Raw genomic sequence first — 107,522 nt, forward strand, 5'->3', positions numbered from 1 at the left:
CATTACAGTGTTTCGTATCAAGTACAAATACAATTTTGATTTCGAGTTTTATAGATGAAAAATGTAAACAAATCGATCGTAACTGATAATACAACTTTTAAAGACAATAGACATACTTATACACACAAGAAAATACCATTTCTCTAGCAAAAATAAAAGTCGATAAAAATTTATCAAAATTGTATATCACCTCGCTCACTTTTCGTTCACTTTTCGTCGTGTTAATCGTGGTAGATTGGTGGTGGAAGTTCGCAAAATAATAATTCATTGTTCCATTTCATGATCCATCATTCACTATATGTATAATGAGTGCATGTGCACTTAATATTCATTAATTCTAAGCTCGGGCGCGCTGTTCCGCTTCGGTGCCCATGTAGATTTAAGTGCAGTTTTGTTTTGACAGAAATGATGAGGTAAAATGTGGGATTTAGTAAATTATTTGAAAGTCTATAAGGTGTTACCAACATTGATTTGTTTTTATCCGCTGATTGTGTCTTTATTTGACCGATAATTAAATAGTTAACATTCCTTTCGTATGGTTTCACAGCCATTTAAATTACGTAATAATCATCTCAAATTCAAATATTTTATTTGCAAAACTGTGTGTGTACATACAACCTAAGAATCAACAGTTTGCCCTTTCAGACATGCATTATTTATACAACTAGGTACATATACATATATTAGCAACAATGTTATATTCTGGTAATGAATTTTAAATCAATTATTCTATAAATTGTAGATAAATCATGTATCATGCTAAACAAGAGCCAGTTGATATCAACACGACAAGCAAGAAATTAAGAGTGGCCGCCCTCTTGGGAAATCGACCAATCACGGCGCGGGATTGCTCATCGAGATCCGACGGATGCATTCGGATACTTGATTACTGTTCATTCATTAATGCCGGAAACAGTAGGTATGTACCAAACTTATAAAATTATGAATTTAATATTTTGGCTCAACGTCCGCACGGTTTTCGAACCATGATGATTTTTTAAATAATTAGAAATTCGATTTTTGATTTATTGAATTTGGCTTTTGGCTTTTTCAGCTTTGAGAAATGAATACATTTCTTTTTTTACAATTTAGGGAATTTATTAAAAATACAAATTCCTCCAGTCATTTTTATTTTATTGATTTATGTCATCGGTAAATAGGTATAGGATTTATGTTATCGGTAAATTTCAAACATTAGTTTTTAATGTAGGTTTTTTTGCCTATGGAATTTGTCATCATAAAATTAAAGCGTATTTCAAGCCTTTCCATGTTTCAGTTATCTGTGAGTGAAAGCGACCCGTACGAACTCGATTTATCTCGCACGCTTTCCCTAATTTCATCTAAAACTTAGGTATGATATGCTCTTATTTTAATTTACTTTAAGGTATAGGTAACGATGGTTTTAGCATGCCTGGAAATGCGATAAAGAATATTTGTTTATCTTCAGTGTGACATGCACACACAGTAATTTTATAATATAATTTCTACAAAATAAGTATTTAAAGTTATATATTAAAAGTAAAGTGTCAGTTAAACAACACCACGCCTTCCAATCCATTACCATAATTAATTGAAAATATAAGTTGTCAAAACATCAATAATCGAAGAGAACGTCCCATAGGAGCAGAGGCAAACACCGAAAGCCGTGAAAGCTTTTAAAATTACAGACCATTCATTGTGAATATTTCTTTGTGATTCCCTCCAATAGCGAACCGCAGACGCATTCTAAAAACCGTGAATCCAGTGCCATAAAGTAAAATAAAAAAAATAAAGATTCGAATCTTTGTTCGAAATTTGAATCCCTGGTGATTCGCGCGTCAAACGAACGCGACGCTTCTGAATTACTGATTGATTATGCATTCGCGTCACGGTTGACATGCGGCGGCGGGGGTTGAAAAACAATATGAGGCACAGATATTTTTATGTGATGCCGTGTCGGATGTTACTTGCTACTTTTGCGGATTGCTATTTTAGTGTTAGGACGTGTAAAGTAATTTTGAATTTCGTAGGACTGAACACAGTCAATCACTGCATATTCGTATAAAGTGTTACCAAAATGAACACTTTAATACCGGCTACACACTATCATCGCACTTAAATAGATGCCAACGCGAATGCATGAACATTATTTAGTTTGTACGACAGCTTTTATTTACTGCAACTAAAACTAGCAATGTATGCAGAATCCGCCAAAATTCGGCAAACTGTATCGCGATGATGTACATAGCCATTTACAACAAAAGGAAACAAAATTATTTCTATACTTCACAAATTTTAAGATAACATGATCACTTTGATAAGTAAGGCAATCTAGATGTCATTTTACATGTGGAAGTATATGGGTTATGGGATATTGAGTCTTTTCAATATAGGTAAGTAAAGTAGGCACGATACGATTTTGTTGAATTCAAAAGTTGAATCAAAATCATACAAAGACAATTTTAAAACCAAAATCATAAACAATATTGTCACCCCAGCAATAACCCAATCCAAATCCACTAGAAACTCGTTAGCGCGCGACCCTACTCATAATACAAGCTTTTCATCTTGACACCCGGGTTTCCCCGCAAGACCTTTGCTGACCAATTACGACCCCAGAGATGGCGTACTCCGATAGCCACAAAGCCCTGCGTCTGTACTGATAAAACAGTAAAAGCCAACTGTTCCGAAGATACCCCGACGTCCCCCTTAAAATTTAATTTAGTATGTCTGTGATTTGGTCAGGGTAACTTTTGATATATTTTGCTTGTGTATCTTTTTTATTTTATTGTTATCGATATTTTCGTTGCAACGGCCCTGGATATCAAAATAGGCAAATTAAACCCATGCTCTCATTAATATCAGCACCTTGATATTTTTGTTAAATATTTCAATGAAAAATATGGAAAAAAAAATTTTATTCATAAACAACAATTAATTAATAATAAACAACAATAAAATACAGGACCATTCTTGACCAGTTGCTTTATAAAATTATAATATAAGGCAAAATAAATAAACATGTGAAAAAAACTATATCAATAAATCATCGTAATTATGGCAAAAGAGCTTTCTAAATATTTAAATGTCGCATCGGGTCAAAGCGAGGGGTGAGCTTGTAATAGTGAAGTGATCGGTTTGAATACAAACGTCGATACAAATCATCGATACATCTCAGCATAGCTGAAACAGAAAAATTACTAACCTTTACGGCCAATCAAATCGGGAAATAATAGAAATTATAAAAAATATTAATAAATCGACAACACTCATCTTGAATCCATGCCATATATTCGTAGTTTTTTTTGCTATTTCAGATATTTTTGGTATTATTTCGTACAATATTGGTTTAACGTGTGATGACACATGTAATTATTTCAATTTTGTATACATACAAAGAAAAAAATCGAAGCGCATTTCTAGTTATAATAATAATTTTGTCTATCACAAAAAATATTATTATAACTAGAATTGCGCGTATTTCTTTAATGGCCGATATATAAATAAACTATCGGCCACTTCATACACTTACATGGATAATTTATGTTTGCTGGTTTTTCCTTACAAGAGTTCTTACATATGAGGTAATTTTAGAAGTTTTTAGAAGTAATTTATCTAGTCTAAGTTCACCGATAGGGTATTTCAAGCATATCGAATGTCGCTTATCGAATTATATGGTCTTCCCAACCCTATTACCAGCCCTTTTTTATTTTAAGCATGTGCCGTTTGGCCACTGGAGCTCTTCACCCAAATTGAGTGCTACTTCACCGTTGATATAGGGCACGTGGCTTTGTTGATCTGTTTTTTTATTTTGATTAAGAACACGGTTTTTAAAATATTACTTTTAATTTGCAGTTGGTTAGAGATGGCGAAATTTTAAATCAAGTCTTCCGCTACTTATTCACATTTTAAATACAAACTTACTTAAGTATATAATTTTTTTTATTGTTTAAGTTAAGGTATTGCTATTCGCTCCTGCTTGACAAGTCGGGTAGTCTCCCTAAATTGACAATGGAGTACTTGTGACCAAGTTTTGATTTAAAAAGTAACTAAACTTTAGCCAGACTCCAATTATTTTGACGGCAAAGTCGACAACGACACATACTTGGCTCCCATTTACACATTAAAGTTTGAATGAGATACAATTGATATAATTGTCATAAATCATTTACTTTACACCAAATTTTGGAATAGATGTTAAACATTATTTATATTTTCGTTAATTTTCAATTTCAACAATCTATTTAACCTAAGTATAGATTAATCTGACAATCAAAACAGCCAATTAAAGTTTTATAGGGACGACAACTGTTTGTCTTGTTAGGGACATTTTTAATTGACTCATACCCCATATGGTGTCACCAATAGTTCCAAACCATTTTAAATTGAACCGCGTTCGATTTCAAAAGATCAAATATTTGAAGGATTTTCGAAATTATAGGGTTGTTAAGGTGTCAGTTTATGTTGGTTTCATTTTTGAGGTCATTGTTTACACTAACAGGCAAATAATCAAAAATCCTCTGTTGTAAACAATATACGGAACCACTGCGGTCGCCGTCCAATTACTAGGCCTCTCTATTATGATTTGAAGTATGTTTATATAGTATACAAAATTCTCTATGAGTTATATCATGCATATTCTACCTTGTTATTAATGGAAATTATCTTATAATATTGGCAAATAACTTCTTGCACTAGAAGATACTCACTGTGTGCAGATAAGTGTAGCAGGATAATTACATTTTGTAAATAAGCTACCTTAGAACTAGACTTCATTTATAACTTTCATTTTATTTTGGTTGGCCGTCATTCGTTTTATTTGTGCAATAAAGAATTTGTCAACAAAACTGTTCAACATTTTATTTCGCGTGACAGAAATGAGACGTAGGTACCTATAGTTTCATTTCGGAACACATCTCATTGCATTATAATCGAAAATAAAAACACCTGTTTTTATTATCGATTCAAACCCTGCTTCATATGTGAATTCCAACATAGGCTAATATAATGTACAATACTTTCCCCTATCACCTCATTTTTTTGTTTTTATCTTGGTTATACTATAACCTTTGAAATGTAAAACTAAAAATAAAAAAGCTTGTAATTTAACCAAGGGAAAGTAAAGAAAGACCCATAATATTAATATTTCCTCAACCAGGAAAAATACTTAAATTAATTTCCAAATAGGTTTTTTTTTCAATAATCACTCCTTTATTCTTGGCCTGCGGCGACCCCAACAAAACCCTTACTTTCCTTTATTCTTAAGGGAAACTTACTCATTCCCTTATTAAGTGTTTGTTCAGTGTTGGAGCAGGTCATTATAGGAGCCATGTGATGCGTGAAATGATTTTGTACTTTACACAATTCTGGTATGTGCGAGGGGGACTCTGGGCTAATATATATGGATATGAAAAAAAAAACTTATAAATTAGCTTGCAGATTTGTTATAGAAATAAAAGATGTGTATTGTACATCAGTAAAGGTGTATTTTACACCAAACCAGGCCTGAGAAGTGCTCAAAATTTACCTCTACCTTCGAGGAAACTTTTTCATTGCAAACTTAATATGGCTAAAAATAGTCATTATTTCGCATGAGTAAAAAAAAAAAGATTTGTTTTTAAACTTCATAGCACAAACGAAATACAATTTATAAAAGTACAATAGGACATTTTATAATATATACTGGTTATTTTGATTTAACCTTTAAAAAATAATCTTATCCATGTTACTCTCCTACGAGACTGTTACTCAGCCCTGTCCGATTACGATTCCTATAAAATGAAGTTGTAATGTAATACATCTGCTACAATGCAATGTTTGACACCATGATACATCGTTTAAGATCGTCATTAAACCACGACCTTATTGTTTAAGCAATAATGTTTAAAATCGAGTGCGAATTGCACTGTTCAACAAAATGCGAATTCGATTCTAATTGTATAATACGATTGTGTTTATTGAAGTGCCATTATATACTTTTTGAAGCCAATGAGGCGTTCATAACAGTGAATCTTTAGGCTTCGGTTACAAAGGAAAAGAATTCGGGGGTTATTAACATTGTACTTGTAAATATAATAACATTATGTACATTATGTACTTTGTGGCAGAGGAAACTGTAAGTGTTTGTAACAAGATTCATTATAATTATAAAAAAAATATTATTCGACCATTACCACACTATATTATCATCATTTATAAATTCTTGCTTACTGAAAAAAAAAAACTGAATAAACATTTTAATTTGATCGCATTACTTAAATATGTGAAAATTCTCCTGTACTGAGCATTAATGCCACACTCTTCAGCGAGATTTCAGCAGATTCGCAACTGTATCGTTACATTTGCATTAACATAACACCTCCTTTTCCCCACTTGTGTCTTGTCTCATCCCGTTTCGAGTAATAAATTAAATTCGCCGAGGTGCGGAAGTGGGCGCATAAAGTCTGATTCAAATAAGCGAAAACATGAGATTTAAACAGCTGTCTGTCTTCGCTGAGCGTAAAATCATGTGTTTATATTTTACAATTTGGTTTTAATTATAAAATATAATTGATGAAGAATTGAAAATAGAACATAATTTGATGACTGTTAAAGAATTTCGTAATATATGCTATCAATTACTATTTTTAAACTTTATCTACTTACAAAAGTTACAAAATATGTGTATCATCATCGATTGGGTTGCTTTTTATTCATCTTAATTTTTTTCTATAATTATATTTTTTGTATCTACTATAATTATGAAATTATCAGATATCTTAAAGCGAAGTGCATTCGTTATGATTTTATATCATCAATTTCAGATATCAATACTATCTATGTTTGGTTAACTGGCAGAGAATACCATATAGCGTTAAGTCCGTCATTTATATATAATATTTTGTAATATATGCAATAAAGTTTTAAATAAATAACACGTTCGTCTTCGTATTCAAATGTTTCTTCCTAATATATTTGCATCATGCCGACGGAAAGTAAAGCGGAATAAATCTGATAAGTGCGTGTTTGTGAAAGAATTTCAATACGACGCTCACCTGTCGCCGGCTGTTACGTCTGTACGTCTAAACTGATATTAATGATTTCCACGAGATTTCCACGAAATTTCGGGAGCTTATTTTTCTTGTACATGTTATGTAGGTATAGGATGTGTACACGAAATTGCTTTTTCATGAGATGAGACAGAGTTGAGGCCTACTTGGCACTTTGTATTAGGTAAGTCGAGCAAGTACATATATTATTGTAATAACTCTTTAGAAATTCCTTGACATTGAATCATACCTGTGAACACTTTCGACTAAGCCACATTAAAAAACTTAAAATCGTTTCATTCGTTTAAGAGTTTTATACTACGCGAATATACAGACAAAATATAATAACCCATAGATCGCGGTTTAAATTAGTTTTATTCTTATAGATTGAAGTAAAAAAGTTACTTTGACTAGCTGATTCTCATAACAGTCTTTTTTATCCTAACAATCGAATATGGGAAAAATTATGAAATTAATTTATAGAATAATAAAAAAGATGAAGTTTAGATGAAACCATTTACATATATAAGAAACAATTACAAACATTAAGAATAGTATAACTTCAATAATTATAAACTCATAATAGCCACAATTTTCGATACAAACAAGCGACGACAAACGTGTCAACTTAAACAATAAGAATTCACATTGCAAACCCTAACTACGCGTTAATAGCAGTTTCACCGTACATTGAACACCAATACACACAATACTAACAACGGCGCAGATCAAATTTATTGCTTGTCAAACTTGTAAAGTACCATTGTGCTATTACCACTATAATTGTTCTAACACATGGTTACGGAGAAAGGGTGAACGTGAACACATGGACTTATTATATTACTATATTTTATTATACTATAACATTTGTGGACAAGTCTTGTTAAGCTGTATTATTGGTGTAACTCAATTTTTCGCGAAAGTTACACACTGTTATTTTCTAATAATGAGGACATTCACAGATTGCGACGCCATATTTTTTGCTTTGTTCTGCTTAGGGTAAATCACCAGATATTGGTGCGAATAAAAATTTGATGATAATAACCCACAATCAGTTACACTTGTTTTCAGCTGTTTGAGTTGCGTATTGTCTCCATATCTAACTACGAATTATTGATTGCATGAAAGTAAACAGCTTAAGATACAATTTTAATATTATTTTTATTGCCTATTTGTGTGTTTCACTGCCGGGAAAATACCTTCCCTTTTGTCTTCGATAACATAATAATTAGATAAATGAAATTCTCTTCAGAATTAGGAAAAACATTACGGTAATTTTTTTTTTGCTACAGGTTTCCTTGTAAAACTACTCAGTTTTTGAAAATTTATATGGCGTTGAAAAGACACAACGTACCTACTGAAATGTACATTAAAGTATATACCTAATAGCGAGTGTCCAACAAGAGTCCAAAGTGTCTCACGAAGTATTAAAACAAACTACTCCCAACAATGTAGCGTGAATATGTCATGTTCACAGTAATTGACACATACGGCCCACGCGACAGCCAGAAAGTTTTGAATTAAACTTCGCGGTTTGCTTTTAAAACTGGTCTCTGTCGTTTGCTAGTTTCATGACTCTGTAGGTATACTTTGTCTACAAATAGGTCCGTAAGAGAATGTTTTGGGACCGTCGCTTCTTTTTGAATAGAAAACTGTTCGTTTTTAAACGATGTCCCAGGAAAAGCGAGAGTAAAGACGTATGAAAAATTCTTCTTTTATTTAATGAAAAAATTGAAAGTCGGTAAGCTTAACCTTATAGTTTAACTCTTTACAGGAAGTTTTCGTGTGTAGACATTATTATAATAATACAACTATTGTGTTTCGTAATCTCGTTTAGTGTACAAAAGAATAAGGATTTATTTATATATTTTTGTACAAAACACAGAATTAAGTTAGTTTTCGATTTGAAGCAACTGGGAAAATGCTTTGATTAGAAAGAGAGAGAGAGATCTTTTTCGAAAACTAATTTCATTGTTATTTCACACTCCTTCAAAGATACTTTATTTTAAAGAGAACTAGATTTTTCGAATAGATCGTCTCGTAATTTGCTATAGTCATTTCACACTAAAAGAAAGCACACATACCTGTGATTACATCGAATATATTCCTCCGGCCACTAGAAGGCAACAAACATATGAGCACACTTTAAACTCCGCATCGGGTTCCCCTTAAAAGTGCTAAGCCGTGTCGAGACGTTCTATTCCCTGGGACACGGATCCATCAATATCTTTTGCATATTGTGGTCGCCAGTTTTATGTGGAGTTTTGGACTGAGGGTCGAGAGATGTGAGTAATATGGCTACTTAGGTTAAAACCTGCATGTTATTTCGTAAGTACTAAAGAGAAACTTCTTTAAGAACCAACTTCGTTATTGAATTGAAAACTGAAATCTATTTTGAAATGCTTTCTTTTGATGTTGATTGCATAAAATAATAAGACACACATCACTGTGAGTGAGTCGAAAATATAGGTCGGAAATTTTCATTTATCTATTTCTCCAATATCTCTTCCAAGAACATACTACAAATGAGTTGACAAAATAATCGGTCGTAGGTGAACGAAGTAAAAACCATGGAATTAGTAGGTACTCCGTCGAAGTACTTACTAAATCCATGGTAAAAACATTGTTGCTTGACATTGGCAAAATCATTGTTTGGCTGGACGTAGAGATTAAAAAAAAGGGAAATGTGTGAATTTGAAATTTGTCAAACTCGTTGAGTTTAAGAGAATAAAAGAGAGAGAGTAACAAAATCAATTAGCATCAACTTAGAATAGAATAGAAATAAAAACTAAAAATACATATTTAATTATTAGCTATAATAAATTTAATTCGTGTAAGAACGTCTAACAATCGTCTACTGTTGAGGTTTCTACTGTACTAGAAAAAAGAAACTCGGAGATACACTTTTTTTGGTTTGGCGTGAAGGAAATTTATGTAAGTATATTTAACAAGCGGCAAATAAATCGACGTAAAGGCTTTTACGGTTGGGCCGTGCTTGATTTCTCATCGGCATCGTAAACAGCTTTCAATCACCAAGCCTCTCTCTGTAAACATAATTTCCACCAGGTAATATAATGATATAAAATTGCAATTACATCGCCTACAAACGCCATTCAAAATTACCTATTGCGAACATTTTTCCATCAACTCCCAGTAGGCATCAAACAGGGTGGGAGTGGTCCTGGAAGACACTCCCATTGGCCTGGAAGGTCGCCACCCACCTTTATAATAAAAAGGAACGTTTCAACGAAATCCCAACACGACAGCTGAAACAGAGCCTTGAGAATTCATCCCTCCCTTTCTTGAGCTGTTTCGTTGTTTCAGGACGGAGCCGACTGAATACAGGTTCGTGTCTGAGTCCCGTGAGACCGAGCAGCGCCATCTCGTCGTGGAGGGTTGAACTAGTTGGAGGAAAATTCTACAAGATGGCGCCGATAGTCCTTCGAGAATTAATGGAAAGCGGAAGTTGGCAAGTTAATTTCTTTTTTGGTATGTTTAGTCTAGCTTGATTTATAATTTGCCATGTGGTTTTTGATTTGTTCTCGGACGTCATTATCTTATAATTATTTTGACTTAATTTTGTCAATTTAATAATTTTTTTAAACTGTTTCGTGTATCTTTTGTAATTTATTTTATTATTAAGAGTAGGCTTTGTTCTAAACTTCCACAAAAGACTTCTTTTCTTTTTACTACAATTTCTTAATCCTTTGGAAATCCAAGATTGTTTTCTATAGACATTGACTATAATCCGTTTTTTAGGAAAACATAAATCATAAAATAATATAAAAACTTCTGCAAAACTGTGATACGCAATATTGGGGTCCACCGTATTATATATTTCCGAAAAACTTAAGCGTTTTATGCAGTCTATAAATTTATTAATATTTTCGACACTGTAATCTCGCACTGTTCTACGCCAAAACTTAAATCTTACAGTTTTTATAATAGGCAATTTAATAAGCTGAGCTGTGTGATCTGACAGACCGAAATCTAACACTTCCGTTATACAATTCTTTTTGAAATTATGAGCAAAATTATCAATACATGTCTGGCTTACTGGTCTAGTGACTTGTTTCAATGCTAATTTTAAATCATAACTATTTAATATACATTCAAATTCATTTTTTTCCTTAGTATTTTTCAGATTATCAATATTAAAGTCACCAGCAATTATTAATTGTTTTTGACTACATTTCGATATACCGTTTAAGACTTGTTCCAACTTTTGGAAAAAATCATATATATTTTTATAATCTGGCACCCTATATACACAAAGAATATTAAGTTTATAATCAATTAACTCAACCGCACAACACTCGAATGTACTAGGAACACAATATTTTTTAACATTTATTTCTCTCCACTTATGCTCTTTCTTCACTAAAATACACGCTCCTCCTCGTTTGGAATTATTTCTACCGTAACAAGCAGCTAAATTATAATTATGTAAGTTTAGGAAGGTCTCGTATCCAGTCTCCATGAAATGTTCAGTTATGCAAATGATGTCTACGTCTATTTTCTTATCAATGAGTTCTTGTAAAATAATGCAAAGCTCATCAGATTTATTTAATAACCCTGCAATGTTTTGATGTAAAATGTACAAAGCCTTAGTCTCGAAAAAATGAAGAATCCTCTTCTGGAGTATTATTTTCTAGTTGATTATTATTGTAATCTATATCTTTAATAAGATTTTTAATATCATTAAATATTATGCGCATTCCATTATTAGTTACAATTCCTGTTCGTAACAGGAATGTTGAATAATCGTAACCTATATTTTTATTTGAATCTAATATATAAGCATATCCATGACTATGTACATCCAGATATAATAGGTTATTAAAATTTTCAACTCTCCAATTAAACATATTATTTATTTGACTATATTTGTATGTGGGAAGACAAATAATGATGTTGGTATGTGTCAATTGTTGTAACATATCTCGAATGTAATATATGATATTAAAATAATTTTTAGTACTTTTAAAATCTTCATCTCCGATCATAATAATACAGTAGTCATTCTTATTAAAATGTGTCAATTTCGATTTGATGTCTTTTAGTAATAATTTAGTGTTGCCATTTGTAGTAAGGTAATGACATATGTTATATGTTTTTAAGGTTTCTCTAGCAATTGAAAATATTTTATTCTGTTTGTTGCTGCTTAATATACATATTTTGTTTCTATTTTCCATTTTTTTTATTTTCGTGTTACTACTTTTGGAGCTTGTTTCACATTGATTTTTTGAGGATTCTGTTAATTCTATGTCACTTGAAATTTTTTGTGACTCTAATTCATCTGAAACTGTTTGAGTTTTATTTTTACGTTTTTTGTTTTTCTTTTTCGGCGATGTTTTACGCAAAGTAACAGGACTACTAGCATTGCTATTATTGGCATCACATAAATTTTGTAACTCTTTGTTAGCACGTTTTAATTTACTATTTTCTTGATATAGCCTACATATTTCCTGTTGCGCACATTGTAATTCTGACTGAACAGTGGCCAAACGTTCCTTTAACTGTTTCATTTCATCTCCTTCCTCATCTGATATGCTTGGTAAGGTATTACTTGAATTATTATCTATTTCTAAGTTTGACACGAATATATCATCAGTTTGACACTCTGAGTCAGATTTCCTGCGACGAAACGAGTCTAAGAAGTTCATTTCAAATAAAATTGTTAAATTTATATATATAAAAACAGAGTTAATTTATGAAATAGGTAGGCTTTAACCACAAAATCTATTCTTATAACTATAGATAATTGATTAATATTATGAATATTAGTGTTATTCTAACTATGCCAATTGATGGCGACCTTAGTCCAGAAATAAATAAAATATGATAATGAATATGTTTGTTATAACTTTAGATCCTTTACTTTCAATTTTAATACAAAGTAAATTCTAGTAAACTGCATCAAAAATATATGTAAGTATTATTTCGTTCAATTGTGTACCAATATAACAGTTTCTGTTTTTTAGATGTGTGGGTAGAAAAAATATAAAATTGCAAATCCGTGATTGAACAATGAACTCCAATCGTATTTCTATGTGTGCTATAGGCTATAATATTCAATAATTTATATGTAATATGGATGGATCTGACCTTATCTCGATGCTTTATCAAACCAAATCCAGTGATTACTTCTCCGTACAACCGTGGCGTCGTCAGCAGCAATGACGAATTTACGCGCGTCTTGTTTAACACAATTTTTGTTCTATTTATTTTATACACCTAAGTCACAATAACACTTATTTACAGTCTCAGACAGTTAAATTTCAAGATAATTGTACGTTTAAAAAGTCCAGTTCTTTGTGAATAATTAACAGTTAGCAAAATTTTGAAGGGAAATGTCACTGTGAACGTTAAAATTTTGTTATTGAAAATAAGCACTTTAACACTACACTTAGATACCAAATTTTATGTTTTAATGATATTATAGAATATCTGAACAATATTAAACAACTTATTGCTATTATTTGCACGATTTTATATTTTTAATAAATTAAAGAACACAGAGACGATGTTAACAGTGGCTCAGCTGTCAAGCGTTCCCAAGTTTCAAGTTGTTGTTGGGAAATTGTACCGATTTCACGTGGTACAATAGCTGCAGAGCGAAATATATTTTAGATTATCTTGTAGCACTCACTAATCATTTGTTCCGATAGGTAATTAGGTAAGTATGCAGGTGATTGTAAAAATCTTGTTTTGATAAATTAATGTAAAAGTTTTTTTACTGTCAATTCCATGTGTTCGTTTTCTAAATGAAGGCTGATAAATATAAAGTACTTAATGTCTTCTACTTAACTTTAAAATATTGGAATGAGAGGATGTTCAACCTAAATTTATCATACTAAAATTGACAGTTAAGACGTAAAACCATAACCGACCGATAAACAGATTTTCGCATTTATAATATTACTATGGAAGTTGACAATGCCCAATTTATTGATCAAAGTAACAGAAAAGAAGAACACATTTACTTATAATTTAAAAACTATCTTTCATATTTCATAAGCAGGACTCCAAACTAATGTATGATGTCTCAACGGGACCGTACCTAACTAGTAGTCAGAAGTTAGTTCAAAAAATCATGCATTCGTTGGAAATTTTGGAACAGACGTGTACTGTCCAAAAGTTTGTAATGCAAAAATGATCTAAATTTGCGAGTCGTGATGTCTGGATAGTTCGTAGTTGTATTGTTGGCTTTAAATGGATGTGTAGAATTACACAAATTTGACAGGGAATTAGGTAGGTATGTGAAAACTAACATGTCGCTATGAAGTGCTTTCTGAAATCGTAAATATTTCTGGGAATGTTATATATAGCATCACATTACATTGGTTGCCATGAAGAAAACTATTTTTAAAAGATTGAAGTGACATTAAATTGTAATGTTTAGTTTGTGACACATACTAACTACCTAAAGACTTTGTTTAACATTCATGATTTTGTGTCATATTTAAAGATCGATATGTATGTGTGATTGTACAAAAAAAACCCCGCTGCTGGATCTGTATGAATATACTTATACTCTGGAGAGTGGTATATCACTCTTTTGGCTATTCTTGACGCAGTCGGAGCTGTGGGCAGCGCCTATTATCACTACATAGTATAAAATAAAGTCACTTCCCGCTGTATGTCTGTCCCTATGTATGCTTAGATCTTTTAAACAACGCAACGTATTTTGATATTGGTTATTTTAATAGATAGTTCGATTTCTAATTAAGGTTGAGGTGTATAATTTATTGTTGTTTTATCCGAGCGGGACGGACCACTAGTATAAATTTAACACGCCACGTTTTCCGACACTCATAGCAAACGATAACATCGATAACGATTGCTATAACCATAGCTACGGCACTAGTAGCCACAGAGTATATTTGTTGTCGATTTTCGCGCATCCCTTATCAAGATAGCGCGAGTTTTATGGGCCTAATCGCGCCCGCCACAAATAGGGCTCCAGTGGGCAATTTCCTAACCTGACCGATTATGGGATTACGCCTAATTAGCTATTACCGATATATCGTTACATACTACGCAATTTTGCAATATAATGTTATTTGTTCGAATTGGCAGCGCGAAAGTGTCTATTTTCGACGGGAGTGCTATTAATAAATCAAGCGGTGGTGGTTTAATGGTTAAGATGGATCTGCGGATCGTAAGGTCTGAGGCTCGAATCCTACTCGTGCCACGTGGGTTTGTATCATGTATAGTAGTAGTTTTCACCGACTACCACTTGCTTCCGGTGGAGGTAAACATCGTGAGGAACCTGCACACTAGCTGATTTTGTGTAAAATGGAGAAGGCACAATGGCAAACCACTCCATCAGTAGTGCCAAAAAGTTGTTGTAAGTGCTTCATTCCACGTAATGACTCACAACTGTTTGACATTGTTATACGAAATCATTTTGTATACGCAATGGTCTTATCATCATTCTCAGTTATCAACATCAATTTGTTTTAATGGTACACGCAAGCCCAATGGATTTTTGACTTCAAAATATACACCAGGAATCAATGTTTACAAGTCTCAAGTGAGATAATAGTAACATTCTTGGTCACCCATCCATTTGATGACAGTTAAAAGTTGCTTAACAGCCACTATCGCATGCCGAGCGCTCGTACCGCTGCGCCACTGAGCTCCTCAACGACACCAAGTATTATACCATTCGCTTTTTAAAATGAAAATATCCCATACTCCACAGTCGTAAACAGTATGTGCCTGACAGTGAGACAAAACAAAGTGCTACAATTAACTGCGACCCGCTCAGTCGGAGTTCAACAGTTTTTCCCTCGTAATTCTATTACATTATTAACTTACACCGTGTTAAGGAAGTAGGGACGGAGGAAGACAGTTGTCAATTCATATCGATGAATTTACGACTTTCTGTCTAAAACACGATATTTTAATTTTATCTCATTTGTATTTAATTTATTATTCACCCAAAAATACCAATAGTGGACTTAACGAATATATCATCTTAGCATTTTCCCAGTTTCTTTCCTGCCATTGAGCGTTGGAACCCAGAGTCCAGCGGAGATAAAACAATCTCACTGACATACTAGCATTACATACAAATTATAACTGTTTGACCAAAACCTTATATAATATTTATTTTTGTTAATAGGTACTATTTTAATTTATAATACCTATCGTATTCTTTAAATACATTTTATTTATTAATATTACATTATCTGACACTGTAAACCCTAGTGGTAAGACTTAATACCATCTTGTCATAATCTTCAATATATGTACAGTGGAGAGCAACCTCAACATCGAATCCAATATTTATATATTGCTATCGATTTTCTAATATTTTCTAACAACAACTACAAATAGAAGCTGGCTGAGAACTTTTAATAATTTAACTAGATTACTAGATTTTCTATAAAGCCTATATCGATATCGACTTTTCCCAACGTGTAACATGGCCACACAGGCGTTGTCGGCTACAAAGATAGCTAGCTGAAAACTTTTAATACTATAACTAGACTTTCACTCAATTTCCTATAATGTGTAGTGGTATATCGATATCGATGTTTCTCGACGTGTCCCGTCACCACCCCGGCGTTTGTCGGCTCCAAAGATCGCTGGCTGAAAACTTTTAATACTTTAACTCGACTTTCACTCAATTTCGCTTAACGCCCGCTCGTTGACACGCTCCGATGCGGCGATATCGGTTTATAACCGTTTTATCTCGGAAACTTGCTTGCTATCAGAATGTAACCGTCTATTAAATATGTTCTCATATATAAAAAAGCTATGAATTAAAATTAAGGCTTTCTTCACCCTTATTCTTGTCGTACGTTGTTCAAACACAATCATTAAGTAAAAATTGAGGACATTTTTAAAACTTGCCTCAACTTCAGTGTTATGATAATGAGAACCAAAACATTTGCATAATGTATTATAATAAACTTTGGTAGAAAAGAGAAATTAAAAATTACAGCCTCAAGAACCTAGTATTTAATTACTTTCATAAATCTGACAACAGAGTCAGCAATAAAATAAGACACTCGATTCAAAAAAAAAAGAAGAGTATTCATTCTACTAGGATAGACCAACAAATCTCACATTCCTACGAAGGACAATTCATTTTTATTATAAAACATATTTTCAATTCAGTTTTTTTTGTTAAGAATTTTCGTAGACTTTTTATAGACTAACGGTCATAGAATTTACGCAGTTTACACGTAATTAAAAGAAATATGATGAAATTTAATTTTAACATGACGACGTGGTAGTATCAAGGTCTCGTCAATATTTGTCTTATTTCCAATGAATAGTGTCCATCAGGTTTTCCCAGAAACTATGCGAACCACGACCTACTGTCCAAAAATAGCGGTGAAAAAAAATTGCAAAAGGAGAAACAAAATAAAACCCCATCACGACACGACAAATTGATGTCATCCATCCCTCTCTCACTAACCGTCGCAACATATCACCCGCGCGTCCTCCACATTTTTCCTCTATATATTATTAATACATAAGTACAATCCGATGCACTCTTTCCTCTTAAGTTTAGTGTGTATATCTGTCCTTTTCTATATTGTTGGGTCTAGTTTTCCCAAGCGACCGAGCCTCGAGGGTAAAACTCCCTAGGGTCGGTATTGACTCTACTATGGAAGGAAAGTTATCTGTACACCTATTGTCGACCACCCCACCCCACCTCACCCCCTTTCGCCGCCCGCCGAAGGACTTTCTTATGCGTTTTACGTTTTATTTTTGTGGATCGTCTTCGATTTAATACTCGTCTGCTTAACACTTGTTGAATACATTACATTGATGGACATATGAAAATTTAAGTTTAGTTTATGTAAGAAAATAATATTTAATTTTTCCCAAATTTCAAGTATATTCAAATAAGTACTTCTATTAAGAAAAAAAAGCATTACTGAACTCAAATATTCATAGAAACTGTTTGACCTAAACCCATGTCAGTAGCATATTTGATTTCTGTATCCTTTATTTTCACACTTCTTATATATTATAAAAAGAAGTCTGGTTGTCACGTCTGTCTGTTTGTTTGTATGAATGCGACAAACTCAAAAACTGCAGGACGAGTTTTGTACGCTTTTCACCAATAGATTCCTGAGGTCTCTGAGAGAGAAGCCATCACGGGCCTCTAGTAATATTATAAAAACACACAGAACTTCTGGATACAATTGGAAGTCAAATTCTAACGCCTCTCAAATACTTGCAATTTAAGGCTAGGTGCACACCGGACGCTAATTTGGTAATGCGCGATTTGGACACGTGCCGGTCACGTGACGTCACCGCCACGCGACGAATTGACAGACTACGCGATTTGTTTACTTAACTTATTTATCATAGAAGTACAGACAAACACGTGTAGAAAAATAAAAATGTCACTCGCGCCCCTTTGTAATATGATACGCAATGCAGTCCTATATGAAAATAAATGATCACACAGTCAAATTTTCATATTTGGTATTAGAAAAATCTCTTTCTTGACTGCAAATACACTCAAAAATTTATAGATTACTTAGCAAAATGATTAAACTTCGTGTTCAGTTATAAAAATGAATTAGACCACCATTGCTTCCGGTGAACTAAGTTGTATCCTATACTTTTGTATACATGTGCAGTTGGAGAAAAGGGAGAAGTCAACAAAAAATTTTTTATGAAAGAAAGATCAGACAATAACTAAATATATAAAAATATTTAAATTTGTATACCCGTGGATGGTGAAACATGGAGAATTAAGTTCTTCTTTTAACACCACATTGTAAACAACATGTTTTTTCAAATAAATAATTTTTGTCTTTGTCTTTATACTTTACGGATTTTTATAGATTAACGCACAGATTAGTTAACTAGCTGTTGCCCACAGGTAACCTATGACTGAACTTGGCTCGTACTATTTTTCAAATTTTATCGAAATTGTTCAAACTTTCACATTTATAATGGATAGAATATGCATCTGGTAAGACAAAGTGCACTTACAAAAGGTCATCGCATTAAGTAGATTGCTCCAAATAAGCAGCACTGGCATGACATCCGGCAACGCACGTGCGCCGCACACGTCGACAAACGAGAGCGACTAAACGCTCATTTGTATTATCGTATCGTAATCGAGTTACAATTTGTATTGCTTTGTCGGCGCGGTGTGCGCGGGGCCTTATATGGGATTGGATTTCAATTTAGGTGAAATGTTTTTTGCAAATATTTGATCTGAAGGTTCTGGAATCGATTCCCAGTGCAGGCGTATAATATATACTTTATATAGTAGGAATATATATATATATATATTAAAATATATTTAAATTATGAAATGGTCACGACATACGAGTACTTTCATACACACATATCCGTTTATAAAGTGTATAAAGGATATGCTAAACTATATCTGATCAAAATACTTCTCTACCCTTGCTAACAAAAATTTAATTACCATCATTATTTAACTCAAAAACCTGCAGTAGCCATTGCTATTTTGATGCAAATTATTTGTAACACGATCTCCATTGATCAGTCATACGATTAGAGGCTGGTACAAACCTTGCATTATCTAGTCAATGTAACAAAAGGAATTGACCTGTAGTAACAATAGAATTGCCCTAACTAGTATAATATTTCAAGTAGGGTGCGACGGCGCCATGTGTGAAATCACAATGGTTTGGAAGAGATGTAGAAAAATGATGGATGATTTTGACTGGGTGGCGTTAATGTTCCCTAAAAGCGTTTTCATTAACATTTTGTTAAAATTCCTAATTCAAATATCGGGACACATACATTTTAAAACTTTATTTCACATTTGTTTCTATTCCAGAGCGATGTGACCAATAAAAAAAAGTACGTCTTGTTTTAATCACATTATTTAATTTCATATTTTCTGATTTCCATGACAATTACAATATACATGTTTTGTTTGATACACGATTGCGTTAAATAATAACTAGATAGGATTCATATTCTGTGGGGGATTCCAAACAGCTCCTATTTGGTGGAGATGCTCAAATGTTTTACAAAAAACATTTTTATTTTTCGTATACATTCCGAAGAAACTTGTTTTTTCGCTGGATTCTTACACAATCCCATATAATTTATAATAAAACAGATATGTGTCGCAAGATATGATCATTACAAATATTCAAATTTCGTTGATAAATCGTTAAGCGGTAACACAATATACTAATCGAATTTAAGGATTAAAAGTTTGTACATTATTGAAATTTACAACAATACTTACAATAAATATATCACAGATTGTACAAAACCAAAAAATTACAAACACTCGAAATGCGAAAATAAAAAAAGAGGTGTGTATATTTTACTTTTTACAATAATTTTGATGAAATACTTATTGCCCTGAGCATTGTAAAGGGTAACCTTATGGGCATCTATATTTATAAAAATCTACTGTCTATTTGGATCTAGCAACAAAACTAGTGCTTAATTAGACTATATACAATAGATTACAAAGTTATTTACAATTTACTATACACGCCGCAAATTATTATGTTTTTTATTAGGTTCCACCCACCACACCTAGTACATCTTTTGCAAATGCGACTGAATGAGAAAGCATGATAAAATTATAAACAAAATTAAAACTCACTATGGTAATATCGCAAATAACATAAATAAATAATTTGGTTCTTATTACAAATCATATATATATCCTATAATGTTGTAATGTTATAAACAGGACAAGCAATTGATAACTGATCCGAATGCTGTTTAAATAATAATTAACAAACTACAAAAGGAATAATCAAAACATTTTGTAGGTACATATTATGAGAAAATACTTTATTCTTATTATAGGTAGTTGTTTTTATTTTAGTGTTGTTCGTAGCTGTGCACAATTACACCAGAAAATTGATGATTTTCAGTAAATACTCGTAATATTTATCGTGAACATTATCAATTGATCCTGAAACTCGTTTAGTTGCCACTATAGCGGCCCAATAAATATATTACCCCCTGAATATATTACCACTAGTTTAAAATCCGAGTAGTGATATAACCATAACCACCATTATTACAGGCAGAGATCGGACATTTTCGCAAAACTTGGTAAATCAGACAAAACTAAAATGCTGCTGATTACTAAACCCGTGTAAACTATCCAGTGACTGTCCATTATACCCGTGGAAACTATCCAGCGGTGTCCAAAGACCACGTGTAGTACTGAGGCTACTTGGAGGCGAGTGGCGCGGTCTGCGCGTACTGCTGCGCGCTGCAGGTGGGCAGCGAGAAGGGATTCACGGAGAAAGGAGACGACACTAGACCGCCCATTCCTGTTGAATGGAATTGAATTAATTAATTAAATAAAAAAATAAACAATACAATTATTACACACGATTTAAAAATATTTTACATAATTTTAAGACAAATACTAAAGATTGCAAAGGTATGCGTCACGTTGTGTTTGAGATAACGCTGGTTATATTCTGCGCGGGAGATGGTAGAAAGAAGTGAAGTAAATATTTATTAAAATAACATTGTAAATTGGCAAATTTAATAACAGTGAATATAATTTAATAGTTAATGACATTAAATATATTTTATTTAATAGGAAGTGGTTACCGTTGCCGATGGACAATATTTAGTAATATAATAGGATGTCAATATGGGTTATGTCACATAGGTGACATAATAGATATATATAGTTATATAAATATACTAGCTTTTACCCAAAACTTCGTATGTGAGTAAAAATCCGTTTCCGGTCTGAATTTCAGGAAATCACTTCTTAGTGCTCCCCTACACTCCCCAGGGAACCTACAGCTACCTTACCTTTCATCTTGCTACTCTCTGTAGTTTCGGTTGTACGTTGTCTGTCAGTTAGTCAGTAACGGAAGACATATATATTTTACATATATATATATATATATATATATATATATATATATAGTTCTGTATGTGTATATTTGGCTTTTATTTTTTTTAATGTAAGATATGTATGTAATAAGCATTATATGTATCTATCAATACCTTGGAGACTGAAATATTTGCAGTCGTTACTACGTTGTTAGAAATTAAATTCAAAATAAATGACCAATAAAAGACTATCACATTGTACAGTGTTTCATTAAAATGGCAATATATACATATTTCCGTCTCCCAAGTGTAAAAAGCGAAACATTTAAAGCGATAATAAATTAAAAAAGAAATGCAAACAAAGATTACTAACACTGAACAGCTAAATTCTGCCAATTCTGGTGCTGGCTGTGCCTCACTGCGGCAAAGGCGCTTCTCAGTTTGCCATCTTTTGTCTCTTTCACATCACTGGCATTGCATTTTGTATGACTGTTTGCTGGACAGTCAGCCTCTTTTGAACTTCCATTTCTTTGAGTGTAATGCCCGCTATCTTTCGTATTATACGCGTTATAGTGATGGTCAGAGGGTAAGTGTCCATTCATGTTCGCTGGGTGGTACGGTCCGAGGGACACTGGACGATAAAGATAAAGGGTTAACACAAAGCGGAGTAAACAAACAAGCGTGCAAAAACGTGGAAATGTTACTCAAATCTCGTTTGCGTTTTAGTATGTATGAGAATTGTGACTGCAGTGCAATGTAAAGTGGTGTGCGTTGAGGAAATATATTTAAATAATGTAAGTGAAAGGCATTAAATAGACAGAATTAGACCTAAGTGATGTTATACCTAGACAATAGATACAAATATTAATCTAAATTATAACCTACGGTGTTCAATTTGGAAACAGTATGTAATACAATCAGATTAAACCTACCAAAAAATCTATGAAGAAACTTCCGTCAATATATTAAGAAGGATTGTACTTAGTACTTATTGAGTTGATCTGCGACCTATATTAGCCATAAATAGATAAGGAATCTATAAATAGACCACAGCGGAGCAAGAACTGTATTTCTACTCATACAGAAATCATAAATAAGCTACTCACGAGAAGTAGTATTGAACAGTGAGGTCGGCGGTGCGGGGTAGTGTTGAGGATGTGGGTAGGTGGCTGCGGCGTGAGGAGTTGACGCGGCGGAGCAGTACCGCGGCGAGACTGACCCCCCGCTACGGGCGTACTCCTCTAAAAGAAAAAGCCTGGGGTCAACACCAAATATCGTTAGGATACGGCAGACAATTGACCTACTTTTGTTAATGTTATTTTGTTGACTACAAAAACATGAAATATTTGAATGAAAGTTTCTTTATAATTTTCGCACACTCGTGTAACAAGATTGGCCTTCGCGCATCTAATGATTTTAGTTTAACTAGGGGTAGATTACAAAAGTATATAAATAGGCATTCCATTTGAAAATTGAAAAATATATTATCTACATTCATATTTTATTATCCTTGCTGCGTAATTGTAAAGACAAAATTAAGTACAAAACAAATTCGATAATATTAAATATGTCAAAGAATAGACAGCAGACTAACATAGAGTTCCCTGAACACAAATAACTACATCCTAAGTGTAATAGGACAAGGATGAAGAAGAGCTGCAAATCAGAACCCACCTTCAGTCCACTGGGAAGCAGCAGTGTCCTGGACACTGACGGCCAGCTGGCCGGTGTAGGAGTTGAAAGGCATGCTTGCAGGAGGAGAGCGAGGTGCTCCTAGCCCTAGCTGGTTGTTCCGAGGCATCGAGTACAGGGCTTCGGCCAGATCAGCAGCTCTTTTTAAAATTATTTCCTGTGGAAAAAGTCTGATGTTAATTTAAAACTGTCTTTCTGATGTTATTTCAAATTTGTCTTTCTGTGCTAATTTGACGTTGTATACGAGGATATGCTTTTCAATGATCTGGCTACTGATACTAAACTGGCTGATATGCCAAAGATCGTGCGAAGTGAAGAAGACAAAGTAGGAAGCAGACCAACCAACGCTTAGTATATAAAGTGGCAAAAAATTATCTCATAAAATAAAATCAATAGAGAGCCAGGGCTCTAACTGCAGAAGTAGCACACATTTGCGTATCTATAATAGCGTATGTATTGCGAACGGTGTTCCTATTGTGCGATTCCGGTGACGCTTCTCTTTTTATTTTCATAAAAATAAAATATTTTACCTTTGGTAATTTCTCAGGGTCGCCAGGATGCCTCGGTATAAGTTTCTGCAGCCTCTGGAAGCCGTAGTCTATCGTGGGTTCGTTGAGAGCTGCTATGCGGACACACAAAAACAAAACCAATCATTAGCCGGCAACAAATGAAAGCCTAATTGATGGATCGTACAAGACTGCGTATCAGAGTTCCCAAATTAAGGCTTATTTGGGGAAAAAGTATCTTGGAACATAATGAGATTCGTCTACATTTTATTATGTCGTGTTTTTTAGTTTATATTTGAGATGAATTTAAGTTTGTCTTCAATATCTGCTTTGGTTAATAATAATAATAATTTGTCTCTTAAACATTTCAATGACAAGCCAGTTATTATCCAAAAAACTTATGATTTTCGATTATTAATCCAAATTGTGGTAGGTAACATTTTAATTCTATTGAAAATGAATTATTAAGGTAATTTTTTAGGTTATATAAATCTTCAGAAATGAATAGATATGAGTCCACAACATGCTTCTTCAAAAAATAAATAACCTAATTAAAATACCTAGTCAAAAATAAAATTTAAAAAATTGACAAACTCACAAACATAGACGAATCTCCCTGGCGCGCCCTTGCAGAACTGTTTGCTCTTGTAGGACAGCGTGACTTCCACCACGCCAGGTATGTGCCGCGGGGGCGTTTGTACCCGTATCGCGTGCGATGTTATGAGCTGTCGAAGATTATATCTATATTAATCACTATCACTACATAGTATGAAACAAAATCACTTCCCGCTATCTGCTATTTTCTGAGATACTTAAAACTATGCAACGCAACGAGTGATTCAAGAGGAAGGTTTAGGAATGTATGTGTACAAAGCCAGGGCGGCTAGCTAGTTATTTAATATGTTAAGACAACAAATTAAAAGTCTAATCATGACTGTTTAGGCCTATGGCTAACTACTAACTTCAGTGTCATTAACTAACTTTTAAATTTTCCTAAATGTCAAATATGTCTTCGCCTTTCGCCAATGCGTCTTTGCCGGCACACCGGAGCTAAATTAAATTTATTGATCACCATGAATACTTTTATGATCTTACCTCACTCCAAACCAACATAGTCCCGAACACAACTTGCAGTCCGTCGAAGAAGTTGTCTCCAACGATGATGACAGTAGAACCTCCAGACGTCCAACCCTCGCTCGGAGATATCGCCTTGATGCAAGGAGTGGCTACCGGCAGAGGTGGATACAGGCCTGCTGTTGGAAGACAGAAAATATACTTGGTTCACTTGCTGAAGAACATACTACTGAACTTTACAACCACAGCTCTTTTTGATGAGGTTGAATATCTCATCTACTTGTGAAATGTTGCTGCTTGTACAGTCGCATATAAAGATATCCTCCAAGGATTTCCATGCTGCAGTTAGGGGCGAATTTGCTGGATTGTAATATTTATGGTTTCTTGCTAAGTAAAAGTGTGAAAATTGACATGCTTGTATTCTATATTTACAGTACCCTAAACTGTTACAAGAAGTAGTTAGCCTTGCAAAAGTAATATCTCAACTTTTAATGTTGAATTAATGCCAAACAGCTAAAACTCGTCTTGTCCCACTCAAACAGATAATATCTAACTATGTCGGAAAAAGGACAATTGTAGTGCTAAAATTGTGGTTTCAAAGTATGGAAGAGTGTATCTTGCAGTTAGTAATAATTGAAAATAAATTTTAATGTGTGGTAATAAAGTTGGATATGGCGTTACAGTTTTAGAGTAGTTATGGTATTGTCGTGGTGGGTATAGTGAGGGGGATACGCGTCGTAAGACAACAGGGGGAATCAGGGTTCCCGTACAAAACGACGCGGTAATAAAGACGAGAAGAAAGTGAATTTAAGGGGACCAAAGCAGATTACGTTCGAGGTCTTCCGTTTTTAATTTGTCTGGTATAATATTAATTTTGCGTCGGTTCTCTCTGACTGGGTGGATATTTTTGCTTTGTAATTAAAAGTTTTTTGTTTAGGATATAATGAACTATTGAAGCTTGTTTAGCAAAGTTTTCGGGATTACAAAATAGAAGACTAATTGGTGATATACTGGAGACAAATTGTATAAATGCGAAAGTCTATCTGTTTGTTCCGCTTTCAGAGCTAAACCGCTAGACTAATTTTGAAGAAATTTGTTAGACATGCAGTTATAGACTGAATATGGGTCTTGGAAATTAGTACACTGGTATGGATAAACACATTAATTATAAAAAATATAATTATTGTCAGAAGTTACTATTCTACGCTGACGAGGTCGCGAGTAAACAGCAGCACAAATTGACAAGATCCGAGCAGACGGTGCAAAGGTAACGACGGGCGATATCAATGGTGACAATGAGCAAATTTTCTCATTCGCCCCGTGTAATCCTGGCTTCTTGCTGTCTCGCCGGCTTCAAACTTCTCATGCTACTTAGTATGGAGGAGATTTCTGATTAATTATATATTTTTTTATTCAATGCAATATTCAGATATTACTGTAATTATTATTTGGTTTTAATGTAACGAACTGCAGGGTCTGGCATTAAATGTATATTATATAAACTGTAAAATAATATAAACTGTAAATGTATGTATATAATTCTTAAACTTTTTTTGAATAGTTTGTTTCTATTTGGGTTTCAATTTTAGTAAATAAGTCTGAGAGAACATAGATCTATGACCTAGAGCAATGAGAAACATATCAAATACTTAGGTTATTCAGTTTTGAACACCAAACTAGATTTTGGAATCATTGAAAATAATTAGCTCATTACTTTCGCTTCAGCAGGTCGCAATAACAGATAGATATCAGGAAGAAAAGAAGATTTTTCAACAATCATCATTGTACTTATGATACCTCCGACACGTCTGGATTTATTCCTCGACTTATAATTCCCCAGTAAATTATCCGAGGCACTCCAAGGCGCTCCTCCTTCGGAACTTGTGCGAAATGTCTACAGTGATTCCGTGCATACAAACGACGTTCTCAAACGCATTATGTGTTTTGCCCGCTCGTCGACGATTGGCTACGTATTTATATGGATAGGTTTTCATATTAACACGTACATTTTATTATGTAAATTGAAATCAGAAGTAGATATTACAACAAAAATTTTTAGGTTAAAAAAAAACTGAAATGCCTGAAATAGCGGGATTTCAATAGACGAAAACGCAAACTTAAACAACGATATTGACTTATATAAGCTTGTAACATACAAAATATTCGGTTGTAGTTTGTGTGTTCTTAATAAATAAATATAGAAAAAAAACAAAATAAAAAAAAAGAAAACGTACAAGTAGGGTCGGCAGCGGCGTCAATACCTTCAGTAGGGTCGAGTCTCTTCGCTCGACGGCCGTGCTTGCTGTTGTTGTGTACGAACATATTGTCCGATATCGCCAACAGAGGACCGTCCACCATTACTTGTGTTGATATCACCACCTGTCAAATAATTCAATATAGTTGATCACGATTATCTATAATATACTTGCTCATTTTGAAGAATAGACGAATAAAATCGGTGAAATATGAAGTAGCTAAAGTTGATAATGATAGTGTAATACGACAATCGTTCATTAATTAAGTTTAAATTATATTATAAAAATGGTGTTCATTGCTTAATCCATTGGATAGCGTTGGAACTATGGCTAAACAAGTCTGCTGTTCACATTATATTTACTGAGAGGGCAGGAGACGATGTGCTGCATGTCTTGTACAGTCCCACAGTCGCACGTACTTAGGTGATTTAATTAATGAACGACTAACAAAAATAATAAATACACGCCATACGATTAAATAAATAACAGGGTGTATTAAAATAATAGGTTTTTTATTTATCGTTAAACGTGACACAATATATGTGTTAAGAATGAATATACCTAATTGTAGCATTTGAATAACAAATTTCTGAGTAACTGACACTAGATACTTCTGGTGCACCAAATTTTTATAGTAATTTTTGAAGACTCTATATAAAGTTTAAGTAAATACGTACATATATGTAATGTAACCAACATTTTATCATATGATTATAAAGACTAGTAATTTTCTTTAAAACATCCTACCATCTAACTTCGCAACCGAAAAGCTCACTATTTACGCAACGAAGTTCAAGATCATAGAGAAGGGATCGCTGTACAGTCGCCGAAAATAAAACCTGTCAATATAAAGCGGGCCGCGACTGTATTTCACTGAGGAAAGGGAGAGTCCCCTGGGAGGAGGGGCGACGTCTCGGGACTCAAATGGACGTCGGTAGGTATGCAAGGAAGTGCATTGTGAGGCCCATGGGTATGGCATAAGCAGGTATTCGATCAATGTGTGCTTGTTTGCCGTATGGTGATACTTGATCAAGTTTAGTTGCGTTGTATAGACAATGCAACTAAACTTTTTGTTTTTAAATCATTCACGTCAATAAGTGACGTTAAGTTGCATAAATCAATTTGAAAGCTTATAAGCTATAGAGCTTGATTTATTTATTATGCAACTTAACGTCACTTATTGACGTGAATGATTTCAAAAACCTCTGCCTACTTCCAAAGCGCAGTTGAATGTATGTGTACCTTATTAATTGTTCTATTTACTATATTGATATGCGTTTTATATGGCTTATGCGAATGCGATATGCGAATTATCAATGGGCGACTTTTGCAACCCAAAAGACAATAAGTACTAAAAATAGAGGATTCTTCTTGGTTTCAAACGAAATCATGGCAAAAACTTTTGATCCTTGTAGATTAAACTTTTGAGTTGAGCAAAGTTAAGATACTGCAAGGTTGTGGTTGTCTGGATATTCCTTAAGAAGTATAAAGTAAATTCATTCCAAGCAATAGGTTTATTATAAATACGAAAATCTGTATGTTTATCTGTAACGATTTCACGGATAAACCGTTTGATATTTTTTATGAAATTCGAAAAATGTAATGGCTGCTACAGTTTTTTAACAACTCGTCTACAATAGTAATAAAGTCTCATGAGAGCAAAGATAACATGTCACATGCACTATTCAACGAAAAATTAAAGTGCACACGATATCAATACCGTCCAGAAATTGTACACCTGAATACAATATTCAGTTCGATAAAGAGACTGCATTATTTCGATTCCTACCAACTATAAATATGTACATACTTATACATTACACCCATATATTCTTACCCTTGAAACGGTGGGGAACGACCACTGAATTATTCAATGACACACAGAAAGCCCAAATATAGACATAACTACACACACAACTTTAGACGTAACTATTGCATGCAGAAATGGGCACTATGTGAGTCATATGAAGTACTATATTTCATCAAAGTTTCCATGAGGACACGCAAGGCAAATATGTCTTAGCCGACGGCAGAAGCAAATTTGTACTCATAAGTAGACTGTGTGAATGCACCTTTACAGTTAGTGACAGGGTTGCCACTAATTGGACAAATTATATGATATGCGACTTGGAGCAACTTTCAATGTGTTGTGTATGAGAATTTATTAGTAAGTACCTACTAACATTTATCTTATTTAAATAATGAAAGCTGAGAAAATGCTCTTTAGTATCTAAATTATTTATAAACCAAGTAAGTTTGTTGATATATTAAAATTATTAGTAAGATATAAATATAGTTACTAGAACAAATCACACAAAAATATCTATGTATAATTTCTAAACCGCTGTCTCTTGATATACCACTTTTGTATTATCCCAAAGAAAACAAAACATCTGTTTTCAAAGTCGAACTCAAAATAAAGTATGGACGAAGAGCTAGAAAATTGTTGGGAGGTAAATAAATAAACTCGTATAAATATATTTAATTTCATCCCTCCCCTAAATTGGAGCCGCTTCAAATATTCAAGAGTCGTGAACGCAACCCTTCCTTCAGTTAAGGGCGATACAGTCAAATTTGTGGTCTAAGTTACAAAAGTTTTGAGGTTCCATGTCTTGTGGCCTTTAGAGTCAAATAGATACAACTTGATATTGATGTCAACTATCAGCGGTAATCAAAGTGGTACTTGTTTTAGGAAGCAAAAGCGATCAACATCATTTTGATATAATTAGTGAGGTAAAATATCAATAAAATTGGATCGCTTTAAGTACCTATCTTATACTAAGTAAATAAACTCAAAAATACCTATCCAATGAAATATAGTACAGTATGTACTAAATAAATAAAGCTAAAATAGAACGTGGATTTACTACAGCCTTTCGCGCAAGCCTCGTAGCACACAACAAGGGCATTGCAGACGGCTATTTTTCTTTTCTACTACTAAACAACCACCATTTACTTGTCGACAGCTAGACTAATTTCAAACGTGTGAACACAGTTGATTGTAAACGAGGCTCAATAATAACTTTGTTAACTTTTAAGTGATAATTTAGGTGACCAGATAGGACTAATTTTAGGTATAGACACAATTACTATCCAAAACTAAAGTTCTGTTAGTTAAATTAATCCATTATTTACGTGTTTTCATTTTAATATTACTTACTTGAAACCTCCGCATGTCTCGAGGGTTGCCGGCATTCTTTAAACAATTTTGATTGCACTTCAAGAAAAATTTCAGGAAAAACCTGTAACAAACGTAAGTATAAGTAATTTACTTACAAACTTTCAACAAATAAGTTACGGATTTGAGAGATCAGCGTATGAACTAGCATAGTTAATTCTATGCAAATGACGCGGACACATAAATCTCACGACAAAATGGTCCCGTTAGAGATGGCATAGAGTGGTTTTTTATTGGTTTGAAGTAGGTGGTTTGTTTCATTGCATTTTTGTTGGACGGATTTTGCAATAGCCAAGAGCACAATCTTTGATATATTTGTACTATAAACATATTTGCAACTGGCATTTTAATTATCGAAGTTACGCGTCAGACAGAGGTAAATCATATTGGTCTTTACTATATAATTCGCCGAGTCCACACGCTAAGAAGAAGAGGAAATAAATGGCGAAATAGAGGAGAAGTGGGCTAAAAATTTTGTTATCATTCAATAACATGTGAAAAGGGTTTTTGAAGAAAATTGAATTCTTTAATACTAATAAGAATGTTTAATGTGAAGGTAGATGAGCCATGATAATTTTAGTACATGTCCATACATGTATAAAAATTAAATTATTATAATATTCAAATAAATACTTAACTCTTGAGATAAATAATTGTATTTCAGCCTCTATAAACAGGTCTTTTTTTATTCCAGCATTTTTTGTGTCACCTAATCATTTGGTAATTTCTGTTTGTTTGAGGCTAACCGAACAAACCCAAGCATCTGTTTCCACTTCTCGGACGTGTTAATTTGTTTCCCATGTTCCCAAAATTTGTACTTTCCGCCCTTCCAGGGAATCGTTAAGTTTTTTCACCAACGGTGGCATCAAACCGTTTACGGTCTGTGCGTTAAACCATGTTTTAGACAAATGTTCAATGATTCAGCTAATTTGAGAAATGACACCACTTTGTTTAAAAAAATGATCACTAATTTGAAGTTACGTTTTCCACTTCCAAAAATAGAATAACAGTGTCTCTATTTATAGTAAAGCTATATATATAGCATAACATAAAACGAAGAAAATTTATGAAAACTATTTTGGAACCGCACAGCAAAATCATACGAGCTATCCATTTCATTCCAAATATTTTGACACGTATTCTTTCTATAGCGAATAACAAAAAATAGCAGGAGGCAGGAATCGAAAAAAGACATTGCTTTTTCATCGGTTGTCAAAACGAAATCAAACAATTTCCAGCCGAAAGACTCAGGCCAACTATCGTCATATCGGATTACATACAATAGTTCAGGATTGCAATTTTGTATTTTATACGGGTTACAGGAATTCAGTTCTTACTCCCTTATGTTAAGGGTGTGGTGTGTGTTGTTAGTAAATGGGTCGATGCGTACGATCAAGCCAGCGACCACGATGAATGCTTTAGCAGAAATATTTTACATAGCCCGAGGCTGCGGCGATGCCACACCGAATATTGCTGTGCCAACAGTTGGATATGTTTTTAGAGCTGTAAAACCAATAATATCGAGGAAACATATTGTAGGGTTAGTTGCTGATATTAAGAAGGATTGAGAAAAACTGAACCTAATCCAATGTAGAATAATTTGCTCTAGTTTTTAATCAATTCATGGCTTTTCTGTTCTAAACTCAACAGCATGTTAGAATCTTACAGTGACAATAAAAAGGTGTGTAAAAGGTAGACTTTTTCAAGACAGGGTTTAGTTTATTTAGTTGTAATAAATTGAACATTTTACGCTTATTCGACTTCATATTTTAAGTTTATTTGGTTACATCTAACAGGGGTAATATCATCTCTGTATACAAAAACAAAACGCAGCGGAGTACGAGCGGCGCGAACGTATTTGTAGAGCCGCAGGCGCCACATCTGTTCGCATTATTTATGTTAAACACCTTATGTCACAATATTGCGAGTTAGACTACCGTCTCACGTGGAGCCATTTTCGGATCGGTGACGTATGGCGCTTTTATATTAATGTGACAATCCTAAACATTCACATAACGTTACTTTCTCATTGAGGGTTTTCGTGGTAAGGAGAACGATGAAAGCGAAGACGCAAAGGTATACTGTGATTTCTCTTATGAAATAGAAGAAAAAAAATCTAGATTACTTATTTATAAATTGTAAGATATCTTGAGGTTAAAATTGATATATATTTTCACGCATAATCGACTACGCATACAGATAAAGTTTGAACTTAATCTCAAATTGTCATTATTATGATATGTCATGACAACGCATGGTTCCAATTAAATTTTAAAAAAATCGGGCATAAAATATGTTCTCAAAACAAAAACACGTTGTATTAAACAAGTTAATCACATATTGATTTTTGTTTCCGCTGAAACAGCCCCATAAGAAGCAAGTAATGGAGGGTCACCTTAAGCTATGGCCATTAATATCATTGTAAGGACCTGACACCTCGATCCGAGGCTTGTGGTAAGCCTGCCGAGTTATAGCTATGGGGAAAAGCTAAGTAAAATATATAGTCGATAATATGTAGTGAAAAAAAAGGGTACCTTTTTAAATAAAAATAATAATTGGGAATATGTTCAATAATGTAAACAAAATACTAAATAAAAAAATACTCGTGAAATTATATAGACGCATTAGTAAAACTATCTGTCATACTTGGAAACTTATATTTTACTTACAACGTTTTCCAACCTATGTATTACAAAATAATATTTAGGTATAAAGTAAAAATGCAATATTAGCAATATTTCAAAACGAAACTCACGTGCGCCTCATTTCATTCATCTTTGGTTTTTATATTTTCAATCAACGAACACCCTAAAAGCCTTCTCCTATAAGATTATTAAACTTTACGACACTACATGAACACCGAAAATGTTTGATTGGTCCATAGCAAGCATAACGATGTCTATAAAATGAGCAGAATCCCTCACTTCCCCAACTTATATAACATAATCATAAAAACTAAAACGCAAAACGCGTCAGCTACGACTACAACTACGAAATCAAACCATTCTCTAATAAAAGTATTATGTAGTATTTAGTGTTGTGTTATGTTACCTAACCGATTAATATCGATAAAATATCGTAATATATTATGAAAAAATATTACTTTATACCTGATAATAGACTTTATGGTGGACTTATACCTACTTAGTACAAAACTACCATCTCTCCTTTCAGGGGTCTACTGGAGATTAAGTAGAACCCTTGTACTTGTTTTATTCTCTACTGTTTTTCTGTAATTTTTATGTTTTTATAAATCTGTAAATAAATAATAGAATTAGGTTAGCCGGGAAGGAGTCATACTCGTAAATGTCTAAAATTCCTCAAAAATGATAACATACAGTATGAATATATCACTGCTATCGATAGTTTAACATCACTATGTAAAATTTACCTATCGCATCACAAAAGGAAACTGTGGATCCATCGTAAAAACTAACCCCCTTTTTCATCCCTTCCGCGCGTAGGCTTATCTGTTATAGGCGGGCACGTGGTAAGTGCATTTTCAAATAGCTTCGATTTTAGGAATATTTTTAGATTCTAGTTTTAACACGATACGATCTATTTTAGAGATTCAATGCTACCTTAGCTTTAATTTTATGATATCGATAATTTTATTATAATATTACGATAATTTTATGATATCGTAAGAGTAAAAATCCTTCATTACTTGAACAAAAAAGTTTTTAGGTAACTTAAACCAAATATTTTTAAAAATATTCACTAAACGCGGCTACATATCTATACTATGTATTATGTATGTAATTCGAAAATATAGTCAGAATTACGCGTTGAACGACTGAGCAAGAAACCAGGAAAATGCTCAGGTGAGAGAGAAATATAAATATATACTATATAATAATCTATTGGACGTTAAAGAATCCATAAAATCATGACTATATCAGTGGCACACAAACTATCAAAGACAGCTCCGACATGTATAGCTAGTACAAGTTGCCAACAGCCGCACTATTATAAGAAAAAATCGAGTGTGGCATTAAGTCGAGCGACCTGCCCCCTTCCTTTAAATATAGAAAGTACAGACGTTTAACAATCATATGAGACGAATTAACCTTAAATTCATAACAATACTTTGAAATCAGTATGACTTCTTGGCCCCGACTTTCTTTCCAAGGGGCAAACCCAAGAAGTGCTGGTTTGATGTCGTCAAGGCAAACATGAGTGACAACTGGGGATGCCGAGGACTGTGCAGAAGTCTGAGCTTGCCAGCTTGGGAGTCAACTGGAAAAACGCTCTAAAGAAAGAGAGAGAGAGAGCATCACTAGTTATCCGATATAGGTTCGGCCAGTGTATACATGAGGTGTGGCACTAATACATTTTCTACACATTTTTTAGTTGTGAACGCAATTCTGTGTTTGAGATATTTTGTGCTCCTTTCAGGAACACTTGAGCGTCCCCCCCCCCCCTCCACCCTCAACAGTCGCGTATTATGTTCATTTACTTGGGCTCTCTAAAAAAGTTTTTGATTTGATACCTTCGTATTTTGAAATTGATCGCGATCAACGACGTACACTCAATTTTTTTTTTATAAAACTTTTTTTATTTTGACATAAAACTTGGCCATTTGTATTAATAAAATAATTATTAAACTTAAAGTAGTATATTTAAAATAAATAAACCCTAATATTATATTCTTTCTAAATCAGCATCTAATAGTGTAAAAGCAACTTAAACTTAACTTTGGCCTAAGTAGCATGCAACGACATCAAAACTTATCACCATTGCAAATATCATAAAATCACTAAACTACAAGAAAAAAAAGCAATCCACATTCGTATATCGAACGTGCAATGAAGAACGCGGGATCTGACAACAAGCGGTCTTATAACTTTTCCCTTTTAACCTTTCGTCCCGCGCCCCGCGGTCCCTCGGGAGGCGGTCCCCTGGGCCCCGGTCCCCCGCGGATACCGCCCCCTGCCACCACTCAATACCGACACGCCACGCGGACGGCAAAGATTAAGTGGGGCAGTATGGTCAGCATTCTTTTTGGTATTTTTTCTGTTTTGACTTCCGTAAAATTAAATAGAAAGTGCCTATTTAATTTTACGGAAGTCAAAAGGAAGAAGGTAAACAAACGACATTATGAAATAATAAAATTTAATGCAATGAAAGCGAGCAAAAATAATTGATTTTGAATAGATCGAACATTACAGTGCCTACTACCTACACGAATAATTTTTACTTGGTTATATAGCATATTGTTTCTTCTTCTTAGTGTATCGATTCAACAAAATGTATGAGGACTTATTACAACGCCACCGAAACAGCACTATCTGTGGCGTCATATAGGTCTTTTTTAGGATTATTTGATTTGTCAATTAAATATTTCCATTGCTTTCTTTTTTTTTGTACAATAATTGTTGTAATCCAATGTGTAATTTTTTTTATGCAATTAAATGGCGGACCAAATGTTATCAAGATAAACTACTGGCGTCCCCTCTACGTATCATGATGACCACTAATACTTAATCTTTGCGATCGAGCGTCGGGCCCATAACGCCCAGTTTTCGACTTTTTTCCGCGAGCCATAGGCAGTGTTAATATTTCAGTGTGTACCGAATTCAAGGGTTAACTGCCCGTCTCGACTGGTGTAAATAGACCCAAACAATTGAGCGATTTCTATTGTGATCAGGCAGAATGCATTTTTTATGACTACACAATGTTAGGTAGGAAAAACTGAATATTTTAATCTATGTTTTTTTTATTTTTTAAGATTTGCATAGTAAGCAATTTTGAATGTATTTTGATCATGACATTTTCATAAAGCTGAATACGTCAAAAATATGGTATTTCTTAGGTTTTGTAATAGGTTCTTATATTGAGACCGAAACGGTTAAAGCTGGAAATACTGACACGAAAATCTATGATTTTATATTTACATGTATACGATAGTACTAAAACAATTATTTTTACTAGACAGAAAAAAATATGGATGCTAGAAATTACCTTTGTAGAATAGAATCTTCCTCCCTGTATTTTTTCTATTTATATGCAAAAAAAACTAGACTAGAACCAGGTGAAACATTCGTTCACGTTTTGCTGAAAATATACATCGGCGTCCGTGCGGTGTTCGACCAAATTGGCTCAGTGTTGGAAGAAACTCGTTCGCATTTCTATTGCGACCGACCAGTAGATAGCTATGCATACATATGTCATTTAATTTTTTTCTAATACACTTCAAAGCTAACAACTATTAGATTAGAACTATATTCTATGGAACTATAACTATAAAATGTAAATAAAGATTTTTGATCTTTTTTGCGCTCTATAGTCTTTTACAACTACAGTTTCTATGACGTTGTTATACTGTCTATTTGAACAGGTTAACCTTCCTAAATTCCATTCGTCATTTAAATTTTTCTCGTATGAAGGCTCCAATTGTTAGTGGTGATTCATAAAAAGAAACAATCTTGGAACAGCTAAGATCATAAGCAGGCAAGTTTTAAGCCTACGTATTATCGTAGCAGCGCTACGAAGCTACAAGAACGATGTCTACGACGACGGCGCTGGCGTAGCCGATGGGATGAAATATAGGATGAAAACATATTATATTTCAGTAATTTTATAGGACTTTTTGTTTTATAATTGGAGTAATCTACGAGAATAAGTTACCGAAAGTCATATAAAAATTACCATCTTTATACAAATACATTTTTTTACAAAACAACATTCAGATATTTACACTAAGAGCGAGGACACTTTCACCGAACGTATCGTATATCGAATGGCAGTAAATATATCGTAAAGCACAGTAGTTTTTCCTATGTGTCGACTGAGGAGGGTTCGCGACGCAGCATCCCGCCGTTGCCATGGCAACGCGATAAAACCTCGCCTTTTCATAGCCCTCCGTGTAGTAAACACTGCGTATTCAGATAAAATATTTTTTCATAATATGTTGATTTAATAGATTAACATGCTTTATGCCAAGCATAGGTTAGGTATAGGTTGCATTAAAGCAAATAATCAGGCATTACAAGTGGAGGATTTTTAATTTATAAGTTAACACTGTTTTATATTATTTTGGTCGAAAGTTATTTTTATAGCTTTTTATGAAGAATGAATTCATAATTGTTAATTGTGTTATCAATAAATCGCCTTATAAATACACTTTATTATTTTTTTACTTATTAAAGTAAAATATTTTAATTTATCTTTTATGTTTGCCTATACTACATTAGATACTCTTTCAAATCTAAAAGCGCCTGTGCGCGGAGTAGTTTCCAATTGACAATATACCTACTGCCGCCGCTGACTGCGGGCAATTGCTGTAAGCCTTTACCCCCCTCCGCCAACTCCCCCCACCAATTTCATTCAAAAATATAAGCTGGTAAGTATTTAATAAGTTATATAACGTTATGAAGAATACCTGATTATATTTCAGAAGATTTATTTTACAAAATGTAAGATTTTTTTGTGAAATACAGTGTATTTCGTTTCTCATAGAGAAATAGGTCAAATGTGATTGTGGAAATCTACTAAGAAAAAGACTAGCGGACGTAAATACTAAGCGTGAGTTGCACCACTCAACTTTGACGTAGATTAATTCTCCAAAGCGTTCCGTGGTTGGCTTCATAATTTTCCTGTGTCCCTTATCACTTAACAAATAACCGAAACACTTTTCTTACTATAAAAATCAAATAAAGTCTTAGGATACTACTAATACCAGTACAGATATACTAGCCAAAATGCATTATCCATCTGGAATTAAAAGATGCCTACTTATAACTAAAAAATGTCATTTAAAAATAGAAGGCTTATGCATCCATGTGTTTAGGTAGCTTATATGTACCTTAGACATCAATTAAAATCTATTTTTTAACTGTTTTGTACAAAACCTTAGCGTACATTCAAAACCCAGCATATAGAAATTAATTTAGCACAATCACCAAGACCTTCACAATCACCATACAAAGACGCGGTGGTATTACGAGCACATCACTTCATTGTGGGCTTCGCTCTAATTGTAACTACACTCTTGGGCGCTATCACCCGCTCAGCGCTCCGGCGGGTAGGCGTGTGCCACTAATCTTCGACCCCTACATACCAATACTCCACCGATCCCGACAAACAAACCTCAAACGTATCCCACACGAAATACTGATCAATTTCAAGCAACACAAAGAACACTATTTGCAAACGTTGCGAGGGTTAACGCACACTATCAAGTCATTAAATTGCATCGCCTTTTTAATGAGTCTGAAGTGAACAAAGGATATTGAGCGCGATTACATTAAGTGCCTGTAAGATGGTCTGTTTTGGTAACTTGTTTTTGTTGATAGTTTGCTTTGCACGTTTGTGGTGCCGTTTTCAATAAAAGTAGAGTGCGGTTCAGTTACAATTGAACTTTGACCGAACACAAGTGTGACGATTCATCTCAACATTCAATCACACAATCAAATTCGTTTAGAGACACTTTCTGCTCTTATAAATATTTTAACGTGCAATAAAAGATCCAGTTATAAGTATAGTACGCTTCATCAGTATCGATATAAAGCCAAACCTCGAACTGATTCTCTTTTTATTTTTACAGAGCTATTTTTTTTTCCTTTTACGATGTGGTCTTAGAGTAGGTACCTATCTATGATACCTACAAAACTTGCGAGTTTCCTTTTTCGTACCCCAAAACTAAAATTGGTACCGTTGCATGCCAGACTTATGTTTACGTCACAGCATAAAATATTACACACTCCCTCATATTTACACTGGGAATAAGCGATAAACTGATATCACGTGATCGTTTTCGGCCGGTAATAGTTATAAATTACGCGGGTAGTTTATAAAAGCCGGTTAACCCGAGGTAAGCGGACAAGGAGTATAATTTATTATTTGGAAATTCGCGGCCGCGTATTTTCATACGCCATTTTGGATCATTGTGCCCTTAATTATTACGCTACATTACATGTAAGTTATGTATCGCTAGTATTTATCTATAAATTATTTATGTAAATAATTAGTTCGATGGTGTTTTGTTTCAAGAAGCATCTATGAACGAATGTGTAGGTACCAAGGTAAGCTGGGAATGAATGTCTTTGATATAATGAAACTTAATTTACAAATCAAATTTTGGACTTCTAATAACTTTAGAATAGCTAATTAACTAGTTTGTTCATTATTTTAATGAAGTTTAGGTAATTAATCCACGTTTACTAAAGTAAAAGTTCAGAAATTAACGAACTGCTACTGTAACTTGTTGAATTAAAAACACAAAAAAAAATTGACGCCACTTTGCAAAAATATGTAGTACCATCCCTTACTGTATCATCTACGCGAGGGTCCGCGGAGTTATGTGACGCTTGTACAGTCACCGACACAAGACGTTGAATCATTTATTATATTTATTTCTTTAAAAATCCAAATAAATAAAGGTCATAGTATATCCTAAACTTTTGCGTATTGAAATAAATGCGAGTATATGTTACTTAACAGGAAATATTTAAAAAAATTTTAGATGACGGTTGACGATCTGCGGTATGTCCATAGTCCTAAGTAGTTAAAGACGGGTAAAACAATTATTTTTTTACAATCACCAAAGTTGCTTATAAAATTGAAATAAAATTATAACAACAATATCTAATAATAAATAGGAAAATTCTCAAAGTATTTTTTAAATCAGTTAAACATTCAACATGTAAAAAATAAGAAGATATTATAATAATTCTATAATAAATAGCTCCTGTTGTTATTTTACTATGTTGGTGAAAATAAAAGAAAAATCTAGTTGTTTCAGTTCTATTTTGTTGCCAACTGTACTAAGTGTTTCATATTCGCGAGCCCTACACAGTATTTATCACTTGAAACTTTTAAGGTAAGCATATTTACGTCCCAGAAAGAGTATGATAAACGAGATGTTACAACAATATTCAAAGGATATAGGAATGGAAAACAATTTATAGTAGAACTAGCTGCGCCCCAGGGCTTCGCTCCCGTGGGGGTAATTTCGGGGTAAAAATACCCTATGTGTTATTCCAGGCAATGTTCTACCCGTTTACCAAATTTCATAATAATCCGTTCAGTAGATTTTGCGTCCAAGAGTAACAAATATACGTACACACAAACATACTCATAAACTTTCGCTTTCATAATATTAGTAGGATTAGTAGGAAGTATGATACGTAATTAGGAGACTAGAATTATGGAGACAATGTCTTTAAAGTAAATGTGACTTTATTCATTCTTTGCCATGTCAAGTAACAAATTACCTTATTGACACCATAGATTTACAATATAACTGACATCATTGATTTTATGTTCATCAGTGGTTTGGTGGAAGACAGCTTATTGCATTTATCTTATTAGAAGAATCCTGATAGATGTAAGTTTGACATCATCATCATTATCATCATCTGCAGCCCTCCGTGACCCACTGCTGGGCAAAGGGCTCCTTCCGTCTCCGCCAACCATCTCTAATAATATAAGTTTGATATATAAAATAAAAAAATAAAAATTATTAACGTAATTTATTTGATATTTTTCAATTCTTACACTGCAACTATTTTCCTTTCTAAAAGTCGCTAGTACTCAACTAGTACGCTCATAAGACTGTTCTGTAGAAACGCTAGAAAGGGCAGAATTTTGCTCAGAGAAACGAAGTAAACTCCTTTTATTAGATAATTGCCCTTATTGAGGTGACAAGGTACTATGTTTAGAGTTTCCTGTCATCGACCTCCGTCACGTAGGTCAGTATGCCCGTCCGCTCTCTAGAGGTCCTGGGATCGAATCCTGCGCCGGCAAGTAAATTTACGTGTGATCACAGCTATTTGTCTGCGGTTCTGGCTGTGTTGTCCTTGTTTCTGTATTCCACCACGATTCAAGCTGTGTGCCGTTGAGTATTGTCTATTTTTTTTATCGTAATTATTATCTTTATATCGTAATTATTATACCTTCATTATAAACAGTAAGGTATACACCACAACATATACAAGAAAGCAAAACATGAACGTTATATCGAACGATTGCGCGGCTTCTCCAAACCGTGCTATCAAAATATAACGACCACGATAAAAACGATGGAAAAGAAAGCAAACGTTTCCGACCAATTTTCAAAGATCGTACAATATTCTTGCGTCTCTTTCTCTCTCGAGCGAATAGTATATTAGCATCTTTGTCGAACAGACTTTTCCGTTTTATAGGCTAGTCGATAATATTCGAGCTCGAAGAGATATGAGTGTTAAATATTTTATGGTGTCCGGTTGACGTTGTTAGTCTAGATCGCCCATTTATTTTTTTTTGAGAAAATAATCGTTATCTGTATGGAGATTTTCTGAAATGTATAGTCGACCACATGTCAACTTACCTTGCATCTTTATGCAACGGTAATTGGATCTTTATAAATAAATTAATTGTCAACACTCAACGGGTCACACTAAGCACTAAGCTTGTATCGCGGGTCCGATGGACACAATTACAGAAACAGGCAGAACAAACAGCAGACAAATCTTTGTGATCACAGGTATAAATATTTGCCCGCGCTGGGAATCGAACCAGACCTCCAGACAGCGGGCGAGCGTGGTGACCACTACGCCACGTAGGTCGTCTTTGCAATAAATAGGTCAACGTGCAGTATCGTTATTCAATTTTCAATAAACCTAAGTAACACAAATTAACTACCAAACGTACAATTCTAGAATGTTTGTCAAAACTTTGTATATTTTTTTAAATTTCAAATATTCCAAATCTACTTAATTACAGTTTTTTCACGTTTGTCTCTTACAAACCGTCTCGGCGTAATGTCATTAATCTTAGAAGGCTGGCAGCGCAGCAAACGACCTCGCGTTAAGACCCTCCATCGGTTGGGTGTCCCGTAATATACTACACAAGCCAAATACTATACACCAATACCCTGCATTCTAAATCCAACCTTGTTTTAATTGACATTAGTATCATTAGCGCGTGCACGAAACCTTGCGCCTTTTGACCTTTAAGCACAAACACAAATAGAAAATAAGAAAATCCCTGCGCTAGAAAAAAGAAGACGTAAGATGTATTTTTTCGCAAAGCGTGTCGGTAGCATTGTTAAATATATCGTCCAATCAGTATCTCGGAACGAGGAATTAGCGTTTGGAGCCAGCACCACGAATCTCGGTCTACCCTTTTATGTGGAGTAATAAAAAAAGAAATCTTATTTGAATTTGGAACAAGAATTAAAAAGAAAATGAATTCTGCACTGATTTAAAGTGGTGTATTTTGGTTGGGACGAGACGAAGAGAAGTCACTACCGCTTTACCTGTACTAAAAAGCTTTTATTTTTGAATCAAGGATAAGATACATTTATGAAAAAATTCAACATACAAAAATCCTCATTAATTGATTTCTTACTTAGATTTAAATTTCTATCAAGATTGTATGGGGATAGAAAACATCATGTTTAGATTTTATTTGTTTTTTTTTAATAAATCTGAAATACCTACTTACATAAGGTAGCACATATAGTATGGAAAGCTAAAAAAAGTAATCGGAGATAAGCGAGACGCCCTCCATTGATCCCCCATCGAAAAGGTTACAAGGTACTTCGTCTTCATTCGGGAATCCCTTTACGGAGTCGTATCAGCTGTAATGAAAGCTAATTCTTTCATTAACTCCCCGTGACAACGGAAAAATTGTTAGACAAACGAAAACGAAGGGAAATGGTGACTTTTTGCTGACTTTTCGACTGATGATTTCAGGACTATGTTTACTACTAGTTGTGCCCCAGGGCTTTGCTACCGTGGGAATTTCGGGATAAAAAGTATCCTACATATTATTCTATATATAATCTACCCGTGTACCAAATTTCATAACAATCCGTCCAATAAATTTTGCGTGAGAGAGACATACACAGATACATCGTCACAAACATTCGCATTTATAATATTAGTAGGATACGTAAATCTATTTAGCACTTTTCGAGTAATTTTGGAATTTACTTAGTATAACCGTGCGTACTAGAAATTTTAGTGTTTATTCTTAGATTTTAATAGAAAAAATATTTCGAAAGTTTGATGCTTGATGCTTCTAGATTTTCGATAAAATAGTGTACGAAGGAGGAGGAGATATCATGATAGACACAAAGCCTTTGGCGGATTTCAAGGTGATAATATCAGGAATTAAAAAAATACATACACCCGCTTATTTTGTTGTAAAAGTTTAAAAATAATCTATTCCAGCACTGCAACTCTCGAATGCAATAAATCCCATTTATCGGATGTATAAATCGAAATCCGATCTGACAAGGCGTTAATGGGTGGCTCAATGTAATTTAAGCTACCCCTCTCGAGGCATAACCGAATTTCTTTTCCCAGATACATTTTACGTAGTGAGTGTACTGAATAGGCCTGGGGACTGGGATTGAATACTACATTTTTTTGCTACTGATCCTCTAAATACATAATATACACTACATACTCTACATACAAGAAATAAATAATTTAATGGTAACTCTAATGTGTAGGTACAATCTTACCTTAATATCTTGCTTGTGTGAAATCAAAAGTGTTTCTGTTTAACAAAAATATATAATACTTATTCACATATATTTTGTCCGGTCTCTTTGTCTCGGAAACAGTCGTTAGTTTCTTTTATGCCAGCTCCACACCGTCGCCGAACTCGGACACATGCCGATGTGAATGTGTAACAATTGCGTAGTTAGTATGATTCCATTTATCTACCGCAATGAAAAACCGGCAATGTATACCAAATTCGCCAAAGTTTCGCAAACTGTTCGACGACAGTGTGGAGCCGGTATAACGTTTGCAGTAGTCATTCCCTTTAGTGTGTGACATTTTTTTCAAGACGCCTTAAAACATCTGACATGACTTTTACCGCAAGTACCGTAATTGTACCCTATTTAAGGCAAATAAATATTTTTTGATTTGATTTTTGACTAATGTCAAGTAGTCGCATACACAATAGTGAACTTAAACTAATGTGCAGGTTTCCTGGCGATGTTTTCCTTCACAGGAAGCAAGGAATCTTGCTAAAAAATATATCGAGCATTTAAATAAACGTAAGATAACCTTTCAATATGATCCCAAAAATATATAGAAATAGGACCATATAAAATGCACCCTACGAAATGTGAAACTAGCAATATAAAGCGAAAATTGGATTTACAAGTGACTACTGCAGCGTCGATCAAAAGCGACCCCCTCCCCGTATTTGCCGATATACACCTTAAAAGCTTTCCATTCTTGTATGGATGGTGTAGTCAGTTTTAACTGATGTAGTATAAAACGGTTTTAACTAATTCAACAATAATAACGTATCTCAACATACATATAGAATTTGCTACCGTGGGAATTTCGGAATAAAAAAAACATATGTCTTATTCCAGGTTTTATTATACGCGTGTCTCAATAAACTACATAGGGACTACTAACAAGATTAGAAATAGTAAGCTATAGGTACATACTAATGCTATACTGATAATAAAAAGAGAAAAGTGTATTTTTGTTCGTAATGAATTAACTCAAAAACTATTGGGCTGATTTTGATGAAATTTGACACAGACTACTTTTTTATTATAGTTTTACCAAGCGAAGCCGGCGCGGTTCGTTAGAAATATATATAGATATAATATAGAAGAAAGTTCTAGAGACAATAAAACTTCATTAATTTGTAAATCCCATCTAAAATTTGCATCATCTGACAATATAAACTGGAATTCTCAAGTCAGAAACCGCTGCCAACGCTTCATATGCAAGAGCTGCTTCCCCCCACAGGGGCTCAAGACGTCAGCGTTTAAGCACCAATTAATTATTAAGGCCAGCTTCCTTTGCTCTTTGACGATGCAACAATGTGGCTCAGTGATTGCCTGCTTTGGAAACTGCACTAAACTGGTTTACTTCGCTTTTGTTTGCATGATGCTCTCGGACTGTAAATATCACATACTCTAATAGAAAATGAAGGTAGTCAAAGATTGAATGAATATAAAAAAATATATTACAATTGTTTGGGAGAATGTAAAGACTTATTCCTCTTCATAAAGCATTGCAGGCATGTATTTTTATTTTGTACTATAAAATATTACAAACTAATATTTTAAGTGGCTTACGTTTATGGGATTTAAATTAAAGAGACGTAATAATTAAGTAACTGTATAAAAAATAATAACTTAAGTAAATAATATACATGAAATGGCAGAGAAATAAGATACAAAATTAACTTCAAATAAAGTTAATTTGACTTAATCGCTCAATGTGATAAGTTAAATGAAATATTCTCATCATAAGCAAATTCAATGCACATTTACTCTAAAATCACTAAATCATAATGACACATTGTCATCAGCTTAATGGATCAAATGGAGCCACAATTTGGTTCATACACAGCAATTAGACGTAAAATTGAGGATTGGAGAACATCAATCAAATAAAAGCATGATTACCTCAAATCTAGATAACTAATTGAATGAGCCACTCGCCTAAATTGAATTTAATCGACGCTCTTATTTTTTATTCACATTTTCGGAGTATGAATCATTTTTTATTTGAAATAAGTAATGTGTATTATTTGTTATTGTTATTCAATATGTTAGAATCTTTTAAGATAGTATGTGATATTGTATCATTGTTAAATAATTTCAACTTTTCTTTATGGTCATCAGAGTGCTTGGGCTGTCTTTGGATACCAAAGAACTATAACCATACCTTTTTAATAAAATGTTGAATAACATAACATCAGGATGCAACATATCATACCATGTTTCATAACCATTTACGAAATTTCTTTAAAAAAATAATCAAAAATATCTTGTAAAATCTTGTAAAATAAATTAAATCTTGTCAAATAAATAAAATAAACTTTTACAGGATCATACCGTGTCCGGACATAGCAGACGTCGGACAAACAATTAGTTCCTACTCCACCGCGGAACACGCAATGCCACCATAAAAGCAGCAATTAACGTTTGTTTGTTTTACGGCCGACTACTGCTTGTCTTCAAAAGAGATGTCACACATGCATTAACTATGTCTTACAATAAATATTCTCACATAATTGTATTGCTTTATACGACCTTTCCTAATGAACTGTAATAAAATTTACAAAAATACCGCAGCAAGGATTTTAATAAAAGAGAAATTACGAAAGGGATTCTATTATTAGGCCCTCCCAATATTATTTAAGCCTCGCCAATATGGCAGTATTACAGTTGAAATTCCCGGAGTACGGACGGGAACCGGGAAGAGGGGGGATGATAAAACCCAGTCACTAATTAAATGGCCCCGAGACGTCCTTTTCTTAATAGATTTGTCGCTAATTTGAAGTCATTTTGAGCGCTACCTAATATTATCAAACGTCAAATTGAATTTCAGGTTCAATTCAGAAATAATATTTTTATTTTAATAGATGTTTTATTTTTATTACCCACCTGGAATGGGTTTACCGTAGCTACTTACAATCGGATGAAACTATCCAATTGATGTGAATACTGCTTTAAAATCTTAATTTATAATATCTAACCAATACAAAAGTAAGAATAAACACACAAACTCTACTTCTAACACACACAATATAATTGTTAAACATAACCATATAAAATCGCAGCAGTAAAATAGCTCCATAGATTAGCTTCAGGATCGGCTAGTTGCAATTCATCATTATTATTCCAGACAATTTATCAAGCGGTTGCTCGCTTCGCCCGGCCGAATCGCACAATCTAACGAGGTGCTGAATTTTCACCGAATAATTTCCGAACCGACGAATCACGTATCGGAATCGAGAATGAGCTCGGAATTGAGATAGAAGAGTCGGACATGCCGATAAAAGGAACCTGAATTTTAAGGGAAGACGAAGTGATTATTAATGATCTTTTAGACGCATTTGGCTTTATAAATGTAGAATTGAAATCGATACTTTAAAGCCGAAAATGAGAAAAACGGTATTTTATAGATAGTTTTTCATTACTATATTAAAATCTAATCGTTTATAAGGACGAATTATGAAAGCTAACTACACTTATTTTGATCATAACAAAATTGGCTTAATTATAAATGCACAATAGAATATAGATACGTGTTCCTCTGTTTGTAATAAAAAGTATAGTCAAGTGCAAATCTTATTACAAGAAATAGAATGACGGATAAATTTTTATTCAAAAATGTCTTTCAGTATAACAAGCTTTGATGCTGCTTACCGGAATATCGCCATCCGAGGGTCGATACGATTATCAGAGCTTATTACTGCGACTTTATCATATTTCAATTTACGATCGTCACCCGGTCTTATCGAGTAGAAAAATCAGGGGGCTCAGCCTCACTGACTCGATATAAATCAGAAATGAGACGTCTCATTACCAACATTGATATATTTATATTAACCGTATAGAATTTCATATTGCCAATTTAAAAGAAAAAATATACTTAGTTGTAAAAATGACCGTTATATTCGTAATTACATTATTTATGCAGTAGTGTCAGAAACTTTAAATGATAAACCAGAAAACTGTAGAAAACGTTAGCCAAACACTATAAAAACTATAAAAATAGATTCAATGCAACAAAATTATCATGCAAATAGATGGAATAAAATTCATAAGCGGGTAAACTTAGCCGCTAATATTCATGGGAATTTTAAGCGAACTGAGGCTGGCGTTAGATAAGTCGGTCGGTAAGAAAATGCTTCGTTGGAGGGAATAAGAAAATGGTCCTAGTTGTTAAGTCTTGCACACTTTCTGTCGCTATCTGTTGGATAAGAAGCCTAATCACCAGTCGTCGAGTCTGTATCGGGGCGGGCGGCGCGAGCGAGGCGTCCCCCAGGGTACGCTTTTGGGACCAGTTTTCTTTTTTGGTTTACATTACCCTGTAAGTGTGCCGAATTCTTTTGTTGCGCCTCGCTTTTTGTACAGATTTGCGTGATTTGTATTGTGTTTATTTAGATTTACTGTGTTAAAAGTATACGCTCGAATGCAAAAATTTGTTTTAAATTGGCTACCTCGGATTTATAGCTATAGCATGAAATTTAAATTGTCTTATTTTAGGAAGAAATTGCAAAGCTATTAATAAAGACTTATGAAGTTGGAAGTTGGCGGCGCTTTCGCACCGGGGCGTTGGGAGGTCGTGCTCCAACAAATTTGCAGTACCAAACTATTTGTAACATAAATTTACAGTTCAGTGTTAACGCTTGCTTTCTACATTCTAGTTATTAGTTTGGAAATAAAAATGGAAATGAAGATTTTTCGTAATTTGACTTTAACAAATATTTACTTTCTTTTAAATAAAACTTATCTTAAGAAGCATCATTATAAGAGTCATCAGTGAACATCCTGGCTCATACCTGAGCAGCATTAAATATGTAAAGGCAATTAAAATTGAAGATAAAAATATTTAAAAATTGCTATATAATAAAAAGTACAGAGTATCAGTGACTGCAAATGGAATTTATACGGCGAGAAAAGAGCGGCGCGCGGCGGCGTGTCTAATGAGATAATATAATAGCCGAGATTCCCCGCACCGAACGAAAACCGAAAATTACCGGAAATAACCGGAGAACTGCAGCCGAGGAACATCAGGCTTAGAAGCTTAATTCCGAATTAGAATTGCTCGGTTCAATTGGTTGATTCTGAATTGTCGCGAATCGTCTCGCGAATCCAATGGTATTACACATAAGATAATTAAATTAAATAATAGTAAATTGAATTGTTATTCGCTGTATTTTAGGACATTAAAAATTCCCTTACTAGCAACAACAATCATTTAATGCTGTGTATATATATCAAGAAATAAAAAAAATTAACTGACATTAGAGAAAAAAATATTATGCGACAAAAAAAGAGCTATCTAGAGCCTTTACTCGTTTATCTAAATTCATATAATATTTACAATTTCGTGTATCCAGAATGTCTCCATCAAATAGTGAGCACAAGAGGGTCATATCGAATCGGGAATCGATTTTGTCGCACCCGAAATAGGGTGTAAAGATCCCATTGTAATATAGATGTTGCCCATATGTCGACTAAATTTGGGCTTTTTTGCGTCATTGTCATTATAAATAATTGGGTTTAAATTTAGAATGAAATTTTGAGTATTTAGAATGAACTGTATTGCATTTCTATAATACCTCTAGGCATTAGAAACTAAACGCTAGAGACAGTTTGAATCCAAATTACACTGGGTGTAACATTACACCCAGTGTAATTTGGATTCATTGTCGCTATTTACAGCATGTCAAATTCAAATTCCAAATTCTTTATTCAATTTAGGATGATATACATCACTTATTGACGTCAACGACATGTTATCACGAACGTCTAAAGGCGACTATCATACAAGTAAAATAGCTGGAATACCAGTAGAATGTGCAACGTTCTATGACTTTGTCATTGACATGCCATTACCAGTACACGGGTAAGCAACTGCAACTAGTATCCATGAAAATACCACATAGATAATATTTATTGTTTAATCTTCAAATGTCTATGTAATTTAGAATAAGAATTTAGTAAACAAACCTTGCTTTTCCCTCCTTGAAATAGCATTGGTTTATTTCCCACTCAATTAATTTCTCCCTAATAAAACAGCAGCTTTAAACTTACATAATCCTTTAATAGCTATTCCAGTCACAATATGTTTAACACAACAATCGAGCTTAGTGCAAGTTAACCCTCCCAGTGCATCAGTTCAAAATCGGGTACAAAACATCTTAATCATTCCGCTTCATAAAATTCTTAAGTGATTGAATGGCGGCCGATTGCGTGGCTACGAATTGATTTCCAAAGTCCATCAGTAAAACGTGCGTGTACCCTGTTTAAATTGTTAGGGTCCTCTTATATTTGATTGTCTCTTTTTAGTAACCATTTGGTTAAAATTAATCGGTGTTGAATTGTATTTATCAATGTCTGCAGTATTTATTATTTAGTTTTAATTTTTAATTTTAAGTTTTAGTACTTTATGTTGTAAATACTTTTATTCTTATGTAGTTGTTTTTAAACAAATTTCTTATGTAGTCTTAAGTACTTAAAATTTCCTTCAGTTACATTATTTGAAATGTACATTAATTAAAAAAAAATGTAGATATGTAATTCAAATCGAATTTCATTTCGTAAGATTTCATAAAATGAATTACTTTTGATGAAAAATATTATTTAGTGAGCAATTTAAGATGAATTGCTAATAAGACAAGATAATGCAAAAAAATCGACCGATCGCCGTCTGTTAAAAAGTAAATTTTCAAAAAAAGAACGCGTTAAAAAAATGAGCAATAAATTCAAATTTCCATAGCTGAACACAGCATCGCATAAGTTAATAGTAGTCGGCCGCGGGCAGGCGGGCAGAGATAATGAAATTGTGTACAGAAGCGCAACGAGCCGCGAGCGTGTCTCGGGCAAAAATCCACTTAACAAATTGCTGCTGATTCGAAGGGTTCTGGATTGTTGCCTGCTTTTACCGGTACGTCAATTATTCGTCGTGTTATTGATACTCGAACGCTTTCGATGGCTGTAACATTGTTTCATGCTAGTACATCAACACACGTTAGGTTCATTTTGGAAACTTTAGATATTGCGCGTTTCAAATTTTCCATTTTTACTTTTATTTCATTCACTGTCAAGCGATCTAGGGGTTGGTCTTGTTGGTTCAGATATCATGTATAATTGTTAATTGAAATTATTTGTAGTGTGGTTAAAACATCGCTTATAATCTCTCAATATCACTCGATATGAAACAGATCTTTAACACCTGGCCACACATACAAAATACTACAGTCTTTTATGTGTGAGAAATGAATCATATTCCAGGGAGCTAATATATTTTACAAAAAATACTAAGTATCATTACATAGAAAAGTCACAAGTAACAATCCATCAGCTCGCCGCGCCCTGTACTTACAGTCGCCTGAAAATTACCCTATATACATCACTATGCAACGGTAATAGAGGCGAAGTTGAAACCTAAATTCATAATGGTTGATGTGCTGTTGTTGGTACAGTCGCGAACTAATGCGATAATTGAAATTGTGCAATTGCGTGCGAAAGCGAGCTCCGAATTCATTACACTCGTGTTTGCAATTTGCTTTTTTTTTTTTTTTTTTCACCCATTTCAACGTTCGCTGGCGTATTTTTTGAAGGGTTAATAATTTTTGTATGCGAGTCATAATAGTCTATCAAATGAAATGTTATTACGTTTAATGATTAATAAAAAAATTCTAAACGTCTCAAAATCGAAAGTAGTAACAAAAATTTTTCATTGCCTAATTCATCACACTTTTGACTTCAGAAGAATAACGAATCAAACATTCAATGAATATTCATCTCTCATAACCAATTTTCCATATCAGCGTCTAATAATGAACGTATACATCAAACGCAAATGTTAAAAAAATCACCATTTACTTGATGCGTCAAAAAAGAGAGCTTACAAAGGGTGATGATTTTTTTTGTTTCCAAGGTAGAAATTTGAATTGAGCGAATTACAAAACCGAAAATATACCTATAGGGTTGGCAGGCTTATTTAAAATTCAGCTTTTGTTTTGTTCCTCAAAGTGCAAAGTTTATTTATTTATTTATTTATTTATTTCTATCACTAAAACGTTAAAAAGTTTTCACTGAATTACACAACTGTTGTGAATACAGAGTAATACACAAGATTACTCAACGTTTGCGTGACTGTGGACTATGTATCTAATATAACTATGTGCTTAATCTAAGGTTATATCAATTAGCTTAAATAACCGACGTACAGTGAACCAACAACTAAGTAAGTATTGTTCAACCAAGAAATGAAAAATAAACATATTTTACTGCGAGATCACGATTACCATCTGTTCGAAATGAACTGAGCCAATATATTTTTATTTCTAAAATTAAATATAAATAATATTTCACTAGTGGAATTAAAATTCTTTTTTTTTTAAATATTATAGCGATCAAAATTTTATTAATTTTTTCACATTTATTACTTCGCCAACCCTAAATTCCAAATATCGAACGACGGCAAACGGGAGACGCCTATCTATTGAATTCCCGAAAAAGGATGGAAATAAAAGCATGAGAGGCTACCTCCCTCGTATCAATAGTGGCGTATTGAAGTTTCGATATTTGTCAGCCTGATTAGCTCATACTCCTCCCATCCGAATTATTCGATATCGAATATAAATGAATGGCTCAGCTGGAGATCACTCTTGGGGCAATTTTTCGGTTGGCTTTGTTTTTTTTTTTTAATCGAGAGGTGATCAAATTCTAATTGATTTTTGAATTGTCATATTTATGTTATGGGGGTTATTTATTTTAAATCTTGGATCATGTGATTGCGTAAAAAAATTTGAAGATTTAGCTGTGAATTTATGTTCGATCCTCTGTCAGACGTCAATTTCCCTTGAGAATGCTGTTGTTGCCTATCAGCTGCCAAGGCTTTTTCATTCTAAATCTGGTTCCCACCACCGCCACACTACACTCTATGTAATAACGGTATTTGATTTAAACCTCAATCAGTGTACATAAAAACAGCTCAAAATCTGAACTTATGAAACAAATCAAATTGAACAAAACAGAATTGCAAAACTCCATTTCAATAGACGCCACAGCGAAAACAAAACGCAGACTCCAAAGTTTTGTATCCTGAAAATGCATTTGCACGGCTAACTTTTGAGAATCCATTGCTTGATGAATCGCGAATCGTGAATACAAAATTTTTGTTAACACTTTTGACACTTCCCACTTTTAGCGTTTTGTTATTTCTATTCTGGATTTACAAAATACAGAAATGTAATTTCAACTTTTACTTTTAAAAAATCTGTAATGCATAGTACATTATACAATGTTTAATAATGCAATATTAAAACAATATTATACTATAAAGAAAAATGTATATTACGTCTGATTTGTCATGACATTTGTAACCGCACAGGTCACATAGTTACTGCATGACGGAAACAATAATCGATCCGAGGCGTTAAAAAAATATATTTTGATTTCGATTTTACATTTTCACGTTCTAGAAAAACGTGAGAAGAACAATAAATGTAAATGTAAACTTACCTATCTATGATGACCGGGTCAGATGGAGTTTCGTTACGGTTTCCACAGCTTTTCTTATCACAACACCGACTGTGGACAATTCATAAAATTATTAAGTTTATATTGTAAAATTCAGTGTGAGTTAACTGTTAACTTTAACGTGCGCGGCGGCGCGGCCAGTTAAAATCAACGTCAAATTTGACGGTGCAAGTCACCCTGAGGAACACATAATTAAGATTAAAATACAGTTGCATTATCTTACAATTACAATTAGCCATATTGGCAACATAATTTTTATAATAGGTTATATAGTTTAATTCATTGTATTGTTTATGTCTAGTAATTGGCTCCCATCATGTTGTGTTGGGCAACTGTAAACTCTGTGTGCAGCGTTTAAATTAAAATAAATAGAATAATACTAAAATATACAATGAACATAACGGCAATGTGTAATCAATAAATTCTTAGAGGGGCTTGCGGAAATAGATACAGGGACTAGCATGAGTTTTTGTGAATACGTATTATATGGAACTAGCTTTTGCCCACAACTTCGTTATGTGAGTAAAAATCCGTTTCCCGTGGGAATTTCAGGAAATTCCTTCTTAGTGCTCTCCTACACGGTCCTAGGAACCTACATACCAAATTTCACCTTTCCATTAGTTTCGGCTGTGCGTTGTCTGTCAGTCAGTAATGCAGGAGTCTTATGAGTGTATATATAGATAATGGATTATATGAAAAATGCACAGCGCCTCTATCGTACGTTCTATTATTCATATTCCATTTATATTTTGACATTGTCGATACGGTTAGGTTCTCGCAAAAACTTGTGCTATCCCCACCGGTTAGGCTAAAGTTTAACACTGGTAATATAATATGGAGATTAAAATTTGGTATAACAAACAATGATAAATAATTACGTTTTGTATGTTTGTTTAAACAAATATAACAAAACAATAATGATGTGACATGAAACAAATGGTAGTATAATAAAACATACTACATACATAGGAATGAAATACTCGTAAAACTTCAAACCTTTTGGGTTTGAAGATACGAACCCCATCTAAACGAACAAAATGTCAAATTGCCGGACTCTATTGCAACGTGAAAAAAATAAACCGCATCCACCCAAAGCAAACAGTGTACACTGTACGCGCCCTACCGGGGCTTCTTGACGCAAAGGGCAAAGACATTGAAAGGACAGACTCCCTAGAGACTCCTCCCTTGAAGACGTGCGAGCGGGATGGACATACCGCGCTGAACGAAACAACACCACTGCGTCTAAAGTGGAATAAAATTTTAATTGCTCACACAAACGCGATGCAGCATTGATACACACCCGTACATAGGTAAAGTGGCGAGACGGTACGCTCGCGTTACGACCGGAAAAACCACCCCAAACAAATGTTTAAATTAATAAGGACATTCACTTCTTTGTTGGGGAAAGTCAGTAATTAAGATGTTACGGCTCGAACTGTGTTTATGTGGATGTAGGTTTGTTTACGCAATTCAGATTTCTGGTTGTAAATACGCATAGAAAACGATGAAATTTGTTAAGATACACCTTGAATGGCATATAGAAAACTTTTATCCCAGAATTCTTACGAGATCGATACCCCGAAAATTAGTAAGTACTTATAATTTTTATTGAAACTAGTCGCGCTATTTATATGCTATATAAATCTTCAAATTAATATACAAAACTTACCTACATAAGAAAATATAAAGTAAAAACCCACGTATACAGAGTGCAAGCATCTTCGAGAAAATGACATACGAAGCATTTTAAAAAAATGTGACAAAACAAATAACAACAATGGCATCGATGATTAGGTTTGAGGAAACATGACTAGCAGAATGTCCGGTAGTCAGTGTTTATGATAAATGGACGAGCAGACAGTTCTCTGAAGGATCGTATTTGTTGGCTTTATGTAGGAGACATACGACAATACATTTACTTTAAAATTGTAGTGGAGTATGATAAAAATAACAAAAAGAAATCATAAATTTGAAAAAAGATTACTGTTACATCACAAGGGGACATCGGTGAGATTGACAAACGGACATAGAAATCGTTGAATTATTTCATTTTTATGTATGTATAGCTAAACAAATAATATATTTAAAAAAGTCAGATTGACATAAAAACTTATTTAGCACGAATATGAAACTGACCATTCACAGTTGGGACTTTTCGATCACAGGTGGTCGTCTTAACCACCACTGTTCTTTTAATTTAAAATTTCACATTTATAATAAGTATTAGTTTTTAAAATACGATTAATATATATTAGTCGAATGTTTGTGATAATTTCAAAACTGAACAATACCTGCACATAACTTCATGTGTAAGAAGAACTCTGCACATTTCTGGATTCTTATCTTGACCTTCATACACGATGGGCTGAAACAAATGAAATAATTCAATTTTGTAACAAATAAAAATATTAATTAGACAAAAAAAATATTCAAGGTTTATTGTGATATAAGCCGAAATTAGATAAGTAATTAAAAATTGACGCATAGATAAGATAAAATGGGCCTTCTTCATAATATTATTACTTTTTGCTAAAATATGCACCCTTCTTGCATAATCGTCCTTCATTATCTATACCGAAATGCATTTGCATAGTTTTGCCGTCAACTTCAACAAAAATATTTTTTAAGACGAAGGCTGTTGAGCTTTAAAAAAATATTTGATAATAAGAAAAAAGAACGATTAAATAATTATATATGTGTAGAGTAACGTTAGAAATATATACAAAACGATTATTTTGAGTAGACTTAATTAATATTTTTTTTATAAATGTAAACTGTACTATTTTTGGTAGAGTTTTAAAATAATCACTTAAATTCAATAATATAATCATCAAAAAAATATTAATAATATAAGTCTCATGTGCACGCAGGCATATTACCACAGTTTAAATAATCATTTTTACCCTAAATCTTTAATAACATATCCAGTACTTACAGCCAGGCATTAGCTGCATCCCCTATACGATTCTTTATCCCCAACAAAATATTTAATTGAATATGAAATGGCGGGCCTTATCATGTTTTGTTCAAGGATTCCGAGGATTTCTCTCATAGGGTGTTTTTGTTATATTCAAGGGTCATATGGAAGTATTTAAGCTACCAAAAATAGCTTAGGGTTGGTTACAAGTTGGGGATGGAGGTATCAGGTGCAGATGTAATCCTAATGAGACATGACCACATGAGTAAACGTAGGTTATTTTTACTGAAAAAAATTATTTATATTACAACTTAAAAGAACCAGTCGTATTATTAATAAATTCGTATTTACTTATTTGGCAAAATTGACTAGCTTTGATTGTGTTGTAAAGTATGATATTTAATTATTTGACAAAAGTTTTATGGTTGACATTCCACCTCATGGTACCCCTCGATTTGGCTTTTCTACTTCGAACTGTTGAAGAGTTTGGAATTCTCATCCTGCGTCGATATTTCCCAAATCCTACAATCAAGTGATTTTCAAAGCAAGAGTGAAAAGGCATATTTGAACTAGCGTGTAACACCCTAGACCTCATCTTGGCTTTCCATCAGGCTAGATTGAGGTCAAACGCACTCAATAAAAAAGTTTCCGCAACAGGTCAAACTAAAAGTTGCCTTGAAAGCAATTCACTCCTTTAGCAAATAAAAGTTTCAAAGCAAAAGTGGTGAACTGGACACTGAGCACTTAGAGATCGCTCCCTGGCGTCCCACAGGAGTAGTGGCGGTTCCCGGTGGGGGACCGCGTCGCCTGGGATTCAATCTCTGGGGAATTTGGGGGGGATTAAAAAAAACTTGCATTGCAGGGGCAATTAGTGTTTAGGCTATTTGGTTTTTAAAGATAATGTGAACAATAAATTTATAACGTGTTTTATTTAGTTTGCACACAATGTTTTTCCATTTCAATGATTTTATTTTACGTTTAAGACATTTCAGTAGATAAGTTTTATTGGTATTGAACATACGAGTCACTCACTTTTGTGTTAGTTTTGTTTTTGAAAAGAAGACCTTATTTAAATATTAACAACGAATTATGAGAAAAAATCTTTGGATCTATAATTTCAATATTTGAGTTCCATCCTAAGTAGAGCTATCACATAAGTAGCCTACCAGATTCTCAAAACATCGCAAATGATTTCGAAAAATATCAGACAATATTCACAACTACACCGCGACATAATATAAAACGTGATCGCTCAAATGAAATTTATTTTATCTTTGCACTAAATTTATAGAACAAATGCAAAAAGTTTCGCGAGACGATGTGCAGCCGGCGTGATTTACATGAGCGACAACGGAACCAGACTGCAGAGGATTGCATGTGCACTAAGAAATTTTATTTACTAAAGAAAATATTATTCTTCCTCTTCTTCCTAGCGAGTCAACTCAAATTTGTGAGGACCAATACCTCGTCAGGTCTGTGATTGAAGCACTATATTTACTACACACATTTGTAATTTTTATTATGTTATTTTATTCTCAGTCTCAAGCGATATTTTATAGTGACAAAAAATATTTTACGTCATACATAAAGCCCTTGCTTATATTTCATAATTTTTAAGAACATGCAAGAAAAATATAACATAATATTTAACTTCTTTTTTATTTTAATCAAACTGTGAATTTTCTTTTTCATCCCGGAAATACTACTACCTACCCTAATTTCGATGATTATGCTACGACAGGATAACACAGTCGTTTTCATATAAAAAAGTTATCACGCAAAACACACATTTACTATTTTCAAGTACACAACACATTGGTACTCTAGTAGAAAATATAATAAATAGAGGAATAAAATAAAGTGTTATTCAAATAGTAAAAATAAAACGACGCTAAGGAGCCAAGAAGTGTGATTTATGTAACGCGACAGTGCGCCGTGCCAGCGCTGCGCATAGATATTGTGTTATTGTCACTACTCTTTGGAAATAAAATAGTTTCATAACACACTTGTTATGTCATTTTTATAGCTAACTTTACAGGAAGAAGTTTACTGTGACATCTGTAAAAATCTTTACTACATCAAAAAATATCAGTAGGTATAAGATCAAATACTAAAATATATTTGTTTAAAATAGTTACAATCATTTTTCGAGCTCCTTCGTGCTTCAATACATATGGATGGCCAGTGTCCTATTAGTGGGGACATTAAAATGCCTGACGATTAAATGAATACACTTACTTTCTTTAAGTTTCAACGTTTGCATTTTAAATTAAACAGACATGTAACCATCAAAAGAAGCGATAACTCACGATTTACAAGATCACCCTGATACGATAACATAACATGGCTTCAAAGTCATTTTGCTAACAAAAAGAACTAAATTAATATGTTGTTTGAACACCAAGTAAACATAATCAGTACCGCACGTGCGTCACACACGTCCGTCCATTCATAGAACGGCAGCCTGTATGGGATTTGTATGAATCTCATTCGGTGAGCGCTGCCTGCTATCTTAAGACTATAGACAAACAGAGGGACGGTAGATTGATGTTTTAGATATTGATACGATGCTGATTTAGTACGGGAACACAAATAATCCGGTTATTGTAAGGTTAGTCAGTTTTGGGCGGGTAACTTAGTGTAATAGTCGTGAAATTATTGATTTGCCATTTATTATTACTGAAAAAGCCTAACTTCTAATTATAGTTTCGGTCTAATTCGATTTTAAAATTTCTTATCTCATAAAAACCTCATAATTTACAGAAGGCGAACATAAAATTATCCTTTGTTCCACCAGTCGATAATAGCCGGTGGATCAAAGTGTAATAAAGGGACCAAACGATGTCCAAGTTACAAAATAAAATTTAATCGTAACCTAACCTATTTTCCTAGATCTAGCCCATAAACAGCCCTGCATATATCAAAATAGGTAAAGACGTACGTACACTCAAGAGTTGCGTGTCCGGTTCGCATGCACCGGACATTAGCTGATTGCCGTGTGCCCTCTGCCTAACGTTTTAATACAATTAAAGCGACCGCTCTTATTATCCAAATGCCATCTTTCCGTCGCCAATTTTACTCAATGACTGTTTTGCGTGTCATTTTCTTTGTATTTGATGATACTTTTATTAATATACCATTTCTGATACCATATATTTTTAACGTCACTGAATAACATAGGTAGGTTGGTAGGTTAATTATCTTTTTAGTTTTGTTTTGTAATAAGTTATGACTTTTTTGTAGCTTGTACCAAATTTTTGAAAGACATGTTTTGTAGGCATCATGTTTTTCTTTATAAACCTTAGTCCGTATGTGTGTCCATCTGTCACCAGGCTGTATCTCATGAACTGTGACACTTAAACAGTTGAAGTTTTTTAAGAGTATTGCTATTGTCACTGTAAGAACAAATACTATAAAATAGAAATAAATATTTAAGAGAGCTCCCAAACAACCAACGTGATTTTTTTGCCGTTTTATAGACACTGGCACTGAACCCTTCGTGGCCGGTTTTATTTTGTACTTTTTCGTATATTTGGAAATACAAATAACAGTTTAATCATGTACCCAACACATAAACGTTTTCCTTCCACATAATTTACCGAAACGTGATGAAACTCGCGTCGCACTCGCATATATAATTTCAACACGTCCCATGCTCTTAGTGTTGTGAAACAGGAGGCCAATTACGAAAGATTTATACGGCCAACGTAATTAACTTTGGCCAAACGCTAACTTAGTGCAGGAATTGCTTTCGTTTCTACGAGGTAGGCCCATGCTGTGATAAATTATGTGCTTATTAAGATTTAAAAACATAGGTATGGTTTTATACTAACACAATAGAATGATTTTTACTATTTCTCCCGGCTTTCGCAGACAATGGTGATTAGTATTCTCTGATGACTATTGACGAAGGAACGTTGAGCCAAAATTTTGACATAGGCTGGCCGCATAGAAAGGCGAAGATGACGAGAAAAAAAATAGAGAGCCCTTTATTCAGCTGTGTCATTCATATTTCAATGAGGGTTTTCTAAATATCGTACATACTGGATGTCAGTTCCTAAGCGTTGGAGTTCAACGTGTGTTACCATTTGACCCATTCGGTTTGGTGTCAGATCCAATTAATCTCAAATCTAAATAACCTGGTTACTGTCCGAGTTTAGTCCATTTTCCAATCAGGTGGGAAAAATCGTTCAGAAAATTCAAGACATTGCGTTTTAAATTGATAACTGAATTTTTATTTACTATTTATTATTATTACATATAACAAATGTCAAATTAATAATATAAATAAATCTCATTCCTATTATGAGACCAAATGCTTTTTGTTACAAATATCACACGGGAGACAGCTATTGTAAAATCTTGAGCGACATGTTGGTTCTCAGATTTCATACCCAAATTCATAATTATAGATAATCACATGACACTACAATTCGACACCCCCAACTTAACCCTTCAGTTAGTGTGAAACTAACGTGGAATAAAATTGCAACCAGAGATAACAGATAACGCGGATACTGGGGTAGAAACTTAGGGTTGCACACATTCAAATTTTTGGTTGTATTTTTTTGTTATTAGAATATTTGTAAATTATGAACTGGTTAAATAAAATTGTGATTATGAATGAATATTATCTTGATTTTTGAAGATTCTTAGTATTTATTGTTAGTAAAAATATTCCATTTTATTGTTACGACGAAACTTCATCGGTTCTAAAAGTTAGATACCCCAATATTTGGAGCCTGTTTCACCAATTTCTGACGAAACATCATATTGTACTCTCACAGATAAGCTAACTGCCAGATAAATCTGCTTGAATTTATTTGCCAGTTAGTCCTATCCAACACAATTTTCAGTGCTATCTGTTGTGATATTTTGCATATAGGTTATCAGATACATTATTAGCAAGCAGTAAAACAAGTTTTGTGTTTGAATTAAAACGTAAAATATGCTACCTTTTGGGAACTTTAAAACTTTTCTTCCATACTTTTCGACTATATCTAACATGACCCTGAGAGGGCGTGCGGATTAGGTCCTAATCGGACCCCGATGACAATCGGCCACGTGGTGGTCACGTGACGGCCACGTGACCGGCACGCGGACCAATACCATCGCTGCGGATTGCGGGGCTGTGGGGGGAGTGTATCGCTCGATTGAAACCGGTAACCAATTTATATTAATGATCATTAGTGGTTGTTTTTTTTATTGCGGATACACGATTTCATCTGTCATTAGATATTTTAAGAAACTACCATTTGCTGGTGGAAATTTGCGACAAAAATAAAAAGGAACTCACCTGTTTTGTTACGGAATCTATTAGTCGAACGAAAATATCTTGTTCTTGCCTCAAACCTGTAAAAAATAAACCAAAATCAACTATCTGCACTACAGACTATTTTAACCTACTGAAGCATTTCTATAATAAGTATTATAGAAATGCTTCAGTAGGTTAAATAATACTTTAAGTTTTGTGATTCCTAACATAAATATTTCCCTGAATATTAGCCAGTTTCATAGAATATTGCATAGCCATCCACTTTTTCATAAATTAAGTACAGCACTCAATACGGAGTGCATGGCTTCGCTAATTCCCGGTATAAAGCATCAACATTCTCCTCGTAGCTGGTGGTCCTCAGAGCGTTTCAATCGATGTGGCCGAGCTGTCATTACAATTTTTCAACTTTTAACAAAAACTAGAATTAGTTTTACTATCTGACTTTAAAATAATTAATCTGTTCTATGATAATGTCAATTTTATGAATGATTGATTTTGGAAATGATTACTTCCTCAAGAAAAATGACGGATCATTATCAGAAAAGAACCACCAGCTACAAATATCGTAGCAGACTACGATCTACGGCGTAGCTTGTAGCTAGCGATAAAAGTCTGTGCAATCTTTTTTCTTTAGTTTTAATGTTTTTGCTTCATATTATACGAGTTAACGATTAATTTAATAATACAAAAACTGTTATTCTTAAAACAAAAATATTTTGTGTATAGTATTATGAAACGTGTTATAATTTTGAAAAAAATACAAAGCTATTTAATTAAGTGAGAACAACACTATTACATGAAACTGTTACATTATGAGAATCATTAAACTTTCTATACTTTTAACCTGAATAATCATAAACAATACACCACCGTACCCAGTAACATAGTACAAGAGCTAAGAGCAGCCACCATTCATAGTCTAAGAGCTAGAGCATTCTACGCCAATTTTCCATTATCTCGCTCTAAGGCCAAGATGCCAAATATTTACATAGCAGTGTACATTGTCTCCGGCTTTCTGTCTATTGAATTCCAAATCAAGTTATGTGGACGTAGCCTTTAACATAAAGCCATAGAGGGGCTTATTGGACGCAGTTTAGGTACAACCTGTTTGCACTGTGCACCGAGGTATGTGTCCAAGGAATAGATCAACTTGAAAATAAGTGTTTTTGAATTGTGTAATATGATTTGCTCAATATACAAAAGGTAAATCTTGATTCCTCACATTTTGTTTCACTTTAAATGGAATCATATAAATAATCTTGTTCAAGTTGGTATCAAATAGATCATTCAGTGTTTTTTATCTAGTCTATATATTTTAATTCACAAATTTAATTTTCAGCAATATGTAAACAGATAACTTTAGGAAGTCCAAATCAAAACAAATAATATGATTAATAATTTTTTACTGAAATCGACACATCATTATTGTTACACAAATAGCAAGAAGTAATATTTTATCAATAAACAATAATTTGCAACGATTATTATGCTAAATTATTTATACTAAATTATTCCACTACAATTGTTTATGCTAATATTTGTCTGTATTGTCTATCTCAACGCTTTACACACACCAAATGATATCTAGTCTTAGCCTGAAGGCTGTTTCGGGCCTGACAATGGGGTGCAATGACAATATTTGTGCACCCCGAGACGGTATCGATCCGAATCGCACGCAAACTGCTTTCTGAATGTTGATTTAGAAATTATTAGCGGCTTCAAAACAACACATTGTATATATGTACATATATGAAAATACTAGTTATATCTCGGTGCCCCACTTCCATTGGAACTTTCAGAATAAAATGTTGCCTGTGTGATCTTTGAGCCGTGTAAGAAAGTTTGTCAAAATCCGTCAAATTTTTGCGCGATCTTTCAAATTTATAAATACGTATAGAATTATTACACTTACCATTAGCATATAATAATTGCAGTCTGTATTGAATGCCATTATTTGTTTTCTGACCTTCCGCTTCCTGTAACAACAACGACATCTTAAAATCAAGAAAACTAAAAGGTGAATTAAATTTTTTTAATGTAGCTTTTGCCGATGGAAAATGCAAATTAATGGTGATAATTTAGACACCAACAAATTTGTGAAAATTGAAGTTAATAAGTAGTAACCCATCCTAGTTTTAAATTTGCAATTCTGTTCATTTTTACATACATATATATTATCACGGCTATATAACTAAGTACGAGTACTTTAGAGTAATGTCACAGCAACATTTGGTTCCAAATGCGTCGCCCGCCAACCGCGGTCATTTTCGATGTAGTCAAGGCAGTATCGTAAAAACGTGAACACGGGTATTTGGCCCTGCATAATTAAAGAACAAGCAAACTATTTTGTGGCGACTGTAGGGCTGTAACTACTGTGACCCACATATCCCTTTAAATATTGTTTCTGATATCGCGACATCCTTACACTTTATGCAAAGTATAAGGTTCGTCATAACGAACATAGATGCCACAGTATAGATATATGGGATTGCACCCGACTTTTTAGAAAAATTGAAAAATCGTCGGGCTAAGCCAGTCTCTAGGATGACTCTCTGGCTCATTTTAGTGTTTTCACGGTCGCTTCCATAGCTATTGAGCGTCGGAATGGAGCCCAGGGTCCACTCTCCCTGGTCTCTGGGACGACTATACTTATATACTATAATTTTATCTTTTTTTTTCTATGATACATTAACCATTAACATATGAAATTCGTCAATGTTGGTGTTTCAGAACTTGTTGTCGTAGCCATAGATATAGTCGTAGCATAACAATATCTTCATTACACTTTCACATAAACTTAAAAATAAATAAAACTTTTCCCTATTTTTAATACGATGCAAACTTGATATTTTTGATGATACTTTTTGTCACGATGTGTACAGTCAATAACACATGTAGCTACCTAAATTCATAGGAAATTAAGGTTACTCGATATGCGGTCGTCTGTACCACAGTATACCTATTTAAAATCAATTTCATTACTAAAAAGAAAACGTAACAAAGTGTCTTCAAAGAAATCGTTTATAAATAGACCCCTTTCAATAATAAACTTCTGATCCGATAGTATCTCGATAAGGCTGTCCATTAATCAGGATTGTTCAGACATGATGTCTATTGTGTGTATAATGCCTTATTTACATAATGCGCTACTACGGTGGCATGTGTTTAGATTCAACTTTTTACATAAATGACGAGATGAGAACTATAAAATTCGATTTTTAATGCTCAGTCTTCTATGACAAAAATGATAGCTAAAGTTGCCAAGCTATAAAATGTGGCTACAAAGGGAATCTTTCTGAAATGATTCCCGGAAGTTGCATTCGGGGCTGTGACGCTGCGCGACTCAGGTTCAACGCAAACCGCAAAATAAACCTTTCAATTTGGACGATTGGGCTGTGATTTGACAACCGGTCACCTGCGTGACAACACCACTCCTCGGTCCTACTGTTGCCTATTAGCTGCCAAGGCTGTCCCTTAGTCGCCTTGTACAACATCCAGAAGTCCTAATATAAGGCGGGAACAAGATGCCATAAAAATGAATTAGGTGATTTTATATTCTACAAGTAGCTTATTTTTCCGGGATTAAAGGTACCCTATATCCTTCTCCGTACTTCAAACCACATGTATGTAAAATTTTAAAAAAGAACAAAGCGTGAAGTGGTAACAAACAAACTTACAATATCACATTTATAATATCAGTTAAGATTAGGATAGTTAGGATTACGATTAAGATAATGATAAAAATACCTGGTCTTTCTCAATGAAGCCGATGAAGGCGGTGCGCTCGATCTCGACGGGCTGGCCGGCGCGGTCGTACAGCGCCACCACGAAGTGGAAGAAGTTGCTCTTGCGCAGATTGCTTGGCGGCTGCTTCTCAAAGTGGGCTCGACCGACGCCCACGCCGCTAGCAAAGATAAATGTTCAAAAATAAAAAATAGATTTTTTTTTTCTCATCACTATAAAGTATAAAACAGTCGCTTCCCGATGTCAATCCCTATGTATGCTTAGATGTTTAAAACTACGCATCGAGTTTTCATGCGGGTTTCTTAATAGTAATTTTACCCGAGCGAAGCCGGAACAGGCCGCTAGTTATACATAAATTTGTCAAGTATTACAAAAATATAATTATAATCAGTTGCAATATAATATGATGAAGATGAACACTAGATCAATGTACTTATTGACATCAGGACATTTCCCACGTCTACAAAAACACATTCATAAAAACAAACAAATCGCCCGCTTCTAAACATCTGTGAATGCAAAAACGTGTCCCAAATTGGTGTCATAAATTAAAAATCCCTCAACGGTTCCTTTCTTGCTATTTGCCAAAACCGCATTGCCACTAAGATATTTTGGGATCTATTGAAGAAACCACAAGAACAATACAAGTTGTAATATAGAGAGCGAGTATAGCTTTCGTTGTTTGTAGAGCGCGCACAGAGAGTTTGTTCAAATATAATTTATGAATACTCAAATAAATGGTTTTCAAAATTGCATGTATTTTGTAGTTTTTGTTTTTTTAATACATTAATTGTTTTAGTTCAAATGGAGAGACAATTATATTTTAAGTTAATTATTCATAAATGTTTTCAAAATGTTAATAGATTCTGATGATGTTATCTAGATTCACAAAAACTATCAATTTTATATTTAAAGTTTATTGGCTATATAATCTCGTTGTCAATATGCGTATCTTATGCGCACTCTAAATGCATTTTTTTTATTTACTCCAGGTTATAATCCTTTTAAAATGATTTATGGGTCCCGTTACCAGTTAAAGAATTTGCAACCAAACCGTTGCTATTGTACTGCTAACTGTGCATTGTTCACGGTGATGCATTTATTAGACAACAATTAAACATAATAAAAGTCGATTTTGAAAGTAACCATTGGTGTATTTTTCATTATGCGAATAATTTACTTCAATACTTCTGGTAAATTATATTGGTTCTTTAGAACAAACAATGTAAATAATTTGCTTGCTTAATATATATCTTACTATTTTATTTCTTACTATATATAAAAAATATACTGCGTGATATCTATTTTATGTTCAAATGAAAATTGGTATATTTTACATTATTTAGTAATATGATATGACAAACCAAAGAAAAACTACTAATTAATACAGTTAAAAATAAAAAAGTCATGCCAAATCTCTTCAAAGATTGATAATAGTCCAAAGTGTGAGCGAAAAAAGCGGTGCCAGCTAAACGCGGGCGCCGAAACTGGTAGCGATAAATAAAACAATGGAGTCGCGAGCGAGTATAAAATGGCAATCGCGAAACCAATTTGTTTACGCAAATTCTGCAGCCGAGATGAATGGGCGAACATAGTAATACGCTGCGAACGTAGTGACGTGCCAGCCGATGTCGATAAATTAGTTTTTTAGATTTCACGATCGATATAATTTTATTTGCTCGATCGATATTCGATAGATCGATATATCTTAAACCGCTTTTATCTGCCTTATTTTTTGGTTCTGCAGTAACATTTTTTCTGTTCAATCAATTTAACACCCGAGAAAAATTAAGAATTCTAAAGTGGTGTAATATTCACAAATTTGAACACGCGCATAACGTGTTCAAAGTTGTGAATTTTGGTTTACACTACTACTAAACCTTTGTACTACTAATTTTTGAAAATCTATCTGAAACATTTTAGAGATTTTTTCACTGAAAATTACCTAAAATGTTAAAGAGTTTTTTAATAATTTCGTTGGATCCCATTAATATTTCAAGATTTGTGAAAATAAACTGTACAAATATAGAAATAAAATTACATATTTTTACTCATTTGAATATCAGCATATTCAAATGAGTTGAAAATTGAGAAAAATAATCACTGCAACGGTTCCCCGCATCGACACGACAGTACCACAACAATACAAACCGGAACAACAGTGAGAAATGAGACCGAAGATTTGATGAACTGCCGCATTTCAAATGCTCTATCGATGTATTTATTGCACGCATTTTCACCCATCGCTTATTCGATATCGGTTCTTAATCCGCTCGATATAAGGTCGATAGTAAATAAAATGTTTATATACGCAACACATGTCGATATCGAGGTGTGTGGCACAATTTGTGTGTCATCACTTCATATTGTGCTATCAATGTGGTAGAATCTCTTTCAGATTTATAATCTTATGATATTTATGAATAGAATTCTGTATATTATGTAAAAGTTTTGTAAAACATAGTAAAATAAATTTTTAAACAAAATTTTATTTGTTGCTTTTCACAAGCATTATGTTAATATCATGTGACTTTAAGTACTTTTATACCTATAATGAAAATAAGTATGCACTAAAACATTGTTTATTATTTTACAAACGATGTAAAAAAAAATAGAAAATTATATGGTAGGTGTAATAAAACATTAATTTATTAAAAACGCGCCTAATCGGCGGGGTGCGGCATATTAATGATTTAGACACGGCATACAAATGACTCTGTCATCGCCGTCGGCCGCCTATCTGTCAACATTTGTCATCGAGAGCTGATGACTGACACGATTACTTTAATTAAGAATATTAACGCCCAGTTTTTAAGTAATTAATTTTAAGAAGAAATTGAGTAATCCGATTGGATCTTTTCGAGCGGAATAAGTTAGTTGAAGAGATTTGATTTCAAAAGATTCAAATTGTGCTTAAAAATTAGATTTAAAGTCATTTACTTATATTCTAAGGTGATTGAATACAACAAAATTTCCACAATGTATGTAATTGAGTCTTTTCAGGTCTAGTCACAATTATTAAGCCGAGGTCTGTCAAATTATTTTAAATTTAGAATATCAATAGCCGTCTATAGCCGTCTAGCTTTTCTAAATTGGAAATAATTTGTTTTTTATTTGAGTTTTTTTGATATATTTAATTATGTTATAGATCAAGAAATCAAGTGTCAATTATAAATTACATAGATTTTCCTGCAAAAGCAAACACAACCAGAGCAAATATTTTAGAGGTCTGTAAAATACGACAGATGTCAGGAGAGGCCCTCCGCAAACACAATGCTCACTAATTCGGGCACATCATCAATAGTCCGTATATTATAAGTTATCTACACCAAATGTTTATTGTTGCGCAACTTCATTATACTTGTGTAAATATTACAAGATGGCCGCTTCGAAAAAGGGGGTCGAAAAATGGTAAAAGAATATTGCTGACTGTTTCTAATTGTATTTTATTGGAATTAATATTAAAATTATTTGTAATTAGGATTATTTTAACTATATTGTAAATACATTTACTTAATATTTTTGTGCACCTATTTTGAAAAACCCATGTTTTTCCAAGTTATCAAATAAATGCAAACTTAATAATTAGCTTGGGCTGTTGAGTGTGCTTATTTTATTTAAATCGTTCATTGCTTTTTTCACAGTTACATTAATGGAAGTCACCAATGCAATCTTTTAATTAATTTTACAGCACAATTAGGTTCTATCAGAGAACTTTTATTCGCCATATCAACGATTGGGTTCTGTACATTATTCCCATTTTTGAACCATCACATCCCTTGATTCACTATCAGTTTTAATTTCTCAAAATCGTTGGTAATACTAATAAACACGAAACTTCACATAATCGAGTACAGCCGCAAACAAAACTGTTTCGCGCGCCCTCACTGCACACTGATGATTTATCTCGCCCTACCGTTTATGAATACACACTTGTTACGGCAAGCTTGATTATCGCGAGCGTACCCGCCTGATTGGACGAGCTATAATGAACGTATTGTGCATAAAACTTGATGTGAAATAAAGGCTTTAGTTTGATCAATAGTTTTTTTTCACAAACGTGTATTTCATCTGTTAGTTTGTCTGTAATCATATCTTGCAAGTGAAATTTCACTTCCGCTTCTCCTAAAGAATTGAAATATTCCATGTCGCTTCATTTTCCATGACACTATACACCGTATCTACTCGGTAACTGTAATTGATGCAATGCCTATTATTTAAGAAAACGATAGGAATTATCCATGAAGGTTCCTAACTTATTCTGGAGGATAATAATAGGGTCTGCTAGAAACATTTAAACATTATTTCCTTTACTTATTATTTATTTACAGGCATTTAAAAGCTTAACAATTTTGATATATTTTTCGTAAAGTAATGATAACCATCGAAAGCCAATACTTTCCCCTCTGTTCCAAATTAATCCTATCCAGCTATTTAATGTCAAACCAACCAGACATTTGGTTCCAAGCTTACGGAACCATAATACAATTCAGCCAATAATAAGTTTAGTATTGCTCTTTTCGTTTAAAAGGTTTATTACAAGTATAAATATTTATCCTTGTGAAAACCGCACAAATGGTTTGGTATACTTTTCAAACATACGAGTATGACCGGGTCACGGCTCGTGAATTACTTCTAACGGACCACATAATAATACACAACACACACATAATAATAAGCAGTATTATGGAGAATATTTATTTAATGTAATTGTAATTACGTACTTGATCAAATATAATTTATATTTCTTATTTATACAAACAGAATTATAAAATCATTCTCAGCAAATTTAATATAAGCCTAATTTTGGTTAGTTATAATAATTAATATATTAATTTTGCTTCAGTTTCGCAAAGTACGCAATTTTTGTATTCTTATAAAAAAAAAATTGTCTCCTTATTTTTCTATGTGGAATTTGGATACACAGATTTTTGGAATATTACTAATGAATTATATTTTAGCTAAGTTAAAATCGTATTCCGATTAATATATACAATTATTTATATTTATATTTATACAATGAACATATAGAATTTTGTCTTCGAACGAATATTAAGCTGCGACCTTAAACAGAAGTTTTAAAGCCAAAAACTTTAAAACTTCGGTTTCAGCCTAATCTTTCTACCCGTTCCTATTAATTTATGTATATCAGTGACTTGACAGTTAAAAAAAATTGTTTAATTCCAATCCCGTTTTCACAGTTTTACATAGTTTCAGTCGGTCTCTAAAAAAAACTGATCGCATAAACGAAGTTTACTCACTTGGTATTGTCAACTAGTGAGCTGGGGGTCATCCAGGCCCTGGTAAGAGGTTCTTCCTTCAGAGAGGTGACAGGCCCCCTCGGCTGGGTGTGCAGCCCCCCTGCCGCCTCCTGGTGGTGCAGCCCGAACATCAACCCGCCTGACAAATACACCACAATATTTAATTTCGACACGCAAATGAAATTGCGGACACAGCTAGTTAGAAAAGAAAATATATTATCGATACGTTTTAAAATTAAATCCCTCACCAAATACTATGCCACATTTAATATTCAAAATTTAGAACTGTTTTTTTTTTCACAAGATGCCAATACATGCGCTCTGGTATAACATTATTAAATGAAATATTTAAAATAAAATGATTAAGTTGGCCCCATATCCCTGCCAAAGCTACACAGTTTTTAAAAATTGTAAATAGAACAATTCTTCTATTATAATAGCTTCTCTACAAAATATGTGAAAAACTTTAAAGGGGGAGTGAAAAACACATTTTAAAATTATGACAATTATATTTTTTAATATTTGTAATAACTTTAACTTTAGTTAAATTTATTATTTCTTTGAGTTTAAAATTACCTATCTATAAAAACATTCTAATATGGTTATAATAATGCTTGTTTTTGTATTTTACGCTGGTGCGTAAATTTTGTAAAGTTGAAAATTAGTATTCAAACCCGTTAAAAAATAAAATCTTGTAATAAAAATTTACAAATTAAACTAAAGTAACCGATAAGAACCGGCTGAAAAAAAATACTAAGGGCCTGTTTTACCACTTTCTGATAAAATATCTTAATATAATCTGACAGATAGTCCGATCCGACACTAGTGAAACACAATTTTGAACCCTTTATGTATGATATGTTCCATTTAGGCTATCTGACAATTTATCAACATGCGGTGAAACACGCCTTAACTAAATTTAAAAGACATATAAAAGTAACTTTAATCAGTTAAAAGGATAAAAAATATTGTACTACCAAGGCTTTTTCAACGCTATTGATGTTTTTTAAAGAAATGACGTAGATTACTTACCTGAAGACCTCGGCGCCCCAGACGGATACAGCTTGCGGCCCCATCCCACGGGGTCTAGCTCGAGCGGCGGCCACGGCGAGCCGGTGTACCCGCCCGCCGCCGCGTTCAGCTCGTCCGACCGAATCGCGAGACACTACGCGAAAATCGCCTGAAATCCCGCGCCCGAAAGCGCACGAACACAAACGGAAAATCGCGACGATTTCCGAACGCGAATTCGTTATTCAAATTCGAACGCGCACAAATCAAAAGTCTGTTCTATTTTCAAAATAACATCGTCCGCAACAACATACGTGGAAAAGTCACAGTTTAAATCGCTTTTTCTAAAATCAAAAATTCACTCTTTATTTATTTCAAATAGTACTTAATATTAAAAACCTGAAGTTCTAATTTAAAATTCCAGCCAAGTTGATAACATCGGAATGTTATCATGAAACTATGTGTAATATATCCGGTAGACGGCTCTGTAATATCGTATGTGCGTATTGGGATCGAGTCCCGGTTGTGCGGGCGATCCCGCTGTGAATTTGCGGAACACTAACAAGCGTCGCGGGAGCGCGCCGCCGAGTGCCCGGGCTTCGCGGCGCCCCCGTCCGTCCCCGCGGACTGTGGGAGGCGCCCTAGGGACACGCCCTCGCCTCAAGAGCGGGACGGCGACACTGCCACAGATGGCGCCACTTCCTCTTATTGCCGCAAAATATCTAAATTTAAAATCTTTCATTTTCATATTTAAAACTAGCAGGTTTCTGGTGTTAAAAAAATGTTTTCTTTTTTTTAATAAAGGATTCGGCACACGTGTGGAGTTAGCGGCGCGGTTTATGATAATGGATGCTCGTTGGTGAGGTTTCCCGTAGAGACCGCGGGAGGGTAAAGGATAGCGGGCGAGATGAGACGCACAGCATCTCGCTGGACCAGCCGAGCCGAGCTCGGGGACGGCCCACAGAGCACCAGTATTACTTATTAAAGCAAGTTAGATTGACGATGATGAAATTTCAGTGGGAATTGACTTTAACTACATGCGAGATGAGGTTTTGTCTCCTCATTATTTATAATGTTTGAGGTCGCCAGTCGCGGTATTTGTCTACAGAATCATTGTTGTAAAAAGAATAGGACCGAGTTGTTAATATCTGAGAGAATGTTAATATCTGATTTAATTTAGATTTTCTGGATAAGACGAACATATTCTTTAACTTTTAAAAGCCGTTTAATAATTCGAAAGTATATCGTTTTATGAGTTGTAAATTTTGCTGTACATTTAAAACACGTGATTAGATTTTTTATCTTCAAGAAATCAAATAAATATTATATGTTATTATATACGATAGTATTATACTAATACTTACTATAGTTTTTATAATACTATCATGGAAATTTCGTTATAAAAAGTAACTTAAGTTACTTTTTATAACGAAATTTCCACAATAATTGGTGGACTATATTTATAATTAAGTTTCATGAACTATTTATCATTTCTGCTACATTACTATTCATTAATTCTTTCTTTTTTGCTTCCTTTATTTTTGGTTCCTCTAGGTAGGTACCATACTGTTCCACGACAGGTGGCACTCAGAAGTTACAGTGCGCCGTGCACCTTTATTCGGCGGTATCTCACTCACAAAAATAATATTTGAAAAGACAAATAAATATTTATATTTATGTTATTGGCTTGGCTGTATGGTTCTGTGGCGAAGATGCAACTATTTTAAACTTCTTATAATATCTATATCGTTCTCTCAAAAATCGGATTTATTTTAGTGATGACTAGTGGTATATAAATAATATGTAAAACCGCGAATCCATTGTGAATATAGTTATATTTATTACGTGATCTGATGTTACATCTCATCTCTCCTAAGCCGTTATTTTTTCCATATGCCTATTTTAAATGAGGTATAAATTCATATACCTACAGCAATATAAAATAATATTTAAGATCAAATCTATCCATTTATCTCCTCGACCCACTCTTCTATGAGAGTAGGAGCGTTGGCTGCAGTGTATAGTTTGTCTCATTGCGCTTGACGATGACTTATCGATATTTGGATTTGAATTTATCCATATATCATGGATTAAATTAAAAATAACTACAGGATATAAAAAAGTTTTCATAATTATGCATCAAAGTAACTACCTATCTGCCTATTTATAGCCGCGCCCTTGGCTTCGCTCCCGTGAGAATTTCGGGATAAAAAGTACCCTATGTGTTATTCCAGGTAATTTTCTAATTTTAAAATAATCGGTCTATAGTAGATAATGTGTGAAGATGTAACAAACAAACTTATTTTCGCATTTATTATATTAGTTGGGATTTATTAAGTCATATACAGATAAATCTATGTTCTTTTTCTCAAACCAGGTAAGTCAGTCGACTTATTAATCGGCTCTGAGACAGTGTTTCCCATTTACATTCTCGACTGTGACGCCTAGAAGTATCTACGCTTGAAAACTAAACCTTACAATTTTTGAAATCTCATCTGTGGCTTTACGATCGGCCGTCTGCCTGACGTCAACCCTTTTCGGAATGAGGCAAAAATATGAATCTATTTAAATATAACGGAATTTCACTAGCTATAGATTGGTTAATGAACCTGCATGTAAATATATAGGTTACACTACACTGAATCTATATAATATAATTAAGATATATATCTACTAAGTGAAAATACATACAATACAATAATAATCATATTCTGTAACAATTATTTACGTTATATCTAATATTTTACGAAGTCTAATACTACATTGGAACAGCAAACAAGCAGCCTCCAGGGCCGTGCCGTGCCCTAGAGATGTTAGGCCACGCCCACCATAAGCCACGCCCAGCCGCGCCCCCGCCCACCCCTCGACACTGCAATGTTTTAAGTTAAGATGTTTGATGGATTTCGTATACCGTAGAGAATATCCATAGTATTTTAGACGTTGCTGAAAAGATGTTGAAATGCCCAGTGGTTAGATTATGACGCAATTTCATAAATTTTCTCCAATTTTCTTTCGATGGTTTCAAGCAAATTCAAGACAATCGAAAAGATTCGATCGATGTGTTCGATTCAGTTTTTTCGATTGTGATTTTCTGTGAATGCAAGACATACACGTACAGCATTGCATCGCGTCATGCCCGTTTAGTCGCTCAGCCAGGACGCCGGGTGATTAGCATATGGTGTCGGTTTCCTGAAGACCATAATCAGAACAATAGCAGCCGCAATCAGGTGCCATTGTAGCTGGAATGCAATCAGCTGGGAAATGCACTTGCATTGGAATTGTAACGGATTGCATATTAATCACATGTAGGCAGATTTCGATAATTATAATTTCGTGTTTCTCTAGAATAATCAATAAGAAAGATATCTCAAACATTATTTTATAGGTTCTTTAGTCCTCGATTAGGTGTACTTAGTTACCATGTTAAAAAGAAAACGTGATAAAATTATCAAATTTCAAAATACTCCTTGAACAAAAAGAGCAAAAAACTAAAATATTTTATCCAAAAAACCCTCTTTACCTAAGAAATTCACGAACTCAGCACTAACAACGTAGATATACGCTATTTATACCTTGCGAATGGGACATTTTAATTCGAGACCTTAAGTCGGCTTTAAATTACACTTTTTGCCGTCGTTACGGCACCCTGGACAGCTGTCAGGAATCAGGGACGAGGTATCTTGTAGTTTTTCGAGCCGTCAGAAACATTGCCCTCGCCTTAACTGCCCCGCGAGAGCCCTTCAGACCCTTAACGTTTACGATGTCCCGATTGCTTTTCCATGAAGGGAGATGCGCAAAAACGGACAGATGTGACCGAGGAAGTTGATAATCTTGTTCGCGCTTCTTAAGTATCATTGGCGAACTATTTTTTCGTGCTGCAATACTGAATTTTGAGGGCATTTATTATGTTTTGGTCGATGATCTTGTCAAGTGGTTTAGGATATGAAAAAAGTGTGGATATTTTGACACGAGAAATGCGTAATATTTCGCACGTCAAATAGCTACTTAAAAATTAAATAAATCATGTTATAGGATACACAAATTAAGATACCCGGTCAAGTGCTTTTTGGTATTTCTTCTCAATAGTCGAAATATGTGTGAGTAATGTACGAAGGTATGCTACGAAATACTATTACTTAGTAATTACTATCTGGTTCAAAATGGTCAAAATTTTGTTACTATAATTATCTACTTTACACATAACATCAGACCTTCCACGCATGTCGTTGTAATGTTTACTTTTGTAGGTAAAATTATGTCCCTGTATGAGTTGTATACCTTTAAAAATCATTTGTCATATTTATAAATATGCATTATTTTACCAGCTTAGTTAAAATCTCAGCCCAAAGATTTATTCACTTTACATTTCTTAAAAAGACGATTTTAAAGACATTCTAAAAGGAATTCTTTGAATATGGTAAATAAAAAAAGTGTCATGCTGTGACGACAAAGAGCAAAATATTTTGAACAAACCCGCCATTGAGTTTCGCTTTACAAAACATGATAATGTCATAATAAGTAGCAGAGGAAGGGTTGAAACCTGTCAAATCGTGAATACTACTGTGTGTTGTGATGTGCCGACGATTCTCAAGAAGTTCGCTACATGCTGTTTGCTATTTATTGTTTGATATAATTCTGCAATCATTCAGAATGCATTTCGGAGGCCCTTTATTATTGTACTTCATTTAAAGTTTCAATATTTTTTTAATAATTGATGGAAAGAAACATACTTATATACTTGTGACGATCATTTTACATTCTGTTTTATAATGGCTAAAATAATAAATATGAGTACTGAATTTCCAAATTTCAGAGAAAAATATGCATAATTGACGACCATTATGGCTGAGCTGAGGCAAAATTATAAAAATATCGCTGCAAATTGAGATCATTTTTCCTTTTATTTTTATTTTTTTAACGGTCGGTTAAGAGCAAAGTAAAAAAAAAGCTAACCGCCAGCTTCTGTCAGTTAAACACTCCACGAAAAATAATACAATAACTAGCAGCAAATACTATGATAGCCAGCGTCTGACAGTGAAACGTGTGGCAAACCGAATACCGGATAGTGGAAGTGTTCAGTACATGTACTGCATACTATCAACACTAAATTGATAACTTTGTTATTGAAAAATATCGTATGCCTGAAAGGGCAATCTGTTGAAACTCTTACTTATATTTACAATTATTGTATGTATGTACATGTACACAGATTTTGCAATGTTTTTGACTTTTGCCTTTGACTTTGACACTTTGGGTAACCGCTCCCGTAGAATGTCAGTAATAATAGTAGGTACTTACGCTATAGGCTACAGTGTGACTTTTCATACATTAATATCGGCGTCCAAAAGTCCACATTCGCGATTTGGGGTTTACTCCTATACGAAAAGTTGTTCAGTATCATGGACTGAGCATGAAGGCCAAAGGATGCTAGGATTCACATTGTAGATTACACTGTCAAATTTTCTTGAAATGTGTGGCTTAATAACAAACACACGTCCAAAACATGCGCATTTATATCATTAGTAGCATGTATGAAGTAGAATTTAAAATATAGAAAATCTTCAATCTTCTTGGTCATAATTCCGCTATTTTGGTCATAATACTCCATTTTTTTAAATATGGTGAGTATATAATATTGAAAGTTTATAAATTATTTATACAATAATCATGAATAGACAAGACGAATTAGCCATCAACACATGTTATTCATATAAATAAATGACTATAGACATTCTACCTACTACGTAGACATAGAAAAAGCCATTTTTTTCCAAACACTGAATAGATTATGCCAGGGAACCCCAACGAGCCCGTGGTATTCCCGGAAAATGAGAGACATTCACATAACCTTAATGGCGAAGGTTGTATTTCCATGCCCGACCAAAATTACGTTTGAGGTATGATAAAAAGAGGGAACTCCTCATAATGTGTTTAGCCGTGACGCCTGTGCGGCCGGCCATAGACTAAACAAGAGTACTTTTTATTTCAAGGAAGATAGGTACCTATTATGGTTGTTTATCTTTAGGAAGAACCACTATTGCTAGCAATTCTAGAAATAATAATAAAATACAAATTTTCTCATGGCGATGATTTCGTTTGCTTCACATTGGTATCATAATTTTACGTAAAAAGCTAACTCCGGGGTTTTGTACGATCTTGTAAGATCTTTGAATGTATTTTGTAAGATCTTTCGGCTATTTAGTTTTTATACGAAAGAGCATAGTTTCGCTTTCTTGTTTTTAACCTATACATAAGAATACGAACTGTATACTTGCATATAGCATGGTACAGTGTCAAGAAGTTCTATGATCGCATACAGGGTTATTTGTAAATAAGTTTTTTACAAAAAATGCTGTTTTGAAACGAGCTTCTCTCGTCATCAGAGACGTCTTGTGGCATTTGATCCAGGTTTTTTTGTTGATCAACGCGTGACGAAATAATCTCGCCCGTGCAGTAGACCGTTGTGGGGTTCTCTCGTGTAACAATGGGGGTTTTCAGGATAGAAAACAAACCGGAGAAACACAAAACTATTTTTTATTGGTACATATCAAAACAAATTGGATTTCGCCGCTTCTACCGACAAAAGAGACACACACTTTTTGACAATGACAAATGACATAGTAGGTATATATTTTTAAGAAATGGTAAAGAAATTAACAAGCGTTATGATTATCTATTTAGTAGTCTGTAACACTCGTCACCTCGAATGTCTATTCTGCACTCCCGCGCTCCCAACTCTCTGTATTCATATTTCGGGCCGCTTTACTTATTCAATATTTTCAAATTGGGCTCGCTCCTAGTAATGGAGCAGAAAAACTCGGGAACCGGATCAAATGGATTCGCGAGGTGATTATTTATTTAAACTTCCGCCATTCGCCTTCTGACTGTAAACTTGGTAGATTTTTTACAACTTAATGTGATTTGTGTTGGCGAAAATTGAGAAGTCATAAATATGGTTGGGATTTTATATAGTTATAGATTGATACTATATTTAAGCGTCACAGCCACGAACTATTACAGTTCCTACATGTTAAAAGGCAACACTTTCAGTACCGTCATTTGATTTTCAATTAACGGTACCCATCTACTCAATATTTAGAGCCTCTCAATTAATCTAGAATACCAAGAATGCTCAAAAAAATGCAAACATAAATGAGCTCATTAAAACTCAAAAAACTGCCAACTGGCACTAGTTCCATATATCACGAAACCAGCCCCCAAAACAACGAGTCTGCCATAACAAGTGGCTCCAAATTCGCCATATGACTACCATGTCACTGCGACCATTTATCATTGCGATGTGACAACTGAATTTATTTATATAAAAAACAAACAATTGTTGCCTGCACCGAGAGCCCTTGGATAACAGTTTTGTTAGTGCTGGTGTTTTCACAGAGTACTGTCACACAGAGTTTATAATATTATCCTGTTAGGAAAATGCTAACTGTGTGTTTTCCTTCTTAGCAATACAAATAGGTAATATTTCGTTGAATAGTGTAAGGCTTTTTTTAAATAAAATCAATCTATACTTACCTGTAAGAACAGATCTTTTATTCAGATCTGCTTATTTTATTTTTCTAACCTATCTATACGATGACTATTAGAAACACTAAAATTATGCGAAATAGAATTTAATTTTTATAGTATATTTCTATAAATATAATTCACACACTATCTCTTAGTTTTAATTGCGACACTAATTTAGAAGACATTAATAATTTTTAGATATTTCATAACACCTGAGCATCATAAAACGAACATGATTATAAAAGAACTATTTGCGGCGTATCTGTATACAGAACATACTCTATGGAAACAGTTCAAAAATCCAGGGGCACCGGTGCCTGCGCAGCTTAGGGTGCGATACAATGGGAGATAGCAATTTGATATTCAGGCCACATTTTTAATAAGCAGCGTCGCAGTAATGGGCAGATTGGGCCCACTCTTTAATAGTTTTTTGTTGCTCCATTAACAAGTTGAGTGCCTTTTGTTGCCTTGGTCAGTGCCCTTTGTTATTTTGATAGAAATTGTTTATATCGAGTATTTTATCTCCGATTTTGCATTAGTTGTGTTTTTTGAAATTAGTGTTAGATGAAAAGTTAAAAGGTAGGATCACGACGAACAATATGTAGGGAATAACTAGGATACTTGACTCGGCGACTAGAATAAAGAACTTCCAAGTCGTTTTGAAAAATATGAATTTGTTGACAATTTTATTTAAGTTTTCTGTCTATCCAGACCAGCAGCGGGCGTCGCTACTGTTAAATAAAATTTTCGTTCTCACTTTAACATATTAAACTACAACTAATTAAAAAAGGATTAAAAGTTATAAACTACTTAAAAACAAAGTAGTAAGATTTATATACAGCTTGATAACAAATATGGTTACATTTAGTCAGTTTAGCTTAAAAGGTTTAATATTTTTAAAGGCCGTAAAGGTAACATCAATGTCACAAAAAAATGCAAATGATCACAGTTCAATGCATCATTGGTGTTTATGATATTATTATTGGATGGGTGAGGCGCGTGTAACGAGCACTTGTACGTTTGCATCTGTTATATTTTTCGATTGTCCCTCTCATCTCCGCTTGCTCCCGGTTGCGTTCGGGGCTGTGACGCAGTGCAGCCTGGGGTCAGTGTAAAAAATAGTTTTTTGAAGAATTGTCGGTGATTTTACAACCAGCCGCCTGCCTGACGTCAACCCTCTTTGAGAATGCTATTGTTGCCTATCAGCTACCTAGGCTATGTGTCCTTTAGTCACCTTATACGATATTCACGGGATGATATGAAGTGTCCCTCTAGAGCTAATTTCAAGGCAGAATTCTAAAACGTCCATTGTGGCGCAGGAAACCTCATAACCACAACCACACGGGTCTTACCCTAAACTCACTATAACAAAACAACAATGCTAGCACCCAAGTTAATTCCGGAACTTAGCTGGCAAGCCACCAACTTAGCCGTACTTAGCGAAGCTGTATCGCTTAATTAGAATTTGGTACTAATCTACAACTTGCTCAACTTTGCAGACCCAATTAGTACAGACTTAGATTGGACATGCAGTACTTAAGCACGTTACATGTCACTGACAAGTGACATGTAAAGATAAATCTCTAAAATTGATTGATTAATTTATAAACTCACGTAACGTAGGGTACTTATTTTTATTGCTTAGTTTTAATGTAAACTTTGTTTTATGGAAGTATGTAGGCCATACCAGCAATGTAATTTGATTCGCCACGATTTTGGCCAATTGTATCTTATATTATTTATTTCATAGCATTAAAGAAAATAATACTGAGGTACTATATTATTGTGTGCACAAAGATCCATTTGAACATCTATCCATCTTTCGTTTGACTTCCTCATTCCAAATTTTATATTTACTGAATTTTATTTCACTGTCGGGCCTATTGCCTAAAAAATGCCTAGAATCACAGATTTATGATAAGACAGGTTCCACAGCAAAGGCTTATTTGTAGGTAAGTTTGTGTTAATATCCGGCGGCGGCGCGTCAGTCAGTTGAGGTCGTGCTAGTTAAATACGAATCTCAAGACAATATGAGAACGAGTTCACACTAGGCGAAAATTATATTTCCTATTTCCCAAGCAGAGTATTTTGTTTTTAAACGTCAATCAATGCAATCGCTTCTTCTGTCAGGACCAGGTGGGAAGCGCCTTGGCTAGCCATTTGTTTCCGATATACTCGTAATTGTAGTTTAATCAACCAATTTCTTTGGAATTTTACATACTTACCTATAGTATCTTTAATTCCGAACAAAAACTCGTGGGAAATGCACAAGGGCAAAGCAGCGAGCAAAAAGTGGTATAAAATTTGTAATCCTTATAAAATCGTTAATAGAACGATTACCATCAATTTAAAAAATTCTACATATTTTCTGGTTGGGCTAGGCATTATTATACTATGTTTAACGCAGAAAAGAGAGACATAACTATTGTTCCAAATCCGAATATAAAGAATATTATTATAAATCTTTAAATAATACATTTCTATGTGTATTCTTATGCAGTTTTTTTTTCAAATCTCCCTTGCTAAATTCGCCTAATGTGTACCACACATTAAGCCAAGTCGAAACTAGTCGGAAGTTATAATTTATGGACTGAGTTCCGGCTCCGGCTGCTGCTAAGGGGCTGACTAGTGTGTAATGAAGTACCTGATATATTATACACACCCATCAGAGATCGACTTAAAACTATAATCAAGTATTAAGACGTCCTTACATGCATAGTGAAAATTAAAGTAAAGTTGGTGTATGGTATGGTGTATGATAACAAGCTACTAGGGTTGCCAGGTCGGCAAACTTAAAAGACGGACTGAACAGAGCCAGGATAGTCGGACGTTTATGTAAAAAAGCCAACAACCCTACATTATTGAGGATTTCGTGTCAAAAACTAAGATTTTTTTGATTATAATACTATATATTATCTTCCAAATGTTCGTAAAACAAAGTACCTCTACCATCTACCATTAGAAACGCTAGTGTGGAAGTCAAGAAGTATCCATAATTTTTATAATTTTTTTATCGAAGTTACACACAGACGTTACATAAACTATGAAACTTAATGTATATACTTTTAAAACCTTAACTACAAAAGTCCCGCCGTACCACCAGGAATATTGAAAGTGTCTGAAGTGAGAATCCTACTTCCTACTAATATTATAAATGCGAAAGTTTGTGAGAATGTGTATGTTTGTTCGCTTTCACGATAAATCTACTGGATGAATTTTGATAAATTTGGTACACGGGTAGAATATAACCTGGAATAACACATAGGGTACTTTTTATTCCGAAATTCTTAATATTAATAAACGCAAGAATTTGGTATTGCGCCTTCTATCTCTATACCTTTGCACTTGAAAGTAGAAAGTAAAAGTACCTGGCATTAGGTATTCTACTGCTCGACACATTGCCGAAACCGCCAAAGTTCGCCGAACTATTTGCCGATAGTATACCTATAGCCGGCGTTACAGACAATTCGCTCTTGATTCAAACTACTGTCATAGCTCTGTTGATAGTTGCACGGGTAGATGGCGCTATTTGGAAATGAGGCGTGGATGTTCTCACTAATATAATTTCTGTATTAATGAAATGTGTAAAATTTTATTTTATTACCCAAAATAAAATAAAATTAGCAACACTTAATAGTTTTACCTTTTCAGATTTGAAAATAAGGTTTTTTTTAAAGAAATCATTCTTAACTTACTTTTACTGTCACCTGAGAGCTTGGCTTAGTGCGTTTTCAAGCTACAGTAAAATAAGTTAATTATTCTTTGTCGTTTTTAGTACAAGTGGGCCCTGATAAAGTGACGTAAAGTTACAAATAATAAAACAAACGAATACAAAATGCCTTGATTAATATATACATATAAGTAAAATATTGCAATGACATATATGGTTGGATTGCGTAATTGCATGGTGCATTCTCGAAATGAGTACGACAGGTATAACGTGGAAAGAAATGGCGAGCTGTGTCCACCCGCGTAGCTTTCTACGCGAGTGTACACACCCCCGTTCGCCCCACATTCTCCCCCCCATGACACCAAACCTACCAACACACCTCCACACACTAATGGTCCTCCGGAATCACCCTGCAATAAATTATAATTTTTGACTATACTCATATTCTATTGGAATTAACAACTGCTGAATCTATTTGCGATGGTGCGCTATTTGTTATCAAATTCTTCGCGAAGACTAATAAAATATTCTAATAGATTATGCCGCATTAAAATGTTAGTAAGTAGAATGTTTTTTTATATTATAAAGTATTACAGTTTTCTATAATACAATGTGGTCACAGTTGACAAAACGGTTTTTGGTGGCCATCATTTTCGATTTAGTCAACTGTGTAAAAAATCAGTAACATCAAAAGTAGACAAAACGATGCCAATATTTAAAAGGCACCATTATCGCGCATAAATCGTCGATTAATCGAATGAAACCGTTAAATATTTAAAAAATAATAAGTATATGAAATACGTACGGTACAACTATCTTTATTATGAGCACCTGCGCAGATTGTGGTGTCATGTATGTAACGTGCATGGAAAATGGCTTTACATAAGTGTTGTGCCATTAAAGGAACACATACTATTCTCAAATATGGCGATTCGACATTCTGAAAATAAAAAAATACCAATGAGTTAACCAAATTAATGTTAAACGTGCCTATTAGCGTACCTATATAGTTGTCCCATTTGCTGTAGAGGTTAGCAGAGAATTACGGCAGAAGCCAAAACTTTCATGCGGCAGCATGCAAGAATGTTGTTTTTCTCTTGATTGTACTTTGGCTAATATAGGCATAAATTCTTAAAATATTAAGTATATCAAAATAACAGATCATATTGATGATCTGCTATTGGTGTTGACCAGTGCGCCAAGTTATATCTGATGCAGTGAATATTACTCACAATAATGGTGAAACGCTGCAAGTGTAATGGGCAACCACTACCTACGTCAGGTCGCATGCGGTCTGCGGCATTTTCCACTGAATTTATTTGATTGTCATAAAATTTATAATTTAGATAAACCGTAATAGTTTTTCGGGATGAAAGTGCCAAATTGATCTTTGGGTTCTATATATTTATTACAATCTACATAAATATGTTATTTACAATAATAATCAGGTATAATTATTAAGCTGCATGCGCGAATCGCGACGTGGATTCACGGCATTAAAAACATAGCGTGATCATTGAATGAATGAAGGATCAATACTATCAATATTCTCGGCGATGCTCGAGCGCGATTCGCGCACGAGTTTAGTGAATTACATTTTCGACTCGGCCAAATCCTGACACCACACATTGTAAACCACCTCCGAGCGGCAAACCCAAATCTGGTGTGTGTAGACGGATGGGCTTCACCTTGTCTGTTATAATGAAATCCTCAATCACCTACATCAAAATATTTAAAAAATATGTTAGGTACAGTCAACAGCACATCAAGCTACCCTGCATTAACCTATAGGGCGTGGTAATAGCGGCTGTGTTTTTGGGTAGGTTGATGAGCTGTTGACTGTACATACCAGAAAATACATAATTATCCTGGTTCTAGTGCATAATATCGTCACTTGGCACTTAGACCATGTTAAAAACCACCTTTTATTAATCAACGTTCTAATCCTCCAGCTTTGACTGTTGAAAATCTCATCAAACTACGATTAACAGATTCAATGTGGAGTAAATTATTTTATTCTTATAGATTGATTTATTGTATTAATATCTGTTGTTTATTAAACTTTTTTTGTAGTGCTCGCTGCGTGTACCTTCGATATAGTGAATTGCCGATGCAGCGAGCGACCATCGATCGTACTCTAACTATATTACGATATCGATGTAGCAACAGCCGATATTATTAACTAGACCCAATTACAGTCTAAATGTGTAAGCAATACATAAAACTATATTTATGATCCTAACTAATATTACCTATAAATGCGAAAGTAAGTATGTTTGTTAACTCTTCACGCTCTATCTATTCAATCAATATTCTTGTTAAAATTTTGCATACATGGTGTTTGGAGAAGGACATAGGGCACCTACATTTCGTCCCGGAAAAATAACCGTTTCCTTGGGAAATTTACGCGGGCGAAGCCGCGGGCAAAAGCTAGTATATAATACGAGTATGTATAAGATTATCTGTAAATAATTACCTCGACAATGCCAATATCATTCTCAATATTCACGGCGGAGTATGAAGCATGTTGGTAGTAATCGAACATTCCTCGGCTCTGTTCGTATGTGATCATATACAGCACGTTTGCGTTCGCATTCGTCGATCCTGCTATTACCCTCAAAGAATGAATCCGATTCCTGGATACAAATACGAGTACATTATATAAATGGTCTTTTTCTCATCTGAACTTGTCCACGTTTTCGCGGTTGTGACGCGTTGAAGACCGGGAACCGCTTCATTTCATTACATAGTATAAAACAAAGTCGCTTCCCGCTGTCTGTCTCTCCCTATGCTTAGATCATTGTGGTTTTGTCCGAACGACGCCAGGACGAGCCGCTAGGCAAAATTAAACATTTAAAAATTTTGTAAAAAATTCAGCAGTGGTTTTACGGACAGCCGCTTGTCTGACGTCAACCTTCATTCGTCGACCTGACGTCAAACTCAGTTATCGACAACGGTCAATTTACCCGTACGATATCCACAGATGTGACTCGCGCAGTCGCAGGCGCAGTATCCACTTCTATATCGATTTCAGTCAAGTAACAGGAAGTACCTCTAAGTCAAAAGTATCTTATCGATTGTTGCTGGTACCGTGTGGATACGGCATAAGCAACGATCGATAAGATTTGAGTTCTTCGATATTTCCAACAACCCTAAATCATATTCGAATGAATAGTGAATATCGTACTCCTATGCATCATTGACGCAGACCTGTAATGATAAGTTTAATAATAGAATTAAAATAAAAATAATTTACCAAGAAATACTACTAATATTATAAATGCGAAAGTTTGTGAGGATGTGTATGTGTGAGAATGTGTATGTGTGTAGGTATGTATATTTGTTACTCTTTCACGAAAATCTACTAGACCGATTGCTTTTAAATTTGGTACAAGGGTAAAATATAACCTGGAATAACACATAGGATAATTTATACCACGAGAGCGAAGACCCAGGGCGTAGCTAGTTCAATTATATTTAACATTAATTACCTGCGACCTTTGAAACAGTGAGCTGCCGAGAGTACATATCTTGCAGTGAGAAGTGCGCCACCACAAAAACTCGTCCAGTACAAATGACCAAAAGACTTTTCTCGTAATGATACCTGTAAACACAATTTTAAATTTATTTAACCCATAGATTGCTGCAGCTTGTACAGTCAACCGCACATCGACCTACCCAATTCATGGCAACTCGCCGCTATTGCCGTGCCATATAGATGCGCCTGCATGAGCAGGGTAACTTGATGTGCTATTGACTGTACAGTCATACCAGAAACAGAAACCCATAGACAAGTAACGTAGTATTGAAGTAAGTATTTAAAGTACTTTCGCATTTATAATATTAGTTGGGATTATATTTTTACTCGAGTAAAGCCGGGATGAGCAACTTGTATTCTATATGCGAAGAAAAATATACCCTGCTATACGATCTATAAAATGTGACATCTAAATAGACATTTATTTAAAATGATAAAATTATACCTGAAACGGTATGGCTTCAATTTTCACAGTGACACCGCCTACAATTCGCAATGCACATATTTCAGAAATTATACCTTGATAAGTGTTAGAACCGTATTTTTCTCTGTTTTCTTCAACGATGTCCTGAAACGAAAAAATGCGTATTGATTCTTATGGTTTAGCCCAAAAAGGCGAATGATCAAACTAAAAGTCCCATATAGACTAGCGCCGTATGTACGTCCGCAAATATTGTGTTTATGACTGTTTTAGTAGAATCTTAGTATTCGCGACAGTTTAGTAAACAATATTTCCAATTTACAATTTAGTACCAGTTGTTTAAGATTAGTTTGGTTATTTAGTATGTATTAACTACCAATATACAACCACCTGTTTGTGATGTCGTAGGGGGAGATTAAGGAATACATAGCCTAAGCCAGATAGAAAGCAATAGCACACTCAAGGAGAGTTGACTGGTCAGGCCGGCGGCCGGTAGTAAAATCATATCCGAATCTTCAAAATTTTAACTAAAATCTTTACTCTGACCCCGGTCTTCGTAGCGTCACAGCCCCGAATGCAATTGGGAACATGCGGAGATATAGAGGTTGAGCAGGTTCTCATTTACTCGTATATAAAAAAAACGCAAATCGACAACCATTAAGGGTTTAGTAAGAAAATACAGTGTATGTATGAAAATAAGTTTTTTTAACCAATTCTATTCCATTGTCGTGCAAAGGTCTCTCCATTGCCTTCCAATATGATTTTTATGTAATAATGTTGCGTTGCACAATCACCATCAATAGCCATTTAAACGTCCCAACTGTAAGGAGTTTGGGCCATGACCCACCACGGGGGCCCATTGCATCCGCAATGGGCCAGCACGCACTACCGCAATGGGTCACCACTGGGGCCCATTGCGGATTAGCGGGTTTTAACGACTGCAAATACAACCGGGACCAACGGCTTTACGTGCCTTCCGAAGCACGGAGCACGCAATACTTACATTAAAATCAATCGAAGCTCCGTTACTCGGATTGAAAATGAGTACAATAATAAACACAATTGAAAATAAAAATGTTACATAATATTTCGAAATCATCTCATCGTGAATTTGTTTATTTTAAACATTTCACAATACACAACATCATTATGTAAACAAAACCTGTGCCAAAACCAACCAAAGAGTATGTAATACACTAACGTAAAATCAAATTCAATGAAATAAATAAAAAATGTCTTTGATTAGATACCTACATCCCATTATCCAAAGTCTTTGCTACATTGCAAGAAAAAAATCTCATTATAATTATTAAAAAAAGTAAATCCACTTATATAAAAACATAATGTCGAAGTACTTACCAAATCCGTGGTACCTACCTGCCGGCTCCACACTATCGCGGAGAAGTTTAACGGATTCGGCATACATAGCTAGTTTTTCAAAATAACACTATTTACTACACTATGGTCATAAACTGATATAAACTTTATTTTGACTGAAGATCTTACCTGTATGAAGTCCATATTTTAATAAGTCTTCACGTGTGAAGTGTTCAGAGCTTATTTTCGACCGTTTACTGGCTCAAAAATTTTACAGCGTGAAGCGTTTTCCATAGTTTTCGAAGTTTTTTTATATTATGAAAAACTATTTTTCCCAATATTTCGGCACCCAAATATGCTACATTGTTGTATATTTTCACAAACGAATGCTTACATAATGAAAGGATTAATAAAGTACTTTAAAATAAACGTTTTAATCCACATAACAAAAGCTTTTGTGTACCTAACATACAGTGCTGTACTCTGGCGGGATAAATGTGCAGTAATACTCCCTTATAGGTACTACGGAGTGCCTACTAATTCCATGGACTTTTGTCAAATAGTAGACATAAAAAATATACTTCGTCATATTTTTCATTTCACTCATACAAGAAAAAGAAATACGTTACCAAATAAACGCGTTGATGTATTTTATCCCTCTACGTTGTACGGAGTACGTACTAATTCAATGGATCTACTATCGTAGCGGTATATGGTAACATTTTCTATCTCATTTGGCTACGCTAGCCCCATTGTGTAGACTGTTGTTTTTAGCAGTTGTATTAATCTGTAAACTTCCATGTGATTCTTTGCTGCTGAAATCCTAAAGTGAACGTCACGGTCGGATGTGATTTTCACATGGAATTAGTAAGTATTCCGTACAAGTACCTACTAATTCCATGAATTTTCACTTCACATAGACTAGGGCGGAACCAAACGCCACGCCAGATGAAATTAGTTATGAAATGTCGTACCATGACAGATCATACCATGAAAGACTGGTGTGCTAGCTGCTTCTCTTCCCCAGATTGTAAAAGTTAATCATGGGAAATCATCTCAAAATCTCAAAACTTTGCAGTCGCGCGGGTTGCACAAAACTTGGCTCCCGTGACATGACCTGTATCTATAAATATGGGAGAAATAAAATCAATATTTAAAAAAGTAAAAATATCTTTTCAATAAACAAATACACAAATATATACAAAAATATATGAAATACATTAATGAAACTAAAGGCTCTTTGAGCACTAGATTGGAGATCAGATAATGGTATATACGCAGTAGATGAAGAGTAGCTCGTCATTCGTGTGTACACTCCAGCCTTTTGGCCGCAGTTGCCCCCCCATGACACTATACCAGAGAGATATCCTTCGCACATTAAAGGCCCTCCAGAATCACCCTGAAAATAAATACATGTTTTGTTGTACGACGCCTGCAAATATATGGGTGTTTTGTTGTTCGACGTGTTGTGACGTGACGGGTCAAAACGTTATCGTTTGTGTGTAATAGTATGGAATTATTATATTCACATTTGGCTGATGCTGCCTGAGTAGTGTTAGGTAAAAAATCAATGATTCACGTCATCACCATATGCAGTACAAAAAAAAACAGACAGAGATACTTAATTATTTGTAGAATAGAATGAAACACACACACGAACATACAAAAATAGAAAAACTTAGGTAAGTACTAGGTGTGTGCGTGTATACACATTGGGTAACGGCTCAGTGTTACGCTAAGCAAAAATACCCAGCACTAAATTTCAGCCGTAAATTTAACACGTGACGATAGTAAACCGTTGAGTTCTCTCGTTGGGTCCGATCCTGGGTGCGATCAGAAAAGCAAGTGGAAGATGAAATTTAATTTGAAATATTTGATAATAGACAGACAGATGGGACAAGTGCAACTGAATAATAGCTTACATACTGTGCAGCTGTCCTTTTGGAAAGCACCGGCACACACTGTCGAAGGGTGCAAGTATTTTTCATCGAACATTCTTTTACAGTTATCATGTGATATTATAGGGACGCACACCATTCTCAAAAATGGAGATCGTTTATTCTAAAAAAAAAAAGACAATTTAATATTAGGTAATTTGGTTAATGCGCCTCTGCATTTCTGATTAGGCTACTCCCTTGCTTATAGTTTTCTTTGTCTTAGAAGTATGTTATCAAATCATCTTTTAGTGGTAACACTGATGTCAGATTTTGTTCAAGTCGCCTACAGGAATCTGCTTAGTTTTTACGACAACTTACCGACATATAGCAAATAAAACACACTAGTGAATTTAAATTGTCAACCAATGTGCAGATTTCCTCAAGATGTTTTCCTTCGCCGGAAGCAAGTGGTGGTCAAATAAAACTACTATACATGGGTAAGATTGGTATACAAACTCAGGTGGCACGAGTAGGATTCGAACCTGGGACCTTTCGATCACAAGCGGACGATCCTAACCACTTGACCACCACCGCTTTATGAGGTATGTCATAAAATATATTACGTCTTCGACATAACCATATCCTGACACTAAACATTGGAGGCCGTTGTTCAGCTTCAGATTTAGTTCCGGCGAATGTATTCGTATAGGCTTCACATTACTGGCAGCATAGAAACTTCTTATCACCTGTTTAACAAGTAAATAACTCGTTATTAAAAAAATAGTACTTATGGAAAACTTTATTTTATAAAAATGTCATCAAGTTTAATACCAGCTTTTATTATCAGACAGATTGATTTTGCGTTCCAAGCGTGACAAAAAACCATGTCCGTGCTGTAAGCCGTTGAGGAGTTCCCTTGTAGTGAGCCGAACCTGGATACACCATCAGATCATGCATACCATATAATAACAGCAATGTTATCCATACTAAACGTGATACAAAATTTCAGTTAAATCGATTAAGGTGTCTGATTTAAAATCGATTTGCAAACAAGCATATGATATTTTCATGTAATAGTGATAAACTTACTTCGACTACGCCAATATCGTGCTTTATATAGATAAGAGTAAAATTAATGTGCTGGTAATACCGGAGTATTCTTCTAAATTGTTCATAAGACGACATATACATTGTACTAGCACTTGATAGTGATGTTCCTGCGACCACCACTATCTTATTTAGACTAGATTGTGACCTGAAAGAATGTAAAAAAAATATAAGTGTTCAGAAAAATAATTAACCCGCTTTATTTGGCAACATGGGCACAAATTCAAATTTAAAACATTTATTCGGAAATTAGACCTTCACAGGCACTTTTTCACGTCAATTTTTATAATAAATTATTTCAAGTTATTTCTCTAAGCTACCAACTAAGGGATAATCTGAAACTTTGACATCATTTAGAACCTATAAAGATTTATAAGTAAATGTTAAAATCGTGTCCTAAACAATAAAATAACCCATGTATCCGAAATTTCAAGAAGATCTGTTATTTATTAAAGCTAAGATGTAACGAATAAATAAACGCACAACGAAGGTAAAGCTCCATTAAAGGAAAATACCTGAGTTTCATAAAACAGTGAGCTGCCGTGAGCACATGTTTCAGTGTGACCAGGGAACCTCCACAAAACGCTGTCCAGTAGTTTCCACTAATTGAACTTTTTCTGATTACTACCTAAAACACGGAATAAATATAATATTATATTAAAGTCTATAACAATATTTCAAATTATTTTTTTTTGCAACGTTTAATTCTTTGAGCCAATATGTTTTGTCCTTAGATCTAGGTGCAATCAATGCGTGACAAAAAAAATCATGTTCGTTCAGTGAACCGTTGAAGAGTTCCCTAGTCGGGAGCCGATCTTGGATTAACCATCTGATCTGATTTAATGTATGCATGTATGTATGCAATACATATAGTATGCATTTGCATTATAACATTTTTGGTGGGTTGAGAAAATTCAGCATTCAATAAAGTCCGAAAATAGATGCTGAATGCATTCAATTGAGAAAATTGATGATCAAACCTAGTACAATGTGAAAAACAAGCAACGCTAATATCAGAAATAGCTAAACATACTGAAGGAAATAAAACAGAAATATATAATAATTAAATATAGTTAAACATGACATATGGTCCTCATTTAAGCGAAGTTCAAGAATTCTCTGTTATAAATACAATATTACTTACTTGATAAGGAATTTCTTTAATTGACACCCTAGTACCACCAACTATTCTTAAAGAACAAAATTTAAGAACATCAGGAAACGTGTTGTTAAAGTTTTTTTTATTTTCCATGACAATATCCTATAACAAAAACACAGTAACATTGCTGATTTTAGATACAAACTGGATTAAAACTCTAAATAATATTATCATAGTACATATTTAAGTTATATGAAAAAAACATTCTCAAAATTTCAGACATTTAAATAAATATATAGACATACTTTTTGAGTTTATTCTTAAAAAATCTGACATTATAATCCCAGAGCCCTCAGACGTAAGCGTAACTTATTTTCAAAGCTCAAGTACCCAAAATAAAAATATTTTATATAGAAACGAATATCTTACAACACTGGGTACATTATAATGCTTGTGAAACTATTCTACTGCCCTAATACTTGCCATACTTCAGACGTATGAGGTCCCTGGGATCTTACTCTAAATATATTATTGAAGTTGTTTACTCGGAAATCTACGGTATTACTCAATGTATGAACTATAAGAACTGAAATTAATAATGCTCCTAGACAACCCGAGATCATTTATGATTAACATTTGATAAAAAGTTGTAACAGTAACCGAAAATTATGATATTTGAACACATAACTAAAAACATATATCATAGGACATAAATGACCATTTGTGATATTTGTCAATTATTTGTCATCGATTGCAGCGTGTAGACAGAAAAATAATTCTGAGAAAATAAAGGATTTATTGTATTATTTTGTTTGTGTATTATCGATGCTTAAATTGAACCAGGTTACCGGTTTCTAAAGCCACAGCGTACAACATATATAATACAAAATATTATTTATGAGTGATAGAAAAGGAATCGCCATGTAAGTATTTTTTTCTTTTTCTTTCACAGTGATTATCTTTCTCAACTTTGACGTTGGCAAATTCTTAATTTGTATGAACGTAAGAACATTATAAAAATGAACTCTGTGGTAAAAATAAAAAAGTGAAATGAAGTGAACACCATTTTTTCTAATTATTTTGCTAAATTAAAATCTATTTCTTTGATTTCATTATTGTATGTACATTGTTTTGAAATGGTTTTGTATATTTTTCAAATTTCATTTTTCAAACAAAGATTATTTATCGTATTTATTATTTGTCAGTCTTGTTTACTGCAGCAATTTCATTTTCGTGATACAGCTGAATTCGTACCACGTATTGTGCAAGGAACTGCTGCGAAACTTGGAGACGTCCCTTTCCAGGTAAATTTATTTTTTGATATATTTTAGGGTTCCGAATATTATCATAGATATAAAAACGGAATCTTCACACACACTTCGTAGTCCGGCTGAACACTGTTGAAATCACGTGTCAATTGTGTTGAATCACTTTGTTTTCCGTCTGTAAAACCCTTTTCCTCAAATAAAAATGTGTTGTGTACTAACCTAGAATCATGAAATTTGGAAAATTAAATATGTCTACCAAATAATATACCTACAGTACCTGAATGAGTCTCATTCAATGCGCAATTGTTTTATTTTCTGGAATCAAACTATTTATTTGTGAATAAACAGATACATTATGTTACTATAAAAATAACGACATACTCGTAGCTCTCTGTTTTGTGACTCACAGGCATACAATAAAAATAGAATACAAAGCGGAACCATCGGTTCGCGAGGCCGCGTCTCTCACTTTGTCGATTTTTTTTTTAATTTACAGGTTGCGTTCAAGAAACGCATTAGGGGCAAGTCCATGTATAGCACGTTTTGTGGCGGAAGCATCATCTCTAATAAAAAAATCGTATCGGCCGCTCACTGTTTTCAGGAATCGAGTTGGTTCAACTTCAATTGTAATCCTTTTAGCAGAGTGAAGTGAGGCACCGTTTTTTTCTTCTCTTTTCTTACATAAGTACACTCCGTATAATCTTATAATTCCTAACATGAAAACAATATTTATACTTATTGTTGAAAATCCCAACTAATATTATTGATGCGAAAGTTTGTTTGCCCGTCTTCTACCCTACACCAGTAACCGTTGACTAGCGAGAAGGACATTTAATTTTCTTTAATATAAAATAGTACATGGTCGAAAATATATATACATAAACATAATATGATTATGAACGAGTGCTAATAAAAATAATAATTTGTTAAATAATGCTTTGCTTCTTCAGGAAAGTCAAGTCGTCTTTATTACGGCAAGTATTGGTTGTGGCTGCTAACCTCAAGAATGACGCAAAACTATCAGACAATGAAGGCCAATGGAGAAGATTGTCCCACGGCGTATATCCCAGTGATTATAGATTCCCCAGGGCAGATATAGCTGTTATAGTGAGTAATTGAGTTATTCTCTCTCTCATCGTCGCGTGCTCCCGGTTATATTTACATCTGTGGCGCCCGGATTCCTCGTAAAAGATAACATTTAGTTTTTTTTTTTTAATTTAGCTCTTTATTGTATCGTTTAACTTTGTATTTTATTATTTTCAAGGTTATAGAAGGATCGTTTGTATTCAACAACCATGTAAGTTCGATACCGCTTGCGACGAGGCATATAGAGTATAACATGAAATGCCAGGCTTCTGGATACGGACGGTTGTCCACATCTCAAAATGTAAGTTACTACTTAAGTAATAACTCATCGAAATACACGCACATTATTTTGGCAAGTTTTTTTTTAATGTAGTACTTTTTCACACCAGCAATTTTTTCACAATACAATAGCTTTTATGAAAAAAAAAACGAAAAGAAAATATACGTGTTCGATTCCCCGTACTAGCCCAATCATTTTATCCTTTAGTATGTGTTTACAATTCGCTCACCATCGAATCTCTTCAAAGTCGCGGTCAACCAATCATAATGATTCTCCCCATTTCACACACAAGTTAATAATCAACTTTTACACTACCGATATACATAGGTAGGTATTGACCACGGAAGAAATTATGATTAGTAATACATTATTCATGAAGTTATTATACATTACAGATAAAATCGCCCATACTATACTATGCGAATATGGACATAGTACCAACGAATATCTGCAATGTTATGCACAGAAGAAATATGAGACATACTGTATGTACATCAAGTGTAGTACCCGATACAGCTCAGGTAAAGCTATACTCAATATGAAGTTATATTGTAATTTTTGTATTTTAACTTAGAGACTCTATTACTACGAAAAATTTTGATACAGATTTTTTTAATAAATAGTACTTATGTATGTATAATGTATATGGTTTTATCCAAGTGAAACCGATATGGGCCGTTAGAAGACTGTACAGTAGAGTAGATTATGCACCGAGAAAGTTGCAAATTGAAGCATCGGAATTGAAGAATTCGGGGCTTCACTCTCGTAGAAATTTCGGAATAAAAAGTACCCGATGTGTGTCTGATGATATGTGTCGTAATAATCGGTCCATTTTACATTTAGATTTTGCGTGAAACAGTAACAAACGTACATATACACATACATCCTCACAAACTTTCGCATTTATAATAATAAGTAGGATAGTTTGTATAAGTGCTTTGTAGCATACCTATGTATAAATTTAAATTATATTTTCACTATATGTTGCAGCGAATAAATTCTTTTGTTTTCCTTCGCGTTAGCGGAGTAAAGTGGGTAAAAGTTTTACTCTCTTCGTGTAATATCGTTGGGGCAGGACATGGTACCACTTAGGAAGTATCTATTTTTTAAACGATTGACTTGGGAGGAAATTGATTTAGGAAACAATTTTTTCCACGGCCAAGCATGTGTATGTTTGATTAAAGAAAACATATTTCAGTTGTACGAGGAGCTCTTCCTTCATTACTATATTTAAATTGATCGTAGAAAAGTTACAGAATATTAGAACACATACAAAGTTTCAAACAAGTAATTCAAATGGATTGGACTACCAGTATTTGGCTACGGAACCTTAAAGATAAGATTTTGTTTCTCCTATATCTAATTTCTATTTCATTTCAAACCATTAGGGTGATTCTGGCGGCCCTTTAATCTGCACGGGAACGGGAGACCCTGCCGATAAAGGCCAAGGAATTTTGGCTGGAGTCGTCAGCGGCCACCGCATAGGAACAGGCTCTTTCTTCACCAGAGTATCATCTTACAATCGCTTTATAACAAGAAATAGTGATTTAAGCAGCGAAATAAGACACATTAATTCGATTCGGAATGTAATTTTGACAATATACGTGACATTTTGCTTGTTTTGATCTCGTTTTATTTCGTGACGATGACGACGTTTGCAAAAATATCATTTTGCAAAGAAAAAGCAAACTTTTCAAGAGTCTAACCACACTCAGATCTTACTGCATTCAACAAGTGACAAATAAATCATGGCCGTGTATTAATCCGCTGAAATTTCCTCGTCGGGAGCCGATCCTGTATGATGCATATAGGAAGTAAGCTTTGTTTCACTCGCTCGTGTGTACCTATGGTCTGTGTATGTTTAAGAAATGTCTGATACCTACTTAACTTTCGGCCCGATGCGTTTTTGTCATATGTGTGCATGCTTTGCATTCTTTATCAAAACCAAAAACCTCTTTCTAGCCTTCTCTGAACTAAAAATACACCTACTCATTAATGAAAATGAAAATAGTTTAATATGCTCCAAATCAAAATTACTTGAAACACGCCAGCACTCAGCAGCAGTTGGTAAAAATAAAAGATTTTATGTCAAAAATTTTATAAACCATAAAGTAAGAATCGATGGACTCAGTGTTATAGGGGGAGTGGCGCCGTCGATCACCCATCTGTTGAACATCGCGATCCGATGATTCAAGGATGGTAAATTGCCAATGTTGATGAGGACCGTCACGCCGACCAAGATGCCTTCGGTAGGGTGTTCCTCCTTGGCACCAGTGTCGAAACACACTAGGCCGCCTCCCACTATATCCTTTAAATTAAAAAAAAAATGGTTAAGTGTGGGATGCGCATGCGGAGTGGCATGTGGTTCCGCCCTTCATATCCTCCTGTGAATATCTGGTATACGATGTGACTAAGGAACACATACTCTAGGCAGCAGCTAGGAAGTAATGTTTGAGCATTTTAATGACCGTTCGTTCTGACGAACCGTCAATATTTCTTGGGCAAATATATTTCAACCAATCTATGTCGTCCAATCGCAACACCCCAAATCGTCAGTGGGTATTCGCTTACTAGTTATCGTATTAGTATTAGACACAGTAGCAATCTTAATTCAATGATGTTTTCATTATGGTTGAGTTATATTTATTTTATCTATGGTTGAGTTCATACTACACCATAAAATATTTATGCCTTTGCCCAGTAGTGAGACAACATCAGGCTAAAGAGAAAAAACTTATACGTGTTTTGTGCTTCGCCAATGATGCCAATGGTCTTGACAACTAGGGATGCCGACGGCCGTGCGAAGTGGAGACGGAAATCTAGGAAAGCGGACTCTGGGCCCCGACGATCAACAGTTGGGGAAGTGGGAACCGGGTAATCTCTCAGATAAAAAAGTAGTACGCTAATTTGTTATGAAACTTACAGATTCTGCGGTCACGCCCTCAGCTATTGTACATATATAGAGCCTACACGTGCGCAGTAGCATCCGTTCACACCTTTGACGTGGAATAATTTTGCGTTGCTCAGTAAATAGGTACTTTTTTAAAGCCCAGCTCTGTTGAAAAACAAAAATATATATAATATCGAGAGACATAGATATAGTATATGGTTACCATTAAACAACTCAAAATACTTGTAACTACCATCATTTTTTCGTGATGAAGGAATCAATTATCTAATAGTTCTTATAGCAAATCAATTCATGGAATGTTTTAGTAGAAAAATATTGAGGTAGTTGATCTTAAGACTACCTCAAATATAATGTGTAAATAATATGGCTGCTATTGATTATTTTGTTGGTATTTCTTTATTTAAAATATTATGATAAGCTCAATAGGGATAATAACAAATTCAAGGTTATACGTATGGTATCTCCTATAGTAAAGGGCGTAAGAGAATACTCGCTTTAGTAATTTTGACCACCGTGCCCGTACAGACGCCATCATAGTCGAGAGTTTGCGTGGCAAACGGGATTTTATCCACAAACTGGTTGAACTCCCACGCTGTGTCTACTTGCTGGAAATATAGAAAAATATTTAAATTTCGAATTTATGTTCATTTATAAGATGTACAGTTTTCTTTTGTCAGAAATAATTATAATAGGAGTGAAAACGGATATCTCATATAGTAGTAATTTCATACACCATTGGTGATCAATATGGAAGGCTAGAGAGAGTACCTACTTTCCAACAAGTCAAATCAGATACTTTTTTCTAATACAAAAAATTACACGGAGCTTGTATGACAGGAATGTATTATGACGTCACGATTTTTGGAGTTAATTTACATATATGATTTTTTACATAACAGCACCCTTATTTACATGCATAGGCATATTTTTTGACCGGCTATATAAGCCGATTCCGCGTCGCTAACTCACTAAGTCAATTGACTTGGAATAATTGATTTAAATGACTTGGATTGAAGCCATAATGTATAATTCTATTCTACATTATGGCTTTAATCCCAGGAAGATTTTCTTCAATTAAAACGAGGTCTTACGACAATCGCGAGGCTAAAAGCCGGCACTCTGTAGAATTTTTGCGAGAAAACATGCGTTGGACTCTTCCACTGTTGCTCTTTAGGGGCTCCGAATGAGTCTTGAACGGTAACCAGCAAACCGGCTACCAATCTGAGTTTGCTCAGGTCATGTCTCAATCTGGAATCAGTATGTGTATGCACAAATCACGAGGAAAATATAGGAAGTATACAGGGTAATGTTTTAACGCTACACAAATTTTCCCAATATGTTCAGTGCATGGAAAATAATCGTCATCAAAAGTAATCAAGAACGAAATATGAATGAAAAAAATTTCGACTTTCCATAACTACTAAGTCTCATCAGTTGATCAGCGTGTAGATGTGTAGTGAATTATATTGAAAAAAAAATTGCAGTACATAACAAAAACATTACTCAGTAAAAATGTAATATATACTTAAACGAGTTAATTCTTATATTATGGACACACTTTGACATAAATAAGCTAATTAAAATTATATATTTTGGGGGCTACTTCTAGTGGGTAAATTATTGGAATTTAACAAAATTGTGTGATGACAAGATTTGTATGAATTTTCACAAAAGTTAAGTCCTGACGAACTGTAATGAAGCTAATATAAAAAATATGTTTATTTGTAGAATTATGAATATATATTAATAAAGAAGTAAACAAAATAATTATTACTAATTAATCTCTTACTTTTTTCTATTTGTGTAAAAGCACTCTGCTGATGTGATCACCCGCCAAATTGTGATGATGCTGCCAGCGCAGTAAGCTCTGTACTTTGAACCCCTATATGGCTTTAAGATGAATACCTGTTGCGTAAAATATACCATTTGTTCAGGTAATAAGCAATCAGACAATATAATTAACAAATTCCATTTGAAACAGAGAATCAATATAATGAAAAAACAATCAAGATTTACATACTTAAAAACAAACAACAATTTATTCTCTTCGGGAAATCCTTGGACCTACCCTTATAAGCAAATTGCATATTCTAATAAAGAAAGCAAATATTTATTCGGCAAAAAATACATTAAGTATTAGGCTTACAGTTTTGCTTATGTGCCGAAATGAATCCAAGATATGACTAAGAAGCCTGATTGATAAAAAACACTGATTTATGACGTCATAGCATGACCTATCCATAAAAAAATAAAAAAGTCCAGAAGTGGCCATAACTCCAATAGTGAGGAAATAAGAGACAATGCTCATGCGATATGACCGGAGGTCGCTTTTCTAAGAGATAAAGCTAGGAAATCAAGTATTACTTACGTGGTGCTTTAAAGTTCCCAATTTAGCTTCTAGGCTTCTAGATAGTCTCAAGGGATGTGCGTTATCATCGTGATATTGTCTTAATGTATCGTTGGGGAATGATGACTGTGAATATATAAAGGTGTTTCATGATCTGTTTGTTAAATTCTAAAGAAATTTTGAAATTGAGAAATCCTATTATATTTAAAATAGCAATTAATTGTTATCTATTCTACAAGTAGTAGTATTCAATAAGTGGTAATTGATTGTTATCTATTCTACATTTAATGTTGTAATCCAATATACGTAAATGTATTGGCCATCCGGTTTATTTAATTTTATTTTTCACCAAAAATCTTGCAGTTAAGTACTTTCAGGTATAACTTTATGGTTGTCAGAGAGATCTTATTGCATTCAATGTGTGACCCATGTCTGGAGCCGTTCCTGGGTGCACCATTAGGTCATGCTTATCATAACATTTAGTTTGGATGACAATTCATCCAAACTACACGTTTATACAAAATTCAAACTTGAGTCGCAAGACTCCACCAGAGACATATTACATACATTACATAGTTACGTTGCAAGTTAAAAAAAAAACCACAACACTGACTCACCTCATAGGCTTTCAATATATTCCGATTTTCATTACTTTTTTGCGCCGACTCTATTGTAGAATTTGAGAAAGTAGTCTGTAAAACATGTCTTAAATGAGTCCTTGGCTAATTATAACTTTTGTACGTAAACTGAGTAATATACCTATTTCAATAATAGGCATAGAAATTACTTTTTTTCGCTTAAATATATATAACAGCAACTCTAATTATATTTACTCGTTGGTGTTTCGTTAAAGACGCCTGTGAACCGAAAGATCCCATGTTCGAATCCTAGTTGTGCCACATGAGTTTGTATACCAATCTGACTTTTTGCTTAAACAACATTGTGAGGAACCCTGTACTCTAGCTGATAATTTACCATCTAGTGTGTGAAATGGAGAAGGCAATCGCAAGTCATTCCATTAATATTGTTTTGCATGTTTCATTCCACTTAAGATAATGGTTGTAAGGAAGGTATTAATCAAATTTGACTTACAGAATTTGATTTGCTATCACATTGTTGCGATGAGTCTACGGAAGACTGTAAAATACGAAATTATCTCATTACTTTCTCACACATACAATACAGGGTGATGTTTAATGCCAGCTCCACACTGTCGCCGAATTCAGACACATGCCGACGCGAATGCGTGAACATTGCGAAGTTAATATGTGTGCCTTTATTTAGCGCAATGAAAAACCAGCAAGGCCAACTGCAAGACTAGCAATCTCGCAGCACAACAAAGCAGACATAACTACGAGTTTTACATGACTGCCTTTAGATAGCAGTAGTGACGCCGCGGGCAAAACCTAGTATATAGGTACTCGATAAGAAGAAAATACTTGCACTCAGGTATCACACAAAATTTATTTTATTTTTAGTTTATGGTCTTGGAAAATCAATGAGAAAATGTGAAATGTAATAGTAATATATAGCACTGAATAAACATTAAAACTCAGTTTATGATTAATTATATACTAAGGGTTTATTGATTTCCGTACAACTTATAGGATATGTAACCATGAAAAAAAATATTTTGACGGGAATAATATGAGAATTGTTACTATTACAATGACTGAGTCATTTATTTAACTAACGCCCCGTCCCGGCTTCGCTCAGGTAAAATCATAATAATTATATACCTAAACCTTCCCTGAGGAGTCGCTATCTAATGGTGAAAGCCGCATGAAAATCCGAGACTGTCTGTATACACTCAAAATAGTCGTTTTTCTGTTTAGCGAACGGACAGACGCGGCAGAGAACTTTGTTTTATAATGTGTAAGGAGGATAAGAATAAGGATAAGTATGATAACAATTTAATAAATACTTAAATCTTAAATACTACATTCAGTTTATCATACAAATACATAATAGGTTCATAGCTAATATAATAATAATCATGGATTGCTTTCCATTATGCCATCTTAGTGATATTGTACAGGAAAGTTCACTCACTTCCAAGTGAGTGAAATTTTGAACAATTTTGATACACAAGAAAATATAAGCAAAAATATCACAGGGCACTTTCTTGCATATCAGTCCGAAATATCCTGTGGAGTTTCATATATATTATATAGCTTCCAGCGATCTGGTATAAAACTAGGTTTATCTATTGTATATATTAGCTGCTTGCTTACCTTTACATTTAAAAATTCACTTCCGCAAACGAAAGTTAGAAATATACATATTAAAAAAAAATACTTCTTAAAACAAATCACCTTTGAAAATAAAAATTGAAACGTTGCATGAAAGACACAACTTTATTCAACTTTTCTCTAATAATAAATCATAATATCATTTATTCTATCACAGTCATTTGCTTTCATAGTGGCTGACAAAGTGACAACTGCATGAAACAAAATGGTCAACTATGGTCAATTATAATTTATAGACTGTTATTCAACCTTTATGCCAACTTAGCTTTACTTTTTCGACATGTCCAAATGAAACCTTTAAAATAACAACATTACTTGGATCTTATACGAGTATATCCTCAGATGTCCAAAAGAATATATAAAATCCCCTTGCTTCTTAATTTAGTTTACTTTCAATCAACCATTATTCATGATAATTAACAATCGAAAAATTAAAAATCATAATAAGTTTCATCGGAATTATCTTTTACGTCTTTTACTGGTTTTTTCTCCCCGTAGCCCCACAAATCAGTCCCGTCACCGGTCCTGGCCATTCTCTTCTCAACAGCTTCTTGAGGTACCGTTTTCAAGTCATAAGCCCAGCCGAGCCAAGCGAAGAAGTCTATGAACTTGGTCGTCACATTCAGTCTATTGTTGCCCAATTCCGCAGTTCTGTAATCCCAGGGGTAAGTGTGGTGGTAATTGTGGAAACCCTCGCCGAATGTGGCTATGCTTACAGGGATGTTTTGAACTGAAGCAAGGGTCCTGTCATAGGGCTTGTTGCCGATAAGGTGGGCGGCACTGTTGACCAGGAAAGTGACGTTAAGGTTCGTGACATATCGCAGGAGGTTGATGTGCCAAGCGGTGCTGATGCTTTCGCCCCAGAAGTAGACCGGCACAAAGGTAGGCATGAGGAAACACAAAGTGCCCACGAACGGGATGGCATACCTGTTGGAAAGAATACATAATGAATTATTACATAATTAAATATTTAGAATGGTAAAATTTATTTTCATCTAAAACCATTGCAATAACCTGACAAAAATATAAAATTTAACAGGAAAATCAGATAAAGTAAGATTGGATGATTGAAGAGAATTTAACGCTAATGATTTAGGCAAACTAAATAAAATCTGAAACCAATGCCATCAATACACTCATATATACACATATGGACAGTGAATGAGATGCAGATGAAGTTTGGTTGTTACGAGTATATCAACTATGCTTACTTTTTCTGAAATCTTAGCACTGGATTATTTCGCAGATCATCTAACGGGATATATTTTCCTCTAGTTTTGACTTCAGGATGTTTCTTCACTAGGAGCCAGCCGACGTGTGAGTAGAAGAATCCCCTTGTTGCATTGTGAGGATCCGCATCAGTGTCAGAGTATCTGTGATGCATGCGATGGTCTCGACACCAGGTCAGAGCGGTGTCTTGAAAGGCGATAGAGTTCATTATAATTAAGAGGATTTGCAGTGGCAGCTTTGCTTTGTAAGCGCGGTGTGTCCACAGCCTGTGCGCGCCAGCCGTTATTCCGATCTCCGCAAACATGTACAAAAAGAACGCTGAAAATAAAGGAATTTTAACTGTAGATCAAAATTAAGCCTCTAGCCCACAGATGTAAGAACTTTAATGTATATTCTTATATCTGTGCTCTAGCATTCAAATCTTTAGCGTCACGTTCGCCAATCCGGTGACCTGCCATTTTGATCTTTATTCCTATGGCGCTAAGGTACAATTGACTCGCAGCCGAAATTGCAAACTTTGAACTAGTGCAACGAATACACTGTTTTTATATTCATTTTACTTTATTACCCGATACTTTTAGGAAATTAAACGATTAGTACATTTTTTCTATAGATAATTAAAAAATATAGTTAGATGGCAAAGGGTTATTTTTTAAGCAATTTCACGATTTATTGACGCCATTTTTTCGCAAGTTCCAGCGCATTAATTGTCATTTTGACATTTTCACTTCCGGAGATAAGGATTTCCCGTACAAGTGTAATATCAAAATATTTTAACGTATACATCCTGTTATTTGGATGAAAGAGTATTAATATGGATTTCTATTAACATATATTTCCTAATATTTCCAACCACTTTAAAAATATGCAATTTCATTTTGTCATACAAAATTGAAACTGTACTTATATGCGCACTGCTTCCTATATTGTTCAGATTTCAAATGAACTGGGAGGTTTATGTGAAAATAAAATAATGATTTTGTAATAAGACAATGTTTTACATCAACAATGTCGTCTAAACAAATACCTACATACAAAGTGCAAGCCATTTTCTTGGAACTCTTGACACCTCGTAAATAACTCTGGGTTCACATAAATTTACATTGATGACTTTTTTCAAATTTTACTTTTTCCTGTAACAGTTTTTATGGTGAAAATGAATATTTTAACAAAGTGGCCTCGGTTATATAAATAGCCATATTTTATACTAATATTATAATGCTAAAGTCTGTTGTCATGCTTTTACGGCTAAACCGATTTTGATGAAATTTGGCCCCGGCTTCGCACACGTGCAATATTAATGCATGTTAAATAGATAAAAACCTTCCTCTTGAATAACTCTATCTATTACAAAACCCCTTATCATAATCCATTTCGTATATAATTTTAAAGATCAAATCATACATAGGAACAGACAGATAACGGGAATGATAATTATGATGACCCGAGCGAGGTCAATCATAGACTACTGCTAGGACAACGGCTAGTTAATAAATACGCAGGGACAAATCACACAGATTAAGCCTCGAAGCAAGTTTGATACTTGTATTATGAGATAGTGGATACTATCTAAATGATTCTATATTTTATAACATACTAGCTGCGCCCCGGGGCTTCGCATCCGTAGGAATTTCGGCATAAAAAGTACCCTATATGCTATTCCAGGTTATATTCTAGAAGAATATAGATTTACACGCAAGACCAAGGGCTATCTGATAAATATCATTTTCCATTTTCATTGCAGTATTTCTTCTTTACGTGCCAGTTTATTAATCATTCATCAATCAACTTCTTAATTGTAGTTCTTAATTGTTTAGCACACCGCAGTTACTCTGTAGTCCATAAAGCGTGAGATTGCATTTTTGGACGCGACGACAACACTGATGTGATTGGTTAATTGTGTCTCACTGGCAATAAACTCGATAGTGTGAAGTAAAATGCAAAGACACTCTTCACACTCAGTTATTTGCATGTCAAGTTCTTTTGTCGGAGAAAGACAGATTTTGGATTAGACACATTCTCGTATTTTCAAATTCAAATCATCTTTTCAGAAATTAGACCTTCACTTTTTCTCGTAAATTTTTATATTAGATTTTTATATTTCTCATAAGCTACAAACTACTGATAATTTTTATAGATTCTCTCTATACACAACTGTGTCTAACACCCTATTGAGTATAAAATTAAAATTAAAACGATGAATCCTTACCAAATATAATTGTGGCCCATTTAGCAGACGTAAAGCACAGGTAGAGCCCATAAATAGCTGATAAGTGCCAGTAGCCAAACGTGAGAAGGTTCCTGTACACGATTTGGTACTTCCTTGGTCCAGCCTGAGGAGCCACCAGTTTCTTAAACTGAGGCTCAGCGTTTTCTGTCAAAACGACGCTGGAACCCTTATTAGGAACCATGACTGGAACAAAAAAGTTTTGACAAACATTTCAAATTATCTGATGAATTTTCTTTCTTTCTAATATATTATACTTACCTTCTAACAGTACCTTAGGTACAGTTTAAAATACATAATACTATTGATATCATAGAATGCACTTCTACGTACGTTTCAGAAATAAAGCTTATTTTATTGTAAAAATATATTGGATCCATGTGATCCAACATATTTTATTACTGAAAACCATAGCGTTCACCCACAAATGAGGTTAGATTAAGTTGGACAATTGTCTTTTTCAGATTGACTACCCCGTACGAAATAAAGACGTGATATCTCTCAGAGTGGAGCTTCCGTAAATTTTATTTAAAATCTACCAATGTACAATCATTCCATTACGGTCAATCGTATGTATCAGTGCTACAATACATAATTTCTTTCCCTTCTAACAATACTCAAGTAAAACATTGGTTATCAACGACGGCTCGTGGCGGTGACTAACACCGAGATGTGTATAGAAAAAGCATTTTTTAAATGTAAAATTAATTATTATATATTTTTTAAGTAGCAATCAATCGATCTATGTCCGAAAAAAAGAATCATTAATTTTTCCTTAACTTAATTTACGCATTTAATCAACCTGATTTTATGAAATATTTCAAACAGGTAATAATTTTTATTTATTTCAAGTAAATAAAAATTTAATTTTATAATTAACCTACCGAATGTTGATCCGATCCACTGATCAGAGTAGAAAGTTTATTATTTTTAACTTAAAACTTTTAAAATTTGTACACGGTTAACTCTTTAAACGTTTCACTTAATTATGAGAATCTTCAAGAGACTTCATATACTTATGAACTTAACCGCTGAGGCCTTTGGCCCTGCCCATAAACTAAATAATCAGTCAAGTCGAGTTCATTTCGTGTGGTAAGGGTTCCGTAACTTGATTTTATATCTCACATTAGATTTTTGCATTTTCATGCGTCTGTTCACTCACTTTTTTTCTCTTTATCTGAAAAAAACCCTTTCATATAATCAATAATTCATTAATATTTTTGTCAAACAACATATTTAGCAAAACTTTTATTTTTTAAATATTATTATTTTTTCAAGAATTACTCCAAAATATGCCAGCCCAGAAGTGGGACACGTCATATGAAGGTTAAAAAAATGCCTCCAAGAGGTAGCCCCAAAATAAAAGTCTTTGCGTCACAGATTTACATAGTATATTAAATTACATATAAATAGCTAGACTCGTGTATATCAGCAACTCTCATAGCATAATGTCTTAGGGATTATTGTTATGGGGTAATGCAGCTAATATATATATTTTTGTTTTACAGAAACGAGCAATTCGTTTTATTAAATATGCGGGCTTATGCCGCGGGATTCCTTACGAGAATTATTCTTATGACTTTTTTTTGACCATGTACTTTATTGTGTACTTACATTGTTTTATTGTTTAAATGCTCAGCCCTTCTGGTATGGTAGGAACCAAACTGT

The 107,522-nt window shown here is 34.1% G+C and overlaps 6 protein-coding genes across 12 annotated transcripts; 1 reads left to right on the plus strand and 5 right to left on the minus strand.

Moving 5' to 3' along the window:
- Window positions 1-19,839: 19,839 nt before the first annotated feature.
- Window positions 19,840-72,469, minus strand: kn (knot). 7 transcript variants are annotated; one of them, XM_053748972.1, is made up of 16 exons: window positions 71,722-72,469; window positions 70,690-70,828; window positions 65,432-65,588; window positions 63,597-63,660; window positions 61,706-61,761; window positions 55,784-55,857; window positions 53,475-53,543; window positions 30,494-30,575; window positions 27,340-27,457; window positions 25,100-25,257; window positions 24,603-24,729; window positions 24,029-24,117; window positions 23,481-23,655; window positions 22,913-23,047; window positions 22,180-22,437; window positions 21,191-21,283 (listed from the first exon to the last, which is right to left on the minus strand). In XM_053748972.1, coding segments are annotated over exons 2-16 (1,695 nt in total). In that variant the 5' UTR covers window positions 70,821-70,828; window positions 71,722-72,469; the 3' UTR covers window positions 21,191-21,281. The 7 variants fall into 7 exon arrangements, with proteins under 7 accessions (XP_053604948.1, XP_053604947.1, XP_053604946.1 ...); XM_053748971.2 differs by having other exon boundaries at window positions 24,029-24,120; XM_053748970.2 differs by having other exon boundaries at window positions 24,029-24,120; window positions 25,100-25,254; window positions 27,313-27,457.
- A 10,475-nt stretch (window positions 72,470-82,944) lies between these two features.
- On the minus strand, window positions 82,945-88,012 carry LOC128672159 (serine protease 1-like). The gene is made up of 8 exons (XM_064436127.1): window positions 87,857-88,012; window positions 86,878-87,000; window positions 86,386-86,498; window positions 85,371-85,530; window positions 84,490-84,612; window positions 83,700-83,834; window positions 83,057-83,304; window positions 82,945-82,960 (listed from the first exon to the last, which is right to left on the minus strand). Exons 1-8 carry the CDS (start codon window positions 87,950-87,952, stop codon window positions 82,945-82,947), a joined length of 1,014 nt encoding a protein of 337 aa, XP_064292197.1. The 5' UTR covers window positions 87,953-88,012.
- A 1,483-nt stretch (window positions 88,013-89,495) lies between these two features.
- On the minus strand, window positions 89,496-92,986 carry LOC128671839 (mastin-like). Its single transcript, XM_053748631.1, has 7 exons — window positions 92,772-92,986; window positions 92,299-92,415; window positions 91,670-91,782; window positions 91,137-91,302; window positions 90,671-90,793; window positions 90,093-90,231; window positions 89,496-89,569 (listed from the first exon to the last, which is right to left on the minus strand). The coding sequence occupies exons 1-7, from the start codon at window positions 92,874-92,876 to the stop codon at window positions 89,565-89,567; spliced, it is 768 nt and encodes a 255-aa protein (XP_053604606.1). The 5' UTR covers window positions 92,877-92,986; the 3' UTR covers window positions 89,496-89,564.
- Window positions 92,987-93,292: 306 nt separating this feature from the next.
- On the plus strand, window positions 93,293-96,527 carry LOC128671855 (transmembrane protease serine 9-like). Its single transcript, XM_053748664.1, has 6 exons — window positions 93,293-93,557; window positions 94,018-94,169; window positions 94,472-94,628; window positions 94,786-94,908; window positions 95,283-95,408; window positions 96,276-96,527. Exons 1-6 carry the CDS (start codon window positions 93,390-93,392, stop codon window positions 96,510-96,512), a joined length of 963 nt encoding a protein of 320 aa, XP_053604639.1. The 5' UTR covers window positions 93,293-93,389; the 3' UTR covers window positions 96,513-96,527.
- Window positions 96,528-96,968: 441 nt separating this feature from the next.
- Window positions 96,969-102,502, minus strand: LOC128671937 (uncharacterized; the record flags this gene model as incomplete). The annotated part of the gene is made up of 9 exons (XM_053748781.1): window positions 96,969-97,195; window positions 97,811-97,942; window positions 98,293-98,403; window positions 98,890-99,046; window positions 99,588-99,703; window positions 100,167-100,271; window positions 100,763-100,837; window positions 101,238-101,282; window positions 102,380-102,502. Coding segments are annotated over 9 exons (1,089 nt in total), but the record flags the coding sequence as incomplete, so codon positions are not given.
- Window positions 101,591-106,887, minus strand: LOC128671935 (acyl-CoA Delta(11) desaturase). Its single transcript, XM_053748780.2, has 4 exons — window positions 106,739-106,887; window positions 105,837-106,040; window positions 103,609-103,945; window positions 101,591-103,324 (listed from the first exon to the last, which is right to left on the minus strand). The coding sequence occupies exons 2-4, from the start codon at window positions 106,036-106,038 to the stop codon at window positions 102,829-102,831; spliced, it is 1,035 nt and encodes a 344-aa protein (XP_053604755.1). The 5' UTR covers window positions 106,039-106,040; window positions 106,739-106,887; the 3' UTR covers window positions 101,591-102,828.
- Window positions 106,888-107,522: the final 635 nt, after the last annotated feature.

This window comes from Plodia interpunctella, chromosome 8, assembly GCF_027563975.2.
Source record: "Plodia interpunctella isolate USDA-ARS_2022_Savannah chromosome 8, ilPloInte3.2, whole genome shotgun sequence".
NCBI lineage: Eukaryota > Metazoa > Arthropoda > Insecta > Lepidoptera > Pyralidae > Plodia > Plodia interpunctella.

Coding starts and splice junctions, on each gene's coding strand:
- kn (XM_053748968.2), bottom strand. CDS start 70,820: ATGTTCGGGCTGCACCACCAGGAGGCGGCAGGGGGGCTGCACACCCAG. Junction 65,589..70,689: donor TCACTAGTTGACAATACCAA/GTGAGTAAACTT, acceptor TATCTTTGCTAG/CGGCGTGGGCGTCGGTCGAG. Junction 24,730..25,099: donor CTATGTTGGTTTGGAGTGAG/GTAAGATCATAA, acceptor AATCTTCGACAG/CTCATAACATCGCACGCGAT.
- LOC128672159 (XM_064436127.1), bottom strand. CDS start 87,952: ATGATTTCGAAATATTATGTAACATTTTTATTTTCAATTGTGTTTATT. Junction 87,001..87,856: donor GAGCTTCGATTGATTTTAAT/GTAAGTATTGCG, acceptor TTTTCGTTTCAG/GACATCGTTGAAGAAAACAG. Junction 85,531..86,385: donor CACTGTTTCAAAGGTCGCAG/GTAATTAATGTT, acceptor ATTTGTATCCAG/GAATCGGATTCATTCTTTGA.
- LOC128671935 (XM_053748780.2), bottom strand. CDS start 106,038: ATGGTTCCTAATAAGGGTTCCAGCGTCGTTTTGACAGAAAACGCTGAG. Junction 103,946..105,836: donor ATGGGCCACAATTATATTTG/GTAAGGATTCAT, acceptor CTTTATTTTCAG/CGTTCTTTTTGTACATGTTT. Junction 103,325..103,608: donor GTGCTAAGATTTCAGAAAAA/GTAAGCATAGTT, acceptor TCTTTCCAACAG/GTATGCCATCCCGTTCGTGG.
- LOC128671855 (XM_053748664.1), top strand. CDS start 93,390: ATGGTTTTGTATATTTTTCAAATTTCATTTTTCAAACAAAGATTATTT. Junction 94,629..94,785: donor GGGCAGATATAGCTGTTATA/GTGAGTAATTGA, acceptor ATTATTTTCAAG/GTTATAGAAGGATCGTTTGT. Junction 95,409..96,275: donor TAGTACCCGATACAGCTCAG/GTAAAGCTATAC, acceptor TCAAACCATTAG/GGTGATTCTGGCGGCCCTTT.
- LOC128671839 (XM_053748631.1), bottom strand. CDS start 92,876: ATGATCTCGGGTTGTCTAGGAGCATTATTAATTTCAGTTCTTATAGTT. Junction 91,783..92,298: donor TTAAAGAAATTCCTTATCAA/GTAAGTAATATT, acceptor TCCGTGTTTTAG/GTAGTAATCAGAAAAAGTTC. Junction 90,232..90,670: donor GATATGGTTATGTCGAAGAC/GTAATATATTTT, acceptor TTTTTTTTTTAG/AATAAACGATCTCCATTTTT.